The following is a 140,331-nucleotide window of genomic DNA, read 5'->3' as shown; positions in this document are numbered from 1 at the left end:
CCAGATTTTCAAATAGTTGTATCTCGGCAAAATATTGTCCTTTCCTAATGAACCATACATCAATGGAAAGATTATTTATTTGGCTTTCAGATGTTGTATAAATCTTAATTTTGGAAAAAAACACTTAAGACTTATTTTGTGGTCCAGGGTCACAAGTAAAACTTGTTAGGTTAAGATGATTTTTTTTCACATTTTTAATCTAATTGTATTTTATTAGTAACATTTATTAGTAGTTTCTTTCCATTTTATATATAATTTATTTTTGTCTCCCAGAACATAATAGATGCTGTTTGTATGATGAATTCTTTTGAAGATTTACTGACCTGTGTGTGTTTGTTTTTCACTGACAGATGTTCACATGATGAAGAACAACAATAAGCTGGGTGTGTTCATCGCTGCCGCTATAGGAACTCTGACGCTGATGGCTGTGGTTTACTGCATCTACAACCAGTTCTACACCAAAAACATTTACTCACACACTCAGCTGCATGAATCAGGTACTCGCAAAATAAACAGCAGCATTCATCCCTCACAATCCCACAATGCATTGCAGCGAATGCTGAAAAAATATCCAAGATGATTATAAACCATAATAAATATGCTTTTAATTCATTCTGTATTGCATGGCCTAATAAAATGTTTCATCTTATTTGAAAATGATTGTTTATTTTACTTAAAAGTTGCCTGGTTCTTCTTCTTTTAAAGAGCTCTGGATAGATTCATGAAACTATAATGTCACACACACATAACCAGGTTTTGTACTCGCTCTGCTTCTGTCTGTCAGATATCGCTCTGGATCTGAGCAGCTCGTCCTCATCTGTGTTTTCTGGTTATGTGATGGAGGGATGGATGCAGCAGAGGATGGAGAAAGGAGGAAGGAGTTACGGCTCTCTGTCTGACACTCCTTCAATAATCACACTTCCTCCTCCTCTTTCACCTCCTCAGCGTGCGTCTCCCTTTCACTCGCTCTCTCTGTCCAGACCACCGCCTCTGAGGACTATTTCAGCCCAGGATCTGGAGAAGAGCTTCCTCTGAGACTGTGTGTGTGTGTGTGTGTGTGTGTGTGTGTGTGTGGTTGCAGGGGATTGTGGGTCAGTTTACAGCTGTATGCTGAAGTGACGTGGCTCCTGACATCTTATAGGGCTTCTAACCTCTGCTGCAAACACTCAAACCTGACCTTTAACCTCTCCAGATCTGAACCCTGTTAATATGCGTGATGTAACAATCTTTAAATAGTTCTCTCTAGCGTGTTTTATTCATTTATTTTAGCTCTGTTGTTTACTATTCATTTATTTATACTATTTATACTATTCACATATTTTGTGATTTTTTTTATGTTTTCTCTTTTATTATTTTTACTTCTATTTAATATAGTATTCTATTGTTAATTTTTCCTTCTTGTTCTATTCTGTTTCATTTGTTGTTAATTTGCAGAATATAACATTCCTTAAAGATTAGATTAGAATTTTATATTCTATTCATTAAAGATTTGATTATTAGAAGTGTTTGTATCAATATATCATAAAACAAATGCAAAAAATATCAATATGTGCAACAATATATATCAAAACTTACTGTTAATTTCTAGTTGCATTTCAAGCCGTACAAATTTAAATTTGTTAAATGTATTATCTACAAACATGAATTATCAATAGATGTTCTTTTTAAAGAATATCTTCTGCTCATTATTATTTAATCCAACGTAAAAACAGTAATATTCTGAAATATTATTACAATTTGAAATGGCTGTTTTCTATTTGTATATATTGTAAACTGTAACTTATTCCTGTGATCCAGCACTTAATTTTCAGCATCATTACTCCAGTCTTTAGTGTCACATCATCCTTTAGTTTATTATGAATGTACATTAGCCTTGACTGATTAATCAAAATAATTTTGTTCAATGCTAATTTATTACAACTAATGCATTTTAAATGCATGTTAAACTTTTTAACATTCATAAATAAGCTTTTTGCATAGTCGTCTTTAAATACTCAGCCCCGTTCAGACCCAGTAGATCAGCTCTGGAGCTTTGTAAACCATTTCTTTAATTGTAATTGCGCAGTGAAATGTGTCCAATGTAAAATTACGTGTACATATGTTCTTTCAGTAACATTAATAGAAAGTTTTTGGAGTGTTTAATAATGTTCTTAAAATGTTTGGAATGTTTTTAAATGTTACTGTTTGTTACTACTTGTTTCAGAGAACTTTCAAAAGTAACATTCCCATAATGATACAAATTCACTTAACCAAGAAAAAACGCTTTTAGATGTTTTCTTGTGTGTGTGTGAAAAACTGCTTAACAGTCTGACTGATTTTTCACATCAATGTATAATTAATTGCATAAAAAAATAAAAGAAAAAAGCACAGTCTGAAAAGAGAACGTTAAGAAATATATATTTTATTGTTTAAATTTTTTTTTTCAGTTTAATTCGTATGTCAGCAAAACGTTCTAAGAATATATTTATGTTAGCTGGTAAAACAGCCTCATTTTCAGCACTTCTTGAGTTGTAAGTTGTTTGTAGTGGCGTATTTTGTCCACTAGGAGTGTGCATCTCTCGATCCTCTTACAGGGATCTCTCTCTCTCTCTCTCTCTCTCTCTCTCACACACACACACACACACTCACACGGGTTTAGTCATGTGAACACGCTGCTCTTCACTCCTGCAGATTTACTGTAATCTGATTTCAGCACCACGGACAGTGACACTCCATTCATGTTCATTAAACCACAGCGGCTCTAAAAACTCCGTTTAACACTTCAACTATTTTTTTTTCTCACTCTATAACAGCTTTTACTTGGTGCAACTCGCAAAATAAAGTTGTTTAGACTCATTAATGCTGCTCTCGTTGTCTTTGTTCGGTCCTCCACTTCATACTTTCCATGAATCGATCGACTGTTTTCCTTGGAGAACGCTATTCCTGGAATCGCGTTTGTTACACGTTTGAAGTTTGTGTATGTGTGCGCCTGCGCATGTGTGTGAGGGTATTAGTGTGTGTGTGTGTGTGTGTGTGTGTGAGCTGTAGGTGGAAGGGGGAGCAGGAGCACACAGAATCCCGTCGGTGGAGTTGTAGAGGATGGAGGTCAGACCTGAACGCTTTAAAGCAGCGGCGGCGAAAACACTTGGACGGATAAACCGGTAAGAGACGAAACTTCATTCAACTTTTAAAAGAAATACCGAAGCTGGTTTATATGCTCGTATTATTAGTGCAAAATACAAATGATGCATATTTAAAGAATTAAGATAGCTTAATGAGATTGAGTTCTGATTAAAAAAAAATTATAATAATAATAGGCCTAATAATGATCGTTGTTAACCAAGCGTTTAGTATAAAAAATAAGTGTAGGCTACTCAATGTTGGTGGATTAGTGTACTCCATGACCGTCAACACAATATAGACAGAGTATACTGAAGATGTGATTTTTGTCAGTCTGTCAGTGCTGGTGTTTGTTTCGGTCATCATAAGTTGAGAAGATGCTCATTTGTGTAGTTTTTGTATAATATGTGTGTCTCGGTTAACGCGTGTGTTCGGAACGACCAGATTAACTCGACTGGACTCTATTAATAGCGACTCTTGTCCGGTCTGTGTCGTCACATTTCACCTGTCAGGTGACCACTTCCGTTCTGCATCATGACTGTCTAAAGATGCTGACTTTGAAACACGCTCGATAGGTTGTTTGTTAATAAGAAGAATCAAAAACTGTCCTGGCAAAATGACGATACAGTTTTGTTTAGTCTGACTGCTATTCAAATATACATGACCTTAATGTAACATGACTTAACTACATATTTAAGTCATGTTTTATTTATGCATATTAATATATATTTAAATGTGCATAATATAATTATGCATTTTTCAAATCGCAGTATTTTACGTTATGTTTATATATAAAGTGATAAATATGATAACAGTATTACAGTAAATAATAGTAATAATAGAAATATAAACAGTAATATATATATAATTTTATTGTTACGTGTATAAAATAAAAATGCCATAAATACTGTAAAATGAAATGATAGATAGATAGATGCACTTTTTGGGGATTTTTTGCATTTATTCCCCGTTTTTATTTATTTATTTATTTTTATTTATTTATATATTTATTTATTGTGAGATTATCACTTCTTGGTTAATTTACTTTTGAGAACAGGAAATTATACTAAATAATTTACAATTAATAATGTATGCTTCCCTCACATTTTCATTAAAATTTGGAAAAGCCAAACAGGGTTCATAATGTATTTCAAAAGAACTCTGCATTTATAACAAGCATTAGATAATTTAAGATGATGCATATAATTAATTGCGAAAGATGTATTAAAGTGAACTGAAGTGGAGATTGTTTGATAAATCAGAAAGTTATAGAACTGAATGTGAAATTACTTCTAAAACAGTTTCTGTAAAATCACAGGTCAGATTTGCTTTGTAATAAATACTTTTAAGTATTAATAGGGCTATTAATAATTCATGATATTCAACATCTGATATGATATTTGATTCAACTGAATAATTACGAGAATACCAAAGGTGACTAATACTTTTCTGCATTATAGCTTCCTGCAAGATGTTCTATGAGTAAATAAAAAACAAAGTTAGATAAAAATGCACATTTAAAGTAAACTTTTGATTACAGATTGATGAAGTACACAACTCTTTTTTTTAATTTTCAAGGACAAAAAGCCTTTATTTTTAAATAATGGTATAAACAGATGAATATGTTAGTATTTTTAAATCAGTGAAGTGTAAGGATGGAATCAGCTTTTTATTAACATACGGAGAAAAACACAATCTCTCTCTCTCTCTCTCTCTCTCTGTCTGTTTTCTCTGGACATGTCTTTAACACGTAAATCCAGTCCTGAAATAGATCTCCAACTAACCTGCTGCTAGCTAGTTAAATCCTCTCTCTCTCTCTCTCTCTCGCTCGCTCGCTCCTGGAAAGCCCCATAAGTCATAGCGCTCGGTCGTCCATGTCACGCCTGCTATTACTGGTCTGGACATTGTCATTAAACTCTTAGTTCTTCCTGGACAATGCAAGGATGTTGTTACATATAAACGGCCATTTAAAAGCTCGATTCTCTCGCATTGATTCCTCTGTAATCAGATCAAATCAGATCAACAGGTTATTATATCAGCCAAAACACTATCCTTCGGCAGTGATAGAAACTTGTATCTGTCTGCTCTCGAGATGATGCCATGCTTGTCTGGCTCTAATGTCTTTTCTGTCTATTGTTGTTTAAACATTTCTTTGTTGAGTCTTGTGGTGTGGTGTTGGGGTAAAGCTCAGGTTTTGTGCTGTATGAGTCTAAACCGAGGCACTTAACCCTGCGTTACTCCAGCGGACTGAAGCTGTACTAAGTGTTTCTGTAAGTCCTGTCAGATAAAAGTGTCTCGCCAGACTTTTGAGCATCAGCAGAAAGTCTGGTGTTCTTCACAGCTTATTCTGGACAGGAACTGAAGATTTAAATGGAAAGTGATGGTGACTGACATATAAAGTGATCAGAAACAAATGCATTCACTAGTGTACCCTCTTTGTGTTTGGTAAATTTACTTCTGTGCATGTGCAATTATACTACAATAATTTTAATTTAACAAAAGAATAATATATGAAGTAATGAGATTGACATAAAAAGTGTTTTTTTGTGACATTTGAAGGGCAGGTAAATCTGAAAATTGGCAGAAATGTGTGAAAATTCAGGATTTCTGTCCATATAAAACCACCCAGAAAAAAATGTAAAGTAGGATTTACTTTGAAATTATTTTCATTCAAAAACCGTAAGTAAGTTGCACAAATAGTTGCAATGAAACATGTAAATGACTGAAATAGTATTTTCTTGTGAAGTGTACTGCAGTAAGTTTTTGTTTTATTATCACTTCGAATTATATATTTTATAAATTTATTTATTGCAGTGTAACAAGAAAAATTATGAAATGGGAATATATTTGCATTAAATATTAATATATTTAATGCAAATATATTACATAAAAAATGGCATTAAAAAAACTTTTTAGGTTTAATTTCTTTTTAGTTCAGTTTTATTGTTACCATTTTTATTTAGAATTATTAGTTTTAGTTGGTAATTTTAGTGCTTTGACTATATATCTAATCAACTAATAATCATCATCATAATAATATAAATATATTTTTTCATCTTTCTGAATGAAAAAAAAAACATTTGTAATAGTTGTATATTTAAATACAGCTATACATCTCAATTCTAAACAGGATTGTTGTGTTTGTAATCTCAGTCAAATCCATCAGGATCTCTCAATCAAGGCCTTTCTTTCACTGCGAGTGAACTGACCTCTATAACTGTAAAAGAGATGGTCAGAAACTTGAGTACAGAACGGATTGAGGAGAACAGAAGGGAAGAATGGATAGATGAAGGGGGAGGGAGATGGAGGAGGAGAAGGGAGGCAGAAAAAGACTAAAATAGAAAGTTTGATCAATAATTCAGGCTCTGAGGAACATTATTATTTCATCAGCAGCGCTGCAGTAGAGCTGTAACCTGACAGTAAGAGCGCTGCATGCCTGTACTTAACACTCATCACAGATTCATCTGGACCGTCAGTTCTTTAAAGGTCACATGTGACGCATCTGATAGAAAAATGTTACAATAGAATTCATTTTTGTGGTCTTCAAGTCAAGCTTTTGTTTATATTTAGGGTTAGAGAAATGGTCAAACATTTAGTAATAAAGGCATCATCCACCAGCGTTTGTCTCCAAACATGAATTATTCCTCAAATCATGCTTTTACTTCACTAAGTGATCAGAAACACCTAAACAACCACGTAGCAATGTGCTAAAGCCACTCGAAACACTTTAGGAACTAAATAGCAACACTTTTGCAACCATGCACAATAAAAACAATGGATTTTGTACAGACAAACACCAAAAAAATATAATTTGATTTAATAATGAATATTTAATGTGATTGAGTGCTGTTTGTGGAAACTGCTGCTCTCATAGCATGTTATGGTGTGTTTAATCTGGATTTGATGTGACATGTCGGTTCATTATGAATGTGATCTGGGAAATGTTTCATTTCTGCTTCATATTTTTGTTTTATGAGTGCTGGTGAACATCCAACAGAGACATTTTGCCAAAAAAGCTAAAATTATCTAATATTACTAATAAAATGCAGTCGTTTTATTTGCTTTTGTTACTTAATAAGCTACAGTAGTCAAAAAGGGAACTGATCGCTCAGATGTTGCTCTTTCAGAGCTCAGGATATTTACTGGAGTGTTTTTCCATCTGTTTCATATAGATAACAATTCCAGATGTTTCTCTTTAAACCCTTAGCAGAAAAAAAGATACAATTGTCATTTAGTAAGAGTTAGTGGTATACATTTATCGCTATGTAAATTAATATAAATGATGATATAAAGTTTTCTAAATCATCTTTTTGATATGGGACTACTTTTATATGTGTGATTTTGACGTTGCTGAGACAGCAGCAGACATTACAGCATCTCCAACCAACTACCCCAAAATGTTTGCTTTTATGATTAACATTTGACTAGTTTCATGTCATCTAAAGTCTTTATTTATAGCTATGTTAGCTAACATTCTCATAATTTATAAAGAGAGCTTTTTCATGTTAGCATATTAATCTGACAAATAATGACACAGTTTTTGATTATGTAAAACCAACAACATTACAGCGGTTTCAAAGATGTTTTGATTGTTTGACTTCTCAAAAAAAAAACAAACAAAAAAAAAAACATGGTAACCACAAGTTAACATTGCTTTTGCTACACTAACCTTAGTTCAACCATGGTATTTGTAGAACACTCTTAAAATAAAGTTCTTCACAATGTATAGAAGGATCAAAATATTTGCAATACATGCTCCGAAGTTCCGTTCTGAACCAAAAGATTTGCGAAACCGCTCCAAAGTTCCAATCGAAATCAAATAAGTTGCAATACACGCTCCGAAGTTCCGTTCTGAACCAAAAGATTTGTGAACCCGCTCCGAAGTTCCAATCGAAATCAAATAAGTTGCAATACACGCTCCGAAGTTCCGTTCTGAACCAAAAGATTTGTGAACCCGCTCCGAAGTTCCAATCGAAATCAAATAATTTGCAATACATGCTCCGAAGTTCCGTTCTGAACCAAAAGATTTGCGAAACCGCTCCAAAGTTCCGTTCTGAACCAAAAGATTTGCGAAACCGCTCCAAAGTTCCAATCGAAATCAAATAAGTTGCAATACACGCTCCGAAGTTCCGTTCTGAACCAAAAGATTTGTGAACCGGCTCCAAAGTTCCAATCGAAATCAAATAAGTTGCAATACACGCTCCGAAGTTCCGTTCTGAACCAAAAGATTTGCGAACCCGCTCCGAAGTTCCAATCTAACTCAAATAATTTGCAATACACGCTCCGAAGTTCCGTTCTGAGCCAAAAGATTTGTGAACCCGCTCCGAAGTTCCAATCTAAATCAAATAAGTTGCAATACACGCTCTGAAGTTCCGTTCTGAGCCAAAAGATTTGTGAACCCGCTCCGAAGTTCCAATCTAAATCAAATAATTTGCAATACACGCTTCGAAGTTCCGTTCTGAACCAAAAGATTTGCGAACCTGCTCTGAAGTTCCAATCTAAATCAAATAGTTCAATGTGAACCAAAAGATTTGCGAAACCGCTCCGAAGTTCCAATCTAAATCAAATGATTCACGATACGCTCTTCGAAGCGCTCCAAATTTAAAATCTGAATAAAAAGATTTACAAAACGGATTCGAACTTTGGAGAAACTTCTGGGACTTTGGAGCATGTATAATTGAATGTTTTGGTTCGCGCAATGATTCCGGAACCTGTTACAATGTTCTGATATGAGTTTTCTTTTCCACAGGAAGCTGATTCTGAAGGTTTTAGTGGTGTTTCATGTGTTGATGTGTGTTTGTCAGGGTCCTAGAGAAGCGTCAGGAGAATGGAGAAACGATCGAGTTGTCGGCAGAAGGGCGTCCAGAGCTGCAGGAGGAGAAGGAGCTTCCTGTGGTGGACTGCACATGTTTCGGTCTCCCGCGCCGCTACATCATTGCCATATTATCAGGTCTGGGGTTCTGCATCTCGTTCGGCATCCGCTGTAATCTGGGCGTCGCCGTCGTTAGCATGGTGAACAACCACACCGTCTATAAAGAAGGCAAACCGTACATTGTGGTGAGTGAGAACAGAATTTTCCATACCTGTCTCATGTTCTTCAATGCCAAATTTTGTGTCACAGTCAGGCTACAATTACATTTATAGATTTTTAACTTGATGGCTGATTTTTTTTTTTTATAGGACAAACTGAACTTTTCTAAGACAGACCCAGAAAAACTATAAACAAATTGTATCAAGTGCGTATTTATAGAGTTGTATAGGTATAGAAAATTGTTTAGTCTATATTTTTTGTTAAATTATTGTTTCATTGTTGAATCTTAAATCTATGTCTGTCATGTAATAGCTTATATGGCAACAAATTTAAATACAACCAACAACCAAATACATTTTCGACCAACTAGATTTTCTGCAATTTAGTCAGCTCTTTTTCAAATTGTTGTGTCTAGACTTGAATATTTTGGCATAAAATTGCCATTTTGCATAAAGTTTTAATAGTTACTGATTTTAATAATTACTAATTTGTAATAGGTTGTGTTTTTGCTATTTTATACATATATACATACATATATATGTATGTGTGTGTGTATTTATTACTTTTTATTTCAGTTTTTTTTTATATTTCATCTTTTACTTATTTTTGCACATCATGAAAAAACTAAATGAAAATGAAACATTTTTTTAATTTTACGTTTATTTATCAACTAAATTAGAAGTTAATTAAGTGTTCAATTAATTGTTTTATTTCAACATATTGTTTTGTATACTAAAAGAGTAGAATGTAAAACAACATGCAACAATAAACATTTAAAACTAATATGTTACAGTATTGTCTAATATTTTGCATTTTAGTTTTGCATAATGCAGTTATGTGCATAGTTTGATGAACAAATAAACTAAGATAAAAATAATAATGCATAAAAAATACTTCAGGTATAATTGCATTGCCTCAAACATGCTTAAAATGAAATATGTTGCTTTTATTAACAAAATGCACCAAAAAATGAAATAAATAGCAAATGTGTCTGTGTTTCAGAAAGCTCAGTTCACCTGGGATCCAGAGACTGTAGGAATGATTCATGGCTCGTTTTTCTGGGGATATATAGTCACTCAGATTCCTGGAGGTTTCATTTGTCAGAAATTTGCAGCGAACAGGTCAGTCATGCTGTCACTGAACTCAGATGCACAGAAGAATAAAACACTCTTCACACAGCTGCTCTCTCTGTTTCTCAGGGTTTTTGGCTTTGCTGTCGTGGCCACGTCTGTCTTGAATATGTTGATTCCCTCAGCAGCACGGATTCACTTCAGCTGTGTGATTATAGTCAGGATACTACAGGGACTGGTGGAGGTAAATAAATATATTCTAGTACTATTACAGTGCTGAAAAGCACCACTCTCCATGAAATGTTTCCGGCTTCCAGTTCATGTGTCACATTGAAACTTCATTTTGAATGTGTTGTTGGATGCAGTAGTGCTCTGGTTATAGTCTATGACTTCATCTGCTGTCGTTGTCGTTGTCTGCTCAGGGCGTATCTTACCCAGCATGCCACGGGATCTGGGCAAAATGGGCCCCTCCCCTCGAGAGAAGCCGATTGGCCACAACAGCGTTCTGTGGTGAGGTCATTATTTTTAGCAGTTTAATATCTGTGGAAAACTGTCAGTAACCTATAATCATTTTAATTATTGTTACTAAAATTCTTGCTGCCTTAAATTTTTTTGTACAATTAAAAATTATAATTTACATTAAACTGGCTTAAAAATTAAGTAAAATTTACTTAACCTATTTTGATGAGTTAATGTAAAAACACGTTGTCATAACTTTATTGTTCATATCATTTTTTTACAGTGTAATAATAATCATATATTTATTATTATTATTATTATTATTATAAATATTATAACCACGGAATAATCTATTATTGTTGTTGTCAAATTTTGATTAGTTTTAGTTATTTATTGACTGTTATTATTATTATTAATAATAGTAAAAATTATAATAATTATTATTATTTTCATTTTCATTATTGTTTTTCTGGTTATGAATGCTGAATAACCTAATGTTATTGTAGTTGTCTTTTTTTTTCAATTGATGATTGTCACTTTAATTATTCAGTAGTAGTAGTAGTAGTAGTAGCAGTAATAATAATAATAATAATAATAATAATAATTATTATTATTATTATTATTATTATTAATATTAATATTAATATTAGTAAAAATAATATTATGGAAAATCTAATCCTAATAAATATAATTTTTATTATGTGTGTTTGTAATAATATGAATCAAAGTATTTATTATTGTTGTTTTATTTTAATATTGTATGATTTGTTAATGTATATATTTGTGTGTGTACATATACAGTGTATATATATATATATTAGTCCTGTCAAGCGATTAATCGCGATTAATCGTATCCAAAATAAAAGCTTTTGTTTACATAGTATATGTGTGTGTACTGTTTATATATATATTATGAATATAAAATAGACGCATGCATGTATATATTTAAGGAAAATATGTTATGTTTGTATTTTAAATATATGTATATATAATATAAATTCTATGAATATAAATCTACACATGCAAATACTTGGAAATATTTTAGAAATATCTGCTGTATGTGTGTGTATTTATTATATACACAACAAATATACACAGTACACGCAGATGTATTATGCAAACAGAAACTTTTATTTTGTATGCGATTAATCGCGATTAATTGTTTGACAGCACTAATATATATATATGTGTGTGTGTGTTTTTATGAATCCATATGTTCAGTGTATTCTCCATGCACTGATGTGAAGTGTGTGTGATATCTTTGTCAGGCTCGTATGCAGGAGCTGTGATAGCGATGCCATTAGCAGGAGTTCTGGTGCAGTACTCAGGCTGGTCCTCAGTCTTCTATGTATACGGTGAGGAAAACCAGCACACACTTGCACTAATAACACATGCATGACTCTCATCTCATGTATCTGACAGTGTCTGTGTCTTGTGGTTTCTCTCCGTCTGTAGGTAGTTTCGGGGTCTGCTGGTATCTGTTCTGGATTCTGGTGTCGTATGAGAGTCCAGCAGCTCATCCCACCATCACTCCGGAGGAGAGGAAGTACATCGAAGACGCCATCGGAGAATCGGCTGGACTGATGAACCCGGTGACGGTACGAACACACAGGTTTATATCGTGATGCTAGAAACGCCTGCAGTGTAAGGAGCTCTCTCATTGTCCTCTCTGCAGAAGTTCAACACTCCCTGGAGACGGTTCTTCACATCCATGCCCGTCTACGCCATCATCGTGGCCAATTTCTGCAGGAGCTGGACCTTTTACCTGCTGCTCATCAGTCAGCCGGCGTATTTCGAGGAGGTGTTTAAGTTTGAGATCAGCAAGGTGAGAGAGAGAGAGAGCATGCGAACACTTCATTTAAAGCTCAGATGTTTCTCCTAGACAGTGATGAGACTAAACGGAGAGCAAATACAGGCCTCTGCTGAAGTCTTAAATGTTTCTGCTGTAAAAAGAATAAAGTCTCAAACTGTGCTCTGAAATCAAAGCTCTCAAAGACGATAATAATAATAATTATGATAATAATAATAATTATGATAATAATAATTTAATTAGTGTTTGTAATTCAGTGTTATTATTATTATTATTAATAATAATAATAATAATAATAATAATAATAATGATATTTTGATTAGTGTTGGTTAAATGTTGATCACCGAAATAATAATAATAATAACAATAATATTTTGATTATTTAGTATTGGTTATAGAGTGTTCTTCATTGATTTAATAATAATAATAATAATAATAATAATAATAATAATAATAATAATAATAATAATAATAATAATAATAATAATTTGATTGGTGTTGGTTAAATGTGGATCACCGAAATAATAATATTAACAATCATATTTTTATTACTTAGTTTTGGTTATAGAGTGTTCTTCATTGATATAATAACAATAATAATAATAATAATAATAATGATGATAATAATAATAATAATAATAATAATAATAATAATAATAATAATAATAATAATAATAATAATTATTATTATTATTATTGTTGGTTATTAAGAGTTAATAATTTATAATAATCATAACAATTTATAATAATAATTATTATTAAAATATACATTGAATAATCTAATAATAATGTTAATATTATTATTGTTGTTATGTTTATGACGATAAAGTCAGTGATGGTTATTCAGTGTTCTGAACAATTATAATAATCTAATCCTCATCATCATTGTTGTTGAGAATACACTCTTACTGAATAATGACTAGTGGCCCAAAGTATTTTAGGAGAGACATCACCTGTCTCTCTTCAGGTGGGAATCCTCTCGGCTCTTCCTCATCTGGTGATGACCATCGTGGTGCCGATCGGAGGACAGCTGGCCGATTACCTGAGGAGTCACAACATCATGACCACCACCAACGTCAGGAAACTCATGAACTGTGGAGGTCAAGCCTGTTTTCATTCTGTGGTCTGCTGTAAATGAGCTATGAATGTCATGTGACTGACCCCAGCGGAGCTGCTGATTGGCTGACGGAGCGTCACTTGTTCTGTGTGTTCAGGTTTCGGGTTGGAGGCCACGTTTCTTCTGGTTGTGGGTTTCTCTCACACTAAGGGCGTCGCCATCTCCTTTCTGGTCCTTGCTGTTGGATTCAGTGGTTTTGCCATCTCAGGTACGAACAAACACCTTCTTTCTTAAGATTTCCTTTGAATTAAAACTTTTCAGGGCTGCATTATTATAACAAAAATCATAACTGTCGATTATTCCCTTGAAATTGTAATTGCGATTTATTAATTACAATTATCACAATTTACATTGAAAGATATTTATACCATTGTTTGATGCAACTGCATGCCCTATTTTATATGAAAACACTACTTTTTTTTTATAGTATTAAGCCTCAAATGTCATGTGTCATGTTATTATAATGTTATACTAAAACTAAAATTTAAATAATGGGAAAAACCCTTAAGAAAACACGTAAAGTAAAAAAAAACACATTTTAAGGACGCAGAATAACATAAGTGGACTTTGAACGATTAATTGCATCTTTGAACTGCTTAGAAATTCAATAAATTGTGCAGTCCTAATACTTTTATTAATTATATGAATAATTTTAATCAGAAAAACTAAAACAAAAACCATAAAATGTTACTTAAAATAAAATACAAATTAACTGAGATAAAATGTAATGTAAAACCCAGCTGATTAAAAAGTAACTTTTATATGTTACAGTGTTCTTTCCTGTATTTATTAAAGGTTTATAGTAATTAGTTTTTATTTTTATATCTTCAGTTTTTATATTTATTTTAATCCACAAAAAACATGAAGCAGCAGCAGAACTGTTTCTAACATTGAAAATGTTCCTTAAGCAGCAAATCATCATATTTTCATGATTTCTGAAGATCACGTGACACTGAAGACTGGAGGAATGATGCTGAAAATACAGCTGCACATCACAGAAATAAATTACACTTTAACAAATATTCAAACAGACAACTGTTATTTAAAATTGCAATAATATTTAACATTTTTTACAACTGTTACTGTATTTGTGATCAAATAAATGCAGCCTTGGTAAGCCGTTTTTACTGTTGTCTTCTCAACCTCTGTCCAAACGTCCAGGGTTCAATGTCAATCATCTGGACATCGCTCCACGTTACGCCAGTATTCTGATGGGCATCTCTAACGGTGTCGGGACGCTCTCTGGCATGGTGTGTCCTCTGATCGTTGGTGCCATGACCAAAAACAAGGTACTGACTTTAAACCAGAGAGGAGGAGGAAGAGAGCGTTTGTTGTGCTCCATGTGTTTACAGCTGATTCATGCTTTTACTCTACAGAGATCATATGCATGTTGTGCACATGATTAAAAACGATCTACACACACACACACACACATATAAACCTCCGTTCTCGTCCTGTGTGTTTCTCTCTGTAGACGCGGGAGGAGTGGCAGTATGTGTTTCTCATTGCATCACTTGTTCATTATGGTGGAGTTATCTTCTACGGTGAATATTTCTGTCCATTTCCTTCCATCTGTCTCCGATTGTATTTGTAGAGTTATTGTAATTCAATTTGTTGCGTGTGTGTTGTGTAGTATGTGTTGTACTTTGGATAAAAGTGTGACTCATGAAAACATTTATATTCTTTACCTCACGAAAAACAAACATAATTTTGCATAAATCAAATGTTTACTAATTGATAATAATACTAATAATTAAAATATTAATATAAAACGAAAATATTTTTTTGGTATATATTAAGTATTTTATTATTATGCTATTATAATTTCAAAAACTGAATTAAATTATAAAACATTTTTGCATCGTGACATTTATTTTTAGCATTAATTCAACAAATCCTACCTTGCTGTATATACTTATTATTTAAAATTAAATATTAGATTTTATATACTTATGTTTAGAAGCTTTAGTTTATCTTGATGCACTTAAATAACAAAAACGGAAATAAAAATGTATCCAAGCTGTATTTAAAAAAAGAAAGAAGCTAATTTAAAATATGAATAAAAATTTACTTTATTTACTTCTCTTTTTGGTTTAAGGGGGTTGGACAATAACCATGAAACACCATGAATCTCGCTTCACAGTGACCATTTCTTTTTGTTCAGGCATCTTCGCGTCAGGAGAGAAGCAGCCGTGGGCGGAGCCAGAGAACATGAGCGAAGAGAAATGTGGAATAATAGGAGAAGATGAGCTGGCGGATGAAACGGAAGAGCTGTACCGCCCAGTGGGCGGCGGCTACGGAGCGACCGTCCAATCAGGTGACCCCAATGGGGCGGGGACTGGAGGGGGCGGAGCTGGAGGAAGCTGGGTCTCAGACTGGGACAGAACAGAGGAATACGTCCAACCTGTGGGAACGAACAGCTTCCTGTACAGAGGAGAGGGCAATGAGCCAATGATCGTGAGGCTCAGAGATCAACAGTAAAGCTGGATGGGAACGGGACTCGATATTCCTCCCCTACAGAAACTGACTGGGACGGAGGAAGTGGTTTTGACCCAAATCTAGAAAAGTAACATAACATAAAATCTTGAGTGTGTGCATGAGGACATTAGGTACGAAAGCATGAAATGTGACCAGTCAAGTGTTTGGACATTTCAAAACATCATTTTATTCCTTGTGTCCAAACATTTGACTCCCTGCTCGTGTATTTCAGCAATTAAACGGATCACCAAGAGTTCAGAAGTATTCTGCATAAATTGTGAGAGATAATTGTAAAAGGTGGTTCTTACAAATGAAGTCCTCTTTTGCTGAACAACTAAAGTATAATTCAAATTCAGATACAAAACCAGATTTAGGGAATTGATCTCATGTGCCAATACTGTGAGGTGTGTGTAGTATCGGTCCCTTTTCAATGCGAACCTCCTTTAAAATACATTTAAAGACTAGTCATGTCAACTGTTTGGTTGAGCTTATACTGTAGAAGCATTGACATCCTTAGTTTTTGATAGTGAATTCTCTTTAACCATTCATTTTTTATGTATTTAACCCATAACCAGATAGCAAAGTTGTATTAATTTATTATTTTGAAGGAATATTCAGCGTTCAATAAAAATGCATCTCTGTCAGCAGTATTTGTGGCACAGAAAATAAGTGTATTTATCTTTATTTATTGGCAAATCAATGTGGCAGATAACGTTATCCCTCAAATGCTGACAATATGTAGAGTTTTGTTTTTATTGAAACTGAAAAATGTCTTTTATTTGTAATTTGTTTTATTCAAACATCATGTTCAGCCTTTTTTTTTTTTTTGATTAAAGTCCAATGAAAATGATGCCAAGCGCTGATTGTCTGCGTGAAGGCTCAACCAGAGCAACGTGATACTGAAAGATCACTAGTAGAAACACATTTGTTTCTCTTTCACCATTTAGCTGTTTAATCTCACATATAGATTAAAGCAGAACCATACAGTGGTAGTTGAGAAGATTAGATGATTTAAAAATAAATAATAGTTTATCTCTAATTAAATTCAGATGTTTATTCAGCACTTTCTCTCTCTCTCTCTCCAGCATGCCACGTGACATTTTCAATAAACTCTCATGTATTCTCACACATCAGCATCTTAAAGAGGTAGTTCACACAAAAATTGAAGCTTTGTCATCATTTGCTAACCCTCGCTAACGTTTATGACTTTATTCGGTGTAAGAATCTGTTGGACTTTTCATAAGGAAAATCTTTAATTTCTCACCCCCTAGTTAACCAAAAATAATCTGAAATAAAACTTTGCATAAAGGAAGTTGGTAGAAGTATTTTCTAAAAATAAACATCTATAATTAATATTTTAATTGGATTTTAATATAATAGTATAATATTTTCTAAAAATAAACATCTATAATTAATATTTTAATTGGATTTTAATATAATAGTATAATATTTTCTAAAAATAAACATCTATAATTAATATTTTAATTGGATTTTAATATAATAGTATAATACTTTTTATATATTTTTAATTTTATTTTATTATAGATTTTTCTTGCATCGGTACAAATTCTTTTTTTTTTTTTTTTAAATAATAGTTTTAAATGAACTGACAATTTTTATGTTTTATTTAGAATATTTTTTTTTTTTTTTATTGAGGTGAGGTGATATGTTCATGTGAGGTCGTGTGCACTGCTGTTATAGTAGTTTATGGTGCTTTTTAAGCTTTCACATTCGCTTCTTTTGTGAACCAAAGAAGAAAGTCATTCGTACAGGTTTGGAGCAACATGAGAGCGAGCAAATGATGACAGAATTGACATTTTTGGGTAAAGTGTTCCTTTAATATCAACCAAAAAGCAGATCCCATAGAAATGAAGTGATATTTCTGTGGTTATTCACTTATGATGAGGACATGTTTGTATCACGTCACTGCGTTTGTGTCTTTTTCTTTCTTGGGGTTTGTTTCCTACATTATTTGTTCTATGTTGTGAAATGTGAATGTATAAAAAAAAATTGTGATAAAGCGACTTACATGATTAAACTTCGTTATTGTGATTATTACTATCATTGCTGCAGCTGTGCAAACACTGAGACTTAAGGTAAAAATACTGTTTTCAAACTATAACATATTAAAACTAATGTTATGTTGTTATTTATAATATAAACATGTTTGTTTAAACGATATCCATTTATATTAAATCATTAAAAATAATGCGTTTAAATACATTTTTACAGTAGGTATTCTTGGCTACATTTGGGATCGGCATTTATCATTTCTATTGTGTTGATAATGCATCGTTGTGTATTTAGGATCTGTTTCTGTGATCCATTAATGGTGGTCAAACTAAAACTACTGACGTCAGCAAGCAAATAGAAAAAGCACTGAATCCAGATCATGTTACACCAAAGAAAACAGACCATGGCTTAAATGATACACTGTTTCATTGAAACGTGTGTAAGCAGGAAAGCAGTGACCTCTTGTGGTGGACCACGGCTGGACTGGGTTTGATGATGGACACAAGTTTAAGGACTGAACTACAGATGCATTGCAGTGAAAAGTTTAATATAGCACATTGCATTGATTTATTTGACACACATCCACAATTACACTGAAAATGCACAGAAAGCTGAAAATGCATCGCTTGTTATAGTTGAGAAGTTCTTAAAAGTGCTTTTTAAAAACAACACAACAGCATCGCATAAAAACACTTGTAGAATGAAGATCTAAAAATAAACATGATGATACAAAGAAATCATTTTACTGTCAAACTGTTGCTTCTGGTTAAAATAGGAGTCCTCTATCCATAATCCTTCTTTCTCCGGTGTAAAAGTCATCTTGTCTGAATCGGGAGAGAAATCTGCACAGATCAAGCCTAAACATTTCTAAACAGATACGTGGATGGATTTTGATGTGAGCGACAACAGGAGATGAACTTTTTCACCGGAGGAAATGTTATGGATCATGGAGTCGTATTTTAGCTGGAAACAATGGTTTGAAGTTAAAAACATCTTGATGGGTTTGTTTCACCAGATGTGAACTGATGGACTGATGGATGTGGATGATTGTGATGTCTTTATCAGCTGTTTGGACTCTCATTCTGACGGCACCCATTCACTGCAGAGCATCCATTGATGAGACACTGGTGGTATGCTACATTTCTCAAATTTGAAGAAATCAATAAAGAAACAACCTCATCTATATCTGGGATTACCTGAGGGTGAGTACATTTTCATTACTATTAGTTTAAAGCATTTTCACAAATCCCAATCTTTTTCACACTGATCATTATGCTGTAACCTCGATTGCATTAATAATAACTGCCATTAAACTACTGTTAACTACTGGCAAAGTTATAGAAAAGCTCCATTACCTTAAATGACTAAATAGCAATTTGAATATTAGTTAACATTCAAATTATTATTTTTCTTCAGGGAGCCCTCATTGTTTCTCTTTTCTCGCCTGTTTAGGCTACATAGTGTACACTCATCAGTCTTCTGTACTTCAGCACTATGATCAGCACAATGATGATCACAAAGAAAATCAGGACTGCGACCAGGATGTACCACATGGGTCCGAACTCCAGTGGTTGTTCTGAGAGAAAGAATTTATGATAAAGAAAATAAATGACTTGTTTTGAAAATTGTATGTGATATTTAGTGCATTTATGCATCATTACAGTCAACCTGAATGAGTTTGAGTACCTGTGTAGTTGTAGATGTTGCTGAAACGGGAGAAACCGTTCCCACAGTCCCTCCGGCATCTGTACTCTCCTTCTTTCTCTACGGTAATAGACTCATCGTTTTCAGGTAGTTTTCTGTGTGTGTATGTGTGATTAAAGGGTGTGTGATACCAGTGGTAGGATGTGCAGCTGGCAGGACAGAGAGGACAGGAACACTTCAGATTGTTAGCAGACGCTGAAATCACTGCAGCCGGAGGTCCACCTGTAAAACACAAAATTACAATCAAGGTTTTTATAAATGTGTGTCTGTGAAAAAAGAAAAATCATTTGTTTGTGAATTGCCCCGTGCTGGTCACACACTAAGCTTGTTTTTGCGTGCAATAAACATCAAAAGAGAATGATGCAATGGGTTACCTTTGACATCTTATTTTAGTGTACTTTAATTTACTTCAAATATAAACTATTATAAGTATTATTTATGATTAACTTATAATTATTAATATTAATGCTATTGTTACACATAGCACTGCATGATATTCTTATGAATGTTAAAGAGCATCATGGTACCATGCCCAAAAAATACTTTCTGGTACTTTTTTGTTAGTACATGCAGTATTAGTGGTTGTGTTTACCTATAACTTTTAACTCTTGAGCTTCAGAATCTCCTTCCTTCTGTTGAGCTTCTGCACTGAGGTGTGTGTACCTGAAGGTGGCGCGGCAGCTGTACATGCCGTTATCACTTTGTGTGGCGCTGGTGATGGTGTATGTGCCTTCAGGTGAGCTCATGATTTGTGTTTTATCCTTATAGAAGATGGCTTTGTCCAGCTTTGGTTTACCCCAGACTTCACATCTGAGGGTCACGGGCTCCCCCTCCAGCGCAGGAACGGCCGGAGGAACCAACATCACCATGTGCTCTGAGAAACACAAACACAGGTCAGACTGCACATGCTGCTGAAAGAAACCTTCATCTAAACTTTCGGCAAATTTAAAGTATTTTGAAACTGACACTTGTTTTCCTTCTGGGGAAAACAGACCCAAATATTGATGACATCATGTTGCACTCACAGGCGTATTCACATTTTTGTCCAATCAAATGCTGTAGAATAAAACATCCCTCCTCTTAAAGCCAAATGCAACCAAGTAGCAAATCATGGTGTAACTGTGTTTATTATTATTTATTACAATACAAAATGGCATCGTATGATACAAATAATGATTTACTTTCATATCAATTTTTATTTTATTTTATTTTTGGCCATTGTAAGTTTAGAAATCAATGGGCTCCAGTGTTTTTTTTTTCAAAATACTTTCTTTTGTGTTTCAGACAGGTTTAAAATGACAGATTTTTTTTTCTGTAAACAATTCCTTTATCTACACACAAATGATCTGAAATACAACAGGAAGTGGAGTAATGAGTAACCTGTCTTTTTCAGCGTCACTGAATTGCTTCGAAGAACTGCTTTCTTTTTCTTGCACCAGAAAGTGGCTCTTTCTGCCTCCTTTAATTCTGCAAATATAACAGTTCTGTTCTTCTCTTGAATTTCGAGTCCTAGAGTGAAGGTGCTCACTCCCCTCAACACATAACATATCCAGTTCTCCAGATCATCATCATCCGTCTGCAGCACCAGGTTTCTTCCGTCTCCTTTGGTCATCACAGCACCTCCAACAGATGGAGAGAGCTGAGCGTGAGGCTCCAGATCTGAGAGAGAGAGAGAGAGAGAGAGAGAGAGAGAGAGAGAGAGGGAGAGAGAGACAGAGAGAGAGAGAGAGAGAGAGAGAGAGAGAGAGAGACAGAGAGAGAGAGAGAGAGAGAGAGAAAGGGAGAGAGATCATGAGACACAGCAGGAGGAACAGAGCAGACGATCATGAGCGTTTAGGATGGTGTTCATACCCAGTACAGTGAGTGTGAACGGGTCACTCTTCGTTCCTCCCTGATCACATTCATACACCCCGTTGTTGTCTGGTGTCACTGCTGTAAGAAGCATTAAATAATCCTTGTGTGTTTGTGGTGCTCCGTTAAAATACCATGTTGTTGGTTTACTCCCTCCTTCACGGTTACAGATCAGAGTGATGTCATCTCCAGCATACACCTGAGGGAACTTCGGCCGGAGAATCACTGAGAGAAAGAGAACAGATATATGACACACAAATCATCTGTAATGGCAGATCGTCTGACTTCTCTACAATTAAATATTATTGATTGGCAGTGATTAAACACAGAGATTTAGTGCTGTACACAAAAAAATTGTTGTTTAAAAGGTTCATTTATTAATTAATTCATGAAACATTTATGCACTCCTGTGTGCTTACATGCATTACTGCATGCATTAAATAAATAAATAAAAATACAAAAATGAATACTTTTCAAGCATCTGGATGCTTGTTGTGTGACGATGTCTCCGTGACACTAGGTCTACACACATTAGAACTTATAAATATCTGAATTCTCAATTTACTCAGTGCTGTGCTCGGAACAGATTTAATATTGGATTTTGTTGTTTTGAGGATCGAACAAAAAGCATCTCTAGGCTCTGATTTTAGCGCATGTTGTTGACTGTAGACACGTGTGTCATAAAACATGTTTATTTACCTGTTGGTTTCTGTCCCTTGTTCCCCCTTATGAGAGCCAACAACACTGTGACATATTGACTTGGCAAATTTCAAATATGTTGCAGATTTATTGGAGTGAGACTGACACACTACGTCAGTTATGCGCTTTAAAGGTCATTCCACGAAATCTGTGACTTTTCCACTTGGAAAAGTAAAAAAATAAGGTTTTTTTATATTTTTATATATATGAAATGAAGACACCTAAAACTGACAAGAAATTGTACTGTGACATCTCAGGGTATGTCATTTATTATTTTATTTTATTTATATAAGATAAGATTTTTTCTCAGCTCTGTTACAGACACAAGCATTAATATATTGTATAGTTTAATTATAACTATGTGATACATATACTGTAAAAGAAGCATTTAAGTTACTCTTTTCCCTGTGAGCGTTTCACATTTTGGATTTTTGTTTTAAATTGTTATATTTGTCATTAAGTTGACCAAAGACATTATAATTTTCAATTTAAATTTATATATTACAAAAAGGCTGAAAATAAAATATAGTTAAAGTTATAATGGAAAAACATAATTTTTGCAATCTTTATGAAATAAATGACAGCAACAGGATTGACATCATAGTCACAGGAAGTTCTTGATGCTTAAATTTTTTTTTTTTTCACTTTTTTGAACATTGCAATACTGTGACGAGGGTCTGCAGTCACCTTGTTCTTTTGTAATTTAATTTACATGGATTCATTATCGACAATGAGTTATGGAGAAAAACAAGTTTTACTGAGACTGATCCTCTTATTCTGGTTATTAACAATAATACTAGTAATAGTAACAATACCAACAATACTAATTACCAACCCCACTGAATGATATGCATGACCTTTAAAACCAAATCCATGTCATCCCTGTAACTTTCATGTTAAAAGCTTTTACTCTAAAAAGCAACAGGGCTGACAGTAACAGGTTCGATGATTTTAAACTAATTTGCTAATTGCTGTCACGCTGTCTAGTCTCTGTTTCCCTGGGTGTCCACTAGTAGGCTCACTTCCCCTTAGGCACTTCACTGTAGGCACTACAATTCCTCCAGTCTGGTCCTGTCTTCACAGTAATTGCACTCCTGCTAATTGCACCAGGTGCATTCACTTAATTGTCATTAGCCTCCCTATATTTACCAGTCCTTTCCTGTTGTCTGTATGGAGTCCTTTCCTTTCGTGATCCTGTCTTCTCGTCCTCCAAGAGTCCGAGTTCCCGTTCGATTCCCTTTCCTGTTCCTTCTTTGTTTGTTTGTTTTTTAACTGCATTCTTGTTTTGGCCCTGGCTTGTTTTGACTATGATTTGGATTACCCCAATAAAACATATATTCACTTAGATCTCTCTCTCTATCTCTCCCTGTATCTTACTGGGTCGCGATCGTCACAATTGTTAGCGAACAGTCAAGTTCACAAATGCATGAGGAAGCAGTGGCTGGGGACTCGGAGGAGCACTCGTCCATCACCCGGCTGAAGTCATCGAGGTAGTTAAAAAGCTCCTCGGTGGCAAGGCATGGGGGGGGGGGAAGACGAGATCTGCCCCGAGTACCTCAAGTCTCTGGATGTTGTGGGGCTGTCTTGGCTGGCACGCCTCTGCAACATCGCATGGCGGTTGGTTGGGGACAGTACCTCTGGACTGGCAGACCGGGGTGGTGGTCCCTCTTTTCAAGAAGGGGGACCGGAGAGTGTGTTCCAACTATAGGGGGATCACACTTCTCAGCCTCCCTGGGAAAGTCAATGCCAGGGTACTGGAGAGGAGAATTCGGCCGATAGTGGAACCTCGGATTCAGGAGGAACAGTGTGGTTTTCGTCCCGGTCGTGGAACACTGGACCAGCTCTATACCCTTTCCAGGGTGCTGGAGGGTTCATGGGAGTTTGCCCAACCAGTCCACATGTGTTTTGTGGACTTGGAGAAGGCATTCGACCGTGTTCCTCGCGACAACCTGTGGAGGGTGCTCCGGGAGTATGGGGTCGGCGGCTCCCTACTTAGGGCTGTTCGGTCCCTGTACGACCGGAGCAAGAGCTTGGTTCGCATTGCCGGCAGTAAGTCAGACCTGTTCCCGATGCATGTTGGACTCCGGCAGGGCTGCCCTTTGTCACCAGTTCTGTTCATAATTTTTATGGACAGAATTTCTAGGCGCAGCCAAGGGCCGGAGAGTGTCTGGTTTGGGGACCATACGATTTCGTCGCTGCTTTTTGCGGATGATGTTGTCGTGTTGGCATCCTCAGACCAGGACCTTCAGTGTGCATTGGGACGGTTTGCAGCCGAGTGTGAATCGGCTGGGATGAGAATCAGCACCTCCAAGTCCGAGGCCATGGTTCTCAGTCGGAAAAGGGTGGATTGCCCACTTCAGGTTGGTGGAGAGTTCCTGCCTCAAGTGGAGGAGTTCAGGTATCTTGGAGTCTTGTTCACGAGTGAGGGAAGGATGGAACGTGAGATTGACAGACGGATCGGTGCAGCTTCTGCAGTAATGCGGTCGCTGTACCGGTCTGTCGTGGTGAAGAAGGAGCTGAGCTGTAAGGCAAAGCTCTCGATTTACCGGTCAATCTACGCTCCTACTCTCACCTATGGTCATGAGCTGTGGGTCATGACCGAAAGGACAAGATCCCGGATACAGGCGGCCGAAATGAGCTTTCTCCGTCGGGTGGCTGGGCGCTCCCTTAGAGATAGGGTGAGAAGCTCGGTCACTCGGGAGGAGCTCAGAGTAGAGCCGTTGCTCCTCCACATCGAGAGGAGCCAGCTGAGGTGGCTCGGGCATCTATTTCGGATGCCTCCTGGACGCCTTCCCAGGGAGGTGTTCCAGGCACGTCTCACCGGGAGGAGGCCCCGGGGAAGACCTAGGACACGCTGGAGGGACTATGTCTCCCGGCTGGCCTGGGAACGCCTCGGGGTCCCCCCGGAAGAGCTGGAAGAAGTGGCTAGGGAGAGGGAAGTCTGGGCGTCTCTGCTTAGACTGTTGCCCCCGCGACCCGGCCCCGGATAAGCGGAAGATGATGGATGGATGGATGGATGGTAACAATTGACATTGACAACCCCCTCAGTCAAGGCTCATAAATGATCAAAAAGAGAAGATTACAGAGGAGTGAGAGAGAAACATGCTAGTGTTTTAAGTGCAGGAATCCTGGCTGAGAGATGATGTCACTTGAATGTAGAGTATTTTACAAGGGTTTTCTAATTAGGGTAAAAGGGCTTACATGAAATGGTCCGTATAATGCTTTGCAGTGCTCTGTTCAATTTGCACCATCAAAATTAACCAAATGAAAAATTGGCTTCAAACTTTCATTTTCCATTTCTTTTCATATAAATTATATTCATATAAATAAACAATCTCCATGAAAGCAGAGGCCTAAGCTTGTTGCCAGTGGTGTTTGAAACCAAGTCTGAACTTCTGCTTCATGATGTAAATGGGAATCACTCAGGAGCGTCTCAGCGGAGGGGAAAGATTTAACTCTTTTTTTTTAATTCCAAGCAACGGGGCTTACCCGGGACGCGGAATTCCTAGGCAAGGAGGGGGTGGTGATGCTGGGTGTAACTAAAAAGGTGCCATTGTCCGGTGAGTCTCATATCGCATAATCCATAAAACTATTAATCTCCTGAACTGCAACTTTCTTTACCACACTATTCAGCGCCAATCCCGCCACTAAGTCAGTTTCACTCGTTAAGGTAAGGTGTGGGGTAGGTTTAGGGGTTAGCATTTTTTGTTGCATAGTTTAGGAAACACTTTAACTGACACAACCAATAAAAACTTCAGAATCAGCTGTGGGGCGGAGGAAGCCACGCCCTATTTTGGAGCTCCCACCCCGTTTTGGAGTTCCCGCCCCTATTTGGAGATCTCCAGGCTGCAGTTATACCCTTCTCAAGCAATCTGTGGTACACACCTCTACCAACACACGATGGGTGACTCACAAAGCCCAATGTTCCAATGTATTACTTTCGTAAGTATCACAAAGTAGGCCTATCATTTAATTTTTCTGTTCATTACATATTTCTGTGTTAAAAATGTTGTATTAAACATTAATCTCATTTCATTATACAGTTGTAATTGCTATGTAAATGCTTGTACAGACCTCTGAGCAGAATTAAACTGTAGGCCTAATCTAGGCCAAATATTTAGGCCTAAATCTAAAAGCAACTTCAGACACAGCTTCTATCTCTTGATTAATACTGATTTAATTGGTAACAGCCTATTGTTATATTATATGTATTCTAATTTAACATTATCATTTAAAGGGGGGGTGAAATGCTCGTTTTCACTTAATCTCCTGTTAATCTTGAGTACCTATAGAGTAGTACTGCATCCTTCATAACTCCAAAAAGTCTTTAGTTTTATTATATTCATAAGAGAAAGATAGTCTGTACCGATTTTTCCCGGAAAAACCCGACCGGCTGGAGGCGTGATGTGTGGGCGGAGCTAAAGAATCACGAGCGCGAGTAGGCTTTTGCGTTGAGAGCGTTTGGAAGCTGTGACATTACCGTGAAGAAAAAAACACATCCAAAACAAACCATGGCTAACAGTCAGATTCAGCCCTATATTTATGATCCAGAATCAGATCCAGAGGCTGAAATTTAACAAGAGCAGCATCAGCAACGACGTCTCTATGTGGTATGTACTGAAACTATATATATTTGCTTAGCGGTTTTGGAAAATGACTAAGTTACACTGTCGTCTTTTTTTTTTTTTTTTTTTAAGCTGTACATGTGGAAAGTGCAGTTTGATGACAACATCGCATGTTGTTTACTTGATGTGCTTACACGCCGATTGCTGAGTTAACAACACAGAGATATTTGAAGCAGTTTTACTCACCGCCTGCGGTTCCAACACACCATCCTGACCCTTTTTCATTGGGACTGCATTATCCTTAAGAAATAAACGATGTGCAAATCCGGCATCAAACTGGGCCTTGTTTGTAAAACAAGCATCTTCGAAATGCAGGGAACAAACACAAACACTTGCACAACTCCGTTGATGTTCTGTAAAAATAAACTCCATCCACTGGTCCCTTAATGCTGGTTTTTTTGGTAATCTGTGCAGGGTTGTCTTGCCCTGGCAACCAAAAACACACTCCTTTTGTGACATTTGGCGACGCTCTCGCTCTGATCAGTGAAGTCTGTTGTGCTCTCAGTGCTCTGCTATACGGGAGCGCGCGCTCTTCCGGCAGAAGTGCCCTTAGGACCCATATAAGGAAATTCCACTCCATCTAACTTCACACAGAGCCATATTCCAAAAAAACTTTCCGAAAGGGCAAGTGACAAGTGACAAACCGGAAATACTCCTTCAAACGTACAACTTAATTTTTGAAACTTTGTCCATGTTTAGCATGGGAATCCAACTCTTTAACAGTGTAAAAAACTCAGTATGCATGAAATAGCATTTCACCCCCCCTTTAATAATTTAACATTAAGGCTGACATACATCTTAAGGCCTAATACGACATTCTCTTTAAATGGTTAATAAAAATCAGTTCCCCCTAATGGGAAAGAAAATTTCTGACACTGATATAATCATTTCTGGTTTATTTCTAAGTGAGTGCAGGTTTGAAGTAAATTCATTTCATTTTTCAGATTTCAATATTAAATAAAAAAACGACTGGGATGAACCCTGATTTTATGCTGATTCATCACAAAGACAACAGTCTTCTTCAGACTATTCATTTATTTTATGTGAGAACAGTAAAGAACAAAAAATATGCAATTATCTTAATGTCTTTGGTTATTTTCCTATCAATAAATAGCTGCTAAATATAATTTCACTTGCAGCGTTTCCAACCTAAAGAAATAGGCAGCAGAATTCTGCTCACTTGTTGCCAATTCAGACGAGATCTGATAAAGCCATGGATTTACACTAGGCCTACTGAGCATATATTAACTTTAACCCTGATACTATACGTACCTCAGTAATTGAACTGGTGAACTGAAAGCTGAGTTATTTTTTTAAAACACCCTGATTGCACGATTCCTTTATCTTTTGGATATTATTAGCCTAAATAAGCTGAATAATTACATGATTATATGTAAAACGTTACTTAAGATGGCTAACTGTAATATCCTCTGCTAAATATAACTTCAAGGTTAAGTTTGTTGTGAGGATTTGCAGCGTGTTTCGTTATATGCATGTGTTGTGATGATTTGCAACACTTGTGTTGTCAAACTGATGTAGATGCTTTCTTCATTTGCTGGTGTTTTTTCAATTTGCATGTGTTGTGCTCTCTCGGCCACTGTAAAAATCTGGCTCGGACGCAACAACCCAAACATGTAGAATTGAAAATTAAACTGAGAAACATGTTATGTTTTTAAATCACAAATGTATTTGTTGTTATTGTCACAAAATACACCGATTTCGTGGAATGACCCTTAAACAAGACCAAAGCAAAGACTGTTATAGGTCGCAGACAGTGTTTTTATTACCTGATAGTATCAGCAGAGACCTCATGTTCACCAGAAAGAGAAATATGACCGTCTGAGGGACAGAAATTTGAAAAAAAAAAAAAAAATCACAAGTTTTCTTTTATTTTTGACATTATGTTGTCTTCGTCACTGGTCTGATCTTTTCTTGATGGACTGCATTGAAATTTAAGTCATATTTTAAAATGTTTTAATTATTATGCATTTGACAAAAAAGTCTTTCACTTTCACTTTCACTTATAGACTTGCCACAAGTTTTTGTAATGTCGTAGGCTAGTCTACATCTTTTGAAAAGACTAATAGTTTAGCTTCATGGTCTCCGTTTGAAGCTTCAGAAGTTACATTGACATTTGTGTCAGGAGGACAAATGAAAACATGCAAAATCAAAACAGCATCACTTTCATACCTTTATTATGAATAATCAAACGCGAGACGAATCCAATCCGTCGCACTTAAGTTAAAGAAAGCGTCCAGTGAAAACCAGTTTGATCCAAAATGTGTTAACGCTGCAGTCCGTAACTTTTGGCACTCTAGCGGTTAATAAACAGAACAAAAACCGAAACAGGAACATCCTTTTTGTTCCACTGGCAAATATAAGTACCTCTTCTTCTTTTTTTCTTGCTATCTTGTGCCCATCATCAAACCCAGTCCTGCCGAGGTTCACCACAAGAGGTCACTTGCATCATTCATTTACTTTCCTGACTGCTGAAATTAAATAGTGTATAAATTAGTCAATGGTCTGTTTTATTTGGTTTAACATGATACCTATTCAATGGCCTCGGTACTTTTAATTTGACCATCATTTATCACAGAAACAGATCCTTGCTGCACAATAATACACTAGAAATCAAGAATGTAGAATACCTACAGTAAATAAATGTATTAAAATGCATTCATTTTATTTATCAGATTACTTGGTATTAAATGGATAATGTGTAAACAAATAAACACATAGGTAGAAATAATTGTATATTATTAATAAAGATAAAACATTAGTTTTAGTATGCGGTAGATCGATAACAGGAGTTTGACCTTTTGTCTCAGTGTTTGAACAAATGCAGCAATGATAGTAACAATCACAATCTCAACTGGAAAATGTGCTGTATGCTCATTTACCTACTGAAATGAGTTGAGACACAAGTTATCAAGCTTAAAAAGCACCATAATTAATCATAACTGCAGTCCATATTACTCACACAGAATATCCAAACTCTTGTCTTAAATCATATGATATATAAACATCTCACTGCTATATATATATATATATATATATATATATATATATATATATATATATATATATATGCATACAGCATCTGAGGATTTGTTAAATTAATCTATGCTGATTTTCATGACAGGACGAAAAGATGACAAAAAATGTCCTGATTTTTAGAAAATCGAATTATGAGCATAATGAATTAATTTTCATTATGCAAAATGAAATTTCCGATTATTTTTGGTAAGTTATGGGGTGAGAAATTACATTTTCTCATGAGATTCACCCTTATGTAAAGTGCCACAGATTCTTAAACAGAAAACATTAAGTCATAAAGGATTGTGTGGGTAAGAAAATTATGACAACATTTTTGTGTGAACTACCTTTTTAAGATACTGATGTCTGCGATTACATAAGAGTATACTGAAAATGTCATGTTTAATTAAGCTCTAAATATGTCAATGCTCCTATAAGTATGGATGACTGATATGAAACTGACGTTTCGACACGATGTCGAGAACCAGAAGCTAAACACTGCTCTGAATTGTGATTTGAAACATTCATGTCATGTGACTAAGGCGAATCAAAGCATCGGGTTGTTTCACAAGTGTTTCGAGACCCGAATCTGCACTTGATCGACAAGTTCGGGAACAAACCACACAGCCGCTAAGTCTTAACTCACTGCAAAGTATAAAGTGTGTCAGGATATGCACAGGAGACAAAGGTAGGTGAATTCAGAGCACAGTGTTGATTTTGGTGATTCAAGTGCACGGTGAATACTTGTGTTTCAAGTGCGGGCAATGTGATGATCACAGGATACTGGATCATAGACAGGTGAGTACTTTCATTTCAGGAATGTCACAGCCACAGTCATAGATTGCTCATACTCATTCTCTTTCCTTACAGATGCAGAAGTTATTTCCAGCTCGGGATAAACACAGGAGACTAAAGAGATTGTTGGATCACAGATAGCAATAGAATGCTCCGGGGTCCTGGGGGCAGTAGAACAAGGACACAGGTTAGTGTTTCAAAAGGGTAAGTATACTTAACATATTGTTGGTCATGATTCATCAGAGGCTCAGGAGACAACAGCGTATGGTCTGTTCCTGTTGGAGGCTTGACAGTGAACTGGAGTTGGGGTAAGTGTTTTTATAGTGCCTTGATAAGATCGTTAATGCGGAGCAGGTGCGGGTGATTAGAACTCAGGGGAGCGTGAGCGTTGTGGATTAGCTGAGACCGGGTTTGCCAGTGTCGTGGGGGTCTGCCTCGGGTTCGCGGAGCAGGAACTCTGTGAGCAGATTGGGGTCGAGTATATCTTGACGAGGTATCCAACATCTTTCTTCTGTTCCATAATCTTTCCAGTCCACTAGGTATTCTAGCCACCCACCACGAACGTCGGGAGTCCAGAATCTCCCTCATTGTGTAGATGGGCTCAGCGTCAGTGGGTGGTAATGGGGGGTTGTCGTCAGGGACCGGGTCTGAAGAGGGAACAGAGTGATGGGGATTTAACAGAGAGACATGAAAGGTAGGGTGTATCCGGTATTGAGCGGGTAGATGGAGTCGGTAAGTGATGGGGTTTATCTGTCGCTCCACTGGGAAATGTCCTATGTATTTAGTACTTAGTTTTCGACTTGGTTGTTTTAACCGAATATCCCGTGTTGAGAGCCAAACCAGCTGCCCAGGTGGGATTTTGGCTGCGGTGAGTATTAGCAAAGCATTGGTGACAGTTTACTGCCTGTTGGAGATGGTGATGTGCCTGGTTCCAAACCCTCTCACTTTTGCGGAACCAGGTGTTCACTGCGAGGACTTTGGATGGTTCACCGGACCAGGGGAACAGGGGAGGTTGGTAGCCTAAAACACATTGAAAAGGGGTCAGGTTGGTGGATGACTGTCGAATTGAGTTTTGTGCATATTCTGCCCAGACTTAGTAACGGTTCCAGAGGTTCTAACTGTGATGACAAACAGGTAGAAGGAATCAACGGATGTCTTGGGTTCTGCACTCTGTTTGTCAATTTGTTTGAGGGTAGTAGCCAGAAGTGAGACTTACGGAAACATTGCGGAGTGCAGGGAATGACCACCATACCCTGGGGTCCTTGGTGCAATATGATATCTTCTGGGATATCAAAGTTACTGAACACATGTTCAAACAGGAGCTCGGCTGTCTCAAAGGCTGTGGGTAGGGCTTTAGCTTACATGCTTTGGAAAATCTGTCTATGGCTACTAGGATGCAAGTTTTACCATCTGAGACTGGGAGATCAGTCACAAAATCCACTCCAATGTAGGACCAAGGGCAATGTGGAACTGGCAGGGGGATTAGTTTCCCAGTAGGTAGATTCCCGGTAGTAATTCCTGGACGTCTTCCTGCATTCTTGGCCACCAGTATTTATGTTTTAGTGTGGTAAGGGTCTTACTGCCCCCGGGATGACCTGTTCCTATGGAGGAGTGTGCATGGAAGATGAGGGGTATGCAGTGATATTCATGTACATACACCTTACCAGGTGGGCATGTAGGTGGGATGGGCAGGTGTTGTGATTGTTCGCGGAGCACTTCATCTAGATCCTACTGGATGGGGTTGATGAATAACTCGCCGGGCAAGATGGGCTCTGGTTCTTCTGGGGTCTCCTCAAGGGTGCTGAGGTGGGATAGAGTATCAGCTCTCCTGTTCTTGGATCCAGGATGGTAAGCTATTTGGAAGTGAAACCTGGTAAAGAATAAGGCCCATCTGACGTGGCGAGGATTGAGCATCTTGGCTTCTTTCAGGTATTGGAGATTCTTATGATCTGTTAGCATGAGGAATGGTTGTCTGGCTCCCTCAAACCAGTGTCGCCACTCTTCCAAAGCAAGTTTTACTGAAAGGAAATCTTGATTGCCAATATCGTAATTTCTCTCGGCTGGGGACAATTTCTTAGAGAAGGCGGCACATGGCATAGGCTTGGCCGTGTTCTTGGACTACTGGGACAGGATGGCACTGACACCTGTTGTGGAGGCGTCCACTTCCATGATGAATTTCTTCTCTGGGTCTGGATGTTGGAGCAATGGAGCTTTCGTGAAGGCGGTTTTTAATGTTTGGAAAGCCTGCTCAGCTTTGGGGTTCCACTGTAGTGTCCTTGGTTTCCCTTGTAGGAGAGACGTGAGTGGTGCAGTCATCATACTGTACTGGTCGATGAAGCGACAATAAAAGTTTGTGAAGCTCTGAAGTTCTTTTATAGATGTGGGTCTTGGCCACCAAGTATTTGCCTGTGTTTTCCGGTCATCCATTTTCAATCCTTTTTCGCTGATGTGATATCCCAGGAATTCGATGGAAGTTTGATGAAAGACACATTTTTCAGCTTTTACAAATGAGGACTCTCTGAGTCGTTAAAGCACTTGGGAGACGTGACTCTGATGATCTTCTGCATTGAGAGAGTAAATATGTATGTTATCTATGTAGGCGAGGGCAAAAAGGTTCAGGAACTCATGGTGAACCTCATCCATGAAGCTTTGGAATACTGAGAGGGCATTACCAATAATTCATAGTGCCCTAGGGTGTGATGAAAGCCGTTTTCCACTTGTCTTCCTTTCGAATTCTGACCAGGTTGTATGCACTCCGTAAGTTTAGTTTGTTGAATATATACGGGCATCCCGGAGCAGTTTCAGAGAGGATGGGATCAAGGGAAGTGGATAGCTGAATTTCACCGTTATCTTGTTTAACGCCCTGTAGTTGATACAAGGTCGTAACCCTCCATCTTTCTTTGGGACGAAGAAGAAACTAGCAGCTGCTGGGGAAGTGGAATGTCGGATGTATCGCTTTTTTAAAGCTTCTCCAACATATTCTTTCATTGCATTCTGTTCTGGGATAGATAATGAGTAAATTCAACCCTTGGGAATGGTCTCTCCAGGAACTAATTTGATAGCACAGTCCCAAGGTCGGTGTGGCAGTAGCTTGGAGGCTACTATGGGGTTGAAGACGTCTGCAAAAGAGGCATACTACGATGGAACTATCTTTGGGACTCTCAATCTTCGTGGAATTTACCGACATGGAGACAGGATGGTCATCGACGGATTGTGTGGGACATGATTTCTAAGTGACATGGCAACCCCACTCTAGAATTTTCCCGTGGTCCAATCTATTGTGGGCTGATGTAGGATAAGCCAAGGGCGGCCTAAAATCAGTTAAACTCAGCTATAAGTGAGAATGAATGGTGTGAATTGATCTTCGTGGGTATGTTCAACATGATTGGTGCTATCTGTGATGTCATGTACCCTTTATGGATCATCTCGCCAGTCACTGCATAGATGGAGTATGGTTTTGTGGTTCGGGACCTTTGAAGGCAGTGGGTCTTTATGAATTTCCCTGAAATTAAATTGCCAGTCGATCCTGAGTCAACAATGGCGGTGGCTTCAACATCCAGACCTCTAAACCTCAGATTCACACATATGGTTAGTGGGATTGATATGGAAGGTTGAGGAAGAACCGAACTCACCACTAACCGTGGAGGACGAGATGGACGGGTGCGTATAAAGTTCACCACTCCCGCAGTATAGGCATAGTCTGAGCTCCCGCCGACAGTTTCGCTCTTCTGGGGACAGACGTTGGGAATCCACTTGCATCTTTTCCGGTTGTGGCTCAGGGGTTTTCTCAGGTAGGTTTCGGCGAGGAGCAGTATCTGGGGTGTGTGCTTCCAGATAACAGGACTGGGATCTCAAGTGAACTCGGAGGGCTTGTTGCGTGAATTTCTCTAACCCCAGATTGTCATCATATAAAGTAAGTTGCAGTCGGAGTGCTGGGTTTAGTCCTCATCGATAAACTGTTAGAAGAGCTTTCTCATTCCATCCACTCGCTGCGGCCAGAATTCGAAATTCAAGGGAATATTCAAAAACAGTCTTTTAACCTGTAACCATAGAGTTTCGGCCCATCTCAATGCCAGTCCAAAAAGTTGCTGTATAATAAACATGATTTTCGATCTTTCCGTAGGATATGGGTGTATGTGTAGCTCAAGTGCGAGAGAAAAATGTTATAAAAACCCATTGTAATCTTCTTCCTGACCGGATAAGGGTGCTGGTCGTGAGAATTCAGAGCACAGTGTTTATTTTGGTGATTCAAGTACATGCTGAATACTTTGTGTTTCAAGTGCGGGCAATGTGATGATCACAGGGTAGTGGATTGTAGACAGGTGAGTACTTTCGTTTCAGGAATATCACAGCCACAGTCACATATTGCACATACTCGTTTTCTTTCCTTACAGATGCAGAAGTTACTTCCAGCTCGGGATAAACACAGGAGACTAAAGAGATTGTTGGATCACAGATAGCAATAGAATGCTCCGGGGTCCTGGGGGCAGTAGAACAAGTACACAGGTTAGTGTTTCTAAAGGGTAAGTATACTTTATGTCTGGTTGGTCATGATGCATCAGAGGCTCAGGAGACAACAGCGTATGGTCTGTTCCTGTTGGAGGCTTGACGGTGAACTGGAGTTCGGGTGAGTGTTTTAATAGTGTCTTAATGAGATCGTTAATGCGGAGCAGGTGCGGGTGATTAGAACTCAGGGGAGCGTGAGCGTTGTGGATTTGCCTGATCCCTGACAAAATGAAGTTAATGCAGCAGAACAATTAATATATTAAAAATAAAATATTTTTATGTAAAAAAAATTCCAGGCGTTGTGGCTTGATGTCTTTTTTTAATGTTCATATTTTTCATAACCAAAATATCATATTCACAAAGAGTTAATCCACTTGTCAGAGAGATGTTACAACACATTACAAGAACAGAACTTTCAAATATATATTATAATCATATTTAAGCTTCACCCCAGATTCAAACTTAAAATTAAAGGTTCTGACAACATACCAGTTGTGCACACGAACCACTCTACCAACCCAAACTGTATAATGATGAGCACAACATATATGTTATACACTCACTGACCACTTTATAAGGTACACCTTGCTAGTACTGGGATGGACACACTTTTACCTTCAGAACTGCCTCTGTGTTTAGCGTACATAGCGTACACTCATCAGAGTGTCTTGATCTGCATCCCGTCCAGGTGCTTGTATACCCATTCTTCCACATCTTCTGTACTTCAGCACAATGATCAGCACAATGATGATCACGAACAAAATCAGGGCTGGGACCAGAATGTACCACATGTGTCCGAACTTCACTGGTTGTTCTGAGAGAAAGAATTTATGATAAAAATGAATGACGTGAATTGAAAATAGAGTGTGACAATTAGTGCATTTATAAATCATTGCAGTCAACTTGAACGAGTATGAGTTGGCCTACCTTTGTAGCTGTAGACATGGCTGAAACGGGAGAAACCGTTCCCACAGTCCCTCCGGCATCTGTACTCTCCTTCTTTCTCTACGGTAATAGACTCATCATTTTCAGATCGTTTTTCGCGAGTGAATGGGTCATTAAAGGGTGTGTGATACCAGTGGTAGGATGTGCAGCTGGCAGGACAGTCAGGACAGGAACACTTCAGACTGTTAGCAGACGCTGAAATCACTGCAGCAGGAGGTCCACCTGTAAAACACAGAAATATGACTTACAAACCCGTACTGTGGAGCACTGATGATTTCAGACGATTATAGTATTACAGTTTACAGTATATACAGTGCTATTTACACAATGCCTTTGTTTTTTACTAAATTGTAACTGGTCCAAATTAGGCAGAATAAAAAAGAACGAATTAATTTTGTCCCCCTTTATTAAAGCAATAAATCAAGAGAGGCTGTGATTTTTACAATGGGTGAAGGTTTTTAGGCACAATGCAAATTTACTTCGAATTTCAAATGTTTCTATTTATTACACAATTACTATCAGATGTTTTTGTGAATGTGTATCTTTAAGGATTAGTAATATGAGCGTTAATTATGTTAATTCTGTTTTGTATCTCAGCATTTTCAGGATCATGTGCCACCAGATCATGGGATAAGTATGCTTAAATGTATAAGTTCTGACAGATTTAGAGAGTAATTAGACTGATTTAAACCAATAACTGATTGATTAAAAGTACTGACTCATAAGAATCATTTGTTCATGAACTGGACCATGCAGGTCGTGTAGAATCCTTGTTTTTGGGCGCAGCCAGTGAAAACAATGAAAGAGAAAGATGTAATGGTTTGCTCTTTTAATTTTATGTTAGATTGCTAACTTTCATTTACTTAACATTTTAAATATTGTTATCAGGATCTTTATTATTAATTTATTATTATTATTATTAACATTATTTACATTGTTACAAATAGTACTGCATGATATTCTTACGTATGTTAAAGAACACCGTGGTACCATGTCCAAAAATAAAGCAGGTACTTTCTTTAGTTAGTATATGCAGATGATTGTTGTTGGTTTACCTATAACTTTTAACTCCTGAGCATCAGCATCTCCGTCCTTCTTTGCAGCTCCTGCGCTGATGTGTGTAAACCTGTAGGTGGCGTGGCAGCTGTACATGCCGTTATCACTTTGTGTGGCGTTGGTGATGGTGTAGGTGTCTTCAGGTGAGCTCTTTGGGAGTGATTTATTATTCTTATAGAAGACGGCCTTGTCCAGCTTTGGTTTACCCCAGACTTCACATCTGAGGGTCAAATTCTCCCCCTTCAGAGCAGGAACGGCCGGAGGAACCAACATCACCATGAGCTCTGAGAAACACAAACACAGGTCAGACTGCACATGCTGCTGAAAGAAACCTTCATCTAAACTTTTAGCAGATTAAATTTGTTTTAAAATTGAAGTTCTTTGTATATATATAGTATTAATGACATCATGTTGCACTCACATGCATATCCACATTTTTGGTTTCTCAGTCCATTATTAAATTTACCGTATGATTCAGATGATTATTTTGATATGTGCAGTTATTGTGAAATTTGGATTCATACTTGTGAAGTATAGATGTTAAATGAATTATAAGAGCATTGCCAGACTGATGGGAACTAACTGACATAACTTATGAAAGATAACAGTCTGCATAATGCAATTAGAAGTGGACTACAAATGCAACAGAAAATGAAGGTTTTTGTTTTTTAAGTGGGCTTCAGTGTTGCTTTGGACCCCACTGCATTGTTTTGACTTTTATTGTATAGACAAACCTCAAAGTACCGTTTATCTACACACAAATGATCTGAAATACAACAGGAAGTGGAGTAATGAGTAACCTGTCATTTTCAGCGTCACTGCATTGCTTCGAAGAACTGTTGTATTTTTCTTGCACCAGAAAGTGGCTCTTTCTGCCTCCTTTAATTCTGCAAATATAACAACTCTCTTCATGTCCTTATTAATATCTGGAACTATAAGGAAAGTGCTCACTCCCCTCAACACATAACAATTCCAGTTCTCCAGATCATCATCATCCGTCTGAAGCACCAGGTTTCTTCCGTCTCCTTTGGTCATCACAGCACCTCCAAAAGATGGAGAGAGCTGAGCGTGAGGCTCCAGATCTGAGAGAGAGAGAGAGAGACAGAGAGAGAGAGAGAGAGAGAGAGAGAGAGAGAGAGAGAGAGAGAGAGAGAGAGAGAGAGAGAGAGAGAGAGATCATGAGACACAGCAGGAGGAACAGAGCAGGTGATCATAAACTTTTAGGATGGTGTTCATACCCAGTACAGTGAGTGTGAACGGGTCACTCTTCATTCCTCCCTGCTCACATTCATACACCCCGTTGTTGTCTGGTGTCACTGCTGTAAGAAGCATTAAATAATCCTTGTGTGTTTGTGGTGCTCCGTTAAAATACCATGTTGTTGGTTTACTCCCTCCTTCACGGTTACAGATCAGAGTGATGTCATCTCCAGCATACACCTGAGGGAACTTCGGCCGGAGAGTCACTGATAGAAAGAGAACAGACATACTATAACCCAAATCTTTTATAATGGCAGGTTGTCTGACTTCTCTACTATTATGAAATATAATTGATTAGCAATTATTGAACACAGTTATTTAGTGCTGTAAAATAAAAAAAGAACATAAACTTTCTGGAATGTATAATTAAAAGGTTAATCTGTTCATTCATCCATTCATGCATGCATTTATACATTCCTGCTTGCATGCCAGCCTACATTTGTACATGCATGCATTTATGTGTTTATGCATGCATTAAATAAACATAAATAATGAAAAAATAAATGCTTTTTGTGTTATGATGTCTTTGTCACTATCTACACATATTATTAGTTATTATAGATCTGCACTTGAATTCGCTCAACTCTGTGCTCAGAATAGATTTAAAACTGTTTGATATTAAATATTTTGTTGTTTTGAGGATCAGGCAGAAAACATATGTAGGCCCTGAATTTGACCACATTTTGTGGTTTACAGAAAATTGTGTCATAAAACATGTTTATATATTCACCTATTGGTTTCTGTCCCTTGTTCCCCCTTATGAGAGCCAACAGCACTGTGACATAAAAAGTGACATAAAAATAATTAATATGGGAAAAAAAAATTACAATTGCACCTTCCCAATCTTCTGATAAGAACCAGTTTTAACCTTTAACCCATTATAAAAAGGATTAAACTTGCAGATTTATTGGATGAAACCGACACACCAAATCAGTTTTGGATGCATATTGACTAAATCAAAGACGGAGAGTTACTGACCTGCTGCAATTCTTAGACCACGTTTAAAATCTGGGTTTTTATCCCCATTGACCATAGAAATAAACAGGTTTTAGGGCTCTTAAGAGTGTGAATATACACTATGTGTATAACAAAATACAATATAGTGACCAGGCTGAATTACTTAAAAAAAAATATATAAAAATAATTAATTAATCCTCTACAAACTTGTACAAATGAAAAATTTAAAATGACAACCAGCGGATAAGAACATTCCTGTAGCTAATTTTATACAATGATTACAAAATTTGTCTAGTTTTAAAAAAGGTATACATTTAATGATTAAAATTAAATTAACCGTTTAATGTCATCGGGCCCCATGGTGGGACGCCTACATTTACTTCACTATATTACAATTAAATCCTAATCTAATCATGACAAACTATATATCGTTCGAAAGGTCTAAGACTAAATGGATTTTTTACATTTTATCTTTTTTGTTACAAATTATGTAGGAAAAGTAATAGATTAATTTATGGCAAGAGTGCACCTCAAAAACCTACATTATAACAGGAGTTCTGACCTTTGTCAAAAAAAGTTCTTCGTTGCCTTTGTTGTGAACAGTTAACAGGTTCAAATTAGCATTAGCATTTTTAAATAGACTGTTATTTATAAGCTTAATTTTCACTTCTTGAGCCTGAAATTTAGGAATTTGGGTCAATACTGATCATTAAACAATATTTTGCTAAATGTGCTTTTGTGCTGAAACCTTGGCTGGTTTAGGCCTGTCATTGACAAATAAATAAATATATCTTTGAAGTGCCGCTCCTATCTCTTTGAATGGGGAAACATCAATATCTCCAAAACTGTTCACTAAGCTTAGAATTAAAAAATCATGCATGTCTTAGAGCGCTGACTGTGTCTATACCAACCGGAACTTCAAACGCCATCTGCAGTGACACGCTGACTTTACCGATTAGCGATTGGCTCTTTCATTCAGAAGGCGGGGCTTCCTGCAATTGAGCGGCCATATTGAGCGTTGCATTTTTCCTGATTCAGAACTATACAAGTGACATGTCTTGGGTATTCTATAGTCTTTGTTGTTACTATGCACTGTTGTTTAAAATAAATAGCACATTTGTGCTTGCGCATGTAGACCTACACCTTGTTTGTGAAATTTACATTTAGTCATTTAGCAGACGCTTTTATCCAAAGCGGCTTACAAATGAAGATGATAGAAGCAATCAAAAACTAACAAAAGAGCAACAAACCAGTCTCAGTTAGCCTAATACCTGACACAGCTTAACACATTTTAACGTATTTTATAGATTCTATGATGCAAACTTTAAATATTTTATATACTTTTGAAAGTGTTTAGTTGATCCTGATAAGTGCTTGTCGTCACAGTTGTAAACACGACGGATTTCTATTTTAATGAGGGGGTTTGGCTGGACTTCATCTTTGTTTCCAGATGGAATGTAAAAGAATGCTGGAAATCCTGTAGAATTAAGCCAATCCCATGACTTCAACACTCCTGGAGTGTTTCCACTTTTGTGTCCCATATGCATCAGACGTCTGTGGGCGTGACGTCTGAGGCTGAGACTAGCATAATCTTATCACTGATGAAGTAAATTAAATGTTATATTTGTAAATTACACAGAAAGGTTTTTATGAACAACATAAACACTTCTTATTTACTTCTTATATAAAAATTTTTACTGTTATAAAAACACATATTTGAGCATCATGAGGAATTGAATTGTCAGAATAAACATGCATAGCACGTCGTGCTTGTCATCGAATCTAACCAAAGTGTGTCGTCATCAAGGCTCTCACAGCAGATTCTGAGCAACTGCAGTGCCTGACCTCAGCGGCTGATCTGGGTTTGCTCTCGCAGTACAAATTTTCTAACTAGAATGCATTGCTTTTTTTTTAAGAAGCTTAGTGTTTTTACCTGACAGTGTCAGCAGAGACCTCATGTCCATCACCCGATCTGAGCCACGCTGTCCTTCAGAAAGAGAAATGCTGTATGACTGTCTGATGGACAGAAAGCATGTGCAAATGTTTCTTTGAAGTTGATAAAGAAATGCTTTTTCATAAGTTTTCTTGTCGTTAGACGTTATGTTGTCTTCCACTCTGGTCTGTACTTTTCTTCACACCAGGGGCGAGGCCAGAAATATTGAATTGGGTGGGCCCACATCAGGCCCCCAGCCAGCCCAGTTCCTTTGTTTTCTTTTTCAAAAGTTGACCCTTCTGCAGTTCCCCACCTCATTTTGTTATTACTTATAAGATTCAAATACTTCATTTGTGATTTTTTTTTATGCTCTAATTTGTGCTGGATTAGCTTGTCTGCTGGTATTTTAACAAAACACCTGTGATTTCAAAGCTGAGTTTTCCGCATCATTACACCAGTCTTCATTGTCACATGATCCTTTAAAAACCATCCTAATATGCTGGTTTGCTACTTAAGAAACATTTCTAATTATTATTATTGTTATTAATAATGTTTAAAACATTGAAGTAATTTTTTTTCCAAGATTCTTGGATGAATATAAAGATCCAAAGATCAGCATTTATCTGTTTAAGGTCCACGCAATCGGTCCAAGGAAGATATCTGATGGGTGAAGGTTTCTTGCATGTTTCTTTTCTTTTAGACAAGCAATATTTTCTTAAGTCCTTCAGACCAAGACAAACATCCCTAGAGATAGAGACAGGAACTAACAATTGGAATGTGCATTGATCATGTTATCACCTCTTGAGACAAAAGGCATTTTGCATGAAAGACACTGGGAAATGCACAAACTCTACATTGAGCAAAATATCTCTTAACTCTTAGGGTCTTGATCACCTTTTAGTCTACTTCTTGTAAAATTGACACCATTTTACCAGTCACCCTGAGACAATTCAAATGACACCAAACCAAACAGGACTGTAAATATTACTTGCATTCATGTAGAACATATACTATTGACGAAGTGGAAAAAGGATGGGTAAGGAAGGGGATGAGATAGAACTGGAAACAAACAGTATGTGAGAGAGGTGTTTCCTGTCTCGCAGATGCTTGTGTATGTTTGTATGGTCTGTTTCTCAGGATATCAAAGTATCTGAGGTTTTGTCATCCTGAAATCTGAAGTTTAGCCCGTTGACCGGGTTAGGATTAGGATCCTTCAGTTCAATCTCTTTCTCTTTCTCTGACTCTTTATTTTCATGTTTAATCATGTCACTAATTGTGGGGTGGAGCAGGAATTTAGTGAACCACTTAACGCAAAGGAAGCAGGCTTTCATGTGCTGTTTTGTAGTGTTCAGTGAGTGGATAGCCGGTGCTGATTGAGCAGCAGTGCAACACTGTTTTCTTGTGAGACTGTGAATGGGCGAGTGATCTATGGCAAAGTAATGCCAAACTACTTCTGTGTTTAAAGAGTGTTGGCTGGATACTGTGACTGCAATGGGATGTTTACATCTAACCTAGTGTTTGTTTTCCTCTTGCCTGTTGGCTACAGCTGTTATTGTATGTGAGTGCATGAATTGTACGTCACAGGCTAGAGTGGGTTTATTTCCTTTTTTATTTATTCCTTTTTTTTTGTAAACTGCCTCTGTGTGGGCAGAGCCAGGGTAGTGCAAGAGACTTCACTGGGAAGTGGGTTTTGGTTCTTTTTTTCTCTCTTACTCAAGACGTTTGCAGTGTCATGTAGTATGAACCTTAATGTCTTTTAACCACATTTATTAGAGTGCTGTGAGTGTGCAGTGTGTAGACGTTGAGCTCTAGTGTGTACTACTTAAAAGGCTCTGTGCCTCTGTTCACGGGTGATAGTGAGAACTTAGCCTTCTCTTAAGCCCCTTTCACACTGCACGTCGGATCCGCAATATTCCCGTTACATTGCCTGGTCGCCTTCTGTGTGAAAGCAACCAAGCCCCGGAATTGATTACCGAATTGAACCCGGGTCGGGGACCTAGTATCATTGCGGTAATCGATCCGGAACGAGCGCTGTGTGAACAAAACCCAGATCTAATTCCGTATCGAAGTGATGACGCCCGTTATCGCGCGACTCTTTTACCGGCTGTTTTGAAGGAAGAGTGGGATTCGCAACGAAAACATATGTGCAAACTGTAATGAAGCAGAGATCAGTTAGCTCCTCATTTTCCGCGCTGACGCCGAGACCGTTTGCTTGCTTCAGTTAAAGTATAACGTGCCAAGCATTGTCGACTCATACATTACACGTCACGCGCTGATGTCACGTGTCGTTACGGGATTTTCAAGGTTTGTGTGTGAAAGCACGCACAGATACCGGGTCATCACTGGCAGTGTAAAGTGCCAAATCTAGCCAGGGAACAATTACAGGAACACTTTACCCCTGTATTTGCCGGAATGGCAGTGTGAAAGGGGTTTTAGTGTTTTCTCAAACAGCTTTACTGGCTCCCATACTGATGGCTTGGTGATTTCTAGTTAGATTTATCTGTTTGATTTTATTTTGTTTTTCTGTCTGGCCAACCAATGCCTTCAATTATCTTTTAATAAAGATTATATTATAATACTTCTACGAACATGTGTCTGCATATTTGATTGGGGCAGAGTTCCCCTTGCTCTGACACCTGCACTAACCAGCTAAGCTCAAGGGGTGGCGTAGTCAGTTGTACAATTAGGGGGCCGCCACATTTTGGCGTAGTTGGCAGGGTCCCTTTTTATTATCTATGTCTATGTGACTTGTAGGTGCACAAGGAAGCTATGCTGGTGGAAGTGGTCCCCTGCCAGTACGAAGAGAGCAGGCTGTATATGTCTAGAGAGAGATGGTGCCATAAATTATACACCTCCACAACAACTGGGTCACTTTCTATTGAATAGTGGACCGAAGAAGTGCAAGGTTGCATTAGGTCGAGGTACTTGTCTGATTTTGAAAAGGCAATGTTTTTGTAAGACCATTTAGAGGGTGAGGCCCGAAGTAAGATTAAATATCGACCTGTACCTGTAAGGGAAAATCCTACAGAAATCATTTCAGTCTTAAACGAGGTGTATAGATGTTCTAAGTCCAATGTATATTGGCAGCAGTGTTTTTTTTGATAGAAAACAAAGAGAAAATGAGTCATTATTTGAGTTTTCCCATACATTAAAGGGAAAAAATGGGACCCTGGGACCCAAATGTAGTTACCCCTGGTATATTGGGTATGAACGTACTTTCAGAGTGCTACAGGGCTCTCTTTGAGCAGCATGGTTCGCAGTTCTTCCACTCCCCTTTAGTCAATTCAGCGGCCCCAGCAGCTCTACGGGCCCTGCGACATTGTGAGATTGTCCAGACCCTCTTCAACGCCCTTAAGCCATTTAAGATTACAGTCCAGAGGAAGTCTCCAATCTGCCTTAGGGCTGATACCCTGACTATGGTTCTAGTCTGGAGACCGCAGAGTTCTTGCTTGAGCCATTAGGTGTTGAAGATGGACAATTGCCTGAATGTCTTCTGGTGTCTCCCACCTTGGTCTCTGCCAAAAAAGGCCTTTTGTATGCCCCTGTAGTCAATGTTGGGTGTACTGAAGTGTGGCTTTCCCCCTGTCGTGTCGTTGGGACTTTGCAAGCAGTGTTGGCGACCTAGTTTGGAAACAAATCTATCACCTTTGAGCCCTCATGGGAAGAGTGTTGCGCTTATGTCTTTACCCGGGAGGCAATAGCTTGCCCCCAGTGTCTCTGAATCTGTTCTCTCTGACCTGGAGGGAATGACTCCACACCAGGTTGTCCAAGCCAAGACCCTCTTTGCCTGGTATGGAAGCATTTCTCCAAGGGTGATGGAAATTTGGGATGCACCTCCCTGATTGCTCATGAGATTCCCTTAGTTGATGATGCCCCAGTCTGTCAGCCCTATCGACGAATTCCGCCCTCTCAGTATGAGACCGTGAATGCACACATCCAACAGCTCCTTGAGAGCCAAGTTATAAGAGAAAGCAGCAGTCCTTACTCTTCCCCCATCGTCCTGGTAACAAAGAAAGATGGGAGTTTTCGTCTTTGTTTGGATTACTGGCAGTTGAACTTCAAGACCCATCGTCATCGTCATACCCTCTCCCCAGGAAAAAATAGTACTTAGATGCCCTTTCTGAGGAAAGATGGTTTTCCATTCTTGATCTCGCAAGCGGGTATAACCAAGTCCCAGTGGCAGATAAAGATAAGTTGAAGATCGCCTTTTGCAAAATGCAAAACCAAAACAGGACCATTTTCATTTTACTTTTCCAAAAAGAGGACAGTGAGGGCAAGAGGTAGATGGACAGGATACAGGTGGGTGGGGGTTGCTGAGTGGGGAGGTTTGAGAAAGTTGAGATGCAGTTTGACCAATGGTGGCAAGCGAGAATGATCAAAGTAATGAAAAATGAACAGCTGCAGATGTTTATGACTTGAACTGTATAAACAATCACACTGCCAATAATGAGCCTAGTTGAATTCCAAGTAAAGGGTTTGGTCTTCTGGCACACATAATCCCATTGTTTCATAAAAAAAATAAAAAAATATAATAATAAAAAATAAAAGTATAAAAAAAACATATTCTTTGTTTTTAGTGTTAGTTCAGGTGAAGTGGATTTGTAATTTTGATATCAGATCTCTCTTCTCTTCTCTTCTCTTCTCTTCTCTTCTCTTCTCTTCTCTTCTCTTCTCTTCTCTTCTCTTCTCTTCTCTTCTCTTCTCTCCTCTCCTCTCCTCTCCTCTCCTCTCCTCGCTCCAGACAAATGTGACCATAGAAAAAAAAAAACACTTTGAAATTAAGATTAATAGATAATCTGAAATCTGAATGAATGATCTTTCCATTGATGTATGGTTTGTTAGGAGGATTAATATTTGTCTGATATACAACTGTCTAAGAATCTGAGGGTGGAAAAAAATTTACATATTGAGAAAATCATCTTAAAATTTGTCCAAATGAAGTTCTTAGCAATGCATTTTACTAATAAAAAAGTACATTTTGATATATTTATGGTAGACAATTTACAAAATATTTCCCCGGAACCTGATCTTTACTTAATATCCTAATGATTTGTGGCATAAAAGAAAAATGGATACTTTTGACCCATTCAATGTATGCGGCTTAAGACATTTTTTTTTTTTTTTAAATCATGCATAAAATAAAAATGTATTAAACAAAAATGTTATTTGATGAAATATAAAATATATAATTGATTAATTGAAAGAATTAATAAACTTAATACTGTAACAACTACATACAGTCTATCAAAAAAAAAAGGAGGAGTAGAAGAGATATCTAAACAAAATGAAATTAACTTTAATTGGGAGCGTATTTTAAAGCTTTATACTCTGCACTGGCTTCTCTCCAGTTTCCACATGCCTGGACTTCCTTTCTGCTTAAACTCTGCATCTGCTGCTTCCTTTCTTCCTTCTGCTGATTTGAATTTCCTGACTGCACAAGCCATTTCTTTTCTAAAAAGCCAGTTATACATGCCAAAAATAAAATAATAAATAAAAATAAATAAAAATTGGCAAATGTAATTTATTTAATAAATGTGAGTAATAATTAATGAAGGTTCAAGGCAGCCCACTTTATCTAGCACACTTGGAAAAAAGTGGGCTATCTATTTAACCACCCTACAAAATAATAATAAAAATAAAATAATGAAAAAAACCTACTAAAAAAGTTTCTAATTTGGGGTCTTAGAGTTTGTAATATTTCTGAGTCTCAAAGCTTTCATAGTCATTTACATTATTTATGTTCTTTATTTTTATATATCTAAGAAAATTTTCAGTTTTTAACTTTTGTTTAAAGTAAACCATATGAATCTAATCCAAATGGTATAAAAGTTTTATCTGAAAAAAAAAAAGGTATCAAGACCAAGAAAGAAGCAGAGGATTAATTTATTTACAATTTAATTTGACACACTCAGAATTACACAAGGAATTTATGAGATTGTTTTTAATTTTTATTTAATAAAAACTAAAATGACAAACCAGTATGTATAAAGACAAAAACCAAATCACTCCTGCAGTGACCTTGTGAATCTCAACAGGACTGGATTTGATAATGGTCACCAATTTGCCCTTTAGTGGAGAAAGATTGAATTACAGTAGCATTGCAGTAAAAAAATTGTAAATTCCATATTGTATTCAGTTATAAAGCTGTGCTTATTTTGATATTTAATAAAGCTATTTTCAACCAATTAATAAAGCTGAAAATGCATTAAGTTATTAAAGTGCTTTATAAAAACAACAAAACAACAATGCACATGAAATAAAACATGAACATAAACATGATGAAACCATGAGACTACAGTGCAAATGAAACATGATGAAACAATGAAACAGATATGATGCAAATGCATTTGCAATTGAATAAGAGTGACACAAGCTGAGAAATATTATAGACAGCATAATCAGCATAACTATAAATTCACACAGATATTCCCAATAACTTGTTTGATGCAATTCTGTGTGAATGCAATTGCCTGTATGAAACTACTGATAGTAATATATATAGGTGAAGTCGTGGCCTAATGGTTAGTTTGACTCCTAATCCTAAGGTTGTGGGTTTGGGTTTAAGGCCAGCAATACCACGACTGTGGTGCCCTTGAGCAAGGCACAAAAACCCCAACTGCTCCCAGGTGACACAGCATAAATGACTGCCCACTGCTCCGGGTGTGTGTGTGTCGTGTGTGTGTGTGTGTGTGTGTGTGCTCTTGTTTTTGTGACATATCAGGACACAACTCTGTATAATGACATGGGTATGACACAGGTATTACAAGGAGAGGGTGACTTATGAGGACATAACCCATGTCCCCATTTTTCAAAACGCTTAAAAATCATACAGAATGAGTTTTTTTTTTTTTTGAGAAAGTAAAAATGCACAAAGTTTCCTTTGAGGGTTAGGGTTAGGTTTAGGGTTAGGTGTAGGGCCATAGAAAATACAGTTTGTACAGTATAAAAACCATTACACCTATGAGATGAACCCACTTTTCACAAACACCATACTTGGCTGTATGTCATTTCACTTTTACTTGTGCTGGGCAACGATTAATTTCAATTAATTGCATCCAAATGTAATGACATCCTAATATAACAGTTACTGAATGGTAAGTTGTGGTGAACCCAAATGCAGCTTTATCAGCAGTGGTTACAACATCAATACTTGACCAAGAACATGGGCAACATGAGGGCTATCTATGTGAAACAATTCAGGTCACATGACAAGAACCAACCAATGAGAGACAAGATACATGACCCAAAGAATGACAAGGGAACCACATGACAGAACATGACTGTTGCCAAGCTACAATGAACATGAACCACTGACAAAACCTAAATTGCACATTACATCAAAATAAAAGTTTGTGTTCACATTATATATGTGACCCTGGACCTCAAAACCAGTCAAAAGGGTCAATTTCTGAAATCTGAAAAAATAATCTTTCCATTGCTGTATGGTTTGTTAGGAGGACAATATTTGTCTGAGATACAACTATTTGAAAATCTGGAATCTGAGGGTGCAAATAAATCAAAATACTGAGAAAATCACCTGATGTCAAATGATGTCAAAATGAAGTTCTTAGCAGTGCATATTACTAATCAAAAAATATCTCTTGATATATTTACAGTAGGAAATTTACAAAATATGTTAATGGAATATGATTTTTACTTAATATCCTAATGCTTTTTGGTGTAAAAGAAATATATACATTCATATGTGTGTATTTGTATATACATAATAAATACACACAGCACACACACATACTATATAAAATAATGATCATTGCCTAGCACTAAATACACTATGTTTGATGCTTATTTATATGAGATACCTTGGAATTTCTGTGCTTTAAATCCTTCTGTGTTATTGCAAGAAAACTTTTTTTTTTATTTTTATTGTGGTCTTCTTTGACTTATTATATACATAATAATGTATCTGGATTCTCAACATGTCTGAAGCTGTCTGTGGAATCTGTACTCTAGCATATATTTTTTCTTTTTTTTGAGTAAACTGTATTTATATGTGCTTATATGTTATATTAGACTTTAAAGCTGAAGTGTGTTAATCTATTTCTTCACCACTAACTTGTGGAAAAATTTCAGAGTGAAATTAGTTTGGTCTTCCAGGAATTGATGTGACGGTATAAAGTGGTGTTTCTGATCGTAATAGAGTCGGATCTGAATGAGAGTTGCATTTTGATGAAGTTGCAGGTTAAAGATCATTGGTCTGGTTCTTGATTTGTCAGATTTGGAGGTACCCTTGCATTACAAATAATAAAACACACACACACATACATACATACATACATATATACAGTATGTGTGTGTGTAATGTTTTTCTTTTTTTGGGTGGAGTACCAAGTATCCCTTTAATACATTACATTTAATACAAGAACCTGCATTAGATTAACTGTTGTAACTATTGGCAATGTTTTTTTTTTTTGCCTTCAATGACTAAACAGCCATTTGACTATTATTGGTGCTTACTGTTTCCCAGCTTCCTTCATTCGTTCTCTTTGCCCATCTGTTTCTTCACTTCTTCATATGGATTGTCCTCCACTGCCACGGTCTCGTAATCTTTGTCTTTCTGAGGAAGCTGCTCGTATCCTCCCTCTGCTTCTCCTGCCGGCTTCTTTGAGTCGTCTGAACTCAGTGTTTGGTACACTTCAGCTTTGACGCTCTTAAGAGCCTCGTACCCACCTTGACCTTGACCTTGACCTTGACCTTCACTCTGACCCTCTACTGGTCCTACTGTGTGGTACACATCCACTTTGATGCTCTTAAGAGCCTCGTACCCACCTTGAGCTTGACCTTCACTCTGACCCTCTACAGGTCCTACTGCTCCTACTGTATGGTACACACCCTCCTCCTGCGTCTTTTGCAGGGGTTCGTAACCCCCCTCGGCCTGGTCCTTGCTCGTGCCCTCGCCCAGGGTGTGGTAAACCGCCTTGTCCTTGAGTTGGATTTGCTCATAGTCTCCAGTTGTCGTCTTGTTTTTATCCTGTTTGGTCTCCTGGATGGCGCTTCCTCCACGTCTGCGTTTCAGCGCGATCAGCAAAATGATCAGCAGCCCGATAAAGATCACAAGCGCTGCCATCAAGATGGGCACCATGTTTGCAGTCACTGATTCAGAGAGAAAGAGAGAGGATGTAAATTAATGCTTAAAATAAAAATGAGAAGTAGTGTGCTTGCACAGTCGTCAAGTGAGAATTGAAAGTGGCTGTACGTGTGGAAGAATTGACTATAAGGCAGACTTTGATTTTTGACTCGAATTTGGGGTCTTATAGTTTTTATAATTCTGAGTCTCAAAGCTTTCATAATCATTTTTTTTTTTTTGATTCTTTTTTTTTGTTTTGTTTCTAAGAAAATGTTTAGTTTTTAACTTTTGTTCAAAGTAAACCATATGAATCTGATCCAAATGTTGTATTGGAAGTAGACAATAAAATAAAAAATAAAAAAAACATGAGAGAAAGAGAGAGGATGCAAATTCATTTTAAAAATAAAATCGAGAAGTAGTGTGCAGTCGTCAAGTGAGAATTGAAAGTAACTATTTTGCTATACTCTACATGAATATGCATGAAAAATAAAAGACACCACAAAGATTTGCATGCTTGTGTTTTGGCCTGAAACTTTTAGGTGTCATTGACACTTCAGGAATCTTTTCTGCTGTTAACTACCTCAGAAAATAACCTACACTCATCCCAAATCTTGCAAAGAACAAACAAAAATTATGTTTATAGGTTATTACTGTTAAATTCGAATTAAAACCATGAAAACATTTTTTTTTTTGTCATTTGAAATAAAACTAAAACTTTTTTTATTTTATTTTATTTCAAATATTTTCCAAATTAACAATTTAATTCAATCATTTACATTTATAAATAACAAATAAAATAGACAAACAACAACATAAAGAAAACCTCAACTAAAAAAAAAAGTTAATAAAACCAGTAATAAAATGAAAGTCTAAAGAGCATGTTTGTGTGTGAATGAGTACCTGTGTAGCTGTAGACATGGCTGAAACGGGAGAAACCGTTCCCACAGTCCCTCCGGCATCTGTACTCTCCTTCTTTCTCTATGGTAATAGACTCATCATTTTCAGATCGTTTTTCGCGAGTGAATGGGTCATTAAAGGGTGTGTGATACCAGTGGTAGGATGTGCAGCTGGCAGGACAGTCAGGACAGGAACACTTCAGATTGTTAGCAGACGCTGAAATCACTGCAGCAGGAGGTCCACCTGTAAAACACAGAAATATGACTTACAAACCCGTACTGTGGAGCACTGATGATTTCAGACGATTATAGTATTCAAACTGAAATCTGTGTTTACTCCTCTGTATATACATATGTAGGGCTTTAATAAATTATCATATATTTGTGTATAGTCCTTAAATGTATTACTGTTTTTTTGCAATTATATGATAAAGAACACTATAGATAGTACCATGTCCCAAAAGTACTTTCTGATATTTTTTTGTTAGTATATGTGGTCGTAGTGTTTCTGTATTAATGAACGTGTGAGGTAATGCAGCTGTTGTTGTGTTTACCTATAACTTTTAACTCTTGAGCATCAGAATCTCCGTCCTTCTTTGCAGCTCCTGTGCTGATGTGTGTAAACCTGTAGGTGGCGTGGCAGCTGTACATGCCGTTATCACTTTGTGTGGCGCTGGTGATGGTGTATGTGCCTTCAGCTGAGCTCTTGATTTGTGTTTTATTCTTATAGAAGACAGTCTTGTCCAGCTTTGGTTTACCCCAGACTTCACACCTGAGGGTCACAGGCTCCCCCTTCAGAGCAGGAACGGCCGGAGGAACCAACATCACCATGAGCTCTGAGAAACAGAGAACACACACAGGTCAGACTGCACATCCTTTCATTTAAATATCCAGTCAAATTAAGTGATGTGAATTCAATGATGAACTGCCTTTAATTGAAAAATTTGTGTTTACTATTGTAATTCTGCATTATTGACACACCATTTTCCTAATTAATGCTGTACAGTTGCTTTGACACAATCTATTGTTAAAAGCACAAAATAAATAAAGGTGACTTGACTTTGAATTCATCCTAATGCCAGTGCAAGTAAAACCTAACAAATGTTTGGCATGTATACAGATTTAAAAAAAAAGAAATATATATATATATTTAGGAAAACAGTCCAAAATGTTGATGACACAATATCACATTGCACTTGCAGGTGTCCAATTAAATGCTCTGTAGAGTGAGGAAAGCCTTCATGAAACCTAATAGCAAACCTTCATTTCTTCAGATCTTTTTTAATGCTTTGAAGCATACACAGTTTTCAGTAAAATATCTGAGAAGCAGGAGAATACTGTCTCCAGTTGCTCTCCAAATTAGTCTCATGGCTGTTTGTGAAATGGCTTTGAGATTCTGTACATCCTTTTTTGTAGATCTTTCTTTCTTTCTTTCTTTCTTAATTTCTTTCTTTCTTTCTTAAGCCCAGTTTTCTGTAACATCACTTGCTTATGTTTCAGACTGATAGGAACTAGCTGACGGAAAGCTGGTAAAAAAAAAAAAAAAGTTTTCTGGGAAAGACATCGGTCTGCGTAGTGAATAGAGAAGTGGACTGAGGAGACATATGATCACTCTGTGGTCAAATATTAATGCAATCCCTTTTTTGTAAATGTTTTTTTTTAAATGGTTAGAATTGCATCTTATGATAATGTAAACACAACATGAACCATTTTTCAAAATCTAATTTGTTTTGCTTGTTTTGAACACCACACCTTTCATCGCATGAACACAACAGTCAAAAGATTCTTCAAAGTATCTCTTTCTGTCTTCCACAGAAGTTAGTGAGTCGTACAGGTTTAGAACTTAATGAATTTATATCCCTTTCTCTACACACAGGTGATCTGAAATACAACAGGAAGTGGAGTAATGAGTAACCTGTCTTTTTCAGTGTCACTGCATTGCTTCGAAGAACTGCTTTCTTTTTCTTGCACCAGAAAGTTGCTCTTTCTGCTTCCTTTAAATCTGCAAATATAACAGCTCTCTTCATCTCCTTATTAACATCGAGTCCTATAGCGGAGGTGCTCACTCCCCTCAACACAAAACAATTCCAGTTCTCCAGATCATCATCATCTGTCTGCAGCACCAGGTTTCTTCCATCTCCTTTGGTCATCACAGCACCTCCAACAGATGGAGAGAGCTGAGCGTGAGGCTCCAGATCTGAGAGAGAGAGAGAGAGAGAGAGAGAGAGAGGGAGAGAGAGAGAGAGAGAGAGAGAGAGAGAGAGAGAGAGAGAGAGGGAGAGAGATCATGAGACACAGCAGGAGGAACAGAGCAGACGATCATGAACGTTTAGGATGGTGTTCATACCCAGTACAGTGAGTGTTAACGGGTCACTCTTCGTTCCTCCCTGATCACATTTATACTCCCCGTTGTTGTCTGGTGTCACTGCTGTAAGAAGCATTAAATAATCCTTGTGTGTTTGTGGTGCTCCGTTAAAATACCATGTTGTTGGTTTACTCCCTCCTTCACGGTTACAGATCAGAGTGATGTCATCTCCAGCATACACCTGAGGGAACTTCGGCCGGAGAATCACTGAGAGAAAGAGAACAGACATATGAGACACAAATCATCTGTAATGGCAGATCGTCTGATTACTATTATGTAATATGAATGATTGACCATAATTGAAGACTAGTGATTTAGTGCAGTCTGCTCTTGAATAAAGATGACACCTGGAGAAGTTTGCTTTCTTTAGTTCAGTTCTTTATATGTGTGTATTTATGAATTAAGTTATTTTTTTAAGTTATGCATTTATATAGTTTCAGCCCTCTCTCTGATTCAACTTCGAACTGAATGTTTTGGGCTGCGTCTGTGTAAATGCATGCGTTGGGCTGTGGGTCTGCTGTCGAGTTTAGTTTTTTACAGTCTCTAATTGATGTGAAATGTGCCACAAGTGATCAGGGATCTTAATGCTGCTGGTTTTTAACATTAAATTAATTCATTAAACATTAAATTAAGTCTCGTCTCTGTTGTCCATTGATTATTTTGTAAGAGTCAGGCCGTTCGGTCTACAGCAGACTCCTTGCTTTGGCCACGGCTGAAATCACTTTGGACTTGGTTGGAAGCTCATTATAAATGACCCTCTGTGAGATACTAAATATTTATGCATAACATTAGTAATTTCATAATAGATTTAATCACATTAAATGTGTTTTGTTTTGCTCAAGCAGAGCTGATCATCTTTACCACATGTATTATTTCAGTTGATTTGATCATGTACACAATCTATAGAAGTGTGTGCAAAGAAATGTGTATTTACCTGTTAGTTTCTGTCCCTCGCCGCCCCTTATGAGAGCCAACAACACTGTGGATTAAAAAGATTATTTAAAATAGTATTATTTCTGGACTAAGAATCTACAGCTTTATTTTGATTTGCATTTGCAAATGAGACGACCACACCCAGTCAGTTTTGTGTCTGTCGTGACTTCACTGTCTGCATGCATTTACATTTATTCATTTAGCTGACGCTTTTATCCAAAGCGACTTAAAATTTGCTATAAATGCCAGAGGTCGCACACCTCTGGTGCAACGAGGGGTTAAATGTCTTGCTTAGGGACACATTGGTGTCTCACAGTTCATTTATTGTTCATTTATCAGCGCAGTAGAACCAGCAGTGTCCGAAATCCAGATAATCAATGAACATTACTACATATCTCTCTGGTCGGTCAACTGCAACTTAAAGTGGAGAATTATTCCTGACTGATATTTTCATATAATATTTATTTATGTAATCAAATAAAAAAAATAATCACCCAACAAACTTAACTGGAATTGGTATTGTGCATCACGAAAGCTTGTTGATAATACAAAATATTGAATACAAGTGCCACAACTATTTGAAAGTTATTGTTGCATCTAAACATTGTTTGTGGCACTGTGATGAAAATCTTTGTAACAGCATTGTCATATTAGTGCAAGCATAGCCAAAAAGAATATCATTCATATTTTCTGTGATCATTCATTTCATTGAAATAAGATCATTTGTAGAAAACTGTCAACATTTATCATCATTTAATGTCAGTGTATTAATCAGACAAACAAAGCTTGTTAAATATTTTGCCTCTTGAGTTGAGTGAAAGCTATAAACTTGCTTAAAGTAAACTTCAGCTTTAATGCAGCAAAGAGCAAGAGTTTGTCAAAACATCCAGACATTGATTACACAGAATCAGACAATAAGATGATGCTCTTGTGTTTTTACCTGATATTAACAGCAGAGACCTCATGTCTATCAGACGAGCTGATCTGCACTGTCTGTCAGAAAGAGAAATATGACCATCTGATGGACAGAGAGATGAGCCGTGTGCAGACATTTAGGGAAGTGGCCTTAAAGTGGTTCATCAGTCTCATTGCTCTTAGACTCAGCTGTGTGTGTGTGTGAATGTTTTAATTATTTCTGGTTATTCAGGGTGGGTTTTTTTTTCACTTATGGCACATATGGCAACGGGTTTGCCGCATCCCTCAGTCACACTGAGTCAGCAGTGTGTGTTTGTGTTCAAGCACATAGCACTGTTTTCTATTTGCAGTTTGGTTGTTATCAGGCTTTGCATTATTTACAGAATGTGTGAAGTCATGGTATGTAGATGGTCAGTGATCAAGAACTGAGCGCCTCACACTCCAAATTAAGCAAGAAAAAAAAAGACTCACTTATTTTAGTTATTATATTAATTATTAACATAAATACATGATTTCTTATTAGACCTTTTGTGTTACGACAAAGTAAGCATGTTTAATTTGCTGTATGTTATAAACTATACTGTATCTATTTTTCAGATTACAGATAATTTCATGCATCATTTTAGAGTGCATTCATTTTTTTTTTTTTTTGCATCAATTCTGTTAATGCTCAGATAATATTTAGGACATTCTAGAATATAGTTTTAATGATTATCAAGAATGCATGTTAAAATGATATGAATCTACTATTTATGTGCATTCTTTTACATATTTAACAGTTATTTATCTTTTTTTCTTGCCTTAATGTTCATGTTAATGCTCAATGCAGTGTGGCACTTAAAGTGAGTTCATTAAATCTGCACTTTACTATTGTGCTACTAGTAGCTACTACTATTATGCATGAATTAACAAAAATACTAGATGCATGTCAAATATATTTCTTGCATCAACTGCAAAAAAAAAAAAAAAAAAATTACAATGGAAAATGAAATAAAAGGAAAGGAAAGTTCAAATACTAGTGCTGAACTAATATTACACTGGGGTTTTTATGTGAGTAATTAAAAAACATTTTTTAGTGAAAGATTGTCTGATAAATGTACGTATCTGTAGTTAAACCTCTGTTAAAAGCTTGTTCACTTATCCTTGTGTGAACTGTTTTGTGAATTGTCAGTTTTGGCAAAGCAATTGTTCTTTCCTGTGAAAGTGTTTCATGTCTCAAACATTAATAACCATCCTTAACCACACTCTCATTTTTACTAAGCAGCGTTTGGTGTCTTTTTTTTTCTTTTTTCTTTTTTTGCAACATGCAGAAGCTCAGTACTTTTTTTTTGTATTTCCTTAATGTGCAGAAGTTTATAAAAGCAGACAAGTGTTGTAAAACGAAAGCTTACTGAACCGTTCAGATGCATTTGGGCTGTCATAGAGTATGTGGTCTTGATTTTGATTTTAAAATGGTTAATAAATTTGCATTCGGTCCTTTCTGACTGGAAGTCCCTCAGGTCAGTGGCATCCACTGGAGAGCAAAGATGACATTTGACATCTCACCAGATCTCAAACCCATATCAGAAGTGAGTATGTTTGATGAAATGCACCGTAATTCACCCTCAGCAAAGATCACACAAGAATGTCAAAAAAATGTGTTGCAGGCATACGTTCAAAATGCCAAAGTCACATGCATTACTCTAGTGACAGTAAATTAATGTAAATCTCCCTCGTGTCACATCTGCTGCTGCAGGTTCAGTGTCTTTGACTCATCACAGTCAGTATTCTATTCTATTCTATTCTATTCTATTCTATTCTTCAATTTCTAAAAACATTGGAAGTATTCACAGTATTTTCAAAATTCTTCCTATTTCTTTTCATTTTGTGCAAGAGGAAGTTGCATTAATGTCTCTCTCTCTGTCTCTCTCTCTCTCTCTGTGTGTGTGTGTGTGTGTGTTATCTTCCTGTGCATTTCCCAGAATACCCAGTGATGGTATTATTTATGGACAGAAACATGCTTATTAGTCAGGACTTTTTTGTTTTTGATTAAATGTATATATATATATATATATATATATATATATATATATATATATATATATATATATATATATATATATGTGATTCTTGGTTGCTTGTAGGAACAATTTTCACATAAAGAGAAAGAACCTGCTCAGAAATAAATGGATGATGACAGTGTTTCAGTAACATATCTGATTATAAAGTGTATTATAAGGCATTACAAATGCATTATAATTTATTAAGAGTAAAAATTAATTTTATTATTATATAATAATTTATTAAAAATAGCCTTTGGTTCTGACATGGCTTAATTGTAATAAATAACCGAGCTGTTGAAAGAATTATGAATAGGTTTATAATGCATTGTACTGATGCTTTATAGTTGTTAAATTATCATTATGGAGTTGTGCAGAATATCACATTCATGCCAAATGAAATCCTCAGGTCAGTGGGGAAATCTAGATGCATTAAACTGAAAGCAAACAGCACTATCTGTGCTGTAAACTCGTTTTGTGAAAGAAAGATTGTGCCATTTCATCGTCTGTAGTGAAGTAATGGTGACATGACGCACACTGGGGTTTTGCAGAGTAATGCATGTTCCAGGAACAATAATGTTTTAAAAGAAAAGCATATTGATTTTTACTTACAACCTGCTTATTCATTCATTAATTAATGTATTTATTTAAAAGCCACAATATAGCTTTTATGATTATCTTCTGCCCTTTTGCTGACTCTCAGAATTAAATGGACAGTGTTTTTATTTTATTTTATTATTTTGGAAACAGCTCGGAGTAAGTTGAGACATGTCTTAATTTTAATTCTGCTTTTTACAGCTTATCAGCCTTGGACACAAACGCCATGAATGACTAATATCTAATGAATGAGTAATTTAGTAAATAGTGGACTGAAGGTCAGTGATGTGACTTTAGACACGTTGGGGATTTTGAGGTCATTTGCAGTTGTCTCTGGAACAGAGTACAAGTTATTCCAGTAGTTAGTTTTTAATGTTAAATCAGTCTAAACCTCTTTAAAATGCTTTAAGAATATAAAGAGAAGGCTGCAAGCAGGGGTTTTGTTTTTACTGTCCAGTAGTTTTAATAAGAGCCGCTTACTAGATCAAGTTTCACTTTTTGTATTGCTCATTCCATAATTAGAGTTAGTAATGTGATGTGTTTATTCTTCAGAAATGAATGATTCCTCAAAGCAAGCATCTTCTTGGCAAGTTAACTTGTATTAAATCTCAAAGATTTACATTGAAGGAGGGACTAAATCCATAACTTTGTTCCTGAACAATTGACTTGGATCTGTAAACAATCACTTACTGTAGCAACTTCATAAATCACGTGTTCTTCATAAATCTAAAAATCTAGTTTATTAACAAGATGAATAAGTGCAATCCAGTACTTGAATAAATTAATTATGCATCCTTATGGGTTATGTGATTAATTTATACACAAGATGCTACTGTTTTAGTAGAACAAGAGCATGTCTATAAATATATAAGTGGTTTCTGCTGTCTTCATGTAATGCATCAAATTCATGTCTAGTTTAAAAACACAGATTCAGTCACCTCTTTGAGAAGATGTTAATGCATTAAATAGTAATGAAACCGAAGTGTTTATCGGCTTCATAGTGAGAGGACAGGGTGGGACCTGGGTCTATTTTGAAAGGTCAGGAAACAGGCGGAGAAACACTGGCTACAAACAGGCCACATTCAGTTCTGTTTTGAACTGAAGAAAGACATGTATTAGTAATTGGGCACTAGGACTGTTACTATTTGACTCCAACAGTGTGGCAGACCAACAGATGCCTGGAAATAGAGAAGTAGTGAGAAAACCCATGCCAAGAACTGCCTAGAATTAACAGCTCACCACAACACCACTACCTCAGTTCACCACCAAAAGTATACTAGTCCAGATAGATATAGAGTACAGACTGATGGGTGGATGCCTAGTTAGATAGATAGATAGATAGATAGATAGATAGATAGATAGATAGATAGATAGATAGATAGATAGATAGATAGAAACAGTGACAGCTGAATTTCTTCATAAGCCATACAGTCTATTACATAGTGTAATATACTGTAATATACATACAGTATGCATATATGTGACCCCGTGGCACAAGAGCAGTCTTAAGTCACTGGGATATATTTTTAGCAGTAGCCAAAAAATAAAATAAAACCTGTCTGGGTCAAAATGACCAATTTTTCTTTTATGCCAAAAATCATTAGGATATTAAGTAAAGATCATGTTCCATGAAGAGATTTTGTAAATTTCCTACTGTAAATATATCAAAACGTAATCTTTGATTAGTGATATGCTTTGTTATGCATTTCATTTGGACAACTTATATATATATTTATGTGTGTGTGTGTGTGTGTGTGTGTGTGTGTGTATTAGAGCTGGTAAGCGATAATTTTTAATTAGTGGCACATCATATTTGGAGAAATTACACCCAAAATATCATTTAAAGTCATTGTTATGTAAAAAGTAGGTTCAGCAAGAAATATTTTGTTTGATAAAATGTATTAAATATAGCCAACTCTTTTGGACCATGTGAGTAAATGATGACATAATTGTAATTTCTGGTTGGTGATTTATAACTTTAATAATTTATTTTCTTAATTTTATTATTATTACCATGAAAATATGAAATTATTTCTTTAATGAAATTATACTCTAAATAATACTGCCAGTAGGTGTTGGTAAATGTCTTAATGATGATGAAGTCATCGAGTCATTTATTCATTCGTTTGATTCGTTCAAATGGCTGATTCATTCAGGAGTGAAGTAAATGGTTCTTTATGAATGGTTCATTGAATCATTGCGCTTGTTCGAGTTGAAGCGAATCATCACAATTCAGATTGAGCGGTGTGTGACATCAAAGTACCGCAAGAGCTTATAGAGCAGACGACTCCTTGTGCTTTTGAATCGCTCTCGCGGTACTTTGATGTCATTCACCGATCGGTCTGTGCAGCACTTCAAAGCCAAGCGACTATGGCCAACGGTTCAACGCGCCAAATGGTTCAACCCGATTCGTTGAAAACGTGGATTAAGAAATGAAATGATGCTGTGGGTTGCTCGGATGAACAGTAATGCTTTGTCTTTATCTTCTGGTTGGCAAAATTGAGCAAAACAGAAAACATTGTGTCTAAAATATTAACACAATATTAACTTGTTAATGAACTGTTGAATAAGATGAGTATCACATTTACACTAGTGTGATATTCCACTAAGCCTACTTCTCGTGTGATATTTCTTAACTATGTGATGTAGCTAAATATGAGACAAATTCTCAAACCGGTGTTTTGCCCCATATCTTGAATTTTAGGTACATTTTCTAGGCTCCATCACGCAGTAAGTTGTTGCTCTGCCTTCTATTAGTCATCAATAGACTGTATGAAATTACAGATGATCCACATAGGTCTGGTGCGGGGCAAGTACGTTAAATGCGTTAATAATTTTAACGCGTTATTTTTCTCCATAATTAATTCATCTAAATAATGCTTTAAATCAAAAGCCCTATATATATATATATATATATATATATATATATATATATATATATATATATATATATATATATATATATATAATATACAAACACACAAACACACACACACATAAATATATTATAATAATGTAAACAACTCATCATGCAAATTGATAAAGCTTAAACCTAATTTAAATAAAGTAGGAAAAATTACATTTAAATACAAAAATATAAAGATAAAAGCTAATTTATAATGTCAGTGAATACAGTAACACTGGTATGGAGCACAAACTCTGACTTTAATACGTTAGTTAGTAGTTTAAGGGGTTTCATCACATCACCATGAGCATGAGTACTAGTAATAGTGATGCTTAACTAATCAAACAACACTAATAAAGAAGAATTCCCAAACAGGCCTGATTTCAAATCAGACTTTTGTAAAGTGTTCTGCAGGTGCCCTATCTTCATCTGTTCTGTCTTCACCAGGTGAAGGCCAGTCATTCTCTCTTACCACTTTGTGTCTTATAGGTGTATCTTAAGTGCTTGTTGTCAAGTCCTGGTAAAAACCTTGTGTGTGAGAGACTGTGATAACCACAGCGTGATGAGGACAGGTGATGATTTCTCTAATTCACCCCAGCACGATGTGTGAGCTCACGCAGGTAGGCTAATTTCTCCTCTCATTTTTCCATCCATGACCCACTTCTCTTTAAGAGAATGTGTGTGTGTGTGTGTGTGTGTAACACACATGCACACATGCACTCAAACACACATATGCATGGACATCCTGCATTATACATGTGAAACATTTATGTTTTCCTCTGTGGGATTCAGTTGTTTCCAAGCATAACAGATGACTTCTTCCCTCAAAGCCACAGAAGATCCGGATGAAACCCAAGCCTCAGATGCGAGCCAGTTTGATCTGCTCTAAGCATCTGAGAGGCCGTGTGTGTGTGTGTATGTGTGTGTGGAGAGCGAGGCTGGAGGGAGGAGTGTTTGAGTGCATGACAGCGGGAGAGATCAGAAGAGAGATTGTTCCAGTGCTGGAGGTGATCCTGCGTGGACGCAACGCCTGGATGTGCACGGGAAAACACGCTTATTCTCGTTTTGGCGAGTGTTTGCTTTGGTTGTGACTCTCTGGACCCTGTTCTGCCCTCCTGACCACGTCTCTGGAGCAAAGCGGCTCTTCTGTGCTGGAATGGGGAAGCTGAGGCTTGACAATTGGGTAATTCCCGGTTGGATAGTGTATCCGATAACATATAATAGAAACTATTGCATGCATGTGACTCCTGGGATGCTTGAAAAATGACTTTTGGGAAAGTGGTGCAGTTGTGGTGGTGTGCATTAGCAGGACTGTGAACTGCAGTAGTTGCTTATGCAGTGCTTTTGACTTCAGTGTGTGTGTTTTGCTGTAAACTGTGCTGATATTGAGTGGGTGAGTAAGTGTGTGTGTGTGTGCCGTTTTCCTGGTGTGATGGGCCTGCTGAGAGCAAAGGTAGGTCAAAGTGCACAGAGAGCATATTTATACACTATAGCACTAGGAAGTCTGTCTATAGAAAGAATGAACTGTTCATATTTGTGTTTGTAAACAGTTTGAGCGCAATTTGTCGTTCGATTTTACTGCGCTTTTGCAGTGTGATCTTAATCTGTGTATGATGTGTTTTCTTGAATAGATATGGGGTGTGCGCATGATGAACATATGAACTGATAAAACATATACCTCAAATGTAATGTCGCTTTGGATAAAAGCATCTGTAAAATGCATGAGTGTAAACATTTTAACGTATGCTCATATCTGTGCAAGATTTACATTAATTACACTTTGTAAACAAAAAGCGAGGTTTTAAGTTGAAGCTGAAAAGCAGTGGGTTTTCAAAGCAGTGGATGTATGATTATTAGTCAGTATGCGCTGAAGTTTGGTGGTCATGTGATGCTTAGGTTTTCACACAAAGCATCGTGTGACTTCAGTATTTGTATGGAAGTTTTGCAAAAGTAGTGTGATATTGTAAAGACACTTTCATGGTCAAAACATGGTTATCTTTCATCGTATGCAAAAGAGCCATGCTTGACTCTCCTTTAAAAGCGCACTGTCTTCGTCTGTCACATGCTCAAAAAACAGCACACGTCTGTCGGTCATCAGAGAGTCAGTCAGAGCTGTTGTCACTTCCTGTTTTATAGCGTCTATCTCCTCCGGGAGCAGCTTGGGTCAGTCTGTGATGTTTTGGAGGCATGGACAGACTGATTGTTGTGTTTTAGTGGAGTTTCTCTGGTCTTGTGTGTGTGTTTTTTCCTCCAGCACTTACTCTCATTCTCATGTGTACTGAGCTCTTTCCCAGCATCTTTTTCGTTCTGTCTCTCCTCGTCCCAGTTTTCTCTTGTACTCCTCCTCTCTTCTAGAGCGTTGACCTCCAGTGTGTTGTCAAACCAGGTCACGGCTGTGGGTTTCCTCCTCGTTTAGTTCCTTCTCTAAAACTTCTGCCGATTATTTGGGCTTGTCACGCATTATTTCCTGTGTTAACGTCATTTTGAGTTATCTTGTTACAGTTCCACGCTGTTCATACTTTAATCTGGATTAGCAATTAATTGCCAATTTTGATATTTGATATGTTATTTTGTTGTTGTTGATGTTGCATATGCAGGATGTTTATAAACATTAGGATGTACAATTAAGCATGTAACAATCATGCAATAGTTGTTTTAGTAGTTTACATTTTGCCATGCAAATCCACTCTAATTTAATCCTTTAACGTGTATTACAAAAATTGTTAGAAATGCATGCTGGATTATGTTTGAAACTGAACAGTGTGTGAATATTTAATGGCATAAGCATTGGGGCAGTAAGCATTAATGGTGTATCATTGGTTGCGTGTTGCTGAAAAACACATCTAGCAGTGCACTGAGTCACACTCTTCACCCTTGGAACCACAAATGCTCAACTAACTAGCTCTGCATCAGAGTTTCGTGACCCTTTTCCTCAGGCTTTGTAAAGACTTTATCCCAAGGTTAAGCAATCTATGAAAAACCCTTTTCTTTAAACACACAAAACATGTTGAGTATGCAAAGTATTCAAAGAAGTAGTTAGGTTTTGATTCTCCATCCTTAAGTTTATTTATGATCAGCCGAGCTGTTCCTCCGTTTGTTCGTCAGAGGAGATGTATCAGCTTCACATGCACTAGTGTGGTTTTTGTAGGACAACATGGCGTGATAATTTTAGCAACACTGGTCGCTGGTGTCCTTAGTGCCTTTTCTCTTCACGTTGATGAATCCTGTAACACGCACCTGTATTTTATTGAAAAGCATCTGTGCATTTGTATTGCTTTCACCATTTATGCAAGTGTTCCTCTTTAAATTATTGGACATAAGAGGATGTTTAAACACATAGCTCTGTAAGGGGCTGTTCCTAAATGAGTAATGGTTTATTATTAATGTTTGGTTTATTTAAACAAACAGAGTTGTGCATTAATAAGTGATTAGACTTATTATTAAACTAGTGAAGTAGTTTCACAGACTTAACTGAAGAAGAGACTTTAACCAAATCTAAAGAATTTGCAACCATCACTCTAGTAACCAATCAAAACAGTTTAGCATCCTGGCATTGTGGAGCAAAAGTTTAGGGTCAGAAAGGTTTTTCTTAAAATGAACAAATACAATTTCAAATAAATCATGTTCTGAAAATCAAATGCATCAGTTTCTGCCAACATATGAAGCAGCACAACTGTTTTTTAATCTTGATAATAATCAGAAATGTTTCTTGAGATGATTTCTGAAGGATCATGTGGCACTGCAGACTGGAATAATGATGCTGAAAATTCAGCTGTGCATCACAAAAATAAATTATATTTTAAAATATATTCATATAGAAAACAGTTGATTTCATTAAAAATATTTTAATGCATTTTTTGCATTATCTGTTTTTAATACATTTTTTTTTTTAATAAAAAAAATGCACTCTTAGTGAGCAGGGCGAAACTTCTTTCCAGAACAAATAAATCCTACCGAACCAAAACATTTGAACTCATTTAGCATTATATGGTTGTTTAGTACTCTTTTTGTACGTCATGTCACTATTGCATTCGAATGTAGTTACTCACAGTAAATCTCATGCATGATTTAAGATTTCGTTTCACAATGATAAGCACAATTCATGATCTCTGTCACCATGGCTTTAGCAGGTGTGAAATGGAAATATAAATAATTTTTGTTATTTTTTCAAGAGTGCAATCTCACTCTGAGCCCCAGGGAAAGAGTGCAGGAAAGACCACCAACACTTCTTTTAATTGTTCGTTATCTGCGCTGTCATTCTTTTCTAATGGAGCGATGGCCGGCGAGAGACACAAAGAGACTGAGAGACATGAAGGGACTAATGCTGGACCTGGTTGCTCCACTTCTGTTTAACGGGTTATAAAAGTGGGACAGTCTGTTCCATGGAAGTTCTCCAATTAAAGTTTCTGGGGACCAATTCACTGGAAATACATCTATATTCACCCTGTCCTACATAGGAGGGGGCGGTGCGCTATGTATGTGAGAGAATGAAGTACAATACAACAGGAGGTGTGTGTAAAAGGGTTTCTTCTCACAAAAAAAAGGGAGTGAGCGAGCTGAATGGACGCTTGGACAAAACACACATGGAAATGTGCTTTATTTAGTTATTTCTGTCAGCAAATACTGGTTCTGTTGGACTACTGACTAACTCGCATGTGTTTCTCTGCGGTACAGTATGGTTTGACAGGTCTCGTCTTGTGTCCGGTGTCCTCAAACAATGGTTTCTGCATTCTCTTCGCTGTTTTCGTGGCCTGGTCTCGTATCACCGCTCTTCCCGCTATGTCCTTGGGCTGCTGGTTTCTGTGTGGCGCCTGCGTTACTCTCTCTGAATCGTCTCTAGAGAGCGAAATGAGGCCAGTGCTCTATTTTTCCCCACCTGCCCCAGTCAACTGCCAATTATACAGCGGAGAGCTAATCATGTGAGCGAGAAACACTTCTCTGCTTCCTCATTGGTCTGGTTTTATCAGCTTCTGAATATGAGGGGGTTCATGTGGTTGACGTGTCTTCTTACATGTCATTTATGGTTGGAGAATTTTCAACAAATTTTATACAAAGCGCTAAATAGTTCAATATAACAAAGCACGGCTGGATTCATGCATGCATGCAAACACTTCTGCAGTGTTGCACATGTTGTGCTTTGGATGCTCTGGTAGTGTTCATTTTGTCTTTGACAACAAATTCATGCAATATTTTGTCCCTTTCTGGTCACAATTCCTCCTTTATTGAAAAATCATGATTATATATTCACTTTTTTATGAAATTTTTTCCAACAGGCTACTAAACTTAACCAGTGAGACATCACTATGTTTTCAGTGGCTGACCCTGATTAACTCCAGAAGCTCTTGATTTGGAGCTTAATTTTTGACATTGCTGTATTTTTATAGATGGAGTGAGCAATTGATTTGGAAGGTTTTGGAAGGAGACCATCTGTGTCTCGCTGGCCTGCTTCACTCTTGAATTGGCACCAGTGTAACCAGTCAAGTTTACTAACAGCCTGTTTTAAAGAGTTGATATATTAGTCTGAACATCAGACACCAAACAGTGTCTCTCTGACCGTCCAATGCAAATTTCAAACTTAAAATGGGAAAACACTCACTTTAGCAATCTGATGGTTATATTTTATACATCGAAGGGTGTTTATCAGTCCATCTGGAAACAAAATTGTGTTTACAAGGTACTGGGTTGATTCAGCGGATGAATTGTCACTGGATTTACCAAAGTTTACCAGGTTAGTGTCATCAGATCTTTGAATGTTATTCAGAGTTTTGTTTAAAGCAGGTAAAGATGTACAATACTGTATTTTTAACTTGGCTATATCAGTGTTTATTGCTTATTTTTCAGTGTTTTCTGTATAAACTGATCACAGGAACCACTATACAGCATAATTTACGTTTCTGGCATTTCAAAGAGCGAAGAATGTGCTGAATTTGTATATATATATATATATATAAAATCCATAACATAAAGATCAAAAAATCTTGTATCATCCAAAATATATATCATTTTTTAGATAATATTATAATAATTTTAATATTTTATATCTATTTAATATGAAATTAATTTTAATAATAATTATTGTATGTATTTTTGATACTATTATAATATTAAATTTATTATTTGTGTAATTATAATATTTAAACCCCAAAATTATAATTAAAAGCATAGAAATGTAGATATAAAAATAGTATTTCAATAATCATTGTAAACACATTTGCAGTGGGTGAATGTGCAATTGATGAACCACAAAACAGTTTGTGATATTTAAAATAAATAACCACCTAAAGCTGTGAAGGGGTAAATTTGTCTCCATGAGCCATCAGTTAAGAGGTGACATAGATCTCTGGAGGTTTACAGTGCACTATGTCACTGACAACAGTGTCTCTTTACAGTGTTTATTGTACAGATGACAGGCATCGATGGAGAGGTGCAGATATCTGGTGCATGTGCAGTTATGCTGTTTAAGGCATTTGCGCATAGAATATAGGGGAGTCATAAACATGCTGACTGAAAAATGATATAAATAAATCCAATGAGTCAGTGTCTCTCTTGTGTGCAATTAAACAACAATGAAATCAGCAGAAATGTTGTGGGCTGATGCTTCACAAAGCTACAGGACAGTGACCCCTATCACACGCTCAATGCAACCAGATGCAGTCTGCAAGTCAAGTGGATTTATTTGTCACACATGCTGAACGTTAAGAAATTTTCTCAAACATCCAGTTTTTTTAATGCTTTTTACAGAACGAAAAAAAAAAAATAGATCTGTTTTATCAGTGGCTTGTGGGTGAAAATGAATATGCATGACGCCACATACAAGATTTTACCATGACTATGAGGTTGGAGCAATTGCAGCACCCATTTTACCTGACCTAAAAACCACTGCGCCCATCTAAAAAAACCTCTATGACTAGAGGAATATTAAAAAATGGATAAATCAACTCATCAACTTACAGTGTAAGGCACATTGCCCATCAATTGTGCTTGTTCCTGTTGCGTGCTCTCAATCTGGAAACACACATGAATGTGGAGTCCGAGATCGAGGGGCGGAGAAACAACGCTCTCCAATATTTTTGCAATTCACATTCCAATTCTCATAATTATCCCTGTAGCATTAAGGTGTTTGCAGCTGTTTATTTTGGTTTTATGTCTTTTCAGGCTCACAGATGTTTGGTGACACTAGCAAGCTAAGAACAGTGAGATCATCTTGGAGATGCATATGGCCGTCACCAGTACATAGACATACACAGAGAACAACACAATTGCACTGTCTTCTGCAAACTGAATCCAGTCAATGTGCACCGGAGACATGGCAGGAGTTTGTTATTTTTAGAAATAAATTGTGGGAAAAGTCACACTCTCGTAGCTTGCAGATCTTTATTAAAAGAAAGGTTTCTGAAGACTTTTCTGACTAAAATGTGCTGTTTTTTGTTTAAGGTTTTGCAGTGTTTTTACCAGGGTGTTGCTATTGTAACGGGTCTTTGGGACCTGCTGCTAGACAATATTACGTAATTAATATTAGCTATAATAAATTGAATAGGTAGCTATGGAAATAAACAATATAGGCTAGTTAAATCACAGAAGTCTAAATTCGGCTATAGGAGCTGGTGGTCAGTAACACAGAAACACGATTTTAAATTTGGTGTAGGTACCATGTATTAAAGTGATTAAACAATATTTACAACCAAAAATAATGAAAGAAAAAACATAGGAAAAACACAAAATATTTACAGACTTCAGTTCAACCGATTATAATCAAGTGCACTTTGAGGTTATTGTTCAAGTAAGATATAACAACAGAAATTACAGCAAATACCACACACAAGAGCAAAAAGAAAAAGGAAAAAACTGTCCCAGCGATGTTTGATTTCTTGAAGACTAACACGACAAACCCACAACAGTTTTATGAGAAAGTATATTAATAAGTCCATTGGTTATTGTCCAGGGAAAGGATGTGCATGTGGGACTGAAAGCCATAGTAATTCAGCTCGCCATCATTCATCTCTAGACAGAGAGAGAGAACCTGGCCTGTGGTGCAACAACAGGACCAGTAAATAAGGCTAATTTGGAACTAAGTTTGCATTAAACTTTAGCTAATTCCAAACTCAAATATAATTTCCATGTGTACACAATTCTAAATCATTACAAAATCATTAAATGTACAAGCTACAAATAATAAACATTAAGTGCCTGACAACATAGTCAAAAGTGCAATATTAAAGTTGTATTGCCTGCACAAAGTTCAAATAATTAATCCAACAGTACTGTAATCTAATTTTCATAACACATGTAAACACACTTAGTGCAAACAAATATATTTATAAAGCAAAAACAGTGGCATACTTCACAACAGCATAAAAGGAATCAACTAGAGCAGCCAATGTTAAAGCTAACACTAATGCTAATGTTCAGCTCTGCTAACTTAATATGTTAGCCTCTAGCATGTAGGTCATTCATTCAGATTACTCACCAGTTCCTCTATGACAGTGGTTTTCAACCCGGTGGTATTGCAGGTGGGCCGCCAATTATTTTCTGTTCATTTCCAGTCCATTCTAGGGCTGTGCGATTAAAAGAAAACGTCCTAAAATCACGATTTGAGCGTGCGCATATGCCTAACTCCAGGTTCACACACTGTCTGTGATGCGCCTTTTTTCTGAGCCAATGTTGACGGATCAGAGCGTTCTCACTGCGGTAAAAGGCTAGAAATAAAAACGTGCGAAAATAATTCATGTCTAACACATGAGCATAGAGTGAACAGGATGCAGTTTAAGTGAGAGGAGACACGTTTTAAGTGTGCACTCTCTCCTCGCAAAGCAGCGTGTATCTGAGCAAGCACGACCGGTTTTGTGACAGAGCAAAGGAAATCTGCTGCGAACAGATAGATTCGCACTCGTGCATTATTTTAATGTGCTTTCGCGTTATATTTATGCGCTCTCACTGCTGACCGCATACACATACTGTATACACACTATGTCTGTTCTAGAGATGTTACAACTTTTTGATAAAGCTCTGATTGGTTTTCTTTTGGAAATATGTTTCAAATTAATCCTGAATGCATTTATGACTGTAAAAGCACAATTGCAAAATTGATCAAAAAAAATTATTTTTTTTTGTCCATATCGCACAGCCCTAGTTTATTCAATACATATAGTTTAAAATCTGGCTTCTGAGTACTAAGTTATTAACCCAACAATAGCGGGGTCAGTTAATTTTTTTGAAGTGGGCCGCGCAAACATATGTGTTTGGTTGTGTGGGCCGCGAGTTGAAAAAGGTTGGGAACCACTGCTCTATGTAAACATAACCTGATGGCGGTGACGAATTCCCTGCAGCCAGTTAAGTTGTTCTAAAAGTTACAATGATATACTTAACTTAAAAGCATGAATTGAGCACCAGAGTGAGTAGTTTGTATGACACAAACCTGTCCACAACTGTCGATCGGCTTCCCCACACCTCTGAATGAGGAAGACGCCACAGTCTGATTAAACACCTGTGCTCAATTGCGTGATTGGCTAAACTCAGTCAATTGACTAGGGTTACGTGAAGTCGCAGGGCACGTACTCCAAACAGGCAATTTAAAGGGACGGGGACAGCAGAACCAATATACAAACATTTAATATATATTTTGAAAGATTTTAACCTGGGTTACATATGCATTTACCAAAGTGTCATGAGTGGTTGTTAGTTCTTTGCCATGTTTTCTAAGTGGCTGTTAGTCCACTGGCTAGTGTGTTGAGCTGTTATTAGTGCTTTACAAGGATGTGAGTGGTTGTCGGTGCATTGCTAGGGTGTTCTGAGTGGTGGTTAATACTTTACTAGGGTGTGGAGTTGTTGTTAGTATACTAGACGGCTCTAAATGCCTTCAAATTAAATGATAAATTCTCTAAATTTAGGAGCAAGATGCAGTTCCCAAACTAAAAGGGACATATCAGCCAATAATTTTATTGCCAGTAATGGATGGTAGAAATTTCAGGAATTAATTGTATGCAATTTATGACTGAATAGTCCCACAACTCAGATTTCCCCCCTCTTGTGTCTCATATTTAGTAACAACGATTCAGAATGGACACATTTGAAGTGACAGGGGAAAAAGACATGGAAAACTTAAATGAACATCAGAAAAGCATGCACATTTCTGGTTAAAAATTAAAGGCCACTTACATGTTTTTTTTTATTATTATTATTATTTTATTTGTATTTTTTGGGAAGCATCACCATTCAAATCAGCAAAAAGAGTCAAATGTCATCCATGGTTGTGAGGGTGATTGAATGGTTCCTAGAGTGAATAGTCACTTTTCCACTGTCGGGTCATTGCCACTGTACACAACCTCATCATTTCACCCACAAAGAGAAGTTATCGGAAAACTAATATTTATGGGAAGTCGTGGCCTAATGGTTAGAGGGTTGGACTCCCAATCGAAGGGTTGTGAGTTCTAGTCTCGGGCTGGACGGAATTGTGGGTGGGGGGAGTGCATGTACAGCTCTCTCTCCACCTTCAATACCACGACTTAGGTGCCATTGAGCAAGGCATCGAACCCCCAACTGCTCCCCGGGCGCCGCAGCATAAATGGCTGCCCACTGCTCCGGGTGTGTGTGTTCACTGCTCTGTGTGTGTGCATTTCGGATGGGTTAAATGCAGAGCACAAATTCTGAGTATGGGTCACCATACTTGGCTGAATGTCACTTCACTCACTCACTCACTAATAAGGAATAAGTCAGTGGAACTAGCACAATCACAAAACGTACATGATAAAAGCGGCTGTTTGTTTGCATGTTTTACTATAAAAGGTGATACATGGATCATAATGAATAATGAATGAATAATTTATCAAGATTTAAATTGGATTGAATTAATCACACAGAAATAAAATGTTATGAACATGTTATTCAGTCGAGTATTCGAGTCGAGTTCTGTTTTTTTGAAGTCACAATAGCTTATACAGTAAACATCACATTTAGAAAGAATGATAATTTCTCTATTTTTACAAAAGCTCCCTAACAAGAAACATTATAATATTTTGATGACATATGCTACGCGGAGCTAAACTCTTGAGATGAGACTTATGACAGATAAAATATGTTAATAAATAAATACACAATTGTGATAAAGAATAAGAAGCTGACATCTGATTTTAGGGTGTTTCTAGGGTGTTGAGTGGTTGTAAATGCGTTTCTAGGGTGTTGAGTGGTTGTCAATGCGTTTCTAGGGTGTTGAGTGGTTGTAAATGCGTTTCTAGGGTGTTGAGTGGTTGTAAATGCATTTCTAGGGTGTTGAGTGGTTGTTAGGGTGTTTCTAGGTTGTTGAGTGGTTGTAAGGGTGTTTCTAGGGTGTTGAGTGGTTGTAAATGTGTTTCTAGGGTGTTGAGTGGTTGTAAATGCGTTTCTAGGGTGTTGAGTGGTTGTAAGGGTGTTTCTAGGGTGTTGGGTCGTTTTAGGGCATTTCTAGGGTGTTGAGTGGTTGTCAATGCGTTTCTAGTGTGTTGAGTGGTTGTAAATGCGTTTATAGGGTGTTGAGTGGTTGTAAATGCGTTTCTAGGGGTGTTGAGTGGTTGTAAGGGTGTTTCTAGGGTGTTGAGTGGTTGTAAATGCGTTTCTAGTGTTTTGAGTGGTTGTAAATGCGTTTCTAGGGGTGTTGAGTGGTTGTAAGGGTGTTTCTAGGGTGTTGAGTGGTTGTCAATGCGTTTCTAGGGTGTTGAGTGGTTGTCAATGTGTTTATAGGGTGTTGAGTGGTTTTTATGGTAATTCTAGTGTGTTGAGAGGTTGTAAATGCGTTTCTAATGTTTTGAGTGGTTGTAAATGTGTTTCCAGGGTGTTGAGTGGTTGTAAATGCGTTTCTAGGGTGTTGAGTGGTTGTAAATGCGTTTCTAGTGTGTTGAGTGGTTGTAAGGGTGTTTCTAGGGTGTTGAGTGGTTGTAAGGGTATTTCTAGGGTGTTGAGTGGTTTTTGGGGTTTTCTAGGGTGTTGAGTGGTTTTTAGGGTGTTCCTAGGGTGTTGAGTGGTTGTAAATGCATTTCTAGGGTGTTGAGTAGTTGTAAGGGTGTTTCTAGGGTGTTGAGTGGTTGTAAGGGTATTTCTAGGGTGTTGAGTGGTTTTTGGGGTTTTCTAGGGTGTTGCATGGTTTTAGGGTGTTTCTAGGGTTTTGAGTGGTTTTTGGGGGTTTCTAGGGTGTTGAGTGGTTTTTAGGGTGTTCCTAGGGGTTGAGTGGTTGTAAGGGTGTTTCTAGGGTGTTGAGTGGTTGTAAGGGTGTTTCTAGGGTGTTGGGTGGTTTTTGGGGTTTTCTAGGGTGTTGAGTGGTTTTTAGGGTGTTCCTAGGGTGTTGAGTGGTTGTAAATGCATTTCTAGGGTGTTGAGTGGTTGTAAGGGTGTTTCTAGGGTGTTGAGTGGTTTTTGGGGTTTTCTAGGGTTTTGCGTGGTTTTAGGGTGTTTCTAGGGTCTTGAGTGTTTTTTGGGGGTTTCTAGGGTGTTGAGTGGTTTTTAGGGTGTTCCTAGGGGTTGAGTGGTTGTAAGGGTGTTTCTAGGGTGTTGAGTGGTTGTAAGGGTGTTTCTAGGGTGTTGGGTGGTTTTGGGGTTTTCTAGGGTGTTTAGTGGTTTTTAGGGTGTTCCTAGGGTGTTGAGTGGTTGTAAATGTGTTTCTAGGGTGTTGAGTGGTTGTAAGGGTGTTTCTAGGGTGTTGAGTGGTTTTTAGGGTGTTTCTAGGGTCTTGAGTGGTTTTTGGGGTTTTCTAGGGTGTTGAGTGGTTTTTAGGGTGTTCCTAGGGGTTGAGGGGTTGTAAGGGTGTTTCTAGGGTGTTGGGTGGTTTTTGGGGTTTTCTAGGGTGTTGAGTGGTTTTTAGGGTGTTTCTAGGGTGTTGAGTGGTAGTAAGTGTGTTTCTAGGGTGTTGAGTGGTTGTAAATGCGTTTCTAGGGTGTTGAGTGGTTGTAAGGGTGTTTCTTGGGTTTTGAGAGGTTTTAAGGGTGTTTCTATGGTTTTGAGTGGTTGTAAGGGTGTTTCTAGGGTGTTTAGTGGTTGTCAGTGCATTGCTATGGTGTTTGAATGGTTATTGTGTTGCCAGGGTGTTTTGAGTTGTTGTTAGTGCATTGCTGCGGTTCAAGTCAACATATTTTCTGGTTTTCTATAGGTGTGCCTTTATACTGACTGTTATTGTAATAGGAATTTAGTTTAATATCAGTAAAATGAAATGCATCCCTGATTATTTTATGTGTCTTGTCTTTTTCAGTCTGTTTAACATTAAGCTGTACACCTATAATCAGCATGACTCAGCGCCATGACATCAACATTGCTTGCTGACACTGTCCAGCAAAGGATGTTGGGAAACACCAAGCGATTTTTTGGCAGCGCCGAAGACAAAGAGGACGAGGATGAGGAAGATGAGGAGGAACGATATAAGAGATTGAAACAAAATGGGATGATTGATATGGGAGACAAGGAACACCAGAACCGGACCGGACGTAAGACAGATGGATCCAAACCGGCAGCCGTTGTGATTGGATGGCAGAGAGGAGAGAGGCAGCCCAGGGCCGTCAACTCTGCCCAAAGAGGAATCCCTCATTTACCCAGTCAGCCGACTCTTTATCATCAAACAACCAATCAGCCGCTGTATCACCCGGTCTTGACCAATCAGCAGGCCCGGCGGCGTCAGATGGAGCGCAGCATGACCACAGTGACCCCCGTGGAAGACTCGCAGTTCGCCGTGATTGTGTTCCGCATCGGCATCCCTGACATCAAACAAACGGTCTGTGCATTTCTCTTCACACACATTCACATGCACTAGCAATGTGTACGATTGGCCGATTATCATTTTGACACACGTCATCACTTCTGTAATTTTGCAGCTACAGATATGGTGCAGATGTTTGCATTTACCATTATTTATTTTGACTTCTATCAAAAATAATATGGGACCATAATGTCATTATTATTATTAATTATTTTTTAATTTATAAATGTATATATATTTGTGTCAAATTAATAGAAAAAACTATTTAAAATGGATTATATTATTATTTATTTTTATTTTTAGTAGTGTTATTTTTATTTTTTATTTATCGTTGTTTATTAAAAAAATGTTTTATTTTTATATTTACATATTTTTAATTATTCTCAAATAAATAGAAATAAAATAATAAATAATTAAGAATATATTATTTTATAATTATTATTTATGAGTAATATTTTTGTATTTTTTGCATTTGTAGTGCAATTTTTCCCCCCGGTTTTATTCTTTATAAAAAAATTAAAAAAGTATCCTTTAAGACAGGTTCTATGATTATTTGTATTATTAAAATTAATAATATTTCGTTGCAGTTCAATGTTTTTAGTGATTGTTGTTAAATTAGTATAAATAAAATAATTTAAAATCAAGAATAATAATTAATAATAATCCTTAATATTTTATTTTTATAGTTGTTATTATAATTATTTCAAATGTATAGAAATACAATTTAAAACTGGTATTGTTATTATTGTTATTATTTATAATGGATAATTTATTTTGTAGTGATTTTTTTCCAAACACACACACACACACACACACACACACACACACACACACACACGCACACCCTCACACACACACACACACACACACACACACTTTAATATACTCTGGATCTGTTGTGTCTCCCAAGGTTACTGTGGGAGGGATTGAAACATTAGAAGAAAATTAAAAAATAAATTAATTCAGGGGGAGAAAAGGGGAACATGGGAATCCGTAATGAAGGAATATTTACTGTGTTTGTATATTAGTGTGTGTGTCAGTCTATTCTGGGGAAATTTTTAAATAAACACACACACACTGAGTTCCTCTGGTGATTTGTGTGGGAGCTCTGACCTGATTTAATGTCAAAATCATTCTCATCTAAACTCATCTCAACTCCTGACTCAATTAGCAGCTCACTTTAACACGCTCAATCGCGGCACATTAACAATCCCCAGATAAAGCTGCATATTATGAAGTCTGCTGATGGATTTTAATATGCAGGATGGTTTTTAAGCCTTGTTTTAAAGCTTTTGAAAGGACTTGTAAAAGTGATTGATTAAGGTCCAATGCAAACGACACAGAAATGTGATGTATTGTATACATAAAATGCATGCAGATAAAGAGGTTGCAGATTTCCAGAACGTCTTTTCAGTAGACATCAGTTGTAAGTGCATTACTGTGAGCAGGAGTTTTATGAGTTATGAGTCAAAATGAAGCTCTCTGGTGAATGACGGCACATCACAGCTGCCGTCACTAAAGCTGAAAGTAATTTTGAACTTTAAATCCAGTTCAATCTGTTGTTCTTACGAATCTGTTTTCTCTCTCTCCGTCTGTAGAAGTGTTTGCGGTTTGATCCCGATTCAAGCGTTTGGAACGCGAAGCAGCAGATTATTTGTTCTCTCAGCGAGTCGTTGTGGGATGTTTACAATTACGGCCTCTTCCAGCCAGCTGGAGACGGACGAGATGCCAAGTTCCTGGAGGAGGAGCGCCTGCTTCGGGAGTTCGCTCAGTCCCTGGAGAAGGGAGTGCCCTACCTGGAGGTGCGGGAGGAAATGACATCACAGGCTCACAAACACTACACAACATCACCCAGAATGCTCCTAAACCTCATCACACTTGCCAACTTTTCTGACCTATTAAAAATAATAAGAAGAATCATAATAATACCAGTTATTTAAGACTTGTTGAGCCTATGGGGCATGTTGTCACGATAGGATCCTGCTGTTTGATTGACAGCTGAGAAGAACAGCAGGTAACACTTTAAAATAAGATTTAATTTATTCACTTTAGTTAACTGCATCTGCTAACATGATCTAGCAATACCAAATACTTATAAAGTATTTATTAATCTTAATTTTAACATTAACTTATAAATTACATTTATATCATTTAATACTTTATATTTTTTTTTATAAAATATATTAGATCTTTAATCATATATTAAGAATATTAAACACTGCAACAAATTTATTGCTGATTTTTGTTCATTTTATTTAATGCATTGACATAAAATAATGGGACCTAATTGTCTGAAAATGTATAACTCCACAACTTATTAGTGTTTAAAGTGTATAAAGGTTTAAGTTGCATTACAGCACAATTGAAACTTCAAATAAAAATCTTGAAACAGCAATAATGAACCATGATCATCGTTTTGGCTTTCAGAAAATGCATTTGATGCATATATATTTAAAACACATGACACATTTCCCTAACACAACATTTATGAACAACATTTTCCTGAGGAAAAAGCCTCAGCCTTTCTGTTCAAATCTACCTTAATTACATAATCCACTCTTGTCTAAGTGGATATCAGTTTTAATTTAAGATTTCATATATTTTAGGTATTAAAAAGATATGTTATTTTATGTTTTTATTTATTGTTTTTGCAGTCCTGCAAAACAGAAATGTGTCACATTGAAAGTTTCCAGAGCTTGATGCATTTGTGGTTTGTGGTTTGAATCAAACAGAGCCATTGTCTATTTTGAGCTTCTTGTTTCTCAGAACTTATAAACGGACAAATCTTTGATCAGTTCCTCCTCTCTTCCTGGTGTCTTCAACTTACAGTTCAGATATAAGACTCGGGTCTACAAACAGACAAACCTGGATGAGAAACAACTAGCGAAGCTACACACCAAGGTGAATACAAGACAAACAACTCAGCTGCCAAAACAGATGAGAAGAAATAGTATTTTGTGTTTTATAGGAAGGAGGTGAAGTGTGTGTGTGTGTGTGTGTGTGTGTGTCTCCCTCTGCAGGCCAATCTGAAGAAGTTCCTGGATTATGTTCATGCTGGAGCAGTGGAGAAGTTGAGTAAAGCTCTGGAGAAAGGACTGGACCCTAACTACCACGACACTGAGAGCGGAGGTGAGACTGTGGGAGCCTCGGGGGAACTTTGGGGGTCTTTAAATGGTACTTCTGAAAATATGCCTAGAGCCCTAGACATACTTAATTGCAGCTTGCAGAAAACCGGTTTTTGCAAACGTTTGTTTTCTCTTAATTTGTTAACATAAAAAAATCTATCTATCTATCTATCTATCTATCTATCTATCTATCTATCTATCTATCTATCTATCTATCTATCTATCTATCTATCTATCTATCTATCTATCTATCTATCTATCTATCTATCTATCTATCTATCTATCTATCTAATTATTTTATTTCTTTTCTCATTTGTGATTTAAATACTAAAATAAATACAACTAAGTAAAGTTTTAAAGACTAATGAATGAAACAAAACACATTTTCTGTTTTCACTTTCATTCTAGTTATTAAAGTTTTAATAATTAGTTTTATTTAAAAAGTTGTATTTTTTACCATAAAAAATGTATAAATAAAAATGACAAGTAAAGTGAAAATACAACAAAATTATTAAAATGTTAATAAAAATGTTAGTGTAAACAGAATATATATATATAAGTACAAAAATATTTAAAATATTCACAAAAACGCTAATAGTATTGATGCTAAAATAACACTGACCTGGATCTTAGAGGTTAGATCTGTTGTTTAATCTAGTTTTGTTATGGCAGATGTAGATTGAATGAAGAATATGTTTAACCCTTTGGCATTTTCAGTTCAGATGAGCGTCATTATGTGGCCAAAATTTCCCTGTCACAATCTTCTCGTTTCATTGACCTTAGACTCAAAGCTCATTATGCTCATGATGAGTCTGTTCTCGTGATCTCGAGCGCTTTTCGTTTAAAGGATTCTTTTTATTTGATGAGACGTTCAGCGCACTAATTGCAGCGGTGTTCTGGAATAAGCAGGAAATACAGCAAATCAAGTATTAGTCATTGTACAAGAAAGATCTCATCATATCTCCTCAAAAAAGAAATACATTTTTTGTTATTAATTATTCTTAGTGATTTAATTAAATATTCTACTTCACATAAGAATTCTATAAAATTAGGTTTTTTCTTAAGAATTCTTTGTTTGTGAAAATAGAATTTTGCTACAAGGATAAGAAAGTTAACAGATGATTCTAAAGATTTGTTTGGGTTTTCAAAAAAACAAACAACATCCTTAATGAGTAAATTACAATTCATTTTAACTTTAGAAAAACAGTAAACACTCAAATCTTTCCAGAAAAGTGATGAAACATTGCATGAGAAAAATAAATGGCAACTGTCTTCACTCTCTTTTTTACAGAAGGTACATATATCAGCTACATCACAGAATTTAGACACAAATGCATTGCAAGGGTATATATTATGCAGAATTTTAAAGTGCACTTCTTTCACTTTATTCGGTATGCAGTACTTATATGGTAATAACCATGTTTTTCTCCAATTAATATTAGCTATTTTAGAACCCCAAAAAAACTTCCCTTTTGGAGAAATTGAGGTTCGAGATTGAGAAAGTTGACGAATAAATGTATTATTACATTCTTTACTTAAAAGCGAAACTCCTCCCAAACATAACTGTGAGAGTTGTTTTGTGCATGACTCATAGGAAAGGGAAGCTTTCATTAGACACATTAAACCAGCAGGAATCGCCTTTATAACGGAGTTAAATTCTTTAAACGGAATGGGATATTGATGGATATTCATAAAGCATTCATAAGATAACAAATCACCATTAGAGTTGAAAAGATCAGCAACAAAAATTATGTTTTTATCAAACCATTTATCAAAAAAAATTGATCTGTTCCTAATTTTAATATCCATATTATTCCATAATATGGCTTTGTGGGGGGAAAAGTTGTGGTTGTAAACTAGTTTCCAGGCTAACAATGCTTGTTGATGAAATCTAGCCAATTTAATAGGTAATTTACCAGTAGAGTAGTTGCATTTCATCAAAAAAGAGAGGCCACCAAGTCTCTTAAATATATTAATAGGAATAAAATACCACAAAGAATCTGACCCAAGCAAACATCTTTTCATCCAATTAATTTTAAATGTATTGTTAGTATCATCAAAATTCAAGACTTCAAGACCCCCATCACTCCTTTTGTTTGCTAAAACATATTTCTTCAATTTGTGAGATTTATTGCTCCAAATAAAATCAAGGAAAATCTTATCTATATTTTTGGAAGTGTGATTATCTACAGCTAAAGACAGGGAAGGGTACACAAATCTGGATAATCCTTCTGTTTTGGATAAGAAAACTCTGCCTAAAATTGATAAATCTCTTTGGAGCCAATTATTAAAAATATATTTTGTTTTCATTATCCTTTGAGAAAAATTCAGAAATTGTCTACTAATTAAATTTTTTGTTATATGAATTCCCAAATATTTAAGTTCATTTTTAATAGGTATATTTTCAATTTCATTTTCTACAGTATCAAATAAGCAAATAATTTCACATTTATTTAAATTAAGTTTGAGCCCAGAAGCGTTAGAGAAATCATTGATTGTAGTTAAGACTGGAGAAACTTGCTGTTTATCCTTCAAGAATAAAGTAGTATCATCTGCTAATTGTGAAATTCGAATCTCTCTGTTAAAGATATCAAGGCCAGCAAAGTTATTATTGTGCAAAATATCTATGGATAACATTTCTACAACAAATAGAAATAAAAAAGGACTTAAAGGGCAACCTTGACGTATTCCGCGAAGAATAGGAAACCTTGGTGATGTACGTGAATTTAAAATTATACAGCTATCTATTTCTTTGTACAACATTTGAACAATATTTATGAACTTTGAAGGAAATCCAAAGGTCTCTAAAGAGTTAATAAGGAACTGGTGTTTTACAGTGTCGAAGGCCTTATAAAAATCGAGGAATAAGATAATAGCATCAGACTTGATTTCATCTCTATAATCAATAAGATCCAGAACAAGTCGAGTATTACAACTAATATGACGACCTTTTATAAATCCAGTCTGTGTTTCATTAATAATGTGATGTAAATGTTGTTTTAATCTCTTGGCGAATATGGAAGCAATTAATTTATAATCAAAATTAAGAAGAGTGATAGGGCGCCAGTTATCAATTATAGTTACGTCTTTGTCTGGTTTGGGGATGAGAGATATTACCCCTTGTTTCATAGTAGGAGTCATTGTACCATTGTTTATACATTCTTGAAGCATTAAGAAAAAAGGTTGTTCTAAAAAATCCCAAAAATGTATGAAGAATTCTAAAGTTAGGCCATCAGAGCCAGGTGATTTTCCCCTTTTCATTGAATTCATTGCATCTCTAATTTCATTTAAGGAAACAGGAGCCTCACAGGATAACTTAAATTCATCACTTATTTGAGGTATATAGTTCTTAATCTGTTGCAGGTATGACTTACTTTGGTTTGCCTGTAACTCAGGGGAGTACAGGTTCCTATAAAAATTTGTAACAAAATTCTCAATTTCTTCAGGGTGTTTAGAAATTGAATTGTTAATCTGTAATGCAGAGATGCTTTTCCTTTTAAAATTCCTTTTTTCAAGTGAGAAGAAGAAACTCGTATTTTTCTCTCCTTCCTCAATCCATCTTGCTCTGGATCTAACAAAGGCACCTTTAACTATTTCTAAATATATATGGTCTAATTCCAATTGCAAAGTTTTTAATAAGCAGGAGTTCAGTGTTTTGCTTGCAGGCGCTATGATGTTATCACAGTATCGCTGTAGCTCATTGGTCAGTTGTAATTGAGAGAATCCTTTCTTAGTTGTGGTTGTAAACATAGATAGTTAACCGTGTTTAATGAGCTGGATGCTGCACGGCAAGACAAAAATGAGCTGAACAAATCGACAATGTTCTGGCAGAAAATTTACAAATTATTGTCGAATTCATTTTTTTTCTGTACATATTTTTGCAGACTTTTCGTAGAGTGTATTTAATAGTGTAATTAAAATATTTAAAAAGTTGCCAGTGCAACAATTATCTTTTTCTTTATTTTTTTTTTTTTTTTTAATAAAATAACTAAACTAAATAAATTTGTATCTGTTAAAGTAATAAAAGTGAGTTTTAAAAGTAATTTTGTACTGTACGGATAAAGATCTAAAATCTAGACAGGTGCTGCCCTCAGTTTTTTATTTTATTGCATTTTTTCATTTGCTTTTAATTCAGAACATTACTAGCTGATTCGTTGAAGTTTAAAAGTTTACAGGCTTCCACACTAAAGTTTTTTTTTTTTTTTTTTGAGTGTGTGTTGCCTGTTTCTCTTATATAAAGCCGTTGTTCTGTAGCTGTAGTGTCAGTGTGTGTCTTCTTCTGTTTCTCAGAGACTCCTCTGACTCTGGCGGTTCAGGGCCATCTGAGCGTGGAAGGGATTCGAGTTCTGGTGCTGAACGGCGCTCATGTGGATTTTAGATCCAGAGACGGACTCACAGCGCTCCATAAAGCAGTCAGAGCTCACAACCAGTCCGCACTGATGGTACAAACACATGCAGTTCACACAGCATAAAAGATGAAAATGCTTTTAAATGAATAATTCACCCACATTTGCTGACCGTAAAAGATGTAGATAGGTTTGTTTCTTCATCAGATTTGGAGAAATGTAGCAATGCATGACTTGCTCAGTAATGGATGCTCTGCAGTGAATGGGTGCCGTCAGAATGAGAGTCCAAACAGCTGATAAAAACATCACAATAATCCACAGCACTCCAGTCCGTCACTAAACATGAGTCATCTATCCATTATATTGCTTTATCCAAAGGAAAACATAATCTTGTCTGAATCAGGAGAGAAATCTGCACAGATCAAGAACAGTTTACAGTCCAGGCGTGATTTTAATGTTAGAGACAACAGGTGATGGATTTGTTTCTTACAAACATGCAGCTTTTGGCTTCACAAGACATTAACTGATGGACTGGAGTGGTGTGGATCACTTGTGATGCTTATATTAGCTGTTTGGACGCTGATTCTGACGGCACCCATTGACTCCAGAGCATCCATTGCTAGGCATATGCTGAATTTCTGTTTCCATGGTGAAACAAACTTGTTTAGGGTTGTAAGTTTTATTCTTAGGTGAACTTTCTCTTTAAACACCACTTGGCTCCAGATGTGTACAGGTTAAATTGATGGTGACAACTGCAAAATATTGATTAGTGCATCATTAATCGGCTTGTTTTTGCATAACTCTCGGTTGATCCCAGGTGCTGCTGTCTTTGGGAGCTTCTCCAGATTATCCGGACCGCTGTGGACTGACGCCGCTGTACCACTCGGTGCTGACAGGGGGCGAAACATCCTGCTGTGAGACTCTGCTGTACTACAGAGCACAGCTGGGCATCAGAGACGAGAACGGCTGGGACGAGTCACACCAGGTGTGTTAAACACAAGACATAAATACACAAGTCAGCGTCTGGGAGTATGTGTGTGCATGCATGTGTCTGTTTGTTCATGTCATTCTCTCTCTCTCCTTTGGTTCTCTTTACATCTCTCTATGTGGCCCACACTATGTGTGACCCTGGACCACAGAACCAGTCATAAGGGGTCAGTTTTCGAAATTGAGATGTATGCATCATCTGAAAGCTGAATATATATATTTTTTTTCATACATGCATTGCCTGTCAGAAGGACAATATTTAGCTGAGATACAACTATTTCAAAATCTGGAATCTGATTTTGGTGCAAAACAAACAAACAAAAAATAATAATTCTAAATATTTAGAAAATCATCTTTTAAGTTTTTAGCAATGCATATTACTAATAAAAAAATTACAAAATATCTTAATGGAACATGATCTTTATTTAATATCCTAATGATTTTTTGGCATAAAAAAACATCAATCATTTTGACTCATACAATTAATTTTTGGCTATTGCGACGCCAGCGACTTAAGACTGCTTTTGTGCTCCAGGCTCACATTTATCATAAAAAATTGTTTTGCTACATTAGATGACTAGAAATACTAGACTTAAGCATTCAAATGTGGATTTCAATAATTGTTTTCAGTTTTAAAAATTCTAATTTAATTAATAAAACACCAGACACTCTTGCACGTGGCCTTCTTGTTTCTAAACACCTGTGCATATTTGTGCATGCTTCATTCATCCTGGTCATCGCTGTCTTTAATCGTAAGCGCCTGGACTTTGTTCATCCTCTGTTGAAGATGTTATTCCATCAGATGTTAGATGGTGGGATCTTTACCTTTAACCTCATTACACAGCAAATAAATAAAGCACAAAAATTCAACTATACATGCATGAAGTTAAGGACGGTGGTCAGTTGTTCAAAAATGAAGGAGAAATGTTTCTTGCTTTAGTATACTTTCTTGAGTTTGTCTGATCAAACTCCAACTGTATATACAATAAACTCAGCACAGTACAGCGCAAACATAGATTTTAAGTTGTTATTTACTAAATCTATTAAGTAGAGGGGCTATTGTTGCTTTAAAACTTATAAAAAGATAACTGAAGCTGGAATAAAATAAAAGGTTAATATTAGATGAAAAACTAAACATCAGATGAAAGAATTTAATGAAATTCAGAATTAAAAAAAAAATAATATTATTTTGAATTTTTATTAAATAAATTATTTGTAATATGTATTTATTTACTTATTTTGTAAAGCATTTTGGGACATAATGGTGCTTTATAAATACATTCTGATTTAATTTAATTTAATTTAATTTAATTTAATTTAATTTAATTTAATTTAATTTAATTTAATTTAATTTAAATAAAATTTCAGCTCTAAAATGACTAGAAAAAAGTAATATAAAAACATTTAAAATAAATGGATAAAAATGATTAAAGCACGTGATAAAATTACAAAAACGTCAATAATATAAATTAGGTACTAAACGACTAAAACTCAAGCAGAAAAAAAAAATATTTAAAGCTGTAAATAAAAAAGCATTAAAATTAATATTAAAATACAAATGAGACTGAAATAACATTGCTGCCGAGTATGTGAAACTATAATCATTTAGGGTTGTTGTGTCAGGTTGTACATGTAACTCCTGAAGAAATCATGCCAGATGCGTCCAGTACACTTATCACAGCTCATGTTTTCCTGCAGTTAAGGGCTTTGCTTTAAGGCACAACAGTGATAGCGCATGGCTAGACCCCTTCCAGCACATCGGCTCTGAGATATAACCCCTACACCACACCAGCGACGTCATGAGACTGGTGTGAGTCTGAAACCACATGAATCCTGCAGGCCAATCAGTGTCGAGTACAGACGGATGGAGAACAGCGTCTAGGTGCTTCTGAATCATCTGTCAGACACTGTCCACAGTCCTCCGCTGTCTGTCTCTCTCTCTCTCCATAGATCAGACATGAAGAGGCGTTCGGAGAGGTTGAAGTTCACAGGTACTCATCTCTCATCTCTCATGTCATTCATCGTCTGCTGTCTGTCTGTCTGTTGCCTGGTTTTACACAAATTTAATTCTCTGCTCTTTTCTCTTTCCTCTCTAAGCCGTTTGTGTACAAAAATATATGAATATATTCATTTTCCCCAACCTCCTTCAGTACCTGCCTGTTCCCCACACACAATGGTACCATGGTACGAGTCCCACAACACCCTGAGAGCACCGGGGTTATGTTTATATATCTCCTAAATTAAGTCAGAGATTTAAAGCAGAGCAATCTAATTCAGTTCACACTCATGATTTGGGCGTTTTAATGATCAGTATTGAATTTCTAGAGAGCAGAGAGGGGTAAGTGTAAATAAATCTAAAACTAAAACCACAAACTAACTTTTGTGTTACCTAAAAATAAATGTTAACTGAAAAAAATAAAAAATAAATAATAAAACATTTCAGCTAGTTGCCACAGCAAATTTTATACTTGTTTTTAGTTTAACATAAAAACTGAAATAAAAAGGAATAAAAACTACATAGACAAATAACAAATATATTTTTTATGAGAAACTCATTTTACAAAAAAGAAACAAATTTCAATGCAATTTGATTATATAAAAAATATATTTAAAAAATTAACGATATGTTAATAATAATTAATGCTGAGGCAGAGTTACCAATATAAAAAAAAAAAAAAAATACAAAATATTAAAATGTGATTTAAAATTAATAATACAAAAATAAGACTAATCCCAATAAAAATATTAATAAAAACTATAATAGCAGTGATACTAAAATAATACTGGGGCAGAGTGGTTGATTTAAAAAAAACTAACAAAAATGAGAAAAAAACAAAAACGTAACAATTAAATTACTAAAACTTTAAAATAAAATAACTAAAACAATAAACATTTATAACTACATAGACAAAAATTAGAAATGTATTAAATAATATCTCAGTAATATTAAGATAATATTGGAGCCGAGTGGTCAGTGTAATAAAACAAAGACTATTAAATATGAGAAACTATTAAACTTTAGCTATAATTAAAATGCAAGTGAATAATATAAAATAAAAAGTAATAATAATATTAATTTGAAAAATAATAATTTTGGGGTCAAAAGATCCAGTAATCACCTCCAACAGAAAGACAAGGCAGTTTCGGAGGGATCTGCGGCCCTCTTCTGATTGTTCCTCTGATCTCTGTGGTCTTGTTTCTTTGACCTGGGTTTTGTTCACTCAACTGCAGGCGTGTCAGCACGGATTCGCCCAACACTTAGAACACCTTCTGTTCTACGGGGCGGACACCGCTTCCCAGAATGCATCAGGAAACACTGCCCTCCACATATGTGCCCTTTACAACAAGGTAATCTGAAAGTTAACACAGATCTGTCTGGTGGTTTTACCTTATTTATCACAGTGTAGTGCAGTCTTATCTTAATACTTATTATATAGTATTTTAAAAAAATTAAAAACAATTTCTTTATGTTTTTTACATTTTTTTATATATATTTTTTTTTAAATATTTATTTTAATGTAGTTATTTCCAGCTTTATTCAGGTTTTCTGCACATCTTTAAAAAGTCTTAATTCACCTTTCCACAGATTAAGGTCTTTGAAAGTCTTAAATTGTTGAAGCCGTGGCATTAAATGTTGCATACATTGCAGACAATGAATACAGTTCTCAGTATTTTGGTGTTGTTTTCCAATTCAAATCTCCTTAAATCAATATACATTTACTTAAAGAACAAAATGAAGACACGAAGCCTTGCTTTTCAGAGTAACTGACCAAATTAAGTGAGTTAATGTGTGAAACAAGAGCAAATATCAGTCAATGAGAAATGAAATGTTGTTTTCCCTGTGAATTAAGTAGATATCTCCTCTTCCTCTTCCTATCTTGTTGTTTCGGTTCTCAAGTAAATGGTTCAATCTCTTCTGTCCAATCAGGAGAGCTGTGCCCGGGTCCTTCTGTACCGAGGAGCCAGTAAAGAGATGAAGAACAAACACGGTCAAACGCCCTTCCAGGTATAACTGTTTGCTAGCAAAACAACATGAGGCTAGCAAAACAATGGCATTTAGATTAAAACAATAGTGAGTGCACGCTTCCTAGAATGTGAACGATTGTCCTCATATTAAAGATTGCACAAAGTCTACTGCAATGCTGTGTTTGCAGGTTGCTGTGATGTCTGGCCACTTTGAACTCGGAGAAATCATCAAAAATCACAATGATGCAGATGTTGGTAAGTGGACATCTAAAATATGAGTAATGGCTGAAAGAAGCGATGAGTATATCATAGCTGTCCTGTAAAGGCCGTCCTTTAAGAACAGATTTTTTTTGCCTTCAAAAATATCTTAATTTGGCCAGATTTGATGGCAGAGTCACATGCATCCTTCACAGAGAAGCCGAAATCCATAAAGCTGTTAGATTCAATTGTAGGTAACTTTTTACAATAAATAAATAAATACAAGTACAAATTTAACTTAAAAAATTAAAGTGTTCATAAACAGTCTAATTCACACAAATAATCTGATAAACATAAATAATCTAATTAGAATTGACAATTTTTCTCAAAATGTGAATTTTTATTCATATTTAATTTATACTTAAAGTGTTGTATTATTAGTTCATATACCATTTATTGTGAACTGGAACTAAATCTACCAGTTTTAATATATTAAGCATATTTGGTCATTGACATAAAGCTAACATAAAAAATAAAATAAAAATACTAGATGAAAAACGTATAAAGTTAATAAAAAACGGACGTCAAATACACAGTACACACATGTTAACAAAAATTTTTTCTTTGGATGTGATTAATCGTTTGACAGCACTAATATATATATATATATATATACATATAAATGCACTTAACTACAATAATAAAACCTAAACTAAAATGAAAACTAATCATATAAAAATAAAACTAATTTTATTAATTATATCCAAAATAACACCACCAGGACCTTGCTAAAGTCAAGCTCCATTTAAATCAGTTCTGAGTTGTATTTCTCACACACTTCTTTTTTTTCTGCCTATGTAGTCTTTCCAGATCACTTGCTTGTGAAGTTCCTTTGAAGGCAGCTCACTAGGTTTTGGAACAGAGCCCATCTCTATATAATCTCTTCTTCTCTAATCTTTTATTCTTTTCCCATCAGTTCCATTTTTAGAAACTCCCAAATACGCTCCTCTCTTTATGGACGGTGTGTTTACTCAAGGCATCCCGGCCGGCCTTCAGCATCCTCACCCGATGCTCCGCGCCAAGAGTGAGAACACGGTGACGACGCTCAAGGACCCCGTAGTGCTGCCCGCGGCTGCTGCCAGCATGCCACCTGCTCAGGTAACCTTCACCCCCTGCTGGCCGTCAGGGGAACACGCCAGCGCAGACATCAGGTGCCAAATCATTGCTTTTCTCTGCTTTCAATCAGACCCAGCGCCGGGCCTCTTTCGCTTTGAGGAGCTCCAGCAGTCCCCGCGGAGCCCGAACACGATCCCCGTCCCGAGGGCGAGAGGGAGGAGAGACGGAGGAAAGGCAGCAAAAACAACGAGGGAGGCAGGGGTGAGTTAAGATACCAACATCTGTCTCTGGTGACTGTTTGGACCATTTCTGAGCAGTTCTGAGATATTGAGCTTCAGAGTTTCGTTGTGTTCCATAGACTTCTGGTTTCTAAAAGAAAACTAAGTTCCAAAATGTGCACCGCTTACAAAAGAAGCATTGCGTAATAAGTTATAAATGAGACTGTGTAAAATAACATAATTTTGATTAAAAAAAAAAAAAAAAGTCCGATGGAGCCTTATGATTTCAAGGAGACACACTGTATGTGGTGATTTTCAAAATTAAATCCTGTAGAAGTTATTTATTTATTTTGCACATTTGGCAGGTTAAACAAAAGTCCCTAAAAACCCTAAACCTGATTCATGTAACTGAATGTAGTCTGAATTAAACGATTCACTAAAATAAATACATAAATAGATTTTAATAAAACAAAGGTATAAATAAAAATGATATATATAATTAAATATTTATAAATATTAAATAAAAAAATAAAATGTTAAAGAGAATCAAATCTATATATAATAATAAAATGAGATTTAAAATAAATTTAAGTAGAAAAATCTAAAATGAATAAAAATGAAATTGAAATAATGAGCTTTTAATACAGCTTAAAGTTCAATAATATAGGGAGTATATTACTAATGCTTTTACTAATTACTTATGCTTTAACTGTTACTAATTCTAATGAATGATGCTAATTAAAGAAACAAATATAATGTATCAAAAAGTATATTTCACTATTATAGTTTTTTCTAGTTTGAATGATGTATTATATTTTTACTATTCTAATTTTGTTTGTTGCTTTTGTGATTTTTTTTTATTTTTTATGTTTTTGATTGAATTTATTCTTGTTTAAATTTTAGTAAATTTTAAGCTTTTATTTATGTCCGGTTAATAATTTTAGTTCTTCAGCTTATAGTTATTTCAGTTAAATGCCAAAGTTAAATTCTATATATATATATATTTTTAAATCAAATGATAATTATTTTTTATTTTATTAAGCTTTATTTAAATGAATGAATTATTTAAATCAATCTCAACCTGTCAGGAACTTTTTGGGGTCAAATTTTACACCAAAATCAAAATAAGTTTATTATTATTATTATTATTATTTATAATTATCATTGAAACATTATTTAATGTTTAAACATTTTGTAATCTGAAATAATGTAACAAATTAAGTTATTTAACAAGAAGTTTGCAGTTTTACAAGTGTTTTATCTTAATTGTTTTCACTTTAGAAGTATGTATTTTAATTTTACATTTTTATAAGATACATTTTCTTTAATTTATACAAATTTTTTATGTTATATTGCTTTTAATTTAACTTAATAAATAATTAAAATATTTACATTTAAAAATAAGTTTGTTGTATTGCCTTTAATTTATTGAATAAAAAAAGCAAACAACAAAAATAATGCTTATTTGTTTATATGTATGTAATGCTTATATGGATAAAAAAAAGATCTTTTATATATATATATTTAATATATATTAATGCATATATATAATCATAAGTAAATTGTAAAAAAATAAATGCACAGCTAAAATGTCTGGATGCAGTTGTTTGAAGAGTAATTTTTGTTTTCTGTTTTTATGATATTTTAGGCAAAATCTTTTTCTTTTTCTTTTCTTTTGAGGCAAAATGTGACCTAGACGCTTTGTCTTGAGATCCATCACACTGTATTTTAGTTTATAGCGTTTGAGACGGTTTCACTCCACATTAGCTGTTCAGTAGCGCGTGAACACCAGGGCGACTTGCCTTGATAACCACAGAAATATGAGTTTTGAAGTGTAAATACTCCATTAGATCCTTACCTCTATCACTGTGGTCTTTTTATATGTTAAGCTGATTTCTGTTGCTCTCTTTCGGTACATTACAGAAGCTCTGACTCACTATTTCACACGTCGTGTTTGCTCTGTTGGGCTTCTGGCCAAAGCACCACTGCCATACTGAGTTAATTCTTACTCAGTGGCTGAGAAACAGACACTTTCTGCTGTGTACAAGAACCAATCTAAAACATTCACTCTATGGCATCTATACAGTCGTACATTTGAAGATTATTCAGACTAGAAGTGGATTCTTGAAATTTTGGTATCATCCTTGAAATAATGATTTTGAATGAGGGTTTGGTCCCACGGTGTTCAATAATGGACGAGATCCAAATACTAAGGAGGTATTACACTCACCAAATCCTTGGAAACGTACCCTGTTAAACAAAGCCAAGCCAATGTTATTCACTGGCACTAACACTACAACTTTTTGCCTGTATGTTCACATTAGTGTATACTGTCCCTGTATTATATTTTTGTTTATTATTGGGGTTGCAAAAAGGGGGAAAATTTCCAGTACATTTCAGAAATATTCCTCAAATTTTGGAAAATTTTCAGGACTTTTTGGAATATTCCGGGGGGTTTTGGATACTTTCCAGAAATGTACCAGAAACCGTCCACCCCTTTGCTACCCATATTATATATTTATTGATGTTTTAAATTATCTTTTATTCAGTTTCATTTCAATTTTAGTTTATTTTAGTTATTATTTCAGTTCTGTCAGTTTCTATCAGTGCTTTTCTTTGTAAATATTTGTACATAGTGTTTTATTAACTTTTATTTTAGTTTAAATTTTAATACTTTATGTTTTTTATTTTAGGCTTGTTGTGTGTTTTTTTTATTATTATTATTTCTAAAAAAGATTTTTTATTTTTTTGTGATTTTAGTACTTTTGCTTACATGTATTTATTTACTTACATGTATAGTTTGTTGCCCAAAAATGTAAAATATACATTTAGTATGAGTTTTTGTCATTTTTATTATGTTTTGTAATATTACTGCATCACTTTAATTAATACTAATATCAGTTTTAGAATTTTTATATTAGTTTAAGATCATTGTGTTTAGTCATTTTCAGTATTTTTTTATATTTCTATTTAGCTTTCCATTATATATATTTCCAGTTTTAATTATTTTAGTACTTCAACATTTCTTTTTATCTAAATTTGTTATTCATTTTTGTCATTTTCATTAGTTTTTGTAATATTTCTGTATAGCTTTAATTTACATGTGTTTCAGTATTAGTTTTAGAAATGTTAGTAGGAGTCTAAGATTATGTTTATCCATTTTCAATATCTATTTTGTGTGTGTGTATGTGTGTGTGTGTCTGTGTCTGTGGTGTGTGTGTGTGTGTGTGTGTGTGTGTGTGCGCGCGCGTGTGTGTGTGTGTGTTGTAGAGGAGCTCAGAGGAAGCGTCTCTACAGCGCTGTCCCGGGTCGAGTGTTTGTGGCCACTCGTTCTCACTCTGCTCACGGTGAGCGAGAGCTCAGCCTCAGCAAAGGGGACAAGGTCAAAGGTCAGAAGTCTCTTCATGTCATTCTCTTCAATGTAGCATTAACATTTGAATATTTAAAGTTTACTAAAGCTGTCAAACCCCTCTCAGTGTTGAGTGTAGGTGAAGGGGGATTCTGGGAAGGAACGGTGAAGGGCAGAACAGGCTGGTTTCCTGCTGACTGTGTAGAAGAGGTACTGCCCCAAAACCAGGAGCCGCAGACAGGTACAGCATACAAATCACTCCTCAGCTCTCTATTATATCTCAGATGTGTCTCTTAGATAACAGACAGATACAGTGCACATAAATGAGCCTTTATTTAAGTCTCAACAGTCACATTTGTGACCCTGCAGCACAAAAGCAGTCTGAAGTCTTTGGGTATATTTGAAGCAATAACACAAAAACATTGCATGCATCAAAATTATCGATTTTTCTTTTATGCCAAAAATCATTAGGATATTAAGTAAAGATCATGTTCCATGAAGATATTTCGTACATTTCCAACCATAATTATATTAAAACCTAATTTTTGATTAGTAATATGCATGGCTAAGAACTTCATTTGGACAACTTTAAACATGATTTTCTCAATAATTTTTTTTTTTTTTTTTTTTGCACCCTCAGATTTCAGATTTTCAAAACGTTGTATCTCAGCCAAATATTGTCAGATCCTAACAAACCATGCATCGATGGAAAGATGATTTATTCAGCTCACGTTTAAATATCATTTCTGAAAAATATACCCTTTTCACTGGTTTCCAGGGTCACAAATGTCCTTTGATCCTTCAGAAATAAATGTATATAGCCCCTGTTGACTGCTCTTATAAAATAGAATAGAAGAAATATCTGAGTTGATACTTTAAATACAAAAAAATCTCCTGATCTATGAAAGATAAAGGTGGACTTCTTAATGAAGCTTTTATGTGATAACTATCGACAAACTGTAATTCTTATTCTTAAAAACACAATGATGAATTATTTCAATTCTTTATGAATCTTTTATGGGTCTTTTCTCTTTTTTGAGGATGTCCTCAAGAGCTCTTCCCCGTGGTGATTTGCCTTCTCACATAATCTTCATGCGCACAGCACACGAATATGCAAAATCACATCAATTTGAATACATCACACTTCCACTTACACAGATATACACGCCTACATGTGCTAACACTCAGTGTGTGTGTGTGTGTGTGTGTGTGTTTCAGAGAGCCGCAGTGAGAAGGCGAAGAGGAAGCTGTTTCGTCATTACACAGTAGGAACGTACGATGGTCTTGAAGTGCCCAGGTGGGAACAGTATGGAACCTAAACTCAATTTATTCACATTTGTAATACAATTGCATATATAAATGTAAAAATTTAAACATTTCAATTTATATAATCTGTTAATTTAAATGTTATTTGAAGTGTTCTATATTAAAACAAATTCTAATGACAAATTTATATGTACACACAGATACACATATATATGTCATATAATATAAATGTTTGAGGTTGATGTGTATTTGTATGTTTTTAAGGCTACATTTAATATTGTGAAATATTAATACAATTTAAAATAACTGTTTTCTATTTGAATATATTTTAAAGTATAATTTATTCCTGTGACACAAAGCTGTATTTTCAGCATCATTTTATTCCAATCTTCATTGTCACATGATCCTTCAGAAACCATTCAGATTTACTGCTCAAGACACATCTCTAATTATTATCAGTGTTGAAAACAGTTGTGTTGCTTCACATTTCTGTGTAAACCATGATTAATGTTTTTTCCAGGATTTTTTGATGAATAGAAAGTTCAGAGGAACTGCATTTATTTGAAATAGAAATCTTTTGTAGCATTATAAATGTATTTATTGTAACTTTTGATCTATTAATATCTGCATCTTTGCTAAGTAAAAGTAATAATAATTATAATAAACTTTAGTGCCCCCAAACTATTAGATAATATTCTAAAAGGTTCTGTAGAAATAACTTACAACTCTCTATGATAATATATAGGCCTAAAATCATTTTAACCTAAAGTGGTGTTACATTTACTGTGCTTCTTAATTATAAAATGGCTTTTCCAGCTTTGTTGTGTGATGAAGTGTGTGTGTGAGAGAGAGAGTGTGTGTATGTGTGTGTGTGTGTGTGTGTGTGTGTGTGTAAGTATTAACTAAACTGTACATGTAGATCCAGTGAAATCTATCGATGGGTTTTGGACAAATGGATTCACCACAAAAAAGATTAGCGGCAGCTTCTTGTTTCAAACGTTTGCTGGCTGGTGCAAAATGCACGCCTCTGCCTCCACTATACTGGCATGCAAATGTCACAGCCACTTTCAAAAAATGACACAACAATGTTTGGATCTGTGGCTCTCATGTGGAATATGAACAGATGCGGTGTAAGCCGCTGCTGTCTCTCTCTCACACACCCTGCATCAGCTGAAACGGCTCGGTTTGCAGTGGATATGTAAAATGGTGTGCATACTTTGTGTGTGTGTGTGTGTGTGTGTGTAACATGTAAGCTGTCTTGATCATCTGTTGCCATGCAGGCCGAGTGTATCCGCTCGCATCTCTCACCCACTCATCAAAATCCCTCAATTTATTGCTGGTTCTGTATGAAAGCAATAGATCACCCAATAAATTATTTTTATATCGTTCCAAACCACAATCATGTTATTTTTTATTATTTTTGAAGATTTTTTTTAAAATGTTTTTAAAAGAAGTCTCTTCTGCTCACTGAGGCTGTTTATATTTGATCAGATATAGCATTAAAAACTGTAATATAGTGAAATATTATTGCAGTTGGAACTAACTGATGTCTCTGTAAATATTAATTGAACTGTAATTTATTTCTGTGATGCACAGCTGTATTTTCACCATCATTCTTCATTCTTCAGTGTCACATGATCTACAGAAATCATTCTAATATTATTTTTGATTATTATCACTGTTGAGGGAACAGTTGTGCTTCTTCATAACTTCTGGAGTTATATGATGCTTGGTGTGAGGAAAACACCATATTTAAATCATTAACTGAAAACCTTTTCCCCATCAAAGCTCTGAAATCTCATTTCTGATTGAGTCACTGAGAAATGCAGCACAGATTTGCTTTTATGGTGTTGTTCGACTATTTTTATCAGCACCAAAAATAGACTGTAACCCAGAGCTGTCAAGGCCAGAAAAACAACTTCATAAAAGCAGTTGGGTCATTATATTACTATATTCTTGCTGCATCTTGTGGCTTCCAAGAAAAAAACTTTTGGCATCTTTAACACCAAACCTGTTGCTATAAGAAAAAATGATTAATGTTAACCATTTAAATCAAGCATTTCAACAGCACAAACACTAGATCATTGCACCAGCATGGGTTTGATTATTAGGGAATGCATGCATTTTTATATAAAATGTCAAATGCATAATTGCAAATGTTAAATTTTGGTCGGCTCATCCTGCAAAGATATAGTTTAACTTTTGTCTACAACAAAAATAGACTGAAACCAGTGTCAGTGACGTCAAACATGATATGATATGAAGAATTATCAATTCATATGAAGCATTCTTGTAACTCAACCAATAAAATAAATATGTTTGTTATACAATGGGTTCCATTCCCAGGCAATGCATGTGTTTTATATCAGATATGTACTTTAAATGCAATATTAGTCACTTTGGATGAAAGTGTCTGCTAAAACCATAAATACATATACATTTTAAAGTAATGTCTGCTTCTTATGCAAATGTTGTTTCTGGGCCTTTTTGTCTACAACAAAAACTGTAACCAGAAACCAGAAGCTATCAAAAAGTTTCTTTCGACAACACTGACATCAAATCTGCCATGATAGAAAAACATTATCAATTAAAATGAAGCATTCCTGTAGCTCATACAATAGTGCATGGTGTTTGAAATGCAATTAAATTCCTAGGCAATGCATGCAATGCAATTTTAGTCTAAACCCTTCATAAGGCCACAGTATATTTGACCAGATGTGACACTGAGATGTATACATCATCTGAAGGCTGAATAAATAAGCTTTCCTTTGATGTGTAGTTTGACCCATACAATGTATTTTTTGGCTATTGCTACAAATAAACCCCAGTGACTTAAAACTGCTTTTGTGCGCCAGGGTCACACATTTTATGCTGTTTTTGGCCCTTTATGTCTACAACAAAAACTAACCAGAATCCAGAAGCAGGCAAGAAATTCCTTTTGGCACTTTTGTCTTCTGCCTTAAAACCTGTTGCAATAGGAAGATTAATCAATTAAAACTGAGCATTCCTGTATTTCAAACAATAGAGCGTGATGTTTGTAATGAAATGGGTTCAATTTCCAGGCAATGCATGCATTTCTACATAAAATATGTACCGTTAAAGTAATGCAAGACACTTTGGATAAAAGCGCCTGGAAACTGCATGAATAGAAATGTTAAATTTCTGTCTGCACTTCCTGAGTTATGTCATTTACAGAGCTCACTGCTTAAATTTTATTATATGGTACAGAGCAGCATGAACGTTCAGCTAAACATCTCCATTCACATTCCACGTTAGAAAGAGAATCACACAGGTTTGAAACAAGCACGGGATTCTGGTTTCCGAGTGAGCTACTCCTTTAAAGCATGTTTCTCTCCCACACTCGTTTCTTTCGTTCTCTCCCTCCTCTTTTGTTCACACAACCCCTCCTCGTTCTGTCTCTCTCTGAATGTCGCAGTAACTGTATGTGAACTCTGTTAAACCCTCCCTCTCTCTCTCTCTCTCTCTCTCTCTCGCTCTCTCTCCCTCCCTCGTCCTTAAGCGTGTAGGGTCTTGCTTTGCTCGGTGTCTCTCTCTCTCTGTCTCTCTCTCTCTCTCTCCTCTGTCTGTGTGCGCTGAGAGACGAGGGCCGGAGAGGAGGAGGAGGACTCCGAGGAGGGGGGGACATGGCAATGGGGGGATACGGAGAGAAAGACCTGTCTCTCCCTCTCTCCCTCTCATCCTCATGGCCCTCGCTCGGTCCCCAGAACCGCAGCGTCTGGTTCATTTACAGGTATCGGCTGCTCCGTTCTTTTATTGTCGCTGCGGAGAGAGAGAGGGAGAGAGAGAGAGAGAGAGAGAGAGAGAGAGAGAGGCAGATGGATGCTCTGAAGAGGTAGCAGACAGACTGTTGAACGGAATCAATGTTTTCAGATACAGTATATATCATCTGTATGTGTGTGTGTGTGTGTGTGTGTACAGTGTTGTCGTTTATGGTAAATCAGATCCCTCTCTCTCTTACAGTGTGTGTGTGTGTGTTTATATGTGTCCATACGTGTGTATTTGAGTCGTGAATGGCGGTGACACGTCAGAAAATCTTTTCTTTGCAGTGTGTGTGTTAGTGTTGTAAATGAGTTCTTGTGACATGTATGTGTGTTTTTGAGTCATTGAAAGGGTATGAGTCACTATGTGTGTGTGTGTGTGTGTGTGTGTGAAACACACAGTACATCATAGAAAGTTGTGATGCTGCGGGGTTGATCAAATATGGCACGGACGTGTGTGAGTCTTGCTGGCGTATCGTCATTTATGCATCACTATCTTTCCCGCTGTCACTGATGAGATATGTAATGCCGTAGGGAATGGCGTTTAAGTGGGAAAATGATGCTGCCGGGTTGGATTCAAATTTGAGACGGATCAACTTCTAGAAAATGGGCGAACTTGTCATGTGAGGATTTTGTAAGGATCATAATTGCAATAAAAGGAAAGCGTTCTGCTCAAGATAAAGGTGTTAAACTCCAATCTTCTTCAGTGGTGAAAACTGAACTTACTTTGGTTTTGCTGATAATCTGAATATTAATTGGTTTGCATGTTGTAATTCTTACATATATGGCATCAATATGTTTTACGTTTTTAAGTTTTCTCTTGTAGTAGGTTTTGGTTTGGGTTCATTTAAAATGAGCTTTTTATAAGTCAGTTAAGTAAGTTTGTGTTATAGTATAGTGTATAGTATAGTGATGCATTTGTGACGTGAAACAGATGAAGTGTATATGTGTGCATTTAAACACGTGTGCATTTAAACTCTTGGTTGATTTGTCTGAACTATTTGTCTTTTATGCCTCACAACATTTTTTACCAACACAGATGAGAGGTGTTGATGCTGTTAAAAACAGCGTTTAAGCAGGAAAATGCTGCTGTCGGGTTGGTTTAAAATGCGAAACTTGTCGTGAGGATTTTGTAATGGATAGCTTAAGAAAAGCAATGTTTAGCTGAAGTTGAAAAGCTTGGGTTTGTCAGTGTTTTCAATTTTTTAAAAAAAATAAAAGTCTGTTAATTAGTGAAGGAAATCTGGATTTGTATTTGGTTGGAGAAGTTCAGATTTTGTTCATTCTAAAAAAAATTTTTTTTTATTTTGTTTTAGGGTTTTGGTTTCTTGTAGCTTTATATTAGAACTAGAAGCTATAAAGGACTGTAATCTGCAGTTATCATAGATTACAGAAAAATTGCAGTCTCTGATTACAAATTACATGGTGAAAATGGTAGAACCTGAATGTCTTGCAGTTAGTCTGTGTGGTAGTTCTTTAGCAAGTTACTAAGTTCTGGCTTTACATTGTGCCTGTCATTGTAGCGGTTGTGTTTTAAGCATCGCAGTCAGAGCATATGTTCATAATACGATCTGAGCTGACAGAACACAATGCTAGGCTGTATCTGTCAGTGTTTTTGCTCTGAACTAGAACTGCACTCATCTAAAACCCCCATACGCTCATCATGGTAACCATAGTGCCCGCCGAATTACCATAGTTACTACAATCGCTACTGTAAACCCAACATATATCACATTTCAGAATCAGTTCTGAGCTTCAGCTAGTGGCTGTGTTTTGGATCATGGAAGCTTGTTTCTGATTGGTCTAAGCTGGTCATTAGTTTATGAAAGCCAGATATTAACTGGTTTAGCAGGTAGAGTAGTACAAAAATCTTAACCACTTTAAAAAAAATTTTTTTAACTACAACTCTTTTGCTGCTGGTCTAATATGATTACTGGTCCAAATTGGCATTTTTTATTTTATTTTTTCAAAAACAGCTAGATTTTCCAGTGGATTCAGTGCAATGTTATTTTTTTCAAATTTTTTTATGGTTGTAGTTTAACTATTTGTTAGTTGTAATTTTACTTTTTGTTAATATTTTTATTTTATTTTTATATTTGTTGTCATTTTTAAAGTATAAGTAAAGTATATATTTAAAGTATATATATATACATATCTGAATGGTTTTTATTTTTTTGTTTTAGATTTAAATACTTTTAGTAAATGAGTACTTAAATTTACACTAAATCAAAATTATTGTTTCCTTGCCATATATATATATATATATATATATATATATATATATATATATATATATATATATATATATATATATATATATATATATATATATATAATTTGTGATTTTAGATTTAATTAACAATAATAATCTTGATTTCATATTCTCAAATGACGAGTAATTTCTTCTTAATTGTGAATCTAGGTTGATAAAATATTTTTTTGCAGGTCTAAATTTTGTTTTTGTATAATTGTGATTTTTTTTCTTTTTAGTAATACGTTTTTATTTTTTAATTTGTTTGGGCGGGGGTCATTATTATTATTATTATTATTATTATTATTAGTAGTAGTAGTAATATAATAATAATTATATTTATTTTTAAATCAATCATATGTTTATACTGTATATTTTACACCATGTTAAACTAAATGAAAATGAGAAATGTTGCCTTGGAAACTAACTGAAATGAAATAAGAAATAAGTTTTTTTTTTAGTTTCAGTGAACTACAATATCTCTGATCCAAACTCTATCCCATCAGAGGAACTTGAATGCATCTGCGTGTCTTTCACATGAGCTCCTCTCTTTTCTCTCTGACAGTGACTACATCATAAAAGAGAAAACTGTACTTCTGCAGAAAAAAGACAATGAAGGCTTCGGTTTTGTACTCCGAGGGGCCAAAGGTGAGTGATGGACATCACTGGTTTGATAGCCGAGCGCAGCTTGACATAGACGGATCACGTCTGTGATTGTGATCTGTGATCTCCAGCCCAGACTCCTGTGGAGGAGTTCAGCCCGACTCCAGCCTTCCCCGCTCTGCAGTACCTGGAGTCTGTGGACGAGGGGGGCGTCGCCTGGAGGTCCGGCCTGCGGATGGGGGACTTCCTGATCGAGGTCAGCCCAGATGCCGCCTCCTTTGATGCATCCATGTTTAAGACACTTTAAATGACCCATTAAAACAGTTTTTATTAGATAAAGAGTCATTGAAAGTTACAGCAGTCTGAATGCTGCATCGCTGCAAAACCAAAACTAGTTTAGCAGTACAGTCTCCAGTCTGTGAGGTGTTGAACAAATCTTAACACCTACACGGAGGCGATAAACCTCACTGAGATACTTGTGTTACATACTTTAATTTGATTCTGGAAGAGAGGATGACGTGGATCTTGTGTTCTCTGCGTATGCCATCTTGACTGTGGTATTGCAAAATATATTTTTATTGATGCATCTCCAGATAAAACGCCCTGTTAGCAAACCTTCACCACATGGTTCCCAGCTGGTTAATTTGAGTTTGTGAATGTTGAATCATTTTGAATCAAGCCTCATGAGAATGCTTGAGACACCCACTTGTGTTTCTCTCTCTTTCTCTAAACTGCAAATCAAATTTCCTTTCTTATATAATTGTTATTTAAAATCTTCATTAATCTTTCTGAAAGTCACTTGAGTTGAAAAACAGAGTAGAACGTTTAGAATATATACATTTAAAGGTTAAGATTTTTTAATACATTTTGGAAAGTCTCTTTTGCTCTCCAAGGCTGCATTTAAAATGGTAAAATTGTGAAATATTATTAAGTTTCAAAATAGTTGTTTCCTATGTCAATATATTGTAAAATATAATTTATTTCAGTGATGCACAGCTGTATTTTCAGCATCATAACTCCAGTCTTCAGTGTCACATGATCTACAGAAATCATTCTAATATAAAGATTTCCCACTCAAGAAATATTTCTGATTATTATCAGTGTTGAGGGAACAGTTGTGCTGCTATATATTAATATATATATGTGTGATACAGATCTTTGATGAACAGTAAGTTCAAAAGAACAGCATTTGTTTGAAATAGAATCTTTTGTAACATTGTAAATGTCTATTTTGTCACTACTGATCAATGTAAAGCATCCTAATTTCTTATTAAAAAAAGTACTGACCGCAAGCTTTCGAACAGTTTTATGTATTACAGTGTATGTTAAGTGACTACTGATGCTGTATTCTGACAGGTGAATGGCATCAATGTAGTGAAGGTGGGTCACAGGCAGGTGGTGAATATGATTCGCCAGGGCGGGAACAGTCTGATGGTGAAGGTCGTGATGGTAGCACGAAATCCTGAGATGGAGGAAATGCCTAAGAAGAAAGGTCAGCGAGCGTTCTCACTGTGGGAGGATAAATGAATGGCATTGGAGGCAGTTCTTGATTTGATTTAACAGAGCTCTCTCTCCCTTTAGTTCCCCAGCAGAGCAAACGGCTGACCCCTCCGGCTATAGCTCTGCGCTCCAAATCCATGACTTCAGAACTGGAGGAGATGGGTACGGTCTTACAAACACAAGAGACACACACGATACACACCTGATTAAGCATCAACTGCTATACTAAACTCTGATATTGTGCATTCAGTTGTCATTTTGACTGATAATTTGCTTATTTGTCTTTTTCTCTTTTCTGCACACAGTGGAAAAAGGTGTCATAGTATATTATCTATATTTTTAATAATAATTTAAATAATAATAGAATTTTACAGTGACATGGATAAATGTATATATTTGTTAGATGTTCTAGTTTCTAATGTAATACAGTTCTTTTTTCTGAGTATTTGTATTTCACAACCATGATTAATAAATACTACTTTAAAATGTTATAATGCAAAAACTAAACAAAAAAATGACTTGATCATCCAATCTGATGACATTATATTGTTTCTTCTGTTTTAGAAGTGAAATTTATATTTTCTGATAGTTTTTTTTTATTAACTGTTTAATCATATACAATTATTGTGTAGTGTTTATTGTGTTCTTTTAGTTGATTAATCTGTGTTCTCATATAAAATGTTACAAGGTTATTAATGTCTTTCATTAGTTTATCAGTCAGCATCAGTCTAGATTTTAAATAATAAGTAACTGTAGGCCTATGTGGTTTACATGTATTAGTTATGAAATTTGTTCCTTTTTTGTCGACAACTTGTTCTAATGTTTTTATTCGGCTGTCAGTTTTTGTCTTATTTTGTTACATGACAATTTGAAGTAGAATGCAAAGAATTCTTGCTTGGTATTGACAGTGACACTGATACTGTTGCAAAGGAATAATTTGAAAAAAGAAAGCTAAATATGAAATATTACGTTGACACCATAATGTCCAGTTAACCATGCAATATATATATATATATATATATATATATATATATATATATATATATATATATATATATATATATATATATATAATATTTAATATTACTCACTTCCTCTTACAGCTGCCTCACCATGGAAAAAGAAACCAGGTTATTTTTTTGCATTTATGAGTATGTGCATGTCAAATTTCAAATGTATACAGGTGATGAAATTAGTATTATGACTGCCTATAGTATGATTATCAAATTATCCATATCTCTGGCACGTGTGTTTGTTCCTTGTAAGCTTTTATTAGGATCATTATGGTCATATACACAGTGAAGCTGTCTGTGTGTTTGTGTGTTCATTTTTGGCATGTGTTTTTCTCTATGCTCAGATCACACCGAGAGCTCTCAAGCGCCAGAAAAGAAGAAGAGCGTCTATCAAATGGCCCTTAGTAAGAAACCCTTCCTTTGCATATTATTCATCTCCTTCTATATTTGTGTCTATTTACACACTTCTGAGTTTGACATTCAGTGTAAATTATTTACGTGCACATGGTTTCACCTCCAGTCTAAATAAAAAGAGTAAAAAATAGGTTTTGTTGATTTATTGCATGTTCGTTTTCTCTTTTCATTCTCCAGACAAGTTGGACGAGATTCTAGCCGCTGCTCAGCAGACAATTAGCACATCAGACTCTCAGGGTCACAGAGGTCATGGGGGCAAAAAGGAACGGAACAAGGGCTTAAACGCTAACGAGGTAACATCTCTGTTTCATTATCTCTGTTCTGATTAACATAGCGTTTCGACAGTGTCGAATAAGCTACTTTTGAAGGCAAGTTGCTCATAATTTAAACTACAGTCAGTATGATTTTTTTTGTCATTTATCATCAGCATAAACTTTAACAAGCATCTTAAAAAACGACAGCATGAACAGTAGCATGTAGCTAAATATGTCAGCGTAAAAATGTATCAAAAATTCAGCACAGGGACTTGAATCGGTGAAATGTTAAGAACAAAACAAGTCATTTTCACACATGATAGAGGAGAGCTTGTTTGATTATTGCATCAGCTCGCTCAGCTGTATAGATGTGTGCACAATAGCATGTGACATCAAAAGCCACTGTTGTAAAAAAAAAAAAAAAAAGTGGCTACACAAATGCTTGAAAAGAGTTATATACACAGCTTTGAAAAAGCATTTTTGGTGGAATAAAAGGGTTCTTTGTAATATGTTGCTTCTTTTTTCTCCAAATTCTTCCAATTGCCTTTGCTAGCCTGATCTTAGCTGTTGTAAAGTCATGTTAGTAATGCTTTTCACCAGGTAATAAGTGCCAGAGTGACACCACTTCTGTGCAGCAGGCGCTGAAAAAATATTTTTATTGAGTGGAAATAGAATTGTAAGATTGTCTGATGTAGAGCCTTCTTTCTGTGTGCTAAATATTCCATCTCATCAGTCTGTTCGCTTTTTTACAGCAATCTCTCGAACAATCAGGTGTTGGTGTGATGTCATCAGGGTCCGGGTATGGTTATAACCAAGCCCAGTTTTCATCAGGCCATTCAACTCAGCGTGCTATGATGATGCGTCAGAAATCCATGGGTGAGTTTAAATGCAACAAGTGTTGAATCCATCTCTTTTCAGCCCATTTGCACTGTTATTCTAGGTGCAGTTTATGTAGCTGTGTTCTGCATGTCTTCTGTCCAAAGGAGTGACCGAGGAGGAGAGGGTACATCTACCTCCTCCTACTATGAAGCTGTCTCGTAGTCTTTCTGTGCCTGGACCAGAGGACATCCCCCCTCCACCCGACACCTCAGCACCTGAGCCGCCCCTGTCTGCCGGCGGCCACACAGACAGGAGAGCGGCACCAACACATTTTTATGCTGTCCCTCCTCTGCCTCCATCTCACCACCTGCCTCATAGCCAGACACAGCACAGAGTCCCTCCCAACCGCAGGGTAAGAACTTGATAGCGCTGGTCAAAGACTTCAAGAAGTGACATTGCTCATATATTTTCTTGTCTGTTCCTGGACATATACAGACACAATAGAAGTATTAAAGGAATAGTTCACCCAATAATCTCAATTAAGTCATGATTTACTCCCCCTGTGTTGTTCGTTCTTTTTTGGACCACAAAAGAACATTTTTTAAAAGATGCCCCAAAGGCTCGTCCATATAATGTCTGTGGGTAGCACTCAGCATCAAACCTAACTAAGAATGGTCCAATGTGACACCTATTCCAAGTGTTTGGGGGGTATACAGCACAACAAGGTTTCAAACAGAAATTTAACATATTATTTATTGAATATCCCGACCTTGACTGTTGATCTCTGTGCATGACTGCACGTTAATGAGACTCTATTAGCGCAACAGTTCACTCCGACAGAAAAGCTCATGTTATGAAAAATCAGGGTTCATAAAAATGTGCCGAATATGTTTCGAATAGAATATCTCCAAACCTGAAATCTGTTTGTCATGACAGTCAAAATGACAGCTGATGGATGACTGTGGTAACTTGTTGCTGTGATAACAACAGATAACAACATTTACCTCAGAGATAAAGGTACATGGATTGTATTTGATGACGTTTTTATTAATCTTAATGTTTTCTCTACCTGTGGGCTTCTCCCAGGCGAGTTGGAGTGAACTGCTTCGTTAATAGACTCTCAAGAAGCACAGAATCATTCACAGAGACTAACAGCCAAGGTCAGGATATTTGTTAAATAATATAGTACATTTAGGTTATTTTTTTGCCTTATATTTTTGGAATATACAGCATGTGCCATATGGGACCTTTCAGTGATACTTCTACCTTTTTTGAAAGTTTCATGTTGATCGACTAGTATTATACGGACGTGCACATGGGACATTTTTTTTAAAATTCCCTTTTGTGGTCCAGATAAAAAAGGGCATACAGCACTAGAACAACACAAGGGTGAGTAAATCATGACTGAATTTTCATTTTTGGGTGAACTATAACTTTAAGACTTTGAAATATTGTGTTTGACAGGCTGAAACTGATACCAGCAAGATGGGAGGAGTGAGAATGGGTGGCCTGAGGCGTGGCTATAGCAATGCCATGCCTCCCTCTGATGTGGGCCCCAAACAGTCCACCGCACAGCGGAACAAGGCGCCAGCGGTCGCCAAGATTGCAGGTCGGCAAGGTGGGAAGGGGCTGTTGGTAAAGCAGCGCAAGGTGGAGGAGACCGGCAGAGAGAAGTTGGAAAAAAGTTCCATTCCGATCCCAACAATTATTGTGAAAGCGCCATCTACCAGCAGCTCTGGGCACAGCAGCCGGGCGAGCAGTGAGGATACAGAACTGTCTCCTGAGAATAATGAAGAGCAGGAAGAGGCAAAGCCTCAAACCCCAGTCATGGCACCTACTCCCGCTCCACCTCAACCAGCTAGTATCCCATCAAAACTGGAAACAATGGGCAAGAGCACAGCACAGCGGGAACGCGAACGTTTCCGAGACTCCCGTCGGAGAAGCAACTCCTTCTACTACTCGTCTGAAGAGGACATGTTAGATGAGCAGGAGTCTGCTCAGACTTCATTGGAGGCCAACACCTCCACTCGATTACGCCCTTCTAAGTCTATCGATGAGGGATTGATCTCTGGTGATGCCTTAAGCATGCCGCCTGCATTTGGGTTGCCACAGTATGCATCAGCTACACCTCATCAAGCCACTACCTTCATCCACCCATTGACGGGGAAGGTTCTAGACCCAACAAGCCCACTTGGACTGGCGCTGGCGGCTCGTGAGCGAGCTCTGAAAGATGACCACCGAACGCGTAGAGAGGAACGCCACTTTGGTCGGCAGATGTCTAGCACTGGAGCATTTCCTTCTGCAGTCTCCTCTCCAAACCAAAAACCTGTTCCTCCCTTCTACATCTACCAATCACACACCTCTCTATACCTTACTGGTGCCTCTCCAACAACAGGTGGGCCAGTCCCACAGAGTCGCCCCCAGTCTCCTCGGATGCTTAGATTAAGTGGTGGTGGGACAGGGAGCTTGGAATGGAGTGAACAGAATATTGTGGATCGAGAGGAAAGGGGGGCACCAAAGGTGCGTTTTACAGATAATCAAGCCAGTCAGTACCAGTCTCACCTTCAGGAAAGAGACAACAGAGTCAATCAGTACCAAACTTACATGCGGGACCGAGAAAGGGAAGGGCACAAGAGGATACCGCCCAAGCCTCCTCCTCGCAGGCCTTCCTTTCTAGACAAGGAGAGTGAACTCGGCATGGCTGACAAGAATCCCACTGGTAATTCCCAGGATGACAGAGGAGGACAGAAGATGGGAGAGACTGGGATGGAAAAGGATAAGGATGCAAAGAGAGGGCAAAATCTAGGGGTTGGAGAGGGTGGCGATGGGATGATGCTTCCACCTCCTGCTCCATCTGTGGATGTGGACGATGAGTTCGTGTTTGCAGAGCCCCTTCCTCCCCCTATACAGTTTGCAAATGGAAAAGAAATAGACACCCATGGAACAACAGAAAATAATCATCAACAACAGAAGGAGCAGTCAGGATCTCAGCCACTCAAGGAGCAACAGTCTCTGCAAACACAGTCCGAACCCCTACAAGATGCCATGTCCCTACCAGACAACACACAAGCTGACTCACAGCAGACACCTATCCATCCTTCTGCTGTGGTGCATCCATTTCTTTTCCCACCATCTCCTCTGATTCCCCCTCCACAGCTGTGTCCCAAAATACCTCCTGCAAACCCGCCCCAGTCACAACCCCCAAGCTATTCCCAGCACCCAAACACCAGCCAACCCCAACCTTTACCCTCGCCACAAGCCGGAGACTCTGCCACTTCTAGTCTTACATCTTACGACAGTGAGGTGGCCAATCTGACCCAGTCAGCTCTCTCCCCATCCCTTCCTTCTCCACAGATATTCCCTTCATCGAGTTCCCCTTCCGCCCCAACCACTTCATCTGACCCTATGTCATTGCATCGGCCTCTCCCGCTTTTCTACCCACAGCAAAGCCATGCGAAAATTTCTATGTCATATTCCACTGTGGCTGCAACTGCGGCTGTAATGACTGTCACCACAACAATGCCTTTGGAAAATACATCAGTTATCGCAGGTGACCGACTTCCTCCGGCACTTAAGGGGCGTGATTGGTCGGAGGCTGTGGTCGATTCTGGAATTGAGGAACTGGATAGTCACAGCAGCAGTGATCACCACATGGAAAACTTTGGAGAAAGAATAGAACAAGAAGGAGGCAGAGAGAAGGAGAGGGGAGGAAGACGGAGAGAAAGCATGGAGAGTGGGATAGTAGGAGATGGATTCAAAGGAGACCGAAGAGTGTCCCTGGATTCGTCTCTTTCTCACCCTGATAAATTTGCTCAAAAAACACAAAAACCACAAGTTCATAAATCCAAACCTCCAAACCCACCACTTGCAAAAATGCACACTCAGAATATGTCAAAATATCACACTCACACAGAAAATGGAAGAACCGGACCGCCTCTACAGCGGCAGGCTAGCACCGCTCCCAACATGTACAGGTCAAGGGAAGAGGAAGATGAAGAGCAGGAACTAGGAAGAGGAGGCGATGCTGCAGTGAAGATGCCGGCATTTATGGATCGTCGTCTGAACTCTCCTCTCTCCAACGTTAAGGCCAGCATTATAAATGAACTCAGCAGTAAACTACAACAGCTTGGTGGCTGGCAGGGTCAGGCTCCACCGTCAAATCATAGGTGAGATATCTTGGGAAATCAAAAAGACACTCATTTTCTTAATGAAGAAGTTTGTGAGCCCTTTAAGAATTATATGGATTTCTGCATTCTTTATGTGGTCTAATCTACAGTGATATTTTAACTATATACCCTTTTCCTCCAAATGTATCTCAAATGGGGTGAAGGTAAAAAAAAAAAATAAAAAAAAAAAGAGTAGTAAAAAAGAGTGTGTACAGTATACAGTACATGCATGATACCTCAAATCATAGCAGCCCAAAAAACTTAAACCTCTTAATATTCTTTAGCAACAACATATAAATCCCTGGCAAACACTCACAACACCTCAGCAATGTTGTGGAAAATGTTTTCACTGGCACACAACTCTCATCTAGTTTTATTGTTATTTTCTGTTTTTTTGTTTATTGTTTTTCTGATTTAAATGAGCAGTACTGTTATTTTTCTGCTTTACATACTTTCATTTACTCTTTACAGGTTTCCAGGTGATCCCTCCGGCTGTGTTCCTCTCCTCCCTGCTTCCGTGCCATCTCTCCAGCACTCCTTCTCTCCAAACCTTCCCCCTAACTCTTTAACATCTAACTGCCCATCTGTGGCTCTGAACCCTAACCCTGTACCTTCGTCTCCTCTTCCTGTAGCGTCTCTAACCCCAGCGTTAACCCCGACCCCAGCTCCACCTCCTCTCAAAGACTGGACGCCATCTAATTCTCCGATTTCTTTTCCTCATGGGATTCTGTCCCCTCCATCACTGCCCCATGCCCCTCTCTCTCCTCTTTCCTTGGCTCATGCACCCCTCTCTCCTCCATCGTTACCTCATCCTCCCATTTCCCCGATATCTCTTTCTCACGCACCTCTGTCTCCTTCTTCTGTCTCTTATCCACCGCTTTCTCCATCCTATTCCCCCTATCCCTTGTCTCCAAAGCATCGCTCTAAGTATCGTGGTAAAGCTTCTGAGTTTCAGTTCTCTGGACCAGAGCTACGCCGTTCCGAATCTCATTCCTACGCCCAGCGCCGTCGAGCTCCCAGTCCTCTCATCTCCTGCTCAGACCACCCACATCCCGGACCTCCGCGTCCATCCTCACTCCCTCTCTTTCCATCTGCGCCACTCTATGGCTCGCCATATGAAATACAGCCTCCTTTAACCCCCCCGTTGGGAGTCGCCCATCAATATTCAGAGCATTTTTTCCCCCAAACTTCTCCTCTTTTTCCGCACCCATCACCTGTGGCTCCTCCAAACCCCACACTGGTCTCCAGCTCTCTCTCTCCAACCAATTATCTGTCTGGAGGCTCCTCCCCATCTTGTATGGGCTACCCACCCTTAACTCCTCCACCACCCAATCAGCCTTTTGTGTCTAAGCCCCTCCCATACTGGAGCAAATATGATGTTGCTGATTGGCTGACTTACCTGAACCTAGCAGAGCACCGGGAGCGTTTTCTTGACAATGAGATAGATGGCTCCCACTTGCCGTCTCTGACAAAAGAGGACTTCCTGGATCTGGGTGTGAGTCGGGTCGGACATCGCATGAACATTGAGCGCGCACTTAAGAGACTTACAGACAGGTGAGATAGATAGAAAGATAAGAAAACGAGAGCAAATGAAGGGTAGATTTAGATGAACAAGCAAAATAATATCAGAAAGCAAAGGGGGCGTTTATATTAGTTTTCCACCATTTAATAAAGATTTTGCTCTGCATGGATAATTCTGCCTGCAGCTTTACTCAACAATACAGAAATATTCTGCCCTTGATGTTTTTGTATGCTTTAGATGATGTTTTTGTTAAGTAAGGAAGACTTCATTTGATCATAAAACCCATTTCCTCTGTAGACTGCGACCTTTATGTTTACATGTTATTTTTGCACTGCCAGTCAGAGGTTTGGACATATCTATTAATTCTTTATTATTTACTTTTTTTTTCACAATTTAGAGTTATAGTACAGTATGAGAAAACAAAAATGAATTCAAATCCAAACCAATTTCGTGACCCTACTTAAGGTTGTCTCCTTGTTTTTTTTTTTTTTGTTTTTTTTTTGTGCACTAAAAACTAATTTTAGAAATGTAAACGTATTCACAAGCCTTTAGATAAAAAAAAGTCATGAGTGGTCAAGTGGACGGTGGACCAAACCTTTGACTAGCAGTGTATATGATAACATAAATGGATTGAGTTTTGATTTTTTTATATTCCATTTAAAACCACAAGAATCATCAAATCAACTGAATTACAGCTCATTCCTTTCATTAAACCTGGCATTTATTTGAATTTGCAAAACTGACACATGCCCTATAATTACATACTGCACACTTATGTGACTTTAATTGGTTTTTGAATGCTAAATTCTTCATCATATTCTGTAGATGATCAGTATATCAAGCACTTTGGTTTCTTACCTCATACTCTGCCTCCTTTCTTTTCTTTCCCCCCTTCCATGTTTTCTAGGCTCTCCTCTGCTTTCTCTGTCTCCACTGTTTCTTCTGAAGGGCAGAACGAACGCATGAGAGATGAGGCGACTCAGAGCTAGAGGAGAGTATTAGAGAGAACCAGTTAGAAGATAGAAAGAAAGAAAGACTGGGGTTAGACAAAAAGCACTTGGGATGAAAGGGAAAGACTTCCACTGAAGGACAAAGGTGGGGATGATTGCAATGGAGAAGAGCTATGAAATACTTGAATGCTCTCGCAGAGTGAAAACTAAAGTCTTCTTGAGCAAATGTTTGTTGTCCCTGTTGAAGCCGGACGGCCAAACATCTTCAGCCAGTCAGAGACAGAGAGAATGTACTTCTTTCGTTGTTTTTTTAGTTCTTTTGGAGATGATGAGAATAAGAGGTGTAATGAACTTTAGTAATATGATATTATTATATTAATACAAATGAGGCTACTGTGCATATTTTAGCATCATGACGTGCAGGCTTTGATTCATCTGATAATATGATGATTAAAGTCAACATGAAACCAGAACGACCCCGTTTACTTTTAACATACACATTTTAGTTAGCGTTATTCCAAAGAAAACAAAAAAAAAATGCTTATCAAATGTAATTTTCCTTAATTTAAATTTTTAACAGCCTTTCATAGACACTTTCCACCATCCAATAGATTTGCAATAGTCCCGCCATACTTTTTTTTATTTTATTTGTTATTTGTTTTTACCACTGAATGTCCTTTACTCAGATATGTTGGATTATGAAAGTAAAATGGGTTGAAGACTGTTTCGTGTTGACTTTAAACAGTAAAAAAATCATCTTAATGCCAATAATAACCATATAAGGATTAAGTATGTAAGCATTTAATACCATAAGCAGAATCAGTCTTCCAAAGATCAGAACACAATGAAAGGACTCATCGTTTATATTGCTTAAGTGCGCTCTTGTTAAACTACACAAATACATACATGCACACAAACACAGACTGTGTGTGTGTGTGTTTGTATGTGTATGTGTTTTATTATGGCGTGGTGGTTGTTTTATAGGAGTAAAGCATAACTCCATCTCATTTGAAAATATATTTAAAGAAATAGGAACAAAGGAATAAATATATATATATATATGTATGTGTGAGTGTGAGTGTGTGAAAATGTATGCAGAATTAAAGTATATATATATATATATATATATATATATATAAATATCAGATATTTCTATTGTTCTGTACAATAATTGATGAATATGATGATACATAAGCTCTGCTTAAGAGGTTTGAATAAATTATTCTCTTGTTGAATTTATTCTCATATCTTTTTAACCATAACTGACAGAAATTATCACCATAAATAGTTAACTTTTTCATCATTTTTGCAGCTTTTACAGCCCATTTTTGCTGTATGCTTTGCTACAGGGTTACCTCTCCCCCCAAAAATGGCTTTTCAGGCCATCTGAGAGTTTGTTTCTTAATTTGCACAGAGAAATATAGCATTCCATCACTTGCTCACCAATGGATCCTCTGCAGTGAATGGGTGCCATCAGAAAGAGAGTCCAAACAGCTGATAAAAACATCGCTATAATCCACAAGTAATCCACATTACTCCACTCCATCAGTTAACATCTGGAGAAGCCAAAAGCTGCATGTCTGTAAGAAACAAATCATTGAGATCCTTTAACGGGTGTTTTAACTTTAAACCATTGCTACCGGCTTAAATATTTATAATAGTCTATAATCCATAATAAAGCTTGCCCTAGTGGAAAAGTCAGTCTCCTGTTGTCTCTCACATCAAAATCCACCCACATATTTGTTTAGAACTATTTTGGACAGTTTGTAAATGATTATTGGGATGTTTTTATCAGCTGTTTGGACTCTCATTCTGACGGCACCCATTCACTGCAAAGGATCCATTGGTGAGCAAGTGATGCAATGCTACATTTCTCAAAATCTGATGAAAAAACAAACCTATCTACATCTCGGATGACCCGAAGGTGAGCACATTTTCAGCTAATTTAATTTTTTGGGTAAACAATTCCTTTAATTCTGTGCTTGAACATTGTTCCATGGAGGTTACATAATAAATACGTAATGTAAATAATATTATTTTCATTTTAAGATGAACTAGTCCTTACAGTCCCACAGGCCATGATTGACTGTGTATATGATGCAGTAGACATCACATGACACTGGCCACTGTCCTGTTACTGAGGTGATGAACTCTGATAATAAACAATCATCAACATTCATGTTACTATACTAAGTTCAGTGCCTTTAAACACCTCATATGCTTTGATTATAGAAATTGCATTATATCAATAGCATTATTGATTTTTGAACTATGAACCTGCTCTGTGAACACACTAATTGCTTCACATGTTGGCATTTTTTCACTATGAGCTGTGACCGAGCTGAAATAACTCTCACATTCTACAACACACTTAAATTTCACACCTGTCAACTCATTTACACTCAGATGAGAGAGAATGTCTGTGTGTCTCTGTGTGTGCGTGTGTGTGTGTGTGTGTGTGTGTGTGTGTGTGTGCGTGTGTGTTCGTGTGAGAGAAAGAGAGGGAGAAGGAAAACACACTTGCATGTACATATGCAGCTTTGCAACAGCTGACTGAGTGCACACACACCAGAGCAACATCAGACAGACATGGGAGAGAAGTGAAGGAGAGCAGAACAAGCCAAAGAACGGAAGGAAAAAGCCTTGGAGTGACAGGTCAGTTTGGCTTTTCTTCTGCTATTCAGTTTGACTTAAGTGTCTGAGTAGTGCACAAAAAAAAATGTTGTATAGATGTTTGTACTGTATTTTTAGGTGTTGCAAAGTCATTGTTATTTTTTAAGCCACTTTTTGCACTTAACTTACACTAAATTGTTGGACTGTGACACAGTATCTTTTTTTAAAAGTACAAATAGTTAATTTATTCTCAGTTAAAATGACACGATCTGCATGCATAAATTATAAAACAAATGTAAAAATGGAATTAGATGCATATCACTATTTAACATGTCAACAATCCATATATATACGGTATAAATAGTGTTAGCGTGATTTATTGGTTAGTGTTGTGTGTGATTCAGTGCATCTTAACAAACAGAAATTAACATTTAATAAGTAACATTGGGATGTGTTGCATTTTCACATGCAACTTTGCCACCAAACAACAAATAGCTTTGGGTATTTTGTAGTGTATATTTAGCTCATACAGGAAGCTTGATCTATAGATCATTGCTGAAAAAGCCTGTTGAAATACTTCCATTATGGTTTTGTACTTTTCTAAAACTTGATTAGTATTCACAATGGCAAAAACTGCTATATTTTTAAGGCTTTGAGTCTTCCTGAGTTCTTTATGTGTATACATGCTTTGATTGCACTTTATTTTAAGGTGTTCCTGTTACAGTGGAATTCTTCATTTAAGTACTCAGTAATATTAATTTACTACATGTACTTACTATATAGTTAGATGTAGGATTAGGGTTTAGCTTAGGGTTACTTGCATGGAAAATTAAGCGTTGGCCAGGTGTTTTTTTTTTTTTTCTTTTTTTTTTTTTACCTGTGCAATTTGAACGTATTTTAGATTTTGGCTGTAAATATATAATGTTCTTATATATATATATATATATATATATATATATATATATATATATATATATATATATATATATATATGTAAAAAAAATTGTTGGATAAAGGCTCTCTAAAATTTTAATATTCTTCAATTTATTGGGTTTGGTTTGGTAGTGGTTTAACAGATTCACTGTAAAAAAAAATAATTAAAAAAATAATAATAAAATTTTCAAAAATCTTTGTACCATATTTATCCATAAATGTTAACTATTAGGACCTTTAAGATACATATTAGTACTTCTTAGCTTTTGTACCTTACAGTGCAACCCCAGCTACAGTACCTTTTTTCCCTGAGTCTTGAATGTGTTCGACATAATGGGCTTTGTGTAAGAACAACATATGCTCTCATAAATGGAAAATCTCTTTCAGGGGGCAAATATTGGCCCTCAAAAAATGCATATCTGACTCTGTTATGTATGTTGGACAGACAGTGTCTGTTATGAAGTGTGTGTGTAAGATGACCCACCAGCTCGTGTTTATTTGGAGTTGCTCGGCTGCTGGATGGAATTCTGGGGTGGGGGTAAATTCTATTTCTGATCCTGGATTCCAGTAGCATCACACACACACACACACACACACACACACAGACACGCCCTTACAGTATGCTCATAAACATGTGTAAATGCAGTGACATTCATCCATGATTTGAGTTAGTTTGTGTGATTTTGCTTAGTTCCCTTAAGCATTATGATCATTAGTTTCTAGATTTCTGTCAGTGTTAATCATGATAAATTTACAGCACATTTCAGAGATGTTTACAGTATCATCAGAACTGTCTATATCCAGTTGCAGTCTCTCATGCAATGTCCCTAGAGTGATTCACATGGACAGTTGCATGCTCTGGGTTACGGCCAGAAACTCACCCAAGACCTTTTTTTCAGCTGGACATTTTTTTTTTTAAGCAGTGCGAATACATGCATTTAGGCTTAAGTCATGTTATGTAAATTAAGTCTTAGCCTGTGCTGTATAGCAGTGACTCGGATTCTCTCTTCATTTGAAATTACCTCAAATCTACAAGTCCATAATATTTGTATAATTGCAGTGATTTTTGGACCAGTTTGATAACCACTTGCTCTTCAGACTCATTGGGTATTTTTATCAAGCAAGCCTCAGGGTTTGTTGCTCTTGTCATTTACTATTTTGCATACTATGTTGCTGAGTGTTTCTAGACACTAAACCACGGCAAGTTTAATTCCTCACAATTTAATCTTTCTTACCCCTTATGAAAAATAAATATGTTTAATTGTATTTAATATGCACTTGTAGTGTACTTAAAATCTTAAAATTGTAAAATGAAATGCAATTTTTATTCAGGTAATGCAATGTTAATGATGTTAAAAGTCACCTAAGTGAACTTAAAGGGAGTATACTTTTATTTAACATGCTTTTCAAAATAAAGTTTTACTTTACATCATTATATTTTAATATTGTGTCATGATTTAAAGTATATTGATTTGAATGCGTTGAATAACATCGAATCACAAGTAGATTATTAATTTCACTGATATTACGTTACTTAATTGCATCTTCATAATTACAATACATGTGAATAAATTCATTACATACAAGCTGCAGTTAAATTAAAATATATTTTATTTACAATAAATGACTGTCAGTACATTCGGAAGTACATTTATCCATATTTCAAACACAATATGTTATGAAATTACAAATAAAGATGCACTTATATCCTACTTAAGTGGGTTATAAAACACTTAAATTCAACTAACTATAACACATTTCCATAATTTGCAAATTACATGCAATTAAGTACTTTTTAATGACTATGCTAAAGTGTGCTTCATTTGTCACAATGGTGTTTATCTGTGTAGTTTCTTTTTTAAGTAACACAAGTAAAATGTTAGCTATTGGCATGATGACAAACGAGGAACGCAGCAGTAGAAAGTAGCTTGTCAGGTGGAGTGTTTTCTTTTTTAAGAGCATCTGTTCTTGTTAGTGCTGTTTGCCAAGTGCAGCATCACTAATACTGTTGCTCTTAAAACGCCAGCATGTAATTCATCCTGCAGTATGTCAAAATAAAAATATGGAAACATCCGGCCGGGGGAAACGCAAATGTGCAGAAGGCTCAAAAGCTTGTGAAACGTTACAGCCGAGCGGCCGTCTGTTTGCCATGAAGCCTCTTGGAGGATTGTGGGAACAAATGAGCAAACAAAACCAGATGCCCCTGAATAAATGTCACCCGACATGTAAAGATGGGTTCAGGGGGTAACAGCCAAAAAGTAGGACAACAGCGGCTCGAGGCTGCTGCAACAAACAGAAACTAGGCCGGATTGTAGACTTTGGACATCTATTGGCATTTAGAGTAGTGCACTGCATTTATAGTCCATGATATGAAGCATGCAGATGCCTCTTCACTTACAGTACATGTGTAATCATGTTTTACAGTCTCTTTTGCAGACAGCTGTGACCATGGCAGACCCTCCAACAGGCCCTCCAGAGGATATCAACAAAATCAGCTTCTGGATGGTAAGAAAAACCATCTCTCAAAGCCCAGTGAGCTGCCTTTCTGTCTGCTCCCTACACAGACAGCATCTCGGCTGAGACACAACCTCAAAAGTGACTGATTTGGGAAACACTGCTGCTGAAAAAATAAATAAAAAATAGCAATATAATTTTAATTCACAGGTTTCATAATTCTCAGGATATCCAGATAACAAATTAATTAATAATGAATAATTAATTACAAATTATGCAACTACTGTAAGTTTAGGTAACGGTTTATTTTTTTCTACACAAATTACATGTACTAACTATTATAATAACAATTAATTATACATAATTACATGCAAGTAACCCTAACCGTATAGTAAGTGCATGTAGTTAATTTATTTTACATAGCACTTAAATATATAATTACACCGTAACAAGGACTCCTTAAAATAAAGTGTAACCTAAGTAAATATAGATAATAGAGATGCACGGATAAGTTTCATAAAATTTGTCTTCATGACAGATTTATTCAAACACACAAAGAATTACGTTGAATAAGCTTCCTCTTGTGTTTTTATAGCTAATGAATTGTGAACACTGGATCACTTTCCTGAGGTAAAATATAATGTTAAGTGATGTATTGACCACAAGTTGTTATATTTGATGCTATATCTGAGTGATTATATATAGTGCATCCAACTTTATCTGCATAAATACCATAGACTCATGTAAAGCAATATATACTATATAGCAAATCTTGTGTGAAATGTCCAACTTTACACACGTATGAACACTATATTCACATAAAGTGATATTTACTATATTAAAAAACCTCAATTGCTTGATTGCATGTATCGCTGTTAAATGTAACTATATTATAATATAGCTCTAATCCTAATAAGTCCTACTATAATGCATAAAAAATATTAGGTTATTATAAACATTTACATAATGGTTTTGTGTAAAGCTGCTTTGAAACCATATTTTTAAAGAGTGCTACACAAATGAATTGCACTGTTATTAAACTGAACTGAAACAACTCTGACTTAAATTAAGCACAGGACTCAGTTTAGTTCAAAGACATGATTGCCTTCTGCAGAGCTGATTTACAACTGGAATTGAATTGATGAAATTTGCAATATGAACACTTCTTTTTTCGTTTATTACTGTGAAGCTGCTTTGAAACCATCTTTATTGTATAAAGCACTGTCTGAAAAAATTTCAACTCGTCTTGGAACCAAGTAAAAATACTATACAAGATCATAGAAAAATAAAATCAGTTCCCCTCTGTTCTCGTCTCTTAGCCAGGAAATTACATGCGGACGGTCCAGAGGACACCAGAGTCGTACCAGGCTTGTAAAGACATCATGGCCTGCATGAAGGACCGGGCTCATGTGGAGCGACAGTACGCCCGTCAGCTGACCGAATGGAGCAACAAGTGGAAAGCTATCACTGAGACTCGTGAGTGTCAAAAACTATCATCAGCTACATTAAATAATCAGTGAGAATTTGTATCACTGAGTAGCTCCGCCCACAGTTCAATCTCATTGGTCCAAAAATCCTGCGCCACGTAACATTTTCAGACGCCTTGTTTCCACACACACAAAAATGTGCGATATTATACAAGATAAAAAATCTGAATTACAAGATGTAAAGTAAAAAAATAAAATAAAATAACCTTAAAATTGTTATTCAGTTCTGGAAACGGGTTTCCACAAAGCATCCATGCATTTAAAGTTGTATAATATTTGAGCAAACTTCTTTTATCTTATTTTGGAGTATTATCTTTGTATCTTTGTCAAATAATATGCACAATCATTATAGGTAAAAAGACAAAAACCACTTACGTATTTATCTAAATATAGTTAATTCAGAGATTTTGGGTTATTTTACTTCCATAACATCTTTCAGTCTAGTGAAAAAAACATCCAAAATAATAATTGATTTAACAGTTTTATTAGCTTTAAAAAAAAAAAAAAAAAAAAAAAAAAAAAATATATATATATATATATATATATATATTATGTAGAATTTTACTGAGGAGTTTTTTTTTTATGCACATGTTTAATATTTTATTTTTTTAAAGCATTTCTGATTTATATAAAAAGACAAATGCAAAAAATGTACAAATTATTTACTCTAATAAAATTAAACATTTATATAATGTTCAGATTTATGTCATGAATATTTAATTAGACAATGCCTCACTGCAACATAATTTGCTGAAGATTATGTTATCATCTGTCCCTTATTTTTCTCGTGTGACTTTTATGCAAGTTGCTCTTTTACATGCAACTAAAATCTGTTGGCCTTCAAGCTCAGTTGCAGTTGTGCTCAGTGTAATGTCATTGAATAGAAGTGTGTGTAAGTGAGCTGATTTCTGTGTTTGTTTCTCTCAGGGCCGCTGTACGGGTCTCTCTTGCGGGCCTGGCAGTGCTTCTTCTCGTCCACCGAGCGTCTGTCTGCTCTTCACACGTCAGTCTCCCAGTCTCTGGTTTCTGAAGATGGAGAACGCATTCGCTCGTGGCAGAAGGAGATGTTCCCGCGGAAAATGTTCTGTGGATTCAGAGAGTCACATGATCTTGCGACGGCTTTCTCACGCGCTCAGAAGCCCTGGGAGAAACGATTAAAGAAGGTGATAGCAAGCCATATGCTGATTTAATCACTGGTTAATAGGTGTTAATAAACTATACTGTTTTCACTCCTGTTGGTTTAAAATATCATGCAACATATTCAGGCAAGGTAAAAACCACTTTTTACTGTAGCATATCAGCTCTCAGATGAAAGAAAACATCCAAAATACACATTTAAAGGTACAGTAAGTGATTTGTTAGGAACGCTGTTGAGAGTGGATCAGACTGAGCACCAAAACACACTTCTAGCCAATCAGCATTAAGGGGCGTGTCCACTCATGATGGGGGAGGTGCCTGTTGCATAGAATGTTTGTGAATTTGGGGGTGGTGCTATAAAGATGGGGGTGATACTTTTAGGTAGGAGTGTGTTTGTTTTTGTCATTCCAGATATCAAGAAATCTGCAGATTCAAGTTTTCTTTTTGTTACGTGATCTGTCTGTGTCTGTAGATTTCAATTTCCAATGCATATATTTAAAATGTGTTTTTTTTTTTCCAGTTTATTTTCGCTTTTAACATTTGATGCACTTTCTATTTATTACATTTTATGTAAGATTTTTTTTTCTAAACACAAATGTGTGTTTTGTTCTGCCTATTGACAGTATTTTCTGATCTAAGGAGAGAGACAAAATAGATCCCCATTATAAAAATTATAATATGACAACAAAAATTTTGAATCCAGTTTTATACAATGATCTGATCTGGAAATATATGCAAATGATTAATGCATATCTAATTAGATAATCATACATCTAATGTATGCATACATACATATACACACACACACTTATTTTTTGAAATTGATTGTTAAAATACTATGTATAAAAAAACTATTGTAAAAAAAAATATTAACTTCTAAATTTGAATTGAATTTGTAATTTGCCTTTTTTAAGTAATTGTAAAATTTACTAGTGGTTTCTCAGTATATACATAACATCATATATAATATTCTTATATACAGTATAATATTAGAATAAAAAATACATTGGAGCTTCAAAGAGAAACGTAGAGTAAGAATATGAAATAATATCTCCAGTGCGTAACTTTCACTAGCGTATCTAAGAGCTGAATGGAATATGAAAAGCACGACATGACACTATTAATAAATCTTTGTGTCTCCATTAGCTGGAAAAGGCTCGTGCGGCGTATCATAAGTCATGTCAGAAAGAACAGAGCGCTCAGGAAAAAGAGAATCAAGCCAAACACAACGCCAAGCTGAGCGAGAGCAAACTGTCCAAGATCCAGCAGGCCAGAGAGAAAGCCACACAGGAGCGCAGCAAGGTCAGTCAGCGATCGGATGCAGCAAACATACACCACTTACTGCTGTGAATGAATGAATGTGTGTGTGTGTGTGTGTGTGCTTCTGCAGGCACGTGATCGCTATGAGAAGGTTCTAGAGGATGTCACTGGCTTCGCACCACGATACATGGAGGAAATGGAGTCTGTGTTCGACCAATCACAGGAGGAGGAGAGGAAGAGGATCAGCTTCCTGAAGCAGGCCTTCCTGTCCATTCACAGACACCTCGACATTACCAACAACGAGAGGTCTAAACACAAACAAGCATGTTATTTTAGCTGCCTTATAGAGGTCACACAGACCACTTAGACCATGACACTTGATCTGACGTTTAAACATTCGGCACATTTTGAAGGAAAACAAACAAAGTATTTTGGGTTCAATTGCAGAAGATGATTTGTGTGCATACTGGCTTATTATGGTTAAAACTGCAACAACAACAACAAAAAAAGGCAATTCTAAATAAACTTCTGCCATAGAATTTCTCTTTTTTTCTTATTTATTATTATTGTTAGGTTTATCTTGAAGTAATAAAAAAACTAAACTAATAAATAACAATGAATAAAATAAAGATATAAAAACAGTTCTAAATTTACATTTTAATTGAAAATATAAAATATAAAAATATTTTTTTTTATCTAATTAAAAATATTACTAAAAACTATTAATATCAATGATAATGAAATTACGCTGGGTATATTTAATTAATTTATTTTTTTTTAAAGTACAAAACATTTTAGACCTGAGAATCTACAGTAAATATATATATCTGACATTTCAAAATATTCCAAATATACCAAAAACAATGTAATATTTCAGTGATGATAAATTTAAACATACATGGTCACTAGGTAAGTAATTATTTATTTAATTTTATTGTAGTCAAAATGTCTTAGAGCTGACAATCAAATCATTTATAGTTTTACATTTCAATGGTATAAATTGGTGTTTTCCATAAACTCTGCAGGATATTTTTGACAGACAGAATTTTTCCAAATGCATAAGTCAATAATATAAAACACTGATTGTCTCACGTAGTGCATCAAGCAGGACTTCATCAACAGACTTTTCCAATTTAGTCTCCTTTATAAAGGCAAACAGTGACATGCAAAGATGCATGGGAAAACAACTTAAGGAAATCAAGTTTGTAGTATTATAGCTGCAGTGATGTTTCGTGTCATGTGTTTTATGTGTATTGTGTGTTTCAGTATTAAAGCAGTGTACAGTGAACTGCATCACACACTCATGTCCATCAGTGAGCCCGATGATCTCCGCTGGTGGAAGAACAACCATGGGCCGGGAATGCCAACCGACTGGCCCAAACTAGAGGTGTGTGTGTGTGTGTGTCATCACATGCATTCAGATATTATGAGCAGAACTATCCTGATCATCTGTCCTGGTTTATTTTTGTGTTATGAGCAGTTGTAATTTAGTGTTGCATGACTCAGAGCTTTAAATGAACCACACAACCCATTTGATTATATTTTACTTACTGATATTTATTGCCTTTGCATTTCAATCTTGTAATCTGGTCTCTCTCTCTCTCTCTCTCTCTCTCTCTCTCTGTGTGTGTGTGTGTGTGTGTGTGTTTGGCAGGAATGGAACCCGCCGATTAAAAAGCAAAAACCAGGAAAGAAACCAAAAATACCCAGAGGAACTGAGGACAAACCGTAAGCTCATCAAACATACACAAATATGTAATAGTGTCTATATTTAACCCCACGGTTTTCAACTATGAAGACTAAGAGACACCTGTAGGAACAATCTGTATTTTGAAAATAAATTTAGTCTTTAAATGTTTTATTTATTTATTTATTTATTTGGCTTCCATAATTTGTCTTATTCCAGACTAGAGGAAAGAAAACATGTAAAATATTAAAATATAAAAAACAAGTGTCGATTTTATTAGACTTTTTCCTATTTGCACCTATAGATTCCAATTTTATTTAAAGGCCTTTTCATAAAGTAAGAAACCTCCAGTTTAACAAATGTTAGTTTTTATTCCTCTTTTTATTCTGAATGTTTCGACAGGCTTTTGTTCATTCCTGGTTTATATAACATTTTATTATCACTTAATTGTTTCTGGCTGGTGACAGTATAATTTCCAAGTTATGGAGTGATAAAAATGAATTTCCTGAATCTCTCTGTAAAACAAAAAATAATATAAAAAATAAAATAAAATAAAGCAAAGCAAAAAATAAATAAAAATAAATAAATAAAATTAATTAATTAACCTGGTTTAATTAACCCCATTTTCAGATTTATATTCTGAAAATGCATGCAAGTTTGTGCATATTCAATTAGATAATGGATATTGTCCATTTTCAAACATTACATTTCAGAAAACTTGTAATACTAATAAATAGTCTTAATGACTAATCAACTGACTAAGTGTACACATTAGTTAACATGTCTGTCCTATTCACCTGTAATGTTCTGCCTGTGAACTGAGAAATGTTGCACACAGAGTGCTCTATTAAAATGTCAAATGTAGTATTAATTAAATCAAGTTAATTAGAAAAGAATTAGAATGAATCAGATTAGGAACTGAGATGTGTAAGTATTGAGCGGCGAGTCTCTTTGGGTTTGGTCTCGGCTGAGCTGATTGAGGCTGGATGAGGATTGACTGTGAGCTGCAGAGGTGAAGTGTGTCATTGACAAAATGAGCTGTTCATTTCCACTCTGATGAATGACCTGGAGGTGAATTCATCTGGACTAGTCAGTTTGATCAGCCTTGAACAGATGTCCTTGCACAAAATGCATTAAAAATGCTAAATTACAATATTTGTTTCTGGCATGATGTCGGGGATGGCAGCACTGAATTAAACATGAGGTCATGTGACAACAATGTAGTGTACTACTGTTAAAATGCTTGTTGCATAATGCATACTTATTTTAAAAATAGTAGGCAATAGTTGGTGCATGTTGGCACAGTATGCAGTCTGTGAACATTGCATTACTTAATTTTAATTTTAATTTATTTTATTTGATATTAAACAAAACACTTTACAATAAGCTCTCATTAGTTCCAGTAATAAAGCAATTATAGTGTTTATTAAGCTTTGTTAACAACTTATATCAATATTTTATTTTATTTTATTTTACATTTTGTGAAGTAATCCACTCTTATTTTTGGACTGACACAAATTCTGAGCACAAATGTAAGATTTGCCCACCCCTAATTTTAATGCAGAAAAAAAAAAGTTAAGTAAAAAAAAAAAAAAAAAGGAAAATCAGTATATGTATATATATATATATATATATATATATATATATATATATATATATATATATATATATATATATATATATATATATATATATATATATATATATATATATATATATATAATAAAATAACCAATACAAATGACAAAAGCACATAATAAAATTATTAAAACAAATAAAGTTATAATAAAGAGCATTCAAAATATTAATAAACACTAATATTATATGTAAATAAGAGTAAAATACAGCCAGTTTTTGGATGCTAGATTTGTCTCTCATGTTCTGGCGCAGGGTCATGATCGGAGGAGTGCGTGTTCGAGCGCTGTACAACTACACCGGAGAGGAGTCTGATGAACTCTCGTTCAAAGCAGGTGATGATGGAGCTTCTGCTGTTAGACTGTCACTCTGAGTGTGGAGCTGTGGAGCTAACAGGTGCGGTCTGTCTCACAGGGGAGGAGTTCCTCAAGGTGGAGGAAGAGGACGACCAGGGCTGGTGCTGGGGCGTGAAGGAGGGCGGAGTCGAGGGGTTTTATCCGGCCAATTATGTGCTGCCTGTCAAATGATGTCACAACGATGTCTATTCACAGTTATGGAAAACACACAGTGGCCATCAAGAATGAAACAAATGTGAATGTCAATGCATTAGAAATCACTAAGAGCTTTTCAACATCTATTGTTTTATCATTTAAAACAAACTTTTTTTTTGCTTTGAAAGTGTGTTCGTGTTTCATTTTCTGTGAGTTTCATTTAAGTGATACTTAGTTTGGCATTTTATCTAATGCAATGACATTCAGCTGTTTTAAGTGTCTAAATACTTTCGGTCCACAATATCTTTAGTAAAAACAGCTACAACTAGTGTTTCTACCGACCAAAATGAAAATAAAACATTTAACGCTCTTTCACAAATCAAACCCTTACCTCTTCATTTAATAGAATGGGATTCATTCATTTTAATTAACACCGTTTTTTTTCCTTCTATGCTTTTAGAAACTTCCAAGAAAGCCAATGACGAGCAAATAATTCAAGGAGAGTTAAAAAATGCATTCTGTGTAATTTATATATTGCTTAATGAGAGGTTGTAGGAAAACCAGTAGGAGCTTGTTGGAAAGATTCCGGGGCACTGAAGAAACATCCTCCATTATCATCAGATACAAATCCATATCATATTCCACATGGACTCAATGAAACTATAAATGACCTTTCTGTGCACTGACCCCTTGATTGTTTATCAGCTATGTCACACAACCCTGCAACATCCAGGACTGAAGTGACAGGGAGGAATTTGAACAGGTATCCGGATAAACAACAAGGAAGAGATGCATGGCAATAGCCATTAATCCAGGAATGACAGGGACCTCTGGTGGTGGATCCGACATCACATCTCTCAATCTGTTCTCCAGTCAAGAGAGAAGACACCAGCTTGTCTGTTTTACTGTATGCATGACATATCTTGTGCATTTGAAATATTATAAATGCAGTTACTCTAACATTTAAAGGCTTGGGGGTCAATATTTTTTATTTATTTCTTAAACAGTAATATTCTGAAATATTATTACACTTCAAACTAACTGTTGTATTTATATATATATTAAAATTCCATTTTATTCCTGGGATGCAAAGCTGAAATTTTATCATCATTTCTCCAGTCTTCAGTGTCACATGATCCTTCAGAAATCATTCCAGGAATCTCAGTGCTTTAAGTGGTCCAAAAGAGGTGTCGTCACTCTATTATAGCTAATATATATATATATACATATATTTTCTGTTTTTTTTTTTTTTTTTTTTTTGATGACTCCTCTCATCCCCTGAGGTAACAACAACTATATTGAAGGGCTTTTATATACAGCAGTCAACAGGCGACCTTAATAATAAATCCTTTTATTAGTTCGTGGATTTGCTTGAGCTAGAAAGAACTACTGAACATAAATAAAATTTGCAAAAGGATTTTGAAAAAATACCCTTAGAAAGAGCTACTGCATTACTGCATTAAAACATCCAAACTGTCTCAAATGATTCGCGAACCCGCTTTGAACTCACGAACTGATTCAAATGATTCGCGAATCCGCTTTGAACTCCCGAACTGACTCAAATGATTCGCGAACCCGTTACGAACTCCCGAACTGATTCAAATGATTCGTGATCACCAAACTGACTCAAATGATTCGCGAACCCGCTTTGAACTCCCGAACTGACTCAAATGATTCGCAAACCCGCTACGAACTCCCGAACTGATTCAAATGATCCGCGAACCCGCTACGAACTCTGGAATTGATTCAAATGATCCGCGAAGCCGCTCCGAACTCCCGAACTGACTCAAATGATTCGCGAACCCGCTTTGAACTCCCGAACTGACTCAAATGATTGGCGATTCCGCTCCGGACTCCCGAACTGATTCAAATGATTTGCCATCCCGATCCGCGAACCCGCTACGAACTCTCGAATTGATTCAAATGATCCGCGAAGCCGCTCCGAACTTCCGAAATGATTCAAATGATTCGTTATCACCAAACTGACTCAAATGATTCGCGAACCCGCTCCGAACTCTCGAATTCATTCAAATGATTTGCGAACCGCTCCGAACTCCACGCTCCATACTCCGACCTAGGAAGAATTAGGAAGCGTGCATTGTGAAAGGTGCTCTGAAAAGTGGCATCACAGGCAAAGGATTAAAACCTCTATTAAAACAGATGTCCAAATGAACGTAAAAGCACGTTATGGGCGCACGGAGAAGTAGCGGTATGCTCAAGAGCTATATTTGGAAGTGGTGGTACTGAGTACCGGTGCGTACCGGCCCACTTAAAGCACTGAGGAATCTTTAGAAACATTTTGTCTTTACTCTCACTTTTACTCAATTTACTGCATCCTTGCTAAATAAAAGTATTAATTTCATCCTAAATTATTTCGATTTTTTTATATTAGCATTTAAAAAATGTTAATTCTTGAAGATGCTAATTTACTAATACTTTTCACTTGTGTATAAATAAAATAAATAAAAAAATTAAATTCTGTAGCATCATTAGTTTACAGACTGCTTTTTAAGTGCAAATGTGTATAGCACACTACACTGTAAGCAATTGCTGTAAATTTACAGCCGATTTTCAACAATAAAATACTGTTTTCATGTTAAACAGTTTAGTACTGTAGTTCACAATGCATTCTGGGCTGCTTAAATTGGAGCAACAAGACAGAGGCCCAAAACAGTATGATGATGTTTTAAATTACAGGACAATACAGTATTTTTTGGAAACTGCCTGTTGACTGGGGAATTTGGAGCACGCTGTCAAAAGCTTGATTCAACATTAATCTTTTTAAATTGAGGCTACTGCTTTTGGTAAATTTTCTTTACAAATACAGAAATAATTTGCCATTTACTCCTGGATGGGAACCATCATTTGGATAGGAGATTTTCCAGAAGAGGACGCACAATTTAGATGACGCGCTGCACACATCGTCGAGTGTTTTTCATCAACATCCATCGGTCTTTCATCTACAAATTAAACGTCTACAAACATCAAACATCTACAAATTAAACGGTAATTCAATTTTTATTCTTATTGCCAAGAATGCTTGATATAAAACTGATAGGAGCTTGTATTGGTAGGGATTTGAACGTCATTTGACAGTGGGGCTTAGATTTGAAAAGCCAAAACAATATTACTTTTGGGTGGTATTTTATTTAATTTCATTAACGTTAGCCGAACTTAAGCTTCCGAGGAACAACACTTGTTAACCGGCAAGCGAGAGAGCGGCTAATCGACAGATGAAGGCAGCAGGAAAATAGCGTTAGGATACTGGAATAATTAGCCAAATGGTACATTTTGCCCAGTGATTAAGGAATTATTTCAACCAAACCATAGGATTATTTGTACATCGGCTAACCAAGATGGTTTTGGTGAGTTTTATTTGGTTTTAAAGGTGTTTTTTCAAACAGTTAACAAGAAAATTAAGCTAATTGTAGATCGGTTAAAGACAGTTGAATCGTCAAGGATTTGAATTTTTCTATTTAAATGCCAAATTGGTGTGAAAATATTGTCTTTCTGGACTCTTTGTGAATGTATTTTTTTTTTTTTTTTTTTTTTTTTTATCTGTCGCTGCGTGTCTCACACAGCCAACTTCTCAACTGTTTTAGAGTAGGCTATAGGCTTTGTCAAAGCGTTTTGCATCATCTGTGGGGGTTTTTTTCACAATATTAACATTGAAACTCGGTAAAGGTTAAACATTTCTGAATGAAGACTGATACGGTTTCACAAAAAATTAGCCAGCAGCCGTAATCAATACTAATGCATGTTTGTTGATGAAAATTTTCCATAAGAAATTACCATCGGGCAATAACAAAATGTTCCCCTGTCAGATCTGTTGTCATAATTGTGCTACAATAGTGACATACATAAGGCACATGAGAATTCATAAAAATACACCTAATTTAACCTTTAAGTGTGTTTTGCCAGATTGCAGTCAGACTTTTCAAAAATTTTCAACATTTAAGTGTCACATTTACAGACATAATAAACGTGTAGTTAGGCCTACTTTGTCTGGTGTTGAACTAACATGTCATGTTGATATCTGCAGTGCAAGGTGTGAGACTTTGACTGCATTTTACTCTCATTTGAAAACACACATTAGAGAGGGGAAAAAAGTTGCGTGTCCTTACAGACACTGTAGCAAAAGCTTTACAGTTTTATCCACATTCACATCACACATGAGTCGGAAACATAAAAATGTTGCTGAGGAAAATTTGGCTGAATCCATTGTGAATCCTGGTGTTTCCTATGTGAGTGAACAAGATCAGTCTGATATGCAGATTGATCCTCCCGGTGATGCAGTTGATGAACAAGAGATTTACCCAGAAATTGCTGATGAATCACAGTTCTTTAAAAATTTAGCCCTTTTTTATTTGAAATTGCAAGCAAAGTGTTTGCTTCCATCCTCTGTCATCCAAACAATTATTGATGATTTTCAGGAAATACATGATATAAGCCAGTCACATTTGCTTTTTAAACTCAACGAGAAGTTGATTACACTTGGCATTTCTGAAGCAGACACAAACAATGTGATTGAAGTCATGAAAACTGAGGATCTTTTTAGGACCTGCAACACTCGGCCACTGAAAACTGATCAGAAAAGAAAAAATGTTTTCAAGAACAGCTTCAACTATGTTGAGCCAGTTCAGATCTGTCTAGGTCAGAATGAGGCAGGCAAAGAGTGTTTTGTCCAGTATGTTCCTATTAAACAGACAATTGATTCTCTATTCCATTGCCAATCAGTGCAGGAACAATATAAGCAAGTACACTCCAGTACTGGTTTGAAGGATATTCTTAAGGATGTGTGGGATGGCAAAAATATGTCTGAGAATGTGCTCTTCCATACGGAGAGTTCATCACTGAGCTTGATCCTTTATCAGGATGCATTTGAAGTGGTAAACCCACTGGGATCTGGAAAGAAAAAACATAAGATACTTGCAGTGTATCTAACTCTAGCAGATTTAATGCCACACAACAGATCCAGCACTGATCAAATGCAACTTGTTCTTCTCTGTAAAGAACACGATTTTAAGTATTTTGGTCAAGACTTGGTTATGGGCACTCTTGTTAATGACCTTAAAGATCTTGAGCTCAATGGTGTTACCCTGTCTGATGGAAATGTTTACAAGGGAACTTTGTGTGCCATTGCAGGTGACAACCTAGGCTCACATAACATAGGAGGCTTTGTGGAGAACTTCAGCAAGAGTTTGCACTTCTGCAGATATTGTGATATCAGCAGAGACGCATTCCATGCAGATCCTCTTATCCAGAGCACAAAACGTACAGTGCAGTCATATAGTGGTCATGTTCAGAGCAGTGAAGGACAGTCTACATCTAGTGGAGGTGTTAAATTTGACTCCGCGTTTAATACACTCAAATACTTCCATGTATGTCAGCCAGGGTTGCCTCCATGTCTTGGCCATGATCTTTTTGAAGGTATTGTATCCTCTGATCTGGCACTGTACATTAACCATCTTGTTAAGGTGGATAAAATGTTTAGCTATCTTGAGTTGAATCAACGAATAAATCAGTTCAAGTATCTCGGTAGGGATGCTAATGACAAACCGTGTGAGGTTAATCCAGACGGTGGAAAACTTGGGGGACATGCTGTGCAGAATTGGTGTTTGCTAAGAATGTTGCCTATTTTGATCGGAGACAAAGTAAAAAATCCAAGTGACAACCAAGTTTGGCAGTTGGTTTTGCAACTTAGAGAAGTCGTGGATCTCAGTTGTGCACCTGCAATTTCAAATGGCCAGATAGCCTACCTAAGAGTTCTGATTGATGAATATTTACTTTGCCGAATTCAAACCTTTCCTGACAAACCACTTAAGCCCAAACATCATTATGTCAGTCATTATCCTGAGCTCATTATCCAGTTTGGGCCACTTATTCGCCTATGGACTTTAAGATTCGAGAGCAAACACACATATTTTAAGCAGTGTTTGAGAAAATTGCGCAACTTTAAGAATCCATGTTCTACTCTTGCAGAGAGACATCAGCTTCTGCAGGCCTTTCTGAGTGCAGGTGCCTTCTTCCCTCCAGATGTTTCAGTAGACAGGGGCACACAGTTTTTCTCAGATGACTACAATGATGTAATCATAGAAGCAGTTGCAAATCACAATTTTGAGTCCACAAACACTCTGATAGCCAATGAAGTGACTGTGAAGGGGACAAAATACAGAAAGAACATGATCATTGTGATTGATCATGATGATGAGGGGCTTGTTACTGGAAAAATCAAAGTGGTTCTCGTTCATAAGGATTCAACAGTATATTTTATAGCTGAAAAGTATCATGCCCTGCGTATTCCTGACATGGGTGTTTACAGCCTCACACTGATGCAGAGAAACTACTGTTGTATTAATCAGGAGAATCTGCTTGATTACTATCCCTTGCCTGAGTACACTGTGCATGGCACACCACTGATAATTCTTCACCATTATTTCCCTCTAGTCCAGAATGATGGCGAACATGAGTGAAGAAATCAAAGAGATAATCTGCAAGACCTTGCCAAACCTGTCTGAAGAGACTCAGTGGCAAATAATATCGAAACTTCAGAGCTCCGGCTTGGAATCAAAAGAAGACTTAAAATATGTACAACAGGAAGACATTGCTGATCTGTTACCTGTTATCCAGTGCAGAAAACTCCTGGATGCATTCAAATTAGGTAATATATGGTTAATCTAGTGTGACATTTTCTTGTTATATTCTCTTGTTTATTCAGTTGTGGAATTTCTTTTTCTGAAACTATATAATGCACCTTTGAACTTTTCAAATATGCCGAGATATATAACGAGAGTTTAGAAGACTTTTGGCCAAATGTCCGCAGTGACTCTGAGATAGCTTATTAGTTATGTGCCCTAAATATATATATATTTTTTTTAGAAACCGAGAAAGTTACATTGGATTTACAAGTCATTCCAACTTCGTCACCAATGAGTAGTGATTGGTCGGTGTCGGGGTCGTCATCACCAACATTATGCACTCCGCCTAATTCTAGCTCATCACAGCTATCAGCCATTTCTCCATGTTCAAGCCAGTCAAGAAACAGTGAACCAAGCAACAGACCTTCCACATCTCAGATACTGAAAACATGGCCAGAAACTTTCCAGGTCCCTTGGGAACAAATGCCACAGGAAATTCGTTCTGCAATTGCAGATGGCAAGAGACCTAAACCAATGGAGCGACGTCAGATGGTACGAGTACTCGCGGATGAAATGAGAAGGTATGAGGCTAACCCCACTCGCGCACAATGCCTAACTGTGGTTCGAAATATCATCAGGCAGTACCCAAAGAGTTTTGCTGATATTGCACCAGATGGGTCACTTCTGTGTGGAGGTTACACATCACTTTTGATTCAATTGAAAAACCGCATTGAGAATTTGAACCGTGATGGAAGCTTCTCATTCCACCGATCCTCTACAGCCAAGAGGGGTCCAACTGACACATACGGATGTACACGATTTCAGCCAGAGCTGCCCCCAGAAGAAACTGATGAAACTGTGGAACAGCACCGCCAGAGACTGGAGGAGATTTATAAACAGGAGGGAGCAGGTGGAGCAGAAAGAGCAGAAGTAAAAAATCTAATGGAGCTCACATTCTCTCTACAACGTCGCCATATAAATACAATTCCACCACCTGACATTGAAGATGTGAAAAGCAAATGGCCTTTTCTTTTCACGCCAAGGTATATATACGGCCATTTTGAGTTGCTCACAGACATCAATGTGCTTCGTAGCTTGGAACTCAGCATGCAGGAATGTGGAAGAGCCATCACAGAATACTTCAGGGGAAAACCTACCAACAAAAATGTCAAAGATATCCTCTCTAATGGTGAAGATAATGAGATGGCACTTCGTGTTGTTCAGCTGCTCATGGCACACTTTGGAGAGGACATAACTGGGCTGATCCTTCTTACAGATGTAAGTTTTATTTTTTCTCTCTTACCCTGTGTTTTAAAGGGTGACTCCACCAGTCTTCAGTGTCCAGACGCCTAATGTGTGTACTAGTTTTGGGGAGTACTACTACATATGTGAAAACAGAAGTGTAAATTATTTTGTAGCTTAGAGCAAGCTGCGTGTAAGCTGAAAATTTACCTCCATGTTGTCACACAGTTGCTAAATTGCATTATGGGTAAAGTAGGTGCAAGGTTTTAACAAGTATTTAACTTGTTTTCTTTGCCCTACTATGACACTGTTGAATGTTTTAAAAGCAAATAATCAAATCAATACAGCAGAAACACAAGTATTAACTTTTTTATTCCACATTCTTCTTCCTTTTCATAACCTGGTGCCTACATTATCCACAATGCAACCTGACCACTGAGTGACATCCCTGGAGGCAATTTATCATATAATGTGCAGTTCCCCCTAGAGTCCCAAAAGGGTTCATACTACGTTTTAGACGTCTGCAGTAGAACTCCCCAAGACCTGTAAAAATTAAATTGTTACCCTTTAAATTTTGAATGCCAAATTTATTTAGCAGTTTGATTGTAGGTACTTCAGAAGCCTACCTCATTCACCTCTTGGTTACTCTATCCTAGTGTTTACAAATTATTATTCTTTAGCTAAATATTCTTCTTCAAAATCTTATTATGGTAAGGATAATGTATTTGTTCCCTTCAGGTGTCTGCCACTGCAGCTGACGTTGAGACAACTCTCAGTCTTCCTGCAAGTCCTCGCCTGATACTGCCTGGTAATATACATTTAATTTATATTAATTGATAGACACATTGTATATCATATCGGCTATTCATCTTGAGTTTACAAATGCTTACACATGGTAACAATTATTCCCATGTTGCTATGACTTGAAGTTTCAGGTGCAACAGGGCAAGTCACAATTAAGGGTTGGATGATCACCTTTGAGGGCCGTGTAATCTCTGAGGGCATCACACCAACATTTGCAACAGGACTTGCTGCTATTTTTGCAATCTACTACATATTGAACCTTCAGTATCAAGAAGAGGCAGCCTGCACTCTGGAATTCATTCAGAGGTAAACCCCCTTCATTCCCTGTCATCATTATATGGATATATACAATTAAATCAATGTGTTTGTATTTTTTTGCATAAAATGGTTATTAGTACTGTACATTTCAAGTCTCCAAATAATCACACACACACACACACACATCTTCACACACACACACACATCTACACACACTCACACAAACAGAGGGTATAGGCTTCATTATAGTTCCATTTGATGTCATTCAATCCACTCTATTTGTGCAATGCAATGCAATTCATTGCATTTAATTGCATGTACAAAAAACATTATTTTGTTGCAACCGCACTGTGATCTTAGACTATTTTGATTTCAGACGCTTCATTGGTATAAATCCAGAGAGAGGGACAAAGGCCAAAAGGGGCAAGGTTGTCTCTAAGAAGAAAGGTGTAATCGTCCAGAAGAAGTCTTCTGCAGTCAATACACACGTCGCCACGCTACTGAAGAATCTCCTTGACTTTGAATGGAACTTCATATAGATTGGTGAGCTCTATAATCTTTCTCTCTTTGTTTTGACACTCTGGCATTGTCACATTAAGCCACAAGAGAACTGGTATTATTAAATTTATAAGCATTAGCTTGGAGTGTATGCTGTACATTCCTGATTGTATAGTTTATTTATTATTATGAATATTTGTTGTTTTTTGACAGTGGAAGTACTGGAATAATGCTGCACAGAGGAACAGCTACTACCAAAGTGATGTTCATCTCTCCTTGATCAACAACTGAGATGTAAAAACACAAGCCTACCTCACAGGACAATTTTAAGAGGTAACCTGCAAGTCTAGCTTGCAGTGACACAGTTGCCTACCTTACGGTTTCATCCCTAAATGTTTTTATTGATGCTGTTATTGATTCATCTTGCTAAAATGTTATAGTTTCAAAATGGCCTTAATGCGCATTTTCAAAATGTTCTTAGGTATGTTTTCAAAATGTTGTCAATTCTGCACATGTTCAGATGTTATTATGGAAGTATATATTGCAGATTACAAATATAAATCTTTTAAATTGACAAACTTTTTTTTGTATTCATGTTGACATTGACATTGCTCTTTTAAATAAAGGTATTTGATTTAGAAGTTTTATTGCTTATTTTGCATTATATTCACAATAATTCTTAAGCAATTGTCTTTAGTCCTGGAGTTCATTGGGAGACTGATATTTTAAATATCAATGAAGACTGATATTTTAGGAAACTTCTAAATTTATGTTATTTATAATACAGTTAATGTAATTCAGCATATCTTTGTGATTATTTGGAAATGACAATAATAGTGTTTAGGTTGTTACTTTAACTTCTCACAGTTTACTGTAGACAGGCCCAGTAGACGTGCCTGTCTAAAGTAAACTGTGATAAGTTAAAGTAACAATCTAAACAATATTATTTTAGTTTCCAAATAAATCACACAAATGTACTGCATTTTTTTTAACTTTATTAGACTGTGAAATCATTTAACAGTGTGACTACAGAAATATACTGTATTTCTGGTTTACAGACTACCACCGTAAAGTAATTTTACGTATGAATACCGTAAAAATAACGGTATATTGCTGGCGTCTTTGCTGCCAGCTCTTTACTGTAAATTATAGAAATACAGAAACATACCGTTTTTCTGGTTTACAGACTAATACCGTAAAGTAATTTTACGTATGAATACCGTAAAAATAACGGTATATTGCTGGCGTCTTTGCTGCCAGCTCTTTACTGTAAATTATAGAAATACAGAAACATACCGTTTTTCTGGTTTACAGACTAATACCGTAAAGTAATTTTACGTATGAATACCGTAAAAATAACGGTATACTGCTGGCGTCTCTGCTGCCAGCTCTTTACTGTTATTTTACAGGACATTTTTTTACAGTGTACTTATAAGGCCTTCCAATAACAAATTTTAAAAACTTTATTTTGTCTGCACTCAAGTACTTGTTTCGGCCTTATATTACAGTGTAAATGTTAATCTGACTGGTCATGTGAAATTTCTTTACAACTATTTGAAACTTTTTCTAACAATTTAGGATGCATTCTAATCTTGCATTTTGTACATGAAGCGTGAACTCTGGGACGAAAATGAACTATGGTTTTATTAAAGTAAAATGTTTTCACTGCATTGATTACAATTTGTATAACCACGGGTTTACTACAAATACCATGGTTAAACTATGGTTGCTGTAGCAATGGTTAATTTGTGATTGCCATGGTTTAACCATAGTTTGTGGGGTTTATTTATAGTAAAACAATGGCTAATTTAAACTGTTTTGTATTCAGTTCTCATATCATTTTTCACAACAATAATTTGTGCTAAAATGGATCGTGCAGAACAAGTTCGTGGTTGGTAATATCAGTGTCAAGCTAAGCTAACATGTCCATATGTAGCAGTCAGTATTAGTAACAGAAGCACATCGCGTTTCGCTGAGCAGATACAGAGAACTCATTCACCACACACAAACACAGTCCTCCACATAGACGCGCACACGTGCATACATGAGAACCCACATCAACAGCCTCAGAGAGAAGAAAACGCACACAATAGGCCTGAAGACATTGACGCACAAATGCATGGAAGTGAGGATCACATCCGCGCGGCCGTGACATTGAAAACAGACAGCCAGCGCACGACAGCGCTTAAGACGTCAACATAACTGATGATACAGCTCGAGTTCGGCCTTAAACGAGAGGGAGTGCTATAGACGGCGCGGAACGGGGGAGTCGTTTATTGTTTGTTTGTTTATATTCGTGTGCGCGCGTCTGTGCGCGCTGTACGGAACGAGTGAGGTGAGGGAAGGCAGAACATCCACTGCACCACTGTGTGACTGGATTCTTAATGGGAGGGGGATGGAGAGAGAGAGAGAGGTAGATGGCTTATCATTAAGTCATAATGCATACTGGAGGACACAAGTGTGTGGGACGCAGACAGAGTTCAACACAGAACCAGAGGAGAGATCAAACAGGGCTGATAATATGAACTAACTACCACATGCATGTTCAACATGCAGGCCAAGCACCATTACGACAGCTAGATCTGTTCAAGAAGGCCTGTTTATTCATGTATTCCTATACTGAGAGAGTCAGCATTACTAGCGGTCATCAACCTTTACTAGAGACTGCAAATTACCACCACCACCAGAAAAAAATAAAAAATTATTCTAACTCTTGTGCATTTTTCTAATAAATTGGTGTTAGAAACTATGCTAAGCATCAGCGTAAATTTGTGCATGTTTTTAGGCCTGTCTTTGTGAATTCAGATGATGCATTTTGCAATCCTGGCTAGCATGCACTGAAAAAAACAAGAAGTAGATTTACTTATTTTTTTTATTTTGCAAGTTTTTCCACACATACATTTTAAGTAAAATTAAAAGCAAGTAGACAGCTTGTTATCCTTTGAAGATAATATGTCCACTCAATAAAACTATTAATGAATGAACACAGAGACTTTACTTGGTACACCAAACACAACGACTGTAACAATCAGTGGATAGTGTTTGAGTTTTAATGGGCCATTTTGAGTAGAAAATTAACTCCAGATATCACAAAACAGTAAGTTACTAAACCTAATGACAAAATCAACCATAAAACAGTGTGAATACAACTCGAAAACAGTGAACATTTGAACCTTTTTAATTATTCATGCCCTAGTGCATGATGGGAAAAACAGGATCACAAATTTGATGTTTACTTAAACAATCCTTGTAAACATAACAAACCATTCCAAGTAAAATATGCTTATAATTTGAAACTTTAATCTCTACAATCTTAAATTGATTATTGATATTGATAATTGATTGATGCCTGAACTTAATTATTTAATGTAGGAATTACATTTGTTTTTATGTAGTATTTACTTCACCACAAAACAATTTTTGATCAGTGCCTGGTAATGTTTTAATAATAACTTAAATTCATAATGTGTACAAATATCATGCCCTCGCTCTAAAGATATAGTTCAACCAATAAAAAAAATAATAATAATTTGCTGAAAATATACTCACCCTCAGACCATCCAAGATGTAAGTGTGTTTGTTTCTTCATCAGATTTGGAGAAATGTAGCATTCCATCACTTGCTCACCAATGGATGCTCTGCAGTGAATGGGTGCCGTCAGAACGAGAGTCCAAACAGCTGATAAAAACATCACAATAATCCTCACCACTCCAGTCCATCAGTTAACATCTGGAGAAGACAAAAGCTGCGTGTTTGCAAGAGATAAATCCATCAGTATCATGTTATAACTTTAAACCATCTCTTCTGGCTAAAATATGGATCTGTAATCCATAATACAACTTCAACTATTAAATCCACCCTCTGTTGTACTCTCACGTAAAAAAAACAAAACAATGTTTTTGTTTAGAAATGTTTTGGTTTGTAAACTGTGCTTGATATGTGCAGAGTTCTCTCCTGATTCAGATGAGATGCCTATTTTCATAAATATATATATATATATATATATATATATATATATATATATATTATAGATAGATGACTAGTATTTTAGCCAGAAGGAATGGTTCAACTGTAAAACATTGTAATGATGGGATTGTTTCTTACAAAAAATTGATGGACTGGAGTGCTGTGGATTACTTGTGGGTTATTGTGATGGTTTTATCATCTGTTTAGACTCTGATGATGGACTACCATCATTCTGACGGTACCCATTCACTGCAGAGGATCCACTGGTGAGGAAGTATTGCAATGCATTTCTCCAAATCTGATGAAGAAACAAACTCACCTACATGGTCTGACTAACATGTTTAGAAATATATATATATATACATGCAGGACCTTCACAGACCACTGATTGAAAACCCTGGAGCTGAACTTTGAACAAACAGCTTAAATGACTTACTCCATCATGCTGTCATCTCTGGCAAACGTTTAGTGTGAGTTGTCTATTACAAACACAAAGATATCAACATCTAATGAAAACAACAAAAATAAATGTTGTTTATATGTAGCTCAAGTTACAAAACTAGCAATTTAAACATCGTTTAGATAAGTGCTTTTCAAAGGGTGTCTCATTATGGGGCCTAATTTTGTGGATGAAATGAATTTGTATTTCATGTCAAAATGCTGTTACTTACTTAAGACATTTTGTGAACTAAATATTCATCCCATGAAAGCGATATTTATTTTGCCCTGTCTGAATCACAGAGTGAACTTGGTCCACAAAATTAAAATGGCTGGGTCACGCTTGACATGCTATTAATAGTTTGTGCGTCTATTTTATTAAAAACTACAACATGGTGCTAGCAGCATCAAGGCTATGGGTTCGATTCCCAGGGAATGCATGAAAAACAATGTACACCTTGATATGCAAGTCACTTTAGATGGAAGCATCATCCAATTGCATAAAAGTCATGTAAAATATGGATAGTAAGGTTGTGGACAGTGATGTAAAAACAATGCTAAATGAATCATAAAATGGTAATATTTAATCGTTTATACATTCAAACACTGTTTTTGGTGCAGATATTATCTGTTATTATGTAGAACCAATCCAGTTTCACTGGAAAATTAAACTGTTTTTTTTTTTGGATATGGCAATTTCATATGAATTTGTACGATTTTTAAGAAAAAAGTCAGCACGAAGGTCCACTTTGTAAGCCAGACTGCATTAAATACAGGTTCACCTGCATAAACAGGTGTCATTTAAATGTTTATTTCTGCTTATGCACTTCAAGATAATACTAATTTTAATGTCTGATTATTTACTTAAGATAAGGTAATGATGTAATGTCCAGGGTGAACTCTGAACCACTGCTTTAGACAAACAGCATTGCCATCTTAAATATATATGTTAAGCTTCAGTTGGGTATAAATGGGATCTCAAATCCATCATAAATGATCTGACAGTCGTCCTGCAGATGAAAGATGCATGGACCACTGGACGGATAGATGTGTAAATGCATGTCTGTATGGAAACAGGCTTCAGCAGGTGTGTTTTGTGCATGTCTCAGTGGTCTGCTCTTCAGCTGGCCGCTGTATTCAGGACCGTCGCTACGGACTTTACGTAAGATGTTGCGCTGGGTGCAGCATCCGTCTCTCTGTACGGCCACGACGCGCACGATCTGCCTGCATACACTTAGAAAAATGCGCCAGTAGGTTTGTACGCTTCTTACCCCGGATAATCAAATTACATTCGATTTTCACACTCTACGGCGAGCGATTGCATCCTATTTATTCCAGCGGTGGTATGATCTGTTAACTATATATTCACCGTTATTCACCGTCTCGGCGCGCACTGACGCGCTCCTGATCTGCGAGAGACACCGAATCAACGGGGGGAAAATCATTAGAAGAAGATCCGTCGAGGGATAAAGGAAAAGGTACGACATGCATTCGATCTGATGCAAGAAATCAAATGCTGTGAATTGCATTTGATCATAGTTCATGCTGAATGATTGACGCGCATTGATTTGATTTAGGTTTCCACATGGTTATGATGTGTATGATTCATTAGAAGAGGATCCGGATGGTGTGATGGATGCATGAGAGGAGAACGGTAAGAACTGTCATTCAGCGTTCGTTTTATTTCTTTATTTAGCTATGTTTATTTATTTATTTCGATATTTATGTATAGAAATGAATCTGGCCGTTTGGAAACACGGTGATTTGGTGGTATGGGATGTAAATGATGGTTCGGCTTGATTTGCATTTTTCTTTCTCATTATCCGTGAATTACACAGACACCGTGTGCCATTTTGTTGCGCGTCTTCGAGGGAGCGAGCGCGCCTGTGTGTGTGTGTGTGTGTGTGTGTGTGTGTGTGTGTGTGTCAGGGCCTTACTTGTGTATTTCACACGCGTACGACGGTCTCCGTTAAGACGCCGCAGTCTCTAACGCATTCAGATGCACCGTTTTTCTCTCATATAAGAGGAACAGACCCAATGCAGACGCGGTCTGTCATGATG

At 36.4% G+C, this 140,331-nt stretch overlaps 8 protein-coding genes across 15 annotated transcripts in view; 5 read left to right on the top strand and 3 right to left on the bottom strand.

Annotated features, from left to right (window-relative positions):
- The first annotated feature begins 3,033 nt into the window (after positions 1-3,033).
- Positions 3,034-18,102, top strand: slc17a7b (solute carrier family 17 member 7b). Its single transcript, XM_052596641.1, has 13 exons — positions 3,034-3,140; positions 8,904-9,156; positions 10,133-10,251; positions 10,330-10,444; positions 10,623-10,710; positions 11,928-12,014; positions 12,115-12,257; positions 12,335-12,484; positions 13,437-13,569; positions 13,684-13,794; positions 14,748-14,875; positions 15,061-15,130; positions 15,751-18,102. The coding sequence occupies exons 1-13, from the start codon at positions 3,079-3,081 to the stop codon at positions 16,065-16,067; spliced, it is 1,776 nt and encodes a 591-aa protein (XP_052452601.1). The 5' UTR covers positions 3,034-3,078; the 3' UTR covers positions 16,068-18,102.
- Positions 18,103-18,603: 501 nt separating this feature from the next.
- Positions 18,604-29,397, bottom strand: LOC128013546 (high affinity immunoglobulin gamma Fc receptor I). 2 transcript variants are annotated; one of them, XM_052596654.1, is made up of 9 exons: positions 29,147-29,396; positions 28,744-28,795; positions 22,332-22,376; positions 21,633-21,857; positions 21,162-21,440; positions 20,374-20,655; positions 19,764-20,003; positions 19,522-19,653; positions 18,604-19,273 (listed from the first exon to the last, which is right to left on the bottom strand). In XM_052596654.1, exons 2-8 carry the CDS (start codon positions 28,766-28,768, stop codon positions 19,526-19,528), a joined length of 1,224 nt encoding a protein of 407 aa, XP_052452614.1. In that variant the 5' UTR covers positions 28,769-28,795; positions 29,147-29,396; the 3' UTR covers positions 18,604-19,273; positions 19,522-19,525. The 2 variants fall into 2 exon arrangements, with proteins under 2 accessions (XP_052452614.1, XP_052452615.1); XM_052596655.1 differs by lacking the exons at positions 22,332-22,376; positions 28,744-28,795 and having other exon boundaries at positions 29,147-29,397.
- A 6,195-nt stretch (positions 29,398-35,592) lies between these two features.
- LOC128013544 (high affinity immunoglobulin gamma Fc receptor I) lies at positions 35,593-41,653 on the bottom strand. The gene is made up of 7 exons (XM_052596652.1): positions 41,442-41,653; positions 39,282-39,326; positions 38,533-38,757; positions 38,095-38,376; positions 37,294-37,578; positions 36,221-36,460; positions 35,593-36,107 (listed from the first exon to the last, which is right to left on the bottom strand). Exons 1-7 carry the CDS (start codon positions 41,470-41,472, stop codon positions 35,929-35,931), a joined length of 1,287 nt encoding a protein of 428 aa, XP_052452612.1. The 5' UTR covers positions 41,473-41,653; the 3' UTR covers positions 35,593-35,928.
- Positions 41,654-47,306: 5,653 nt separating this feature from the next.
- LOC128013537 (uncharacterized) lies at positions 47,307-55,808 on the bottom strand. 2 transcript variants are annotated; one of them, XM_052596640.1, is made up of 8 exons: positions 55,661-55,808; positions 54,722-54,766; positions 53,770-53,994; positions 53,338-53,619; positions 51,977-52,258; positions 51,427-51,666; positions 50,229-50,552; positions 47,307-50,129 (listed from the first exon to the last, which is right to left on the bottom strand). In XM_052596640.1, the coding sequence occupies exons 1-8, from the start codon at positions 55,770-55,772 to the stop codon at positions 49,933-49,935; spliced, it is 1,707 nt and encodes a 568-aa protein (XP_052452600.1). In that variant the 5' UTR covers positions 55,773-55,808; the 3' UTR covers positions 47,307-49,932. The 2 variants fall into 2 exon arrangements, with proteins under 2 accessions (XP_052452600.1, XP_052452598.1); XM_052596638.1 differs by having other exon boundaries at positions 47,307-50,552.
- A 6,277-nt stretch (positions 55,809-62,085) lies between these two features.
- LOC128013527 (SH3 and multiple ankyrin repeat domains protein 1) lies at positions 62,086-111,968 on the top strand. 3 transcript variants are annotated; one of them, XM_052596613.1, is made up of 27 exons: positions 62,086-62,359; positions 74,387-74,902; positions 76,486-76,689; positions 77,717-77,788; positions 77,908-78,016; positions 82,303-82,454; positions 83,176-83,343; positions 86,577-86,693; positions 87,274-87,351; positions 87,500-87,566; positions 88,486-88,667; positions 88,756-88,886; positions 92,114-92,232; positions 92,320-92,433; positions 93,411-93,489; positions 100,054-100,136; positions 100,223-100,347; positions 101,448-101,583; positions 101,673-101,753; positions 102,695-102,721; positions 102,949-103,008; positions 103,196-103,311; positions 104,025-104,148; positions 104,256-104,503; positions 105,556-108,257; positions 108,729-109,811; positions 110,687-111,968. In XM_052596613.1, the coding sequence occupies exons 2-27, from the start codon at positions 74,435-74,437 to the stop codon at positions 110,766-110,768; spliced, it is 6,927 nt and encodes a 2,308-aa protein (XP_052452573.1). In that variant the 5' UTR covers positions 62,086-62,359; positions 74,387-74,434; the 3' UTR covers positions 110,769-111,968. The 3 variants fall into 3 exon arrangements, with proteins under 3 accessions (XP_052452573.1, XP_052452574.1, XP_052452575.1); XM_052596614.1 differs by lacking the exon at positions 102,695-102,721; XM_052596615.1 differs by lacking the exons at positions 62,086-62,359; positions 74,387-74,902; positions 76,486-76,689; ... (2 more) ...; positions 82,303-82,454; positions 83,176-83,343 and adding an exon at positions 85,083-85,336.
- A 1,251-nt stretch (positions 111,969-113,219) lies between these two features.
- zgc:91999 (uncharacterized protein LOC445104 homolog) lies at positions 113,220-124,810 on the top strand. 2 transcript variants are annotated; one of them, XM_052596658.1, is made up of 10 exons: positions 113,220-113,384; positions 116,700-116,780; positions 118,049-118,205; positions 119,144-119,379; positions 120,500-120,655; positions 120,744-120,919; positions 121,880-122,000; positions 122,268-122,341; positions 124,191-124,270; positions 124,350-124,810. In XM_052596658.1, the coding sequence occupies exons 2-10, from the start codon at positions 116,724-116,726 to the stop codon at positions 124,460-124,462; spliced, it is 1,170 nt and encodes a 389-aa protein (XP_052452618.1). In that variant the 5' UTR covers positions 113,220-113,384; positions 116,700-116,723; the 3' UTR covers positions 124,463-124,810. The 2 variants fall into 2 exon arrangements, with proteins under 2 accessions (XP_052452618.1, XP_052452619.1); XM_052596659.1 differs by having other exon boundaries at positions 113,229-113,384; positions 116,712-116,780.
- A 6,395-nt stretch (positions 124,811-131,205) lies between these two features.
- On the top strand, positions 131,206-132,417 carry LOC128013085 (uncharacterized). Its single transcript, XM_052595806.1, has one exon. The coding sequence runs from the start codon at positions 131,356-131,358 to the stop codon at positions 132,415-132,417; it is 1,062 nt and encodes a 353-aa protein (XP_052451766.1). The 5' UTR covers positions 131,206-131,355.
- Positions 132,418-139,412: 6,995 nt separating this feature from the next.
- The window catches only part of lrrc4bb (leucine rich repeat containing 4Bb), a 12,780-nt gene continuing 11,861 nt past the window's right edge, over positions 139,413-140,331 (top strand). For all 3 annotated transcript variants that reach the window (XM_052596631.1, XM_052596629.1, XM_052596630.1), the window contains exons 1-2: positions 139,413-139,748; positions 139,848-139,924. The gene's annotated coding sequence lies outside the window, so the exon portion shown is untranslated. The remainder of the gene's footprint in view (positions 139,749-139,847; positions 139,925-140,331) is intronic.

The sequence above is a fragment of the Carassius gibelio genome, chromosome B24, assembly GCF_023724105.1.
Source record: "Carassius gibelio isolate Cgi1373 ecotype wild population from Czech Republic chromosome B24, carGib1.2-hapl.c, whole genome shotgun sequence".
NCBI classification, from domain to species: Eukaryota; Metazoa; Chordata; class Actinopteri; order Cypriniformes; family Cyprinidae; genus Carassius; species Carassius gibelio.
This window is presented reverse-complemented; position numbering and strand designations above follow the sequence as displayed.

Coding starts and splice junctions, on each gene's coding strand:
- slc17a7b (XM_052596641.1), top strand. CDS start 3,079: ATGGAGGTCAGACCTGAACGCTTTAAAGCAGCGGCGGCGAAAACACTT. Junction 10,445..10,622: donor TACTACAGGGACTGGTGGAG/GTAAATAAATAT, acceptor TTGTCTGCTCAG/GGCGTATCTTACCCAGCATG. Junction 13,570..13,683: donor GAAACTCATGAACTGTGGAG/GTCAAGCCTGTT, acceptor CTGTGTGTTCAG/GTTTCGGGTTGGAGGCCACG.
- LOC128013546 (XM_052596654.1), bottom strand. CDS start 28,768: ATGAGGTCTCTGCTGATACTATCAG. Junction 20,004..20,373: donor TCAAGAGTTAAAAGTTATAG/GTAAACACAACC, acceptor TGTGTTTTACAG/GTGGACCTCCGGCTGCAGTG. Junction 19,654..19,763: donor CAACATCTACAACTACACAG/GTACTCAAACTC, acceptor TCTTTCTCTCAG/AACAACCACTGGAGTTCGGA.
- LOC128013544 (XM_052596652.1), bottom strand. CDS start 41,472: ATGGACATGAGGTCTCTGCTGACACTGTCAG. Junction 38,758..39,281: donor CAAGGGACAGAAACCAATAG/GTGAATATATAA, acceptor TCTTTCTATCAG/TGACTCTCCGGCCGAAGTTC. Junction 38,377..38,532: donor GTTCACACTCACTGTACTGG/GTATGAACACCA, acceptor TCTCTCTCTCAG/ATCTGGAGCCTCACGCTCAG.
- LOC128013537 (XM_052596638.1), bottom strand. CDS start 55,772: ATGTCTGCACACGGCTCATCTCTCTGTCCATCAGATGGTCATATTTCT. Junction 54,767..55,660: donor GTCTCTGCTGTTAATATCAG/GTAAAAACACAA, acceptor TTTAATCCACAG/TGTTGTTGGCTCTCATAAGG. Junction 51,667..51,976: donor TCAAGAGTTAAAAGTTATAG/GTAAACACAACA, acceptor TGTGTTTTACAG/GTGGACCTCCTGCTGCAGTG.
- LOC128013527 (XM_052596613.1), top strand. CDS start 74,435: ATGACATCAACATTGCTTGCTGACACTGTCCAGCAAAGGATGTTGGGA. Junction 102,722..102,948: donor ACCATGGAAAAAGAAACCAG/GTTATTTTTTTG, acceptor CTCTATGCTCAG/ATCACACCGAGAGCTCTCAA. Junction 109,812..110,686: donor CTTAAGAGACTTACAGACAG/GTGAGATAGATA, acceptor CATGTTTTCTAG/GCTCTCCTCTGCTTTCTCTG.
- zgc:91999 (XM_052596658.1), top strand. CDS start 116,724: ATGGCAGACCCTCCAACAGGCCCTCCAGAGGATATCAACAAAATCAGC. Junction 118,206..119,143: donor GAAAGCTATCACTGAGACTC/GTGAGTGTCAAA, acceptor TGTTTCTCTCAG/GGCCGCTGTACGGGTCTCTC. Junction 120,656..120,743: donor CCACACAGGAGCGCAGCAAG/GTCAGTCAGCGA, acceptor GTGCTTCTGCAG/GCACGTGATCGCTATGAGAA.
- LOC128013085 (XM_052595806.1), top strand. CDS start 131,356: ATGAGTAGTGATTGGTCGGTGTCGGGGTCGTCATCACCAACATTATGC.